Source organism: Rhinoderma darwinii, chromosome 2 (assembly GCF_050947455.1).
Source record: "Rhinoderma darwinii isolate aRhiDar2 chromosome 2, aRhiDar2.hap1, whole genome shotgun sequence".
Lineage (NCBI taxonomy): Eukaryota > Metazoa > Chordata > Amphibia > Anura > Rhinodermatidae > Rhinoderma > Rhinoderma darwinii.
In genome coordinates, this window is record NC_134688.1 from 469,259,074 (window position 1) to 469,403,252 (window position 144,179).

Here is a 144,179-nt window from a genome sequence, read left to right on the forward strand (position 1 = left end):
TCGCCAAAAGACGCCGCTGTAGATTCCGGATGTCCACTGCCCACCATAAAAAGACAGTGGGCGGTCAGGGAGGGGTTCAAAACAGGCCCTGTCCCTCTCAGGGCATATGGACCTCGAGGGAGGTTCCCGACTCGGGACCCAGCTCTATGAGACAGAATAAGGAGTCACTAAGCAAGAGTCGCTCTTGCTTTGGCAGACCCGGCCCATCCACATATTACATAATTTGCCATTCACTTGAATATCTGCCATGTAATACCACATTTCTCCAGTAGTGGCCGCTGAATGGGAAATGTATAGTCAATCGAAGCAGGAACAGCTGATCATTGGGGGTTCCAGGAGCCGGAACTGTAGCGATCAGCTGATCACGGGGGCAGTTATCTTTAGCACGGGATTGATGTTTTCCTCATGAAACAATTTTTTTCCTTTTAATCTTACTATTTTTGAGGATTTTGGTTGTAATCACGTTTAAATGGTTTAAGATTTTTTTTTTTATTTCTTATGTTCTTTTATGGAGAGTTTAATTTTTTTTTTGCTTACATTATAATCTAGTAATCGTTCTCTTCTAAGGACTTACTAATACATGTCTCTGTTTTCTAAGCCTCATTGCCGCCCGACTTTTTCTGATTTGCTGAACGCAGCAAATGTTTTCATCGCTGCTAAACTGCTCTCGGGATATGCATTAAATTCCTAAAAGCAGCTGGAGCTTGAAACAATGAAATCTGATGTATAACCAGGTTTATACCAGGCCCCCAAACTATCTCTCTGCTTCAGATGCTGAGAATTAACCCCAAAAAGTGAAAATGAACCAACATTTTTATTACTCCAATTAATCGACAATAAAAATTAAGCAATTTTGCATATAGTCTGGATTAAAAAAATCTCCTATCGTTTTGTGTGTACAGCTCCTATGTAGATCTATGTGTCTCCAGAGACTACAAGCAAACCCTGTGTAGTCTGATTCTGCAGTCGTATTAGGGTATGTGCACACGACCTCTTTTCAGGCGTAATGGAGTCGTTTTACGACTCTATTACGCCTGAAAAGACGGCTCCAATACGTCGGCAAACATCTGCCCATTGCCTGCAATGGGTCTTACGATGTTCTGTGCAGATGATCCGTAATTTTACGCGTCGCTGTCAAAAGACGGAGCGTAAAATTACGGCCGCGTCAAAGAATTGCATGTCACTTCTTGGGACGTAATTGGAGCCGTTTTTCATTGACTCCAATGAAAACCAGCTCCAATTACGTCCGTAAAAAAGACGCCGTGAAAAATGCGTGCACTTGTAAAAACGTCTGAAATTCTGGAGCTGTGTTCTCCTGAAAACAGCTCCGTAATTTCAGACGTATTTGGCGTTGTCGTGTGCACATACCCTTAGTCCCTTCCTTCTGCCCCCTCGTCCACTGTTTGTAGGTTATCAAGAAGTTTAGGTGGAGTAGCACTTGACTGCAAGATCTGACTACACATGGTTTGTTGGTAGTCTGTAACCATGGAGACACATAGAAGTGCATAAAAGTGCACACAAAAGAAGTAGCTTTTTAATCAACACTATTTGCAAAATTGCATGTTTTAGATACATAGGAAAATTGTTTTCAAAAATTAACACATGAATTTCATAGTGCCAAGTGATGCAGGACTGGCATTTGTTGGGCATACAGCCCCATAATATCATGTCATCAGACATAAAAATACAACTTCAGTATCAGATTTTTCCAACCCACATGATATTATAAATAATACCCGGGCTGACACATGTCATGTCATGCCTTTACCTACTGACCTAAGAACTCACATGAAAATACATAATGCAGGGTGGTCCCCATTCAGGATCCTCATCCATTAGTCAGAGCAGAAAACATCTACAGAGAGTCTCTCCCCGCTGGCATGTAATGGAATTCATTGCTTTCAGTGAGAACTGTGTAATGCTCCATTTCCCCTGTGGTGGCGCTACAGGGAAATTATTCACAGGTTTCTGTACAGATTTTAGTGTAGCTAAACATTCATAGTGACATGTTAGAATTTTTGATCAATTCCAATGATCGCTAAAACAAAGCGGCAGGAGCACTCTGGTGAGCACTGTGCCGCTTTATTTCTGATCGGCTTTCCTTGGTGTACGGGCTCATAGACTTTCTTTTAGAGGAAAGCCGATCAGAAACGAGGTAGCACATCGCTCACCCGAGCCCTTCTACCAGTTAATTTTAGTGATCAGTGGGGGTCTCAGTGCTTGGACCCCCACCAGTCAAAACTTCTGACATGTCTCTATGACATGTCAAAAGTTTTTTAAACGTTTAGTTACCCTTTAAAGTTTATTATTGGGGATCCGAGCAGTGGGATTAACTGTGATCAGAAGCCCCGTGATTAGCAATAACCCAGGAAAGGGGGGAATTTAACAAAAAGAGATTGTCCAAAGAGGAGAACTTCTTTGTCGTTTTTGTTCCTTCTGTTATTTGAAATGGCAGTAATTATAGAAATTTTTACATGAGCTTTAGAAAACATGAAATTGGCTTATTTAATTTGTACTTAATAAATCATATTACTTATCAAGTACTGGGTTACATCTGTGTACATACATTACATTACTGATCCTGTACTGATCCCGAGTTACATCCTGTATTAAAATCCAGTGCTGCACTCCCTATTCTGCTGGTGGAGTCACTGTGTACATACATGACATTATTTATCCAGTACTGATCCTGAGTTACGTCCTGTATTATACTCCAGAGCTGCACTCACTATTCTGCTGGTGGAGTCACTGTGTACATACATTACATTACTGATCCTGTACTGATCCCGAGTTACATCCTGTATTAAAATCCAGAGCTGCACTCACTATTCTGCTGGTGGAGTCACTGTCTACATACATTACATTACTTATCCTGTACTGATCCTGAGTTACGTCCTGTATTATACTCTAGAGCTGCACTCCCTATTCTGCTGGTGGAGTCACTGTGTACATACATGACATTATTTATCCAGTACTGATCCTGAGTTACGTCCTGTATTATACTCCAGAGTTGCACTCACTATTCTGCTGGTGGAGTCACTGTGTACATACATTACTTATCCTGTACTGATCCTGAGTTACAGCCTGTATTATACTCCAGAGCTGCACTCACTATTCTGCTGGTGGAGTCACTGTGTACATACATCACACTACTTATCCTGTACTGATCCTGAGTTACATCCTGTATTATACTCCAGAGCAGCACTCACTATTCTGCTGGTGGAGTCACTGTGTACATACGTTACATTACTTATCCTGTACTGATCTTGAGTTCCCATTTGTATTATACTCCAGACCTGCACTTACTATTCTGCTGGTGGACTCACTGTGTACATACATTACATTACTTATCCTGTACTGATCTTGAGTTCCCATTTGTATTATACTCCAGAGCTGAACTCACTATTCTCCTGGTGGAGTCACTGTGTACATACATTACATTACTTATCTTGTACTGATCTTGAGTTACCATTTGTATTATACTCCAGAGCTGCACTCAATATTCTGCTGTGGAGTCACTGTGTACATACATTACATTACATTACTTATCATGTACTGATCCTGAGTTACATCCTGTATTATACTGCAGAGCTGCACTCACTATTCTGCTGGTGGAGTCACTGTGTACATACATTACATTACTTATCCTGTACTGATCCTGAGTTACATCCTATATTATACTCCAGAGCTGCACTCACTATTCTGCTGGTGGAGTAACTGTGTACATACATTACATTACTTATCCTGTACTGATCCTGAGTTACATCCTGTATTATACTCCAGAGCTGCACTCACTATTCTGCTGGTGGAGTAACTGTGTACATACATTACATTACTTATCTTGTACTGATCCTGAGTTACATTATACTTCAGAGCTGTACTCACTGTTCAGTAGGCTTAGGAGCTGATATTGCTCAGCATTCCTTGCTAGTTTAACTCCAGAGGTGTGTCTGATGACAGGCTTGTTGATTGTTCCAATCCAATAGAGATCATTTAACAGCGGCATGGCCATATCTATTCCATAAGGGGTTTGTCAGCTTTGGACAATCCCTACTTGTTAGAAGGGTCCCTTGATAATAAACATATCCCAAAGTCTTCTCCTGCTAGAACCCCCAGCTATCAACTGTAATCTAGGGGGAAACTTGACAGTAAGTGTTCAGTTTCTCTGCAGCGCCACCACAGGGAAAATTCTGCATTACACAGCGGCTATTTAAATCAATGGGTTGTCTGTGTAATGCAGGACAGGACAGGTCCTCCAGAGCAAGAGACACTATTGGTGACCACTCTCCACCCAGGCAAAGAGATGAGGATCCTGTGTTCTTTAATAACGTGTATAAAATTGGACAACCCCTTGAATTGTCACTGATCTCTATGATCAGTTTAGGGAAGGCGGAGGAAGCTGAGCGCAATTAACCAATTGTATTCAGGTCTCTGTATGCAGCAGAGATAACTGTGAAACCCGCAGAGGTGAGTTTCCAATGGACACGAGGTTCGCATTAACGATGGAAACCATGATGGAACCCAACGGACCCCATTATAAGTCAAGGGGGTCCCTCAGGCGCCAATGGTATCTATTGTGAGATTTGGGGCTGTGTTGCGGCTCCCTGCACAGCCAGGGAAAATATTTTCAGGGGCAGTCCTTTTAATCTCAGGATCAGTGGGGGTCCCAACAATCGGAACTTCGCCAATCAGAAAATTACCTAGCGATACACCATTACTATTTGTTATGAGAATAACCCTTTAACTAGTTCAGCTGGTACTGGGGGGTTACAATTACAGCTGGTGACAATAAAAACCTAATATATGTTATGTGGGTAAGATGAGGGAGTTGTGCAGCTATAATCCCTTAAATGCCTTTGTGTCTATGGACATCATGGAGGGGGGTCCCCAACTCGGGATTCGCCTTAACAGCCATAGTGGAGAGCAGCTGCAAAGAGCGTCTCCCGCTTTGGAAGACTCGGCGAGACCATGTATAACACAGGTGTCATGTAATAATACATGGTCTACCGCAGCAGCCACATGCAGGTTATCTCGGAGATAATTTTTTAGTTGATGGACCCTTTAAGGGTTTAGAATTTCCAAGTTGCAAATGTTATTAATACTTGGACTATAGGCATATCCCATGATGGTGCCCACTATAGGGGTAAAATATGGGCCGAATGTCTAGTGTGGGATGTTGTTTGTGACACTGTAGGCTACCCTACAGGGCAAATATGATGATGTACTTTAACATATGCCCCTTATTATTACAGTTCCGAAATATTGGAGTTTGCAGTATTACGCCCGAATGATAGAGGCCACTCCACACGGGCGGGCAAATGTGCTGCTATCAAATACTGACTTAAAGGGGGTGTATAGTTACGTATTCTTTTTTGCTAAAAAAAAATATGTATCTTGTCCAACATAAGTCCGCTTGTACATTTATTCTCTGCTTTGTTATGGTTAAAATGATGCCAAGTATGACTATATTACTGGTTGCCATTGAAGCAAACCAAGTTTGGGCCTTCAAGGGGTTGTATAGTTTAGAAAAAACATTTTCATACACCCTATTAGGGAATTCTGGTTAATATGGGGAGGGGGGGGGGGTCCTCTGTTTAGGATTTTCATCTCTTATCCAGAGTGGAAAGCGGTTACAAAGAGCGTCTCTCTCTCTGGAGGACCCGTCCTGTCCTGTATTACACAGACAACACATTGATATGAATGGACACTGTGTAATGCTTCATTTCCCCTGTGGTGGCGCTGAAGGTTAATTGAATACTTACTGCCAGGTTCCCCACAGATTGCAGCTGATCGTGGGGGTTCGAGCAGTGCGACACTTAGGGTATGTTCACATGGGAAAATCGGCCGAAAAATCGGAAGCAGAACGCCTCCAAACATTTGCCCATTGATTGCAATGGGAAAAACCGCGTTCTGTTCCGACGGGCCATTTTTTTATGCGGCCGTTTTGAAAAACTGGCGCGTAAAAAAAACGGCCGCGAAAAAGAAGTGCAGGTCACTTCTTGGGACATTTTTGGAGCCGTTTTTCATTGTCTCTATAGAAAACAGCTCCAAAAACGGCCATAAAAAAAACACTGTGAAAATCGCGAGTGGCTTAAAAAAACGTCTGAAAATCAGGAGTTGTTTTCCCTTGAAAACAGCTCGGTATTTTCAGACGTTTTTAGTCTTGCGTGTGAACATACCCTAAGGCCCTGCTCACACTGAGCTTTTTGGCTCAGAAACCGCTCCGCAAAATCTGTCAAAAAACGCCAGAAATTTGCCTCCCATTGATTCAATGGTAGGCGGAGGCGGTTTTTTATCGCGAGCGGAAAAACCGCCTCGCGGTAAAATGAAGCGACATGACCTATCTTGAGGCAGTTTCCGCCTCCGAAATCCCATTTCAATCAGTGGGAGAAGGAAAAAAAACGCCTCGACCAGTGTTTTGACACGTTTTCGTCGAACCACTGTGCAAAAAACGGCTGGAGCAGATTTTGCAGGGGGAATTTTCATCCTGCAAAAAAGTCTGTGTGAACTAGCCCTAAATGATCAGCTTATTGTCAAGGCCCGGACCCTTCTAGCAAGTACGGACTGTCCAAAGCAGAGAACCCCTTCAGCATGCCAGCGTTTATCATGGTTTTCATTTTACTATCTACGTAGATAGAACCTGTGATACCTTGTTTTTCTGGAGAAAAATTGCCTCTAATGCTGACCAATCAGCGTGCGGCAGCTTGAGGATGGGTCACGCCCTGTTGGCTAACTACAGAAAATTAGCATATAGGGAGCCAACACAACAATGGGCCATATCTCTGGAACGGGAGGAGTCTCGAAAAAAAAAAAAAAAGCAGCGGTTTTCATGTCAATTAACCAGTTCATCATGTGACCTAGTGACAGATGCTCTTTATCTGAATCCACCTGTAATCGATCACATCTAAGTTATGAACCTAGATGTTAAAGTTTACATGTGGATCCTGCGTTGGACTGACGGGAGCCAGATTTAGTGATACAGCTGCTCTGTATAGAGAACACAAAGCAGCTGTATCTTTGAAAAGTAAAAATAATTCTTAATAAAAAGTATTTGTAAAGTTGCACCAATCCCACTGATACACCTTTTATTACCTTGCAAAGGTATACGTAGCCTTTAACAATATGTATTCGCGGACAGCCCAGGGGGCCACGCTAGGACCTTAAGGTTTTCCATCACAGGGAAAATCCTAGTTGATCATATTCTAAAGGGAGACCTTTTTGATCTACCTGCTATAGTCATGGGCATGAGCCAGAGTTGTAGCTTCTGCCAGGGCAAAGGGTTAGTTTGCTGTCCTAGCCCTATATCTAAATACCCTGACCAAGGTAGAGCGGCTTGTTGGCTCCACCCTGGGACCCAGTACCCGGCCACAAGCCCTGCCATTCCCCATTAGCTACAACCCTGGCATGAACGCAGTGCTTGTGGAGTAGGGGGAAATTGTGCACATCCAAATGACAAATGGGGTTAAAGAGAATCCAGTGACAGAAAATCAAAGTAATTGAAATTGAAAAAAAAATTTCAAAAATTGTTGACTTTAGTGACCGATGAATGTTTGTATTTCATGCCTAGTAATCAGTCCTAATAATTCTTTATCGCTTTTTATTTAACAGGTGTCTCAAGTGTACATCTCCTTGTAGCCTTTCTTTTCCTAGCTGCCGTGGTCAGCCCTTCATCCCAGTGAAACCTGCTCAGGGGCCACTCGAGTGCATGTCCTTCTCTAGGACCATCACCAGAACCTCAGGGGCAAGGCTTGTTTACATAATAACTAGGTCCTATCTGGAATGGACTGTGCCAAGTGAAATCTGAATTACCACCGTTAAAAGGATGATAGAAACCTTGTTATCATATCCGCTATCTTTCAGAATTTTCAAAAATGGTGTCACCCAGTTTCAGATGTTTTTGAGAAACGGTGTCAACCCTACAGCTTAGAGTGACATCATTCTTGAAAGGACAAGTTATATCCAGTGTATAGTTTATGGTTTGCACTGACTTGGGTCAAGTTGCCGCCTTCCAGTATTTCCAGTGACGTTACATGGCCAATAGGGCTCGATCCTACCTACGAGGACTGAAGAAGAAGTGGCAGCCGAATCAATAGGGAACTCTGTCCAATGGTATCACTCTTAAAATCTGGGAGTTTTTACAGGAATATTTCAGAGATTTATATACATTAGTATTACAAGATTAACGAAAATGACATTATTATTATTTAGTCAAAAATTTACAACCCCTTTTCCGTAGTCCCTTGCCCAAATGATAGACTGTAATGTTCTTCTGATGGGAACCCGGCTGATAAAGAAGAGATTTCCCTCCTATCACCATCAAATGCCCCAGGGGGTATTTCACAAGGGGTTGTCTAAAATTTTTGAAAAAAGGCTCATAGTCAGACTTGTTCTTGTAGTCCAAAAATAGTGTAAAACATCCTGTCGACTGTATTCTGCACGCGGCGGCCATTTTGAACTATATATCCATTCAATGAATTTGTGGAGATTTTCGCTGCAAAATAAAGCACATTATACTGCATGTAAGGACACAACAATGTCACTTGTCAAGAGGGCTGCGTCTACAGTGAGACGTCAATGTGTAAATTTAAAGGGCATTTACAATTTTGTATCGCTCCAATGGGTCTAAAATACAAATTAAACAACTTTCCAAATAGATTATTTTATTTTTTTTTAAAACCCTGTAGTGTATAGTCTGATCCTATAGGCATGTGTCACTCCCTTTCCCCTAAGGGTTTATTTGTAGTCTGTAACCATGGAAACACATAAGTCTGCAAAGGAGCTGTATACACAAAGCAGTTGATTTTTTTAAAACTTTTAGATACATTGGATCATTTAAAATGAGATTCCGATGCTTGACATTTGCTATGTACATTCAATCATGACTAAAAGGTTTTGTACATAACGGGGGTCATGTATGAAAGTTATGGGGCACATTAAGGACGCTTGGACTTGGCTCACATTACAGCCATAATGGCACAAATAATAGGGTTTGTATAAGGTCTGTTTTTTTTATCAGAGACAGCGCCACTCTTGTCCATAGGTTGTGTCTGGTATTGCAGCTCAACCCCATTCTCTTGGAACTGCAATACCAGGCACAGCCTATGGATAAGAGTGGCGCTGTAATAGATCCTGATGGTTCATTCAGGTAGTACAGACGGCCGCATGTTTACAGCCATGAATCACGGACTAGGATATGGAAACAAGGTTTTAAAAAATTTGGGATACACAAAAGTGTATTGTGATGTTGTAAATCCTGAAAGCTGTTCATTGTGAATGCGCTGGTGGGGCATCGGGGCGTATCAGAATGTGAAATTGTGAGGGCTCGTGGGGATTTTTCAGGACCAGGCTTGTGAACTTGAATACACAACAAATGATAACCTCTGTCTGTATATGATTATTAATAAAGTCCATTGTTTCTGAATATGCCGACCTTACAGAATGACTACATCAACTCCCATCATCCTTACAGATATTTATAACGGAACTGCATAGGTTAAGAGTTTATTTTAGAGCTGCACCCCCAAGGCCCTACTAAGGTCTGAACCCCTAATAACATTCAATCTCATCCTATGATCTTCCAAGGTGTCCTCTGTTTTGGGACAAGAATGAAAAAACGTATTGTTAGAGAATTAGATTAATGACCGCAGCAGAGGAGGAGTGTGCTGATCTTGTAGGAGGCAGTGACCTGTCACTCATGTGATGATGTTAATCAGGGCAGGTCTACATGTGAAGGGGGCAGTGTCATTGCCTGAGGAGGGGAATGGGGACAAGAGGGAGGTCACAGACTGAAAGTTACCTAGTGTGTGGAGCAGGGTCCCGATGCAGCACAGAGTATTTCAGGAGAGGATTGTGTTGATCGTGTAGGAGGCAGTGACCTGTCCCATCATGTGACGATACATGATGAGAGGAGCCTACAGAGGTGAATAGGGAAAAGAGGGAGGTCACAGGGTTTGGTAGTAGAAGACCAATGGCCACCAGGAGCACAGAGTATTTCTGTTAAAGGGGTTATGTGGGAACCGGAAAATATTAGCAGTGTACTCATTGCTGTATGTGATACACTCACTAATATACATTCCGGCCCCTGTCACGCTGATTCTGAGATTTTCATAGATTTTTATAGCGCTGGCGGGGCACCAGATGTCTAGTTGCACAGTCTTCCTTCATGACGACACAACCCTTTGTCATGTGACCGGCCCCGCTGTACTCTATGTTATCAATGTACTACTGCTACAGAGAATACATAGGGGACAGCGGGGCCGGTCATATGACGAAGAGTTTGGTAATAGCTGGAGAGCCACCGGTTGGGGACCACTACTCGTAGCCTAATATGGCCTGCTGTAGTAACCCCAGTGACACGGTGGTTCCCCTCTCAGCTTATTGGGTGTCATGTAATCAAAACACCTTAGGGAAGATTTATTCTTTCATTTGAATTTACTTGTAACTTACCAAACATTAAGATCCTAAAAATCAGGACATTTTAAGGGAATGCCCCAAAGCACACGAGGACGCCCCTTTTTGTACAAATGTGCTTAAACTCCAGCCCTTTGTGGTTCGCACGATTGTCCTGAAAACCGGTTGTGTTGGTAAGTATTCAAAAGGGCTTCTGAAAGATGAGCCGGAATCTGATTGGTCACCAGGAATATAAAAATAAATAAACTTTGTATAAAAATTTACTTACTGACGAAATTCCACTTCAGTGCGACAACTAGGCCTCAGTGACCGTGTTTCCATAGTGACATTATACCTGCCAACTTATGAGAGGGGACATCATGGAGATTCTGAAGAGCGGTGTGCCCCCCCCCCCCCATTTATATAGGCCCTGACACCATAGATAACATCCCCTTCATCACAACCCGAAATGAATACAGACCCCAGACCCCCTAAACAAATACTGACCTCAAACAAGATCCCCTAAACGAATACAGTCCCCATACCAGACCCCGCAAATAAATACAGACCACAGACCTCTAAATACAGACCTCAGACCAGACGTTTATATTTACCTCTCCCGTTTTCTTCACTCCCGGGCCCTGCCGTAGAAAACATCCTGACACTGGTCCCGGCACATTGTCTGCAGCGGCGGCAGAAAGTAGAGGAGTGCGGGAGGTCTTCATTTTTACTGGGAGCCTCTCGGATTTTCCGGTTAGGTTTGGCAAGTATGTGTTAGGTCAAGTGGTCACGCTGTCCAATGGCCACGGAGGAATGAATGTCCACATTTCTACACCGTTTCGTTTTTGCGTTTAAAGTTCTGTGCCAATTAATTTTATGCTACTATAAAACTCCAATGACTTGGATTACCAGAAATTCTGAACTACTGGACATCACACACACGCACACACACACACACACACACACGAATATACACACAATCGTACACATATATGTACACATACATACACACCTTACATATAAACACATACGTCCACACACAAAGCACAAATGCACGCATACAGTACATACACACACACATACAGACATACATAAACATATAGATACACACATGCACACACACACACACACACACACACATAGAGCATACACACATACAAACACATATACATATATATACACACACACACATACAGCACATATGCACACATACAGTACACACACACACATATATAAATATACACATATACATACACACATGCACATACACACAGCACATATGCACACATACACACACACACATACACACACACATAGATATACACACATACATATAAACACATAAATATACACACACATACAGTACATATGGACACAGAAATACACATAAATACATATACGCACATGCGTACACATATATATATATACACGCATACATATACACAGGTGAATACATATATACACACACGTGCAGAAATATACATACTTACATACCTACATGCATGTTCTGGTGGCGTAGCAGGTCACAGCTGCTGTTGTAAGGCTGGTTATAAGGGCATCTGGAGTAGTGACCAGGGTCCATTCACACGTTGCAGTTGATCTTCAGTTATAACCACATTTTTTTAAAAACACACCCGAAAACTGCATACGTTTTTACCGCGAGTTGATGCATTTTTCACTGCGGCTGTGGTAAAGAAAGCAACCGCATCGAAATATGCACTAAATCAAGGGGAAAGCGCATTCGCGGGCTGTTTTCAAACGGTGTTAACGGCTGCTCAACCGCAACGTGTGAATGGACTCTTAGGATATATGGAAGCGTTGGGGGGGGGGGGGGCATTCAAAAATTTGGTATGGGGCCCAGTGCTTTCGATATTACATTCAGTGGTTGGATAGCAGGGGGCACAGGCGCCCCATCATCTGACCATAGGGAAACAATGAGCTGTGGACCATACATTTGCGTTATAGGCGGGATCGCACAACGTCACACTGCGTTCTAACATGACCGGGTTTGCGTGATTATAGCGAGCGATGTGTCGGTGTTGAGCCCTGGCTTTAACCTGACTAGTAATTAAGGGGTTAATGGAGCAAAAAAATCAGCTGCATTTGGATCAGGTTCAGAGCTGAGGTCAATGGATCAAGTCCTCTCCTTATTTCCTAATCAGCAGAATGAACAAGGATATAAAGCGCAGCTGGGCGGACGGAGCGTCAGACACGTGGGTGGCAGCGGCGCAGTAAACATGGAAGCCCACGCCCTGCTGCTGGAAAAGTTCAAATTAAAGTTTAGGACGAGCAATTGTTACGTGCGCTGCGGGCTGGCTGAGTTTTTGGGGACTGTTATATTAATTGTAAGTAAAGAATTGTCAGATTTGGTCACATTTTGGGTAAGTTCGCGTGTACCGTAAATACTGTGGATGTTCCGCAATGGGAGTTGTTGTAATACGTGACCCCGTAGCAGCGGAACAAATCTCCACACGCTGCGGAAATGATCAACGGAAAAACTGCTCAAATTGACCTGCGGTGCGTTTGTTTTGTTTTTTTGACCGCAGCCTGTCGACTTCGTATTTGCGGAATCGCTGCTTTTGTCTTGTGGGTTTTCCTGATTGAATTCTAAGCGGAGGTAAAACCTGCAAAAAAAATAGCCGATTTGTGGTATAAAAGTTGTGATTCCGCAGCAACACCGCAAAAACAAAAATAATCATCTGCTTCCCCAGAAATTCCCTGCACCACCCGGGGCGGATACGCTGTGTGCTTTTACGTACTGAATTTTCCCTGTGTGAACGTAGCCTAAGGCCTTATTCACACGAACATGTGTTTTTTCTGCGATGCATTTGCGTGTGTCATCAGTGTTGGTGCGTGGCTGCGTGAGTTTCGCGCATATGCCATCCTTATGACACGCGGTTTTGATGTTTAGAAAAATAAATGAAGGACGTGGTTTTATTTTTTCCCCTTCATTTCTTGATCTACTGTTGCGCGAATCACACGCAGCACACGGAAGTGCAACACTGAATTCAACGCGTGCGTGATGCACGAAAAACGCCCAAGTATAGGACATGTCGTGAGTTTTACGCAGCGGACACACGCTGCGTGAAAATCACCAAATGTCTGAACGGCCCTACTGATTGATTTGAACTATTGAGTGACCACTGCAGTCCACAAAATGACCTACCACTCCATGGAATCTTGTGGACTGCAGCTCAATCGTACAAAACGATCTGTAGGGCTACAAACCCTGCACAGCCCTGTCCTTAATTTATGCAGCACGCGGACTCCTACTTTATGCTACGGACTGATTTTAACTTTTGAGCTACAGCTGCAGTCCACAGGAATACATTGAGTTGCATGTGATCTTGTGGACTGCAGCTGTCACTCAGGAGTTAAAATCAATCCGTAGTACTGCAAAAACTCACTGTAGCCCTGGATCTTAGAATTTAGTGTAGGGAGAGTTAGGCTGGGTTCACACGAGCATGTTCGGTCCGTAATGGACGGAACGTATTTCGGCCGGAAGTCCCGGACCGAACACAGTGCAGGGAGCCGGGCTCCTAGCATCATAGTTATGTACGACGCTAGGAGTCCCTGCCTCGCTGCAGGACAACTGTCCCGTACTGTAATCATGTTTTCAGTACGGGACAGTTGTGAGGCAGGGACTCCTAGCGTCGTACATAACTATGATGCTAGGAGCCCGGCTCCCTGCACTGTGTTCGGTCCGGGACTTCCGGCCGAAATACGTTCCGTCCATTATGGACCGAACATGCTCGTCTGAATCCAGCCTTCGGGTATGTTCACACGCAGTATTTTCAGACGTAATTCGGACGTTTTACACCTTGAATTACGCCTGAAAAGACGGCTCCAATACGTCGGCAAACATCTGCCCATTGCCTGCAATGGGTCTTAGGGTATGTGTACATGACAACGCCAAATACGTCTGAAATTACTGAGCGCTGTTCAGGAGAAAACCGCTCCGGAATTTCAGGCGTTTTTCATGACGTCTTTTATGGACTTAATTGGAGCTGTTCATCATTGTTGTCACTGAAAAACGGCTCCCATTACGTCCCAAGAAGTGTCCTGCACTTGGAAGCGGGCGTAATTTTACGTGCCGTCTTTTGACAGCGACGTGTAAAATGACAGGTGGTCTGCACAGAACATCGTAAAGCCCATTGCAGGCAATGAGCAGATGTTTGCCGACGTATTGGAGCCGTTTTTTCAGGCGTCATTCGAGGTGTAAAACGCCTGCAATACCTCTGAAAAGAGGTCGTGTGCACATACCCTTACGTGTTCTGTGCAGATGAGGTGTAATTTTACAAGTCGCTGTCAAAAGACGGTGCGTAAAAAGACGCCCACGTCAAAGAAGTGCATGTCACTTCTTGAGACGTTTTTCATTGACTCCAATGAAAAACCGCTCCACTTACGTCCGTGAAAAGCGAGTGCACTTGTAAAAACGTCTGAAATTCAGGAGCTGTTTTCGCCTGAAAACAGCTCCGTAATTTCAGACGTATTTGGCGTTGTCGTGTGAACATACCCTTACCCTCACACGCAGTGAGCAAAAACGTCAGAAATTTTTTTTTTACGCCCGTTTTTGGAGCTGATTTTCAATGGAGTCAGTGAAAAATGCCTCTAAACGTCCCAAGAAGTGTCCTGCGCTTCTTTTGACGAGCCATCTTTTTACGCGCCGTATTTTGACAGCGACGCGTAAAATAAAGCCTCGTGGGAACAGAACATTGTAAATCCCATTGAAAGCAATGGGCAGATGTTTGTAGGCGTATTAGGGGCGTTTTTTCAGGCGTAATTTAAGGCGTAAAACGCCCGAATTACGTTTGAAACCACTGCGTGTGAAAATGCACTCAGGAGAAGCATTCAATCTGCAATTGATCTGAAATACCCTCCTTGTTTGCAGAGAAGTTCTGCAGCAGCTGAAGAGTGTAGTATGAGGTTCTGCAGCAGCTGGGACACATCTGTATAACAATGCCAGTGCTGACGTCTCTATTTTTTTCTATACCTTAACTGCATCGAAAAACATCAAATTGCAGTAAAAATGCATGTGGTTCTAACCGCAATGTGTGAATGGACCTTTAAAGTAATGTGACGGATTGCTGCTGCAGGAAGAGATAAGCGGCACTGAATAGACGCCGCCTATCTCTATATAATCCTCAGGTTCTGACATTAGAGTGACGCTGATACAAACATTATGTACAGATCTGTCAATTGAAAATGTTGCATTATGTTTGCCCCTGGTTTAGGTGCAGAATATTTTTGTCTTCTGTATGTGAACAATATGGCTGCGAGTAAAAGACAATCTTCTGTTCTGTCCATGACCTCCAGATCTACAAGTAGCGAGCCTGAGCTCAGGGATAATCTGATCGTATAATGTCCCTACCCAAAAGTCTTATTTTCCTTTTATCTCCAAGCTCTTTGGCTGTGGTTCTGTGGCTCAGATGGAGTTAAGTGGTTTTGCCAAAGCCCAGTTTCTTAGCGTCAATATGGCTTTTGGCTTTGCGGTCACTGCTGGGGCTTATGTCTGCGCTGGAGTCTCAGGTAAGCTGCTCACTATTGATCTATGTTCTTATATTTACATTGTTGCAGGTCATGTATATAATTTTACATTGTAAATACTTCTCCTGTCATATTCTCCAGAGCTGCACTCCCGATTTTGCTGGTGGAGTCACTGTGTACATACATTACATAACTTATCCTGTACTGATCCTGAGTTACATCCTGTATTATACTCCAGAGCTGCACTCACTATTCTGCTGATGGAGTCACTGTGTACATACATTACATTACTTATCTCCTGTACTGATCCTGAGTTACATCCTGTATTATACTCCAGAGCTGCACTCACTATTCTGCTGGTGGAGTCACTGTGTACATACATTACATTACTTATCCTGTACTGATCCTGAGTTACATCCTGTATTATACTCCAGAGCTGCACTCACTATTCTGCTGGTGGAGTCACTGTGTACATACATTACATTACTTATCCTGTACTGATCCTGAGTTACATCCTGTATTATACACCAGAGCTGCACTCACTATTCTGCTGGTGGAGTCACTGTGTACATACATTACTTATCCTGTACTGATCCTGAGTTACATCCTGTATTATACTCCAGAGCTGCACTCACTATTCTGCTGGTGAAGTCACTGTGTACATACATTACATTACTTATCCTGCACTGATCCTGAGTTACATCCTGTATTATACTCCAGAGCTGCACTCACTATTCTGCTGGTGGAGTCACTGTGTACATACATTACATTACTTATCCTGTACTGATCCTGAGTTACATCCTGTATTATACTCCAGAGCTGCACTCACTATTCTGCTGGTGGAGTCAGTGTACATACATGACATTACTTATCCTGTACTGATCCTGAGTTAGTCTGAATTTGACTCCAGAGCTAATTTTATAATTCAAGTTTATTTGTTGTGCCATATTTGTGTTAAAAAGCAAAAAAATCTACAGAAATGTCTGTAAATTTAAATGCCTAAAGTAAAGTTCTAAGGATAAATTTCCGGCTGCCTATGGCAACCACTAGGAGAAGTTGAGTTTATTGAATAATGGATGGTAATTGTAGAAATCCATAGGCAGGGAGCTCCTTCTAGTGGCAGCAGCAGACAGACAGAATCTTATTATTGAATGGGGTCTATCCCATCTAGGCAACCTGTGTCCAAAGGCATTAAGGCCGGATTTACGAGCGTGTGCGTTTGGCAATAAGAACACAGGCCAGGTGAACACATCCACTATGGTCACTGCTTACAGCTGTCCATAACGTCCTGTTCTTTCATGCTCCAGGTGCCCACCTTAATCCAGCTGTGTCTCTCTCCATGTTCCTCCTCCGGAAGATGACTGGAAGGCTCATGCTCGTCTACTGCCTGGCGCAATTCCTTGGCTCTTTTGTTGGCGCTTGCCTGGTATTTGCTCTGTATTTCGGTAAGAAATCAACAGCCATTTGCTGTATGAAGCGGGCGTTTCCCCCCCCCCCCCCCCCCCCTCTGCAGTTTGGGGGTATATAAATTACTGAGTAACCTGCAGAAATAGTTTTTCGGTGTGGATATAGGTTATAATTTAAAAAAAAAAAAAATATATATATATATATATATATATATATATATATACAATGTATTTAATTTTTTTTATTTTAAATCCCATGACTGGACTACAATGTTACAACTTTTTTATTTTTACACTGATAAAGTATTTGCATACAGGCTGCTTTTACAGCACACAAATGTTGCCCTAACAGCAGGCTTACTAAACAGACAGCCCTGGGGTCCATTCTAGGTCCCCAGATCTGTCTGCAGAGAGGGTCTTCACTTTCCAATCACGTTACCAGCAAACCTGGTGGTGCGATCGAAAAGGCGGGTTCCCATTTAAACATGATGTGGTCACGGAAGGGTCGAAGGGTCAAACAGCCGGGATCGGAGGTTCCTCAGATTTTGGCCGCACTCAAGAGGCTCCTTTAAGAACAGGATCTGTTAATAACCGCTCGTTATTAGAGAATGAGCGCTCATTAGCCTCTTCTACAGCGATGCCTAGAGGTCGCTGTAGACTCAGGACCTGCACTGTCCGCTGTCAAGGCAGCGGGTGGTCATTAAATGGTTTAAAATATTTATTAAAGGTGTTTTCAAATATCCTATTAGGGGATTTGGAGTTAGTGGGTCCCTCATTCAGGAGCCTCGTCTATTGACCAGAGTGTAGAGTTCATAGAAAGGGAATTTCTCTCTGGAGGACACATTGTCTTGGCTTTACATGAGCAGTCTGAGTTTAATGGGCACGATGTAATGCTTCAATTCCCCTGCGGAGGTGCTGCAGGGAAATTCAATACTTGTCTGGTTCACTTACAAATCACAGCTGATTGGGTTAAAACCATATGCTTCACATGTACAAAAGTGTATATAATAAAACCGGGGTGCTTGGCACACTACAGCTACTTATTGTCCTGTCTTACATTGGTTTAATCTAGATGCCCTTCATGTGTACAGTGGTGGAAACTGGACCGTATATGGACCACAGGCGACTGCTGGGATATTTGCGTCTTATCCATCAGAACATCTGAGTTCGATCAATGGACTTACAGATCAGGTAAAGCGTCCGATTCCTGCTGGAAATGTCTCGCACGTATTTCTTTACTGATTTTGATGTGGAAACCGCATCTGAATCGGCACCAAAAGACATCCGAAACCGCCTCCCATTGATTTCAATGGGAGGAGGCGTTTTTTAAGCGACATGCTCTTTCTTGACGCGGTTCCGCCTCTGACCTCCCCTTGAATCAATGGGAGGCAGAGAAAGCATTTTTCATGGCGGTTTCTTGGCCAGGGCGCTCAATGGTTTTTCTGTCTGAAAAAATACTCTGTGTGAACAGGGCCTAATAGGGAATACATGAAACGCTCTAAACTGTCCAGACTGTAATATAGAGTAAGGCTTTGAAGAAATACATTTTTAAAGGCTCTGCCCACCCTGGACTGTTTTATGCCTAGTGCAATGTATATGTTCACCCTGGATATTTGTTTTTTTTACCCTGCCCATTTCTTCAGGGCACTCCTCAAACCTACAGAATTTGAACGACCTGACACCCTCCATCACTCCCCTAAACACAGACCCACTAAAGTAATACAGACCTCAGGCCAGACATGCTGATACACTTCGCTCCCCATTCCTGCAGTATTCACTCCTGGGTGCCGCCGCCGTCTGCCTTGAGGTGGCACCAGGACGTGGGAACCTATAGGAAGAACAGGGTCTCCTTACTCCTTGCAAATCAAGGCAGCAGTTTCGAAAATTGCCATTGACAGGATTTTCCATTTGGTCTCCTCCTGTATGCTGCTGGCTGCCCTTGTCTTGCAAAGTGGTGGGGACAGATATGGGACACTCACCTGAGACCTCTATGGCATAGTCTGTTGCGGGCTCACCTTTACATGAATGTAGGGGCAGCCAATTGGTCTGAGCTTTGAAAAGCTGCTTCATTGATATTTTTTACAGCGGCCACCTGAATCTAAGACCTAAAAACAACTCATTGACTTCAATGGGAGTGTGTAGTGGGCATGCTCTGTGACAATACAGAGGAGCTGGCCCCCCCATCGTCAATGGGTTGATCCTGTTATCTGTCTCCAGCTTTTGAACAGAGGTGCAGCCTTTCATTGTAGTCCTGCCCTCTGATAATGAGATGACTGTTGCCCCCAGTGTACACAGCACAAGCTGAAAAATTACTGTAAAATGTAGATTAAGTTTTTATATTCAAAATCCTAAAAGAATAGGTCCTCTAACAATAATTCCATTTAGGCTGGCAATAGACATGACCGATATTGGCCAAACTCCAACATATACTGTACATGCGTGTCTAGTGCCATAGGGATAGGTGGCAAGGTAATAGAGCATGCCCTAAAAAGTCAATGTTTTTGGCCGCCTTGTGCCAATAGGGTTTTGTTTTCCCTTTTTCTATGGTCTGCCTCAGGTGATTGCCACCGCTGCCTTGATGATCTGCATTCTGGCCATTCTTGATGAAGACAACAACGCAGCCCCCCGAGGTCTTCAACCATTTGTCATTGGTCTTGTAGTTCTACTAGTGGGTCTTGCTATGGGTTTCAACTGTGGATACCCCATTAATCCAGCCCAGGACCTGGCACCTCGAATCTTCACCGCTTTTGCTGGCTGGGGCCTAGAAGTCTTCAGGTAACTGCTGCCCATCGTTCTGTTTCCACTGTCCTATATGCACTTCCGAGACTCAGAGGGCAAAGCTCTTCCAGGATTTGTGGTCAGCAATACATAAACGTGGCTTTTAAAATGGGTTGTTCAGGATTAGAAAAACATGGCTGCGTTCTTCTTAAAACTGCGCCACAGCTGCCCACAGGCTAGGTTTGGTATTACAGCTCAACCTTTATTCACATCAAATGCTGAGGCAATACCAGACAACCCATGGACGAGTGGCTGCAATATATAGTGTCTAGAAGTTCTATATAAACTATGAAGGGCAGGCCGATGTTTGTAACCAAAAGGTTTGTTAATTCTGCAGGACTCAGAGCTGAAATCTCCCCAGCATTCCCTGCTTGTTCAGTGTCTGGACTTGGCTTGCTCTGGTGATTTTTGCTTTCTGGGAGGTTTTGTCTTTACAGTCTGCAATAGCAGAGCTAACCTGTAAGGGACGTCTAATGACAAGCTTGCTGACTGTTTCCAATCACAACCAGCAGGCTTTTGCCTTTTATGGAGATTTTAAAGTGTTTTCTCACGTCAAATCAAGCATTTGGATCCAAAATATTTTTCTTAATCTTGGTTTTAAGATCCACTCAGTTTTGGCTTTATCGAAAACAAAAAACAAAACCACTATGTGAACAAGGCGTAATTGTGACGTCTTAATGTAAGAACTTGCTTGGGTTTTATCTGTTCTGATGGATTATTTGTCTCTATAGGGCTGGCGGAAATTGGTGGTGGGTGCCAGTATTGGGCCCCATGATCGGCGGGGTCGTTGGGACCTTTATTTATGAAATACTCATTGAAATTCATCATTCAGCTGGCGAGGAAGAGGAGGAGAAACTTGAAGATGATGTAGAGGAGCGTCACCCTCCAGGATATGCGTTGGTTCAGTCAACGGCGTAGTCTATTGACTCTTTATGTAGTAGTCGGTAGACTCTGAATTTTTATGATGTGCTGATGATGATCCCTTAAATGTATTGTCGTGTTCTGCGGGTTTCCAATTAACAACTCTGCGTCCTCCTGGCGCATGCATCGGTGACAATGTACCCCAATCCAAAATTTGGAACTTGGTTAAGGGGGGGGGGGGGGGTTGGGGCCTCGTGCACACCACCGCATGAGGTCTAACTGTGGCCGGGCCCCCTGACCATCTCTGGCCCTAATAATTGTATTGTGTGTAAACACTGTCTAGGAGTAAGTAAGATTGACCACTCCTTTTCTTTTCTTTTTTTAAGAACAAGGTTTTAATTGTTCTTGATGGGTTTTCTTGGATTACAAAAGACATGGCCGCTTTCATCTAAATAAAACCAAAACAAAACCCTTGTCCATGGGTTGTTTGGTGTTTCATCTCCACATTTGAAGTGCATAAAGGTTTAGCTGTAATACCAAACTTAACCTGATGACCTGTGTGGCGCAGTTTTAAGAAGAACGTAGCCGTATTTGTCTAATCCTGGACAACCCGTTTTACAAGCCACAGACTACAGCTCTCACTTGGTTCTATAGCGGGAGCTGGGACCTGACTGGTTGTAGTTGGTTTTGTAATTGTCCTCCATGATTTTATTCAGTATTTAAATAGTAATATTTTCTTGCTTTTACACTTTGAAGTGTTTTATGTCGTGTGTGTGTGGGGGGGGGGGGGGGGGGGGATTAGAAGTTTTTGACTCAGGGAAAGTACTTGCATTTTTTTTACAGATTTGTAATTTTGAATAAAGTTAATGTGAAACCTGGAAGCCATGGAATTTTTTATCTAGAAACATAACCATTATTGTGATCTTGTTTCATGTTTGCCTGTCATCTGTGGTAAAGTCCTGTCTTTTACATTAGATTCTCAGATGTGGAGGATGGGGGGGGGGGGGGGAATGCAGCTGCAGCTTCTCATTCAATGCTGTAGTGCACATGTCAAACACAAGCCTGCGGGCCTAATCTGCCCTGACCCCTCATTTTATGTGTCCCATGAGGTCCGCTGCATATAAAAACCTGAATCCGGCTTTTACATGCAGCGCCACAACAGAGGTCTTCTAAGTCTGCAAAAGCAGGTTTTTTTCCTGCTATCCGTAGCATCTGGCTGAAAAAAAGCACCATCAAGGATTTAGTTCTCCCGGGACATTACTCTGCGCATGCACCAAAAAAGACACGCGCAGTGCAATGAGAAGAGTTTGGCGGCCGCACTTTCAATCTGAAAACATGCAGGCTGTGGCCAAGAGTAAATCTAAGTAGAGCTGACCACTCCAGTCACCTGACCTCATGTCAGCTGACTTGGGTTAGGTGACTGGACCGGTTCATTCTGGGACCGGCACTGACCTCACTCAGACCGCTGCTGCGTGACCTGCTAAATTTGAGTCTCGTCAGGCAGAGCGGTAAGCTACCGCTCTCAGCACTGTCATACCTCCCAACCGTCCTGATTTAAGTGGGACAATCCAGGATTCCAGGTGATGTCCCAGTCGCCTGAGACATGTCCCACTGTTGACTGTACCTGCATCCTCAGGACGCAGGTACGTTTGAACCGAATACTGAAGTAGGGAACAGTCAGCTCCCTGCTTCAGCATTAGAGCAGTGAGCTCAGCTGCTCGCCAAGGACTCCCTGGGCACAGCGCTACATTAAGCACTGTGCTCGGGGGAGGCCCTTGACTTCACTGTCCATATATGGACAGTGGCTACTGATTGAGCATAATCTCTGTTGCCAAACTGGCCGGGGATTCTGCACCTGAAAACCTGAGTTGTAGATGAACGTTTATGCCCGGTGCTCGGCTGGGAATTCTGCTCCAGGAAGAAGTCAGAAACGGGGATGCCGCTTGGAGTAGCCCCTGATGTCACCGTACCTATCCCTGGCTTGGGATTCTTCTCCTAAAGGGATTCCCAATGGCACTACTTGCAAGGGTGCACTCTGCACAGGTGGTTGGGTTTGGCTATCCTCAGTGGGCTCAAGTGGGGTATTATTACTGTGTGGTGGTAACTTTTGTCAAGCACTGAGGGATCATTATTACCATCTGGTGCACTGTGGGTTAATATGAATGTAACTACTCCTTAACAGTAAAGCGAGCTGTAACATTTATAGAGTCTTAAGGTATGTTCACACGGCAGCGTCCGATACGGCTGAAATTACGGTGCGGTTTTCAGGAGAAAACAGCACCGTAATTTCAGCCGTAAAGGCATGTGCAGGCGTTTTTCGCTGCGTCCATTACGGACATAATTGGAGCGTTTTTTTCCATGGGAAACGGCTCCATTTACGTCTGAAGAAGTGACAGGCACTTGTTTGACGCGGGCGTCTTGTTTACACGCTGCCTTTCGACAGCGGCGCGTAAAAAAAAAAGAGCCGCATTTTCGGACGTAATTCGGGGCTAAAACACCCGAATTACGCCCGTAAATAGTGTGAACCCAGCCACACAATTACACTCGACCCTTTGAAGGCAACCAGAAGACTGATGTGCCACGCAGTGAAAATGAGGTTTGACACCAATGTTGTAGTGAAACAGTATGAGAAGGGTGGTGGTGGTAGGTGTAGAGATCTGATTGGTTCAGAGCACGCAGCTTACATCACATCAGGACCAGAGCCCATCCACTCATACAGTATGGAGGAAGAAAACAAACATTTTCAGCGGGAGGAAAGGAAGGCCTAAAATGTGCAGGTTGCATACACCATTTCTGGCTCTGATGCAGCAGTCTAAGGATTGATTTTATTAAGGTTTATACTTAGTTCCTACTAACCAAGGGAGAATTCCCCTCTCGATCAGTATACTGCATCCATAGAGTAGGTTGGTCCATGTTGGGTAACATCACGTCAGAATAGGATCCCCCATCTCCTGCATCAGAATAAGACCAGGTTCACACTCTGAGATCCAAAACCCAGGTCCAACTGTAAAGGAAAAAAGTCTTCCCTGAATTCTGGTTGCCCAGGAATGCAAAACACCATGTGACGAGAAACCTCAGTACCAGCAGTTTTATACAGTATTGACAGAGGGCCCAAAATATCCGTTTCACTGATGACTTTCAAGGCTGTGGTCTCCTCGGTAATGTCTCCGTTTAGAGAAGAACCGGTTGGGATATCGGTGATCGCTTCTTAACTGACAGCTGGGAGATTTCCGGTTACTTGAGCGATGAAACATCGGAGCAGGTGAATCCCTGAGAAATGCAGAGAGCTGCGAGAGGAAAATATACAGTTATCTAAGGTTATGAGAATTTTAAGTCTTGCTTATGATTTCCCATAAGACCCTCATTTCACCTGTGATTGGTTGAGCCCAGCCAATGATTGACTGAGCTCAAACCTTTGCCCCGTTTCTTGATACTATTGTAACTACATTCGATCAATAAACCAGAGAAGGATTTTGGGTATACAAAGCTTGTATGTATGTCTCTTACTTCTCTCCGATATATCATAACTTATGAATTTGGATCTGGGCACGTGTACTGAAGGGTGTCCGTTGACACACCCATCAAACCGTCAGTCTGATATTTTGGCCAGGATTGTGTCAACAGGCTAAGCCCACATACTCATGACTGAAGAAAGATTACAGTACAATAGGTTACTCTGTATTAATGTCAGGACTTGCTGCCGTTATACAGGCAGGGAAGGGGAATAAAAAATGAACCCTTCACAAAATGCCCAGTACAGGCCATTTATATAATGCACCATCACGTTACCTGACTAAGAAAGGTTGTGGAAAACAGCCCTGCGTCTGAGACTTAATGAAGTCCTGAACCTGCATGAACTGTGTGACCAGGACAGCGGGCCGGGATCTGTCGATCTTTGTCATGACTATCTGCAGAAAACAAATATATTCTATTAAAGGCATATTCCACGGAAAACAAAGAAAAGCTCAATTAGGGCCTGTTCACATCAGCGTTGGCTTTCCGTTCTGGGGTTCCGTCAGCAGTTTCCATCGGGTGAACCCCGCAACGGAAAGTCAAACTGAAACCACAGCTTCCGTTTCCATCACCATTTATATCAATGGTGACTAAAACATCGCTAATGGTTTCCGTTCATCACCATTCCGGCAGGTTTCCGTTTGAATGACGGAATCAATAGCGCTATTACAGTAGCAGCAGAGTGGATGAGAATTTTAAAAAAAAACTTTATAAATGGACCTACGGTGCGTTTTTTTTTTTTAAACCGCAGCACGTCAATTTAGGCTGCGGAATCGCTGCTCATCTGTTCTGGCGTTTCCCCATTGAATTCAATGGGGAGGTAAAATCTGCAAAAAAAAAAGAGCCATTTGCTGCAATTTTTGCGGTGGAAACGATGCGATTCCGCTGCAAAAAAAGCAAATTAAAAAAGAAAAAAAGTTTATACTTACCCGGCCGTAGTCATGGTGATGCATTCCTCTGTTCCGAGTGCACCCCGGCCTCCTGGGATGACGTTTCATCCCACGTGACTGCTGAAGCGGTCACATGGACTACAGCGTCATCCCAGGAGGCCGGGGTGGACTCAGAACAGAGGAATGCATCACCATGACTACGGCCGGGTAAGTATAAACTTTTTTTTTTCCCTTTTATTGGTGCAGATTTTCTGCCGCCGAAGAATCCGCACCACAATTTGGTGTGGTTTTTCGGGCAAAATTCCCTACGGCTACCAGGGCGGATACACTTGTGTAGTTTTACGCAGCGTATCTGCCTAGTGTGTTCCTACCATTACCGTGTAACATACATTTATACCGTCTTCAAGAGGTTGGATTTAAAGGAGTATTCCTACCTTAGACATTTATGGCATTACCACGGACAAAACGAGTCCCTACTTCAGATAAGCAGGCAAGTGCCCTGGAGCTAAATCTTTTGACTAGCTAGAAGTCACATCAACATGGCGGCACAGGAGGCTACATCGCTAACTTCCAATAATTCAGCATCTTCTCCATAACTATTCTGGATTATTGGACTTTAGCGGTTTGGACGGTTCTCTTTTTTCAACCGTACTGTGTTCCTGTACATGGGGTGCAAAGTTTGGTTGGCAATGGATACGAAACTTACAACATAAGGGATTCCAAACTCTTCACACATCTGCACTGCTATTAAATCTGCTTCCTGAACTCCGATTGATCCGTCCACCAGCAAAAATGTTCTTTTCAGACTACAAGATGGGAGAAAAAAAAAAAATAAGCTGATGGTGCAGAAGTCAAGCGTATCCATAGGTTGCCTTTGGCCATCCGTCGTGCTGGTATACGTGGATATACCTTTTTGTGTAGTGTAGTAGACTACGCTTTTCTATGTAGAGGCATCCTGCAAAAAAAGCGTAGGGCACATGGTATACCTTTTTTTTTTAACCTGGGAGCCTATTGGAGGTGTATACCGGTCTGTACAGTGGAATAAGTTGGGTAATCCCCCAGATAAATACCTCCGACAGAAGGCTCAAGCACAAAGGGAACAGAATCCAAAAGTAGAGGAGAGTAAAGGACCGGTCGTCTATAGATGCGCACAACATACTTGCGTCTCTCCTGTATATAAGCTTCAACCATATCCGCAAAGTCCTCTGGAGCTCTGTACCCGTAGCCCGGCATGTCCACCAGGGTGAAGGCTTTTCCCACTTTGAAAAAGTTCATTTTTCTCGTGTGGCCCTTAAAGAAAGAAATAGAGAATATATGCTGAGCGTGGGGTCAATCTAATTATGTACAAAACAACTACAGACCCCCCCCCCCCAGCGATCAGCTGTGATCTGTGTGGGAACCTGGCAGCAAGTGCTCAATTTCCCTGCAGTGCCACCGCAGGACAAATGAAGCATTACACAGTGCTCATTAAAATCAATGGTCTGTATGTGTAACAGATGGACTTGCTGGATCCTCCGGCGCAGGAGACGCTCTTTGTAGCTGCTTCCTGAATGGGGAACAACTCCCTCTAACTCAGAAGTTCCTAATATAGTGTTTAAAAAAACTGTCTTATTGGACAACTTCTTTAAAGAAAATATCCTTAGTATGTTAAATATTTTATTCAGCCGTGTCTTAGTGATAACTGTCTCTGGGAAAGCCGGATGAGAACCAATATGGCCACCACGGAGAACCAATATGGCCACCACGGAGGAGACCCAATATGGTCACCGCGGATGAGAACCAATATGGCCACCACGGAGGAGAACCAATATGGCCACCACGGAGGAGAACCAATATGGCCACCACGGAGGAGAACCAATATGGCCACCACGGAGGAGACCCAATATGGTCACCACGGATGAGAACCAATATGGTCACCACGGATGAGAACCAATATGGCCACCACGGATGAGAACCAATATGGCCACCACGGATGAGAACCAATATGGCCACCACGGATGAGAACCAATATGGCCACCACGGAGGTGAACCAATATGGCCACCACGGATGAGAACCAATATGATCACTATTACACCTACCATAGGAAATGTCACCCAAGCTTTTCTATACTCCTGAATGGCAAATATGTCCAGTAACTATTTAGGAGGAAGGGAAGAGATCTCTGGGTCATCTGTAATGGAAGCCATTTCCTCTTATCAAAAAAAAAAAAAAAAAGGAAACGCTAAAATCCGTGAGAATTTTTTTTTTTAGAACGTGACAGAAACGACGACTCGAGGGTTTGATGATGATCCCAATGTGTGAATGATATTTCCAGATTTATGAAGACTGCTATACCTGCTATCCGGTACGTCATGACATGTTTAGGGTAACGTCCGCTATGTCTCCCATTGGGTTCACATCTGTGGTGGCCCCATATATACACCACCGAGTTATCAGACATAGAGGACACGGCGGTATATACCATCAGGGAGTATTGTATATACCACCGAGCCTCTTTATTTACCACTTTCTTCCAAATAGGACTCTACACAATCCACTTTTGAGTAGGGAGTCTGAAAGGGAGTCAAACGTTCCTCTACATGCAGGCAAGATGGCCGCTCATCCAATATATAAAACACAGACTTACTGGCGTTTTGGAGACTCTCACTTCAATTCCTGGAACCAGCGCAAATAGGGCCTTGATCAAAGAGGATTTCCCTACATTACTTCTCCCGATGAAACAGACCTGTAGAAATAAAGACGTGTGATTGACCGCAGAACACAAACATGCAGAGGCTGTAAATACCCTGAAAAACGGCTGAAAATACGGAAGCTGAACGCCTCCAAACATCTGCCCATTGATTTCAATGTGAAAAACGGCGTTTCGTTCCGGAGAAGTGTTTTTAAGTGGTCGTTTGAAAAACGGCGCGTAAAAAACGCCCCTAAAAAGAAGTGCATGTCACTTCTTGAGCCGATTTTGGAGCCGTTTTTCTTCGGGTCAATAGAAAAACAGCCACAAAAAACGTTTGTGGTTTTAAAAACGGCTGAAAGTCAGAGGCGGTTTGCCCTTGAAAACAGCTCAGTATTTTGGAGCCGTTTTTACTTTAGCGAGTGAACATAGCCTTAGATATCCGCTCAACATATCAGTCATGAAAACCTATTAAAAAACCCTCACAGTGACATATACGTCATCTATAGCCCCATGTTAAAAATCATATACGGTGTGGTATACGTTATTCTGTGGGATCCCGTGATGATGTTATAGCGTAGTCTTCTACGCTATTTCAAAATTTAAAAAAAATAAAAGGTATACTGTTGTATACCAGCCTGACGGAGGCCAAAAGGACACTCTTTTTAGCCTCCGTCGGCATAATGGAGCCCTATATGCAGGTTTAGCGTGTATGCCGAGAGCTTCCCCGACGTACACGCTAAACGTAGTGAATGAACGTGGTGTGAATAAGGCCTAAGGCTGCTGTGCAAGTCTGACAATAAGATCTGTGAAAATCTTGCAAGGAACACAGGGTTAATTTCCTCCTAATCCCTCCCATTTTTTGTCTGGCAGATGGTGAGGCTCATCAAAGGGGGCAGGGCCTAGTGTTTTTGGTCTCCAATTGCAGACCGAGCAGTGGGTGAGGGCTCCTGCTGCAGCCAGTTAACCTACAGCCACAGACAGGTCAGCTAGGGGGAAAACGGCTGAAGGAGTGGTGGAAAATTTCTGGGTTTTTGTTAAAATTTTGGGTATTTTTTCTTTTTTTACAGCTAGCGTTTCCGATCCCCCCAATGACGTAGATTTATGTCACGAGAACTACTCAGTTTCTGCTAAATAACGTAAATTGATGTCGTTGTGATGGCGTGGCACAGAAGCTGTGGCATCACTGGCAAGTGGCAGGTGTATTATACAGCCATCACCCTGCTCTGACGGCTGGGACCGGAGATAATTCCGATCCCGGCCATTCAACCCCTTAGATGCCGCAATCAATATGTTATGCTAATAGGCACAAAACAGAAATATTGCATTGTATTATATGAGTGATCAGGCTCATACTGTACATTGTTATGGTCGATTTCCCCTCCCCCATCACTCGCCTGTAATGCTTTGCGGTTTGATTTTAGTGAATGCAACAATGTTAGTGTAGCACGTGGTGTGATGTATAGCACAGGAGAGCCTGTACTGTGTGTCATACGGTCACGTTACGTTTGGCGACTGTTATTATTTACGGCTTCACGGCCTGCGCTGCGTCGCAGTAATGTTTGTATGAAGACGATTGTCAATAAAGCCAAGTGTCCCTGCATTTCCACTGGAACACGGTCCCGTACTGTAACATGTTTTCAGTACGGGACAGTAGTCCCGCGGGGAGGCGGCGACTCACAGCGTCATACACAACTATGATGCTAGGAGCTCGGCCCAGGGAAATGCGGCCGACATGCGGTCCATAAATCACGGACTGAACACAGTCGTGTGCATGAGGCCCAAGGACCTTTCTCCCCGGCTGTGAGCTCTGCTTATGTTTTGCAATTATTGTAATAAGAAATATCTAGGTAGAGCCCTGCCAGGACCTTCGCACCATAGATTTTCAGTTGCTTCTATTCCTTGAAGTGGTGGCCATGTCTGCATAGAGGCGCCCGCACTTGTCAACGGCGACCTGGGCGCCCCGCACTTGTCAACGGCGACCTGGGCGCCCCGCACTTGTCAACGGCGACCTGGGCGCCCCGCACTTGTCAACGGCGACCTGGGCGCCCCGCACTTGTCAACGGCGACCTGGGCGCCCCGCACTGGTCAACGGCGACCTGGGCGCCCCGCACTGGTCAACGGCGACCTGGGCGCCCCGCACTGGTCAACGGCGACCTGGGCGCCCCGCACTGGTCAACGGCGACCTGGGCGCCCCGCACTGGTCAACGGCGACCTGGGCGCCCCGCACTGGTCAACGGCGACCTGGGCGCCCCGCACTGGTCAACGGCGACCTGGGCGCCCCGCACTGGTCAACGGCGACCTGGGCGCCCCGCACTGGTCAACGGCGACCTGGGCGCCCCGCACTGGTCAACGGCGACCTGGGCGCCCGCACTGGTCAACGGCGACCTGGGCGCCCACATACAGCGAGACAATGGCGGAGGAAAGAAGAGCCAATGCAAGTTGGTATCCTAAAAAAACCATAAGAGCCATTTTTGGCTTTACAGCGGACATGACTGACCTCCGGCTGCCGCAGCTCAGGCGTTTGCTCCATCCGGACAGCTGAAGTGACGTAATCGATGACATGTTTTCCAGCCGGCCTAAACAACCTCTCGGCCTCAGTAATTTCCTCAATCGTGGGATCGAAGAGTCTGAAGTTAGTCCTGTCAACGTCGGGGCTCAGGATTTTCTCCAGGTCCCTCACAGGGAAGACGACGCTGTTACATTTCTTCTCCTGCAGCTTCCTCACATCTTGGACAGAAGAGAAGTTTGCAGCATTCCTGGACAGCCGCCATAATGGACAGCACGCGCGGAGTAGAGGACCAGTGCCTAATATAGTCCTCATTTCATCAGGACGCGGTCTGAAACGAAACAACACAGGTTCATCAGATACAAATATAAGATTTACACGTAAGGAAGGAGAACCTATAAGACGAAAGTTCCCCCCCCAAAAAAAGTCTTAATACAGTTTATTCATTATATCGCAGTTCCGTGATGGATTTTTAGACTTTACAGATAATCAGATGAAAGATTAAAGGAATTTGACTGTACTACATTTTTATTTTATTCAGATCCTGCCATTTAAATGGTCGCCATAGTGACCATGAAAGAGATTTATAACAACCAATCACATTACTGCTTTTATCTCCAAACCTATCATACATAAATTAAAGCTGGACTCTGATTGGTTGCCATGGGAAATTGATCGTGTTTAGTATGTCATGTGGCTGTGGTCCTTCATGTAGTTTCTCCAGTGCATCATGTAGCACATCCAGAGGCGGACACTCCACTACGTCTCCATAGCAACAATCAATAGAGCTATTAGCCAATTTGCCGTGTCTCGCTGTACACCATATGTTACCATAACATGTGACTCACACTTACTACAGCTTTTCTTGCCTCGCTGCAGCGTGTCCCAAGCTACCGCATTTCAGGTCACATTGCCACTGCTATCCACTGTTAATAAAGTTATTCTCACCGGCGACCAGACATCCGCTACACTCAGTTGCGTTTCAAGCCTCGATGTGGAAGAGGCTTTTAACCAATCCATAATCGCTTGATAATTTTTCTCACCTTATTGGCTGATTTATGAACTATACCCCGCCCGCCAGCCGGATAAGGTGACGTACGCCTATTACTAGCTAATCCTATTACAAAAAGCACGTACGCCAGAGAGCCAACCGAACTATGAAAACGCGTCTCCTTCTTTGGCGCCATATTTGATGAGTTGATTTGGGCTTTTTCAAGTGTTAATAAGTCTCCGAAAACATGACTCCGTACCTCGGAAAATAGGGACAGTGTGGTATCCTGCTGACTCGTGTAGTTGGTCTTATGTTAGTGGAGCTGGGTGATGTTGACGACAATAACATGCGACTGCTGAGTGTGTGGAAGAAATGAAATGACAGTTTGGACTGCAGCGCTGTGTACAGTAGGTGAAGTTATAAAATGTTACTCTAGGGATTGATACTATGTCAGCGATTTACTGCACAGGTTGGCAGGGAATGCTGAGACTTGTACTACATACTAATAGGGGATGCTGCGACTTGTAGTGCTGACTGACAGGGAATGCTGAGACTTGTAGTGCTGACTGACAGGGAATGCTGAGACTTGTAGTGCTGACTGACATGGAATGCTGAGACTTGTAGTGCTGACTGACAGGGAATGCTGAGACTTGTAGTACTGACTGACATGGAATGCTGAGACTTGTAGTACTGACGGGGAATGCTGAGATTTGTAGTGCTGACTGACATGGAATGCTGAGACTTGTAGTGCTGACTGACAGGGAATGCTGAGACTTGTAGTGCTGACTGACATGGAATGCTGAGACTTGTAGTACTGACTGACAGGGAATGCTGAGACTTGTAGTGCTGACTGACATGGAATGCTGAGACTTGTAGTGCTGACTGACAGGGAATGCTGAGACTTGTAGTACTGACTGACAGGGAATGCTGAGACTTGTAGTGCTGACTGACAGGGAATGCTGAGACTTGTAGTGCTGACTGACATGGAATGCTGAGACTTGTAGTGCTGACTGACAGGGAATGCTGAGACTTGTAGTGCTGACTGACATGGAATGCTGAGACTTGTAGTGCTGACTGACATGGAATGCTGAGACTTGTAGTGCTGACTGACAGGGAATGCTGAGACTTGTAGTGCTGACTGACAGGGAATGCTGAGACTTGTAGTGCTGACTGGCAGGGAATGCTGAGACTTGTAGTGCTGACTGACAGGGAATGCTGAGACTTGTAGTACTGACAGGGAATGCTGAGACTTGTAGTGCTGACTGACATGGAATGCTGAGACTTGTAGTGCTGACTGACAGGGAATGCTGAGACTTGTAGTACTGACTGACATGGAATGCTGAGACTTGTAGTACTGACGGGGAATGCTGAGACTTGTAGTGCTGACTGACAGGGAATGCTGAGACTTGTAGTACTGACAGGGAATGCTGAGACTTGTAGTGCTGACTGACATGGAATGCTGAGACTTGTAGTGCTGACTGACAGGGAATGCTGAGACTTGTAGTACTGACTGACATGGAATGCTGAGACTTGTAGTACTGACGGGGAATGCTGAGACTTGTAGTGCTGACTGACAGGGAATGCTGAGACTTGTAGTGCTGACTGGCAGGGAATGCTGAGACTTGTAGTACTGATGGGGAATGCTGAGACTTGTAGTGCTGACTGACAGGGAATGCTGAGACTTGTAGTACTGACAGGGAATGCTGAGACTTGTAGTGCTGACTGACATGGAATGCTGAGACTTGTAGTGCTGACTGACAGGGAATGCAGAGACTTGTAGTGCTGACTGACATGGAATGCTGAGACTTGTAGTGCTGACTGACATGGAATGCTGAGACTTGTAGTACTGACTGACAGGGAATGCTGAGACTTGTAGTGCTGACTGACATGGAATGCTGAGACTTGTAGTGCTGACTGACAGGGAATGCTGAGACTTGTAGTGCTGACTGGCAGGGAATGCTGAGACTTGTAGTGCTGACTGACAGGGAATGCTGAGACTTGTAGTACTGACAGGGAATGCTGAGACTTGTAGTGCTGACTGACATGGAATGCTGAGACTTGTAGTGCTGACTGACAGGGAATGCTGAGACTTGTAGTGCTGACTGACAGGGAATGCTGAGACTTGTAGTGCTGACTGGCAGGGAATGCTGAGACTTGTAGTGCTGACTGACAGGGAATGCTGAGACTTGTAGTACTGACAGGGAATTCTGAGACTTGTAGTGCTGACTGACATGGAATGCTGAGACTTGTAGTGCTGACTGACAGGGAATGCTGAGACTTGTAGTACTGACTGACATGGAATGCTGAGACTTGTAGTACTGACGGGGAATGCTGAGACTTGTAGTGCTGACTGACATGGAATGCTGAGACTTGTAGTGCTGACTGACATGGAATGCTGAGACTTGTAGTACTGACTGACAGGGAATGCTGAGACTTGTAGTGCTGACTGACATGGAATGCTGAGACTTGTAGTGCTGACTGACATGGAATGCTGAGACTTGTAGTGCTGACTGACAGGGAATGCTGAGACTTGTAGTGCTGACTGACAGGGAATGCTGAGACTTGTAGTGCTGACTGACAGGGAATGCTGAGACTTGTAGTGCTGACTGACAGGGAATGCTGAGACTTGTAGTGCTGACTGACATGGAATCCTGAGACTTGTAGTACTGACAGGGAATGCTGAGACTTGTAGTGCTGACTGACGGGGAATGCTGAGACTTGTAGTGCTGACTGACGGGGAATGCTGAGACTTGTAGTGCTGACTGACATGGAATGCTGAGACTTGTAGTGCTGACTGACATGGAATGCTGAGACTTGTAATACTGACTGACAGGGAATGCTGAGACTTGTAGTGCTGACTGACGGAATGCTGAGACTTGTAGTGCTGACTGACATGGAATGCTGAGACTTGTAGTGCTGACTGACATGGAATGCTGAACCTTGTACTACATACTAATAGGGGATGCTGCGACTTGTAGTGCTGACTGACAGGGAATGCTGAGACTTGTAGTGCTGACTGACAGGGAATGCTGAGACTTGTAGTACTAACTGGCAGGGAATGCTGAGACTTGTAGTGCTGACTGACATGGAATGCTGAGACTTGTAGTGCTGACGGAATGCTGGGACTTGTAGTGCTGACTGACATGGAATGCTGAGACTTGTAGTGCTGACTGGCAGGGAATGCTGAGACTTGTAGTGCTGACTGACGGAATGCTGAGACTTGTAGTGCTGACTGACATGGAATCCTGAGACTTGTAGTACTGACTGACGGGGAATGCTGAGACTTGTAGTGCTGACTGACGGGGAATGCTGAGACTTGTAGTGCTGACTGACAGGGAATGCTGAGACTTGTAGTACTGACAGGGAATGCTGAGACTTGTAGTGCTGACTGACGGGGAATGCTGAGACTTGTAGTGCTGACTGACAGGGAATGCTGAGACTTGTAGTACTGACAGGGAATGCTGAGACTTGTAGTGCTGACTGACGGGGAATGCTGAGACTTGTAGTGCTGACTGACAGGGAATGCTGAGACTTGTAGTGCTGACTGACGGAATGCTGAGACTTGTAGTACTGACTGACAGGGAATGCTGAGACTTGTAGTGCTGACTGACATGGAATGCTGAGACTTGTAGTACTGACTGACATGGAATGCTGAGACTTGTAGTACTGACTGACAGGGAATGCTGAGACTTGTAGTGCTGACTGACAGGGAATGCTGAGACTTGTAGTGCTGACTGACAGGGAATGCTGAGACTTGTAGTGCTGACTGACGGAATGCTGAGACTTGTAGTACTGACTGACAGGGAATGCTGAGACTTGTAGTGCTGACTGACATGGAATGCTGAGACTTGTAGTGCTGACTGACATGGAATGCTGAGACTTGTAGTGCTGACTGACATGGAATGCTGAGACTTGTAGTACTGACTGACAGGGAATGCTGAGACTTGTAGTGCTGACATGGAATGCTGAGACTTGTAGTGCTGACTGACAGGGAATGCTGAGACTTGTAGTGCTGTCTGACAGGGAATGCTGAGACTTGTAGTGCTGACTGACAGGGAATGCTGAGACTTGTAGTGCCGACTGACAGGGAATGCTGAGACTTGTAGTGCCGACTGACAGGGAATGCTGAGACTTGTAGTGCTGACTGACAGGGAATGCTGAGACTTGTAGTGCTGACTGACATGGAATGCTGAGACTTGTAGTACTGACTGACAGGGAATGCTGAGACTTGTAGTGCTGACTGACATGGAATGCTGAGACTTGTAGTACTGACTGACAGGGAATGCTGAGACTTGTAGTGCTGACTGACATGGAATGCTGAGACTTGTAGTACTGACTGACAGGGAATGCTGAGACTTGTAGTGCTGACTGACAGGGAATGCTGAGACTTGTAGTGCTGACTGACAGGGAATGCTGAGACTTGTAGTGCTGACTGACATGGAATGCTGAGACTTGTAGTGCTGACTGACATGGAATGCTGGGACTTGTAGTACTGACCAATAATTCTCACCCTTTCTATGCTGTTATACTGGGGTTGTAGTTCATGATCTATTTCTGAGATGACGTTTCTTTATATGTTTTATATTGTCTGCATCTGATGAATGTTTGGTATTGATTTCTACAGTAAAAAGAGGATCCGACATGTGAAGAAATAACCCAGCACTGACCTGACCTCAAGAGCTTGAAGACCACCAAGCGGATATATTATTATATTAGTTGTGTGGGAGAATCCATCATCCGCCCACCATGAGTTTCCTTATCGACTCCATCTTCATGGTCATATCTCAGGTAAGAGGCAGATACTGCTGCCTGGTGGTGACCCCTCATATTACCAGATCAGTCTATGAACACCATATTACAGTTACATATACTATAAATCTATGTATAAACTTAAGTCACTGTGTACATACATCACATTACTTATCCTGTACTGATCCTGAGTTATATCCTGTATTATACTCCAGAGCTGCGCTCACTATTCTGCTGGTGATTACTTATCCTGTACTGATCCTGAGTTATATCCTGTATTATACTCCAGAGCTGCACTCACTATTCTGCTGGTGGAGTCACTGTGTACATACATTACATTACTGATCCTGTGTTACATCCTGTATTATACTCCAGAGCTGCAATCACTATTCTGCTGGTGGAGTCACTGTGTACATACATTACATTACTTATCCTGTACTGATCCGGAGTTACATCCTGTATTATACTCCAGAGCTGCACTCACTATTCTGCTGGTGGAGTCACTGTGTACATACATTACATTACTTATCCTGTACTGATACTGAGTTACATCCTGTATTATACTTCAGGGCTGCATTCACTATTTTGCTGGTGGAGTCACTGTGTACATACATTATATTACTTATCCTGTACTGATCCTGAGTTACATCCTGTATTATACTCCAGAGCTGCACTCACTATTCTGCTGGTGGAGTCACTGTGTACATACATTACATTACTGATCCTGTGTTACATCCTGTATTATACTCCAGAGCTGCACTCACTATTCTGCTGGTGGAGTCACTGTCTACATACATTACATTACTTATCCTGTACTGATCCTGAGTTATATCCTGTAGTATACTCCAGAGCTGCACTCACTATTCTGCTGGTGGAGTCACTGTGTACATCACATTACTTATCCTGTACTGATCCTGAGTTATATCCTGTATTATACTCCATAGCTGCACTCACTATTCTGCTGGTGGAGTCACTGTGTACATACATTACATTACTTATCCTGTACTGATCCTGAGTTATATCCTGTAGTATACTCCAGAGCTGCACTCACTATTCTGCTGGTGGAGTCACTGTGTACATCACATTACTTATCCTGTACTGATCCTGAGTTATATCCTGTATTATACTCCAGAGCTGCACTCACTATTCTGCTGGTGGAGTCACTGTGTACATACATTACATTACTGATCCTGTGTTACATCCTGTATTATACTCCAGAGCTGCACTCACTATTCTGCTGGTGGAGTCACTGTGTACATACATTACATTACTTATCCTGTACTGATCCGGAGTTACATCCTGTATTATACTCCAGAGCTGCACTCACTATTCTGCTGGTGGAGTCACTGTGTACATACATTACATTACTTATCCTGTACTGATACTGAGTTACATCCTGTATTATACTTCAGGGCTGCATTCACTATTCTGCTGGTGGAGTCACTGTGTACATACATTACATTACTGATCCTGTGTTACATCCTGTATTATACTCCAGAGCTGCACTCACTATTCTGCTGGTGGAGACACTGTGTATATATATTACATTACTTATCCTGTACTGATCCGGAGTTATATCCTGTATTATACTCCACAACTGCACTCACTATTCTGCTGGTGGAGTCACTATGTACATACATTACTTATCCTGTACTGATCCTGAGTTACAGCCTGTATTATACTCCAGAGCTGCACTCACTATTCTGCTGGTGGAGTCACTGTGTGCATACATTACATTACTTATCCTGTACTGATCCTGAGTAACAGCCTGTATTATACTCCAGAGCTGCAGTCTCTATTCTGCTGGTGGAGTCACTGTGTACATACATTACATTACTTATCCTGTACTGATCCTGAGTTACATCCTGTATTATATTCCAGAGCTGCACTCACTATTCTGCTGGTGCAGTCACTGTGTACATACATTACATTACTTATCTCCTGTGTGGTGTAGTATAGAGGAGCTGTCAGCTCTCCTGTGTGGTGTAGTATAGAGGATCTGTCAGCTCTCCTGTGTGGTGTAGTATAGAGGATCTGTCAGCTCTCCTGTGTAGTGTAGTATAGAGGAGCTGTCAGCTCTCCTGTGTGGTGTAGTATAGAGGATCTGTCAGCTCTCCTGTGTGGTGTAGTATAGAGGATCTGTCAGCTCTCCTGTGTAGTGTAGTATAGAGGAGCTGTCAGCTCTTCTGTGTGGTGTAGTATAGAGGATCTGTCAGCTCTCCTGTGTGGTGTAGTATAGAGGATCTGTCAGATCTCCTGTGTGGTGTAGTATAGAGGATCTGTCAGCTCTCCTGTGTAGTGTAGTATAGAGGAGCTGTCAGCTCTCCTGTGTGGTGTAGTGTAGAGGAGCTGTCAGCTCTCCTGTGTGGTGTAGTATAGAAGATCTGTCATCTCTCCTGTGTGGTGTAGTATAGAAGATCTGTCATCTCTCCTGTGTGATGTAGTATAGAGGATCTGTCAGTTCTCCTGTGTGGTGTAGTATGGAGGACCTGTCAGTTCTCCTGTATGGTGTAGTATTGAGGACCTGTCAGCTCTCCTGTGTGGTGTAGTATAGAGGATCTGTCAGTTCTCGTGTGGTGTAGTATAGATGAGCTGTCAGCTCTCCTGTGTGGTGTAGTATAGAGGATCTGTCAGCTCTCCTGTGTGGTGTAGTATAGAGGATCCGTCAGCTCTCCTGTGTGGTGTAGTATAGAGTATCTGTCTGCTCTCCTGTGTGGTGTAGTATAGAGGAGCTGTCTGCTCTCCTGTGTGGTGTAGTATAGAGGAGCTGTCAGCTCTCCTGTGTGGTGTAGTATAGAGGAGCTGTCAGCTCTCCTGTGTGGTGTAGTATAGAGGATCTGTCAGCTCTCCTTTGTGGTGTAGTATAGAGGATCCGTCAGCTCTCCTGTGTGGTGTAGTATAGAGGAGCTGTCAGCTCTCCTGTGTGGTGTAGTATAGAGGAGCTGTCAGCTCTCCTGTGTGGTGTAGTATAGAGGATCTGTCAGCTGTCCTGTGTGGTGTAGTATAGAGGATCTGTCAGCTCTCCTGTGTGGTGTAGTATAGAGAAGCTGTCAGTTCTCCTGTGTGGTGTAGTATAGAGGATCTCTCAGCTCTCCGGTGTGGTGTAGAGGAGCTGTCAGCTCTCCTGTGTGGTGTAGTGTAGAGGAGCTGTCAGCTCTCCTGTGTGGTGTAGTATAGAGGAGCTGTCTGCTCTCCTGTGTGGTGTAGTATAGAGGAGCTGTCAGCTCTCCTGTGTGGTGTAGTATAGAGGAGCTGTCAGCTCTCCTGTGTGGTGTAGTATAGAGGATCTGTCAGCTCTCCTTTGTGGTGTAGTATAGAGCATCCGTCAGCTCTCCTGTGTGGTGTAGTATAGAGGATCCGTCAGCTCTCCTGTGTGGTGTAGTATAGAGTATCTGTCTGCTCTCCTGTGTGGTGTGGTGTAGAGGAGCTGTCAGCTCTCCTGTGTGGTGTAGTATAGAGTATCTGTCTGCTCTCCTGTGTGGTGTAGTATAGAGGAGCTGTCAGTTCTCCTGTGTGGTGTAGTATAGAGGAGCTGTCAGCTCTCCTGTGTGGTGTAGTATAGAGGATCTGTCAGCTCTCCTGTGTGGTGTATAGAGGATCTGTCAGCACTCCTGTGTGGTGTAGTATAGGGGATCTGTCAGCTCTCCTGTGTGGTGTAGTATAGAGGATGTGTCCGCTCTCCTGTGTGGTGTAGTATAGAGGATGTGTCCGCTCTCCTCTGTGGTGTAGTATAGAGGAGCTGTCAGCTCTCCTGTGTGGTGTAGTATAGAGGAGCTGTCAGCTCTCCTGTGTGTAGTATAGAGGATCTGTCAGTTCTCCTGTGTGGTGTAGTATAGAGGATCTGTCAGCTCTCCTGTGTGGTGTAGTATAGAGGATCTGTCAGCTCTCCTGTGTGGTGTAGTATAAAGGATCTGTCAGCTCTCCTGTGTGGTGTAGTATAGAGGATCTGTCAGCTCACCTGTGTGGTGTAATATAGAGGATCTGTCAGCTCACCTGTGTGGTGTAGTATAGAGGATCTGTCAGCTCTCTTGTGTGGTGTAGTATAGAGGAGCTGTCAGCTCTCCTGTGTGGTGTAGTATAGAAGATCTGTCATCTCTCCTGTGTGGTGTAGTATAGAAGATCTGTCATCTCTCCTGTGTGATGTAGTATAGAGGATCTGTCAGCTCTCCTGTGTGGTGTAGTATAGAGGATCTGTCAGCTCTCCTGTGTGGTGTAGTATAGAGGAGCTGTCAGCTCTCCTGTGTGGTGTAGTAGGATCTGTCAGTTCTCCTGTGTGGTACAGTATAGAGGATCTGACAGCTCTCCTGTGTGGTGTATAGAGGATCTGTCAGCACTCCTGTGTGGTGTAGTATAGGGGATCTGTCAGCTCTCCTGTGTGGTGTAGTATAGAGGATGTGTCCGCTCTCCTGTGTGGTGTAGTATAGAGGATGTGTCCGCTCTCCTCTGTGGTGTAGTATAGAGGAGCTGTCAGCTCTCCTGTGTGGTGTAGTATAGAGGATCTGACAGCTCTCCTGTGTGGTGTAGTATAGAGGAGCTGTCAGCTCTCCTGTGTGGTGTAGTATAGAGGATCTGTCAGCTCTCCTGTGTGGTGTAGTATAGAGGAGCTGTCAGCTCTCCTGTGTGGTGTAGTAGGATCTGTCAGTTCTCCTGTGTGGTACAGTATAGAGGATCTGACAGCTCTCCTGTGTAGTGTAGAGGAGCTGCCAGTTCTCCTGTGTGGTGTAGTATAGAGGATATGCTAGCTCTCCTGTGTGGTGTAGTATAGTGGATCTGTCAGCTCTCCTGTATGGTGCAGTATAGAGGAGCTGTCAGCTCTCCTGTATGGTGCAGTATAGAGGAGCTGCCAGTTCTCCTGTGTGGTGTAGTATGGAGGATCTGTCACATCTCCTGTGTGGTGTAGTATAGAGGATCTGTCAGTTCTCCTGTGTGGTGTAGTATAGAGGATCTGTCAGCTCTCCTGTGTGGTGTAGTATAGAGGATCTGTCAGCTCTCCTGTGTGGTGTAGTATAGAGGAGCTGTCAGTTCTCCTATGTGGTGTAGTATAGAGGATCTGTCAGCTCTCCTGTGTGGTGTAGTATAGAGGAGCTGTCAGTTCTCCTGTGTGGTGTAGTATAGAGGATCTGTCAGCTCTCCTGTGTGGTGTAGTATAGAGGAGCTGTCTGCTCTCCTGTGTGGTGTAGTATAGAGGATCTGTCAGTTCTCCTGTGTGGTGTAGTATAGAGGAGCTGTCAGTTCTCCTGTGTGGTGTAGTATAGAGGGTCTATCAGCTCTCCTGTGTGGTGTAGTATAGAGGATCTGTCAGCTCTTCTGTGTGGTGTAGTATAGAGGATCTGTCAGCTCTCCTGTGTGGTGTAGTATAAGAGGAGTGATGTTTTTCTTTTCTCATACAACCCTTTTAAGGGTGTTTTTTTCTTTTTGCCTGCTCAGTTGATCTCCTGATCCGCTTGCTGTAGATGAAGAACTGACTGAATTGAGGGGTGGTGCAGCTCTCTCCATTCAAGTCTCTAGAAGTTGCGGATAGAGCTGAGCCCGTCCTGTAAATGTTAGAGATCGGAATACCTCTATAATGTTAGTACGTGATATACCTTTGTAACCTGTGATGTTTCCTCAGTGTTGAACTATATACAATACTTTCCTGTGACATGATGAACTCACACAACCACTATGCAGCTTCAGCCTTAAACATTTCTTTTTTTCTTAATTTGGGTGCGGTGCCTGTTAAGCCTTTGCTCTGTTTCGTATAGTTACATCTCATAGTGCTGCTGTTTTGTTTCTCTCCTCTCAGCTGCTGTTCTTTGGCTTTGGATGGCTGTTTTTCATGCGGCAGCTCTTTAAAGATTATGAGGTATGTACCCCGAAATATTGTAATGTAATTGTCAGAGGGGGAAAAAAAGCATGCCGGGGAGACACAATCGTTGTCTTCCCTGCATTTCCCTGGTTAGTAATCACTTATATTAATGATCTAATGGACATATGCAATGTAAGGAAGGCACAGATCATGTCTACCCTGTTATTCTAGAGTTTAATATTGTATCTTGCTCCAAGTAAGTTATAGGCTGTGTTTACCTCGATACAGATGATTACATGACTTGGGGTCTAATCATGGGACATAACACCAAGATTTTGCTCTCCATAGGTGCGGCAGTATGTCGTCCAGGTTGTCTTCTCGGTGACCTTCGCCTTTTCTTGCACTATGTTTGAACTCATCATTTTCGAGATCCTGGGTTTGCTCAATAGCAGGTGTGTGAAATGCGTCTGGAAAATTTTGGCTTTTCTTCCTATTTAATTCTTGCGTCCCATGTGTTTCGCTTTCCTGCCTTTTTACATTTTGTTTTCTATCAAGATAAAGATGAGACGGACAGACTAAGAACAGAAAGCTCAAATTTAAAAGATAAAAAAAAGAAACAAAATATTAACTAAAACAATTGGGTGGTAATAAATTAAGTAATACTGGGAAATTCCTATAATTTGGCATCTGACAATCCAGAAAGTCTGATAATCCGGCTCTAGAAGTAATAATAGGGATTGTTGTTTTCCAGCTCTCGGTATTTCCACTGGAAGCTCAACCTGTGTGTGATCCTGCTGGTCCTTGTCTTTGTGGTTCCGTTTTATATTGGATATTTCGTGGTGAGCAACATTCGACTGTGTGAGTACAAATCAGCCAACCCCTCAGGCCCATTCTCCAGTTACTGCGGTGTTTAACTATAGAGTGGATTTCTCCAACCTGTGACTCTCCAGCTGCTGCAAAACTACAACTCCCAGGATCCCTTGTGTGCAGATATTTTCTTTTGTCTGAAACAGGAAGTAGCTGTCTGATAGCTATCATCGTCAGCCATATTAGCTCTTGTGTTTGCTTTATTCTGTCACCCAGTGTTTCCACCTCCTTCTCTATCTCCGGTCTCTCTGGCAGTCAAACGCAGTAAGAGAACCCTACCCCTCTCATCTGTCTCACTGTATAGAGATAGTATATACTGTATATAGAGTGTGAAACATGTTCTTGGATCGATGACCAAATATTTTTACTTCAACGATGTATCAGACAGTGAAAATTCTTCACTTGCTATAAAGTCACAAAGCATTTTATTTTTTCCGTTGAACAACAATGAATGTTGGGAAGTGTAAACCAATGGTGACAGCAGTGAAGGAGGAAGTAGCTAACTCCTCTTTCAATATAAATCCATATAGCTGCATCCTTGGACATAACTAAAGGAAAAGTTAACATTGGATTAACACATGTAGCAGTTTTATTGTCCCATATCCGGATGTACCTTTTAATAATGTTTATTCTCCGCCCAGTGCATCGTCAGAGGCTGCTGTTCGCCTGCGTGTTGTGGCTCACCTTTATGTATTTCTTTTGGAAGCTGGGAGATCCCTTTCCCATACTGAGCCCAAAACATGGTAAGTCCAGGTCCGTCTATAGATTAGGATTTACTAAGTTATATATTCCATTATCCTGAATATCTCTCCCATCATGCATCACGGTGAAGCACAAATCGCATATTCTCTTTGGTGGAGCTTTCTCCTTTGCTCATTGTCGCCCCCTACTGTGTAATACACTGTATGAGCTATCCAGAGGAGTGGGGGAGGGAAGTGCTGCTTTGAGCACATTTCTGGCTCAGATAAATGGTTGTCACTTTACAAGTCTGACAAATTTAATCTCTTTACTTTGCCTTTATCCTCTTTATCTCTTTTTCCTCATCTCGTACGGCTCTGGGATCTGTAGTTAGGATTTTTTTTGGGGTGATCCAGTGAATATTACATGTAAAATACAGTGTGTGATGCCAGCCTTGTATGAACATAAGGTGTATGTAGGTTTTTTCATGAAAGGATATTCTTTTCTTGTAGGAATACTCTCCATTGAGCAGCTGATCAGCAGGGTGGGTGTTATCGGGGTGACCCTAATGGCCTTGCTGTCCGGGTTTGGTGCCGTGAATTGTCCCTACACATACATGTCGTACTTCTTAAGGTGAGTGAATATTGCCAACCACTTCTCTCTGCCCCTCCCTAAATGATGGTTGTAAATTGCTCACTGCATGTGACATGCATGCTGCTGCACAGAGCACAGTTTGCTTCCTCTCCTGTGCCATATACCTACATCTGTGGCTCTCCATCATCCTGCTCACAATTTTGAATGACTTACTTAACTATAGCTTCTGCTGGGTGTGATCTGGCTTTTCATCCCTAAGGGCCTTATTACACCAGCTGATAATTGGCCAGTGCAGCGAGCGACGATCAATGAAACACCGTTGATCGGCGCTCGTTTGCTCCTGTCACCCGGAGCTATGGATGGGGACGAGCAGTCGTTACTCTGATCACTCGTCCCCATACGTTATTATCATGTCGGCAGCGCGTCTCCCTGTTTGCACACCAAGATGTACTGCCGACACCGATAATATTTTACTTTTTAAAAACGATACGATCAGCAGACGATCTATCCATTGTAGATGTTGCTATATTCGATCTTCAGCTTTTTGGGCCAATTTCAACTGATGTATTCATTATTGGATTCTTAGGAATGTAACAGAAGCGGATATCCAGGCGCTGGAAAGAAGACTGCTGCAAACCATGGATATGATCGTCAGTAAGAAAAAAAGGTAATGCTGAGGAATGTCCACTAGAGGGCAGCAACATCCTGTGTCATTCTCATATTTCTATTCCTACAAACAGGAATTTAGATCTTCTATATATACACATATCCGAAAAGTATTCTCTGCATTACTCTTATATATACAGGAATCTATTAATCTTCTTAATTTAGACAACTGGCACGTCCCTATTGAAATCATTTTTAGAAAGAGATAATCGGGGTTCGGGTGGGAATACACATAAGAGGAGACCTATCGGTCCAAGGAGCTGGTGCCAGTTATTACTGATCGTGGCATCAACAAGCATGCCAAAATTAAGTGGTATAAAGACATAACATGATTTGCAAATTACTTATTTTTTTTTCCTATATCCTCAATATTTCTCCCATTGTGCCCAAGGAGGAAGCACAAATTTTATATTGTCTGTACTTTGGAAGGAGCTTTTTCATATGTTCCCCCTGCTGAGTAATGTACATTAATGTCAAATTAATCTGGGAGGAAAAGTATCTGCTTTAAAGTCTATGTAAACCTTTGAAGTCCATTTTTTTAAATTTCTTTATAAAACTGTGTCTTATGTGATTGTGAACAACTTTTAAATTGGTTTCTATGTATTTTCTGAAAGCATAGAATCTGTATCTTGTCGTCTCAGCCGAATCCGTCAGGTCTGCAGGACTGCTAGCTTCAGTAAATGCTGGACCTGCATGTCTGACAGGCAGGATCCAGCCGTTATCAATCAAATCCAATACCATAAACAGAGACACGCAGGACCAGCGCTCACCTAAGCCATTAGTCATGCAGATCTGACGGATTCCTCTAAGTCCACAAGGTATGTACAGCTGCTATGTTTTTAGGATGCATTATTTACACATAATTATGGTTTACAAAGCTGGTTTTCACTTATAAAACCCATTCATGCATTTGCTTGACAAACAATGCAACTTAATACTATAATACAGCCAATATACAAGAATATAACTACTATAATACTGCCTCCTATATACAGGAATATAACTACTATAATACTGCCCCCTATATACAAGAATATAACTACTATAATACTGCTCCTATATACAAGAATATAACTACTATAATACTGCCCCCTATACACAAGAATATAACTACTATAATACTGCTCCTATATACAAGAATATAACTACTATAATACTGCCCCCTATATACAAGAATATAACTACTATAATACTGCTCCTATATACAAGAATATAACTACTATAATACTGCCTCCTATATACAGGAATATAACTACTATAATACTGCCCCTATATACAAGAATATAACTACTATAATACTGCTCCTATATACAAGAATATAACTACTATAATACTGCCTCCTATATACAAGAATATAACTACTATAATACTGCTCCCTATATACAAGAATATAACTACTATAATACTGCCCTCTATGTACAAGAATATAACTACTATAATACTGCCAATATACAAGAATATAACTACTATAATACTGCCCCCTATATACAAGAATGTAACTACTATAATACTGCCTCCTATATACAAGAATATAACTACTATAATACAGCCAATATACAAGAATATAACTACTATAATACAGCCAATATACAAGAATATAACTACTATAATACTGCCCCCTATATACAAGAATGTAACTACTATAATACTGCCTCCTATATACAAGAATATAACTACTATAATACTGATCCTATATACAAGAATATAACTACTATAATACTGCCCCTATATACAAGAATATAACTACTATAATACTGCTCCTATATACAAGAATATAACTACTATAATACTGCCCCCTATATACAAGAATATAACTACTATAATACTGTCCCTATATACAAGAATATAACTACTATAATACTGCCCCTATATACAAGACTATAACTGCTATAATACTGTCTCTATGTACAAAAATATAACTACTATAATACTGCCCCTATATACAAGAATATAACTACTATAATACTGCCCCCTATGTACAAGAATATAACTACTATAATACTGTCCCTATATACAAGAATATAACTACTATAATACTGCCCCTATATACAAGACTATAACTGCTATAATACTGCCCCCTATATACAAGAATATAACCACTATAATACTGTCCCTATATACAAGAATATAACTACTATAATACTGCTCCTATATACAAGACTATAACTGCTATAATACTGCCACTATATACAAGAATATAACTACTATAATACTGCCCCTTATGTACAAGAATATAACTACTATAATACTACTCCTATATACAAGAATATAACTACTATAATACTGCCCCTATATACAAGAATATAACTACTATAATACTGCCTCCTATATACAAGAATATAACTACTATAATACTGCCCCCTATATACAAGAATATAACTACTATAATACTGCTCCTATATACAAGAATATAACTACTATAATACTGCCCCCTATATACAAGAATATAACTACTATAATACTGCCCCTATATACAAGAATATAACTACTATAATACTGCCACTATATATATAAGAATATAACTACTATAATACTGCCCACTATATACAAGAATATAACTACTATAATACTGCCCACTATATACAAGAATATAACTACTATAATACTGCCCACTATATACAAGAATATAACTACTATAATACTGCCCCCTATATACAAGAATATAACTACTATAATACAGCCCCCTATATACAAGAATATAACTACTATAATACTGCCCCCCATATACAAGACTATAACTACTATAATACAGCCAATATACAAGAATATAACTACTATAATACTGCCCCCTATATACAAGAATATAACTACTATAATACTGCCCCTATATACAAGAATATAACTACTATAATACTGCCCCTATATACAAGAATATAACTACTATAATACTGCCCCTATATACAAGACTATAACTGCTATAATACTGCCCCTATATACAAGAATATAACTACTATAATACAGCCAATATACAAGAATATAACTACTATAATACTGCCCCCTATATACAAGAATATAACTACTATAATACAGCCAATATACAAGAATATAACTACTATAATACAGCCAATATACAAGAATGTAACTACTATAATACTGCTCCTATATACAAGAATATAACTACTATAATACTGCCCCTATATACAAGACTATAACTGCTATAATACTGCCCCTATATACAAGAATATAACTACTATAATACTGCTCCTATATACAAGAATATAACTACTATAATACTGCCCCCTATATACAAGAATATAACTACTATAATACTGCCCCTATATACAAGAATATAACTACTATAATACTGCCACTATATATATAAGAATATAACTACTATAATACTGCCCACTATATACAAGAATATAACTACTATAATACTGCCCACTATATACAAGAATATAACTACTATAATACTGCCCACTATATACAAGAATATAACTACTATAATACTGCCCCCTATATACAAGAATATAACTACTATAATACAGCCCCCTATATACAAGAATATAACTACTATAATACTGCCCCCCATATACAAGACTATAACTACTATAATACAGCCAATATACAAGAATATAACTACTATAATACTGCCCCCTATATACAAGAATATAACTACTATAATACTGCCCCTATATACAAGAATATAACTACTATAATACTGCCCCTATATACAAGAATATAACTACTATAATACTGCCCCTATATACAAGACTATAACTGCTATAATACTGCCCCTATATACAAGAATATAACTACTATAATACAGCCAATATACAAGAATATAACTACTATAATACTGCCCCCTATATACAAGAATATAACTACTATAATACAGCCAATATACAAGAATATAACTACTATAATACAGCCAATATACAAGAATGTAACTACTATAATACTGCTCCTATATACAAGAATATAACTACTATAATACTGCCCCTATATACAAGACTATAACTGCTATAATACTGCCCCTATATACAAGAATATAACTACTATAATACTGCCCTCTATATACAAGAATATAACTAATATAATACTGCCCTCTGTATACAAGAATATAACTACTATAATACTGTCCCTATATACAAGAATATAACTACTATAATACTGCCCCTATATACAAGACTATAACTGCTATAATACTGCTCCTATATACAAGAATATAACTACTATAATACTGCTCCTATACACAAGAATATAACTACTATAATACTGCCCCTATATACAAGAATATAACTACTATAATACTGCCCCCTATATACAAGAATATAACAACTATAATACTGCCCCCTATATACAAGAATATAACTACTATAATACTGCCCCCTATATACAAGAATATAACTACTATAATACTGCCCCCTATATACAAGAATACTGCTCCTATATACAAGAATATAACTACTATAATACTGCCCCTATATACAAGAATATAACTACTATAATACTGCCCCCTATATACAAGAATATAACTACTATGATACTGCCCCTATATACAAGAATATAACTACTATAATACTGCCCCCTATATACAAGAATATAACTACTATAATACTGCCCCCTATATACAAGAATATAACAACTATAATACTGCCCCCTATATGCAAGAATATAACTACTATAATACTGCCCCCTATATACAAGAATATAACTACTATAATACTGCCCCCTATATACAAGAATACTGCTCCTATATACAAGAATATAACTACTATAATACTGCCCCTATATACAAGAATATAAGTACTATAATACTGCCCCCTATATACAAGAATATAACTACTATGATACTGCCCCTATATACAAGAATATAACTACTATAATACTGCCCCCTATATACAAGAATGTAACTACTATAATACTGCCCCCTATATACAAGAATATAACTACTATAACACTGCTCCTATACACAAGAATATAACTACTATAATACTGCTCCTATATACAAGAATATAACTACTATAATACTGCTCTCTATATACAAGAATATAACTACTATAACACTGCTCCTATACACAAGAATATAACGACTATAATACTGCTCTCTATATACAAGAATATAACTACTGTAATACTGCCCCCTATATACAAGAATATAAGTACTATAATACTGTCCCCTATATACAAGAATATAACTACTATAATACTGCCCCTATATACAAGAATATAACTACTATAATACTGCTCCCTATATACAGGAATAAAACTACTATAATACTGCCCCAATATACAAGAATATATCTACTATAATACTCCCCCTATATACAAGAATATATCTACTATAACACTGCTCCTATACACGAGAATATAACTACTATAATACTGCTCCTATATACAAGAATATAACTAATAAAATACTGCCCCCTATGTACAATAATATAACTACTATAATACTGCTCCTATATACAAGAATATAACTACTATAATACTGCCTCCTATATACAAGAATATAACTATTATAATACTGCCCCCTATATACAAGAATATAACTACTATAATAATGTCCCCTATATACAAGAATATAACTACTATAATCCTGCCCCTATATACAAGAATATAACTACTATAATACTGCCCTCTATATACAAGAATATAACTACTATAATATTGCCCCCTATATACAAGAATACAACTACTATAATCCTGCCCCCTATATACAAGAATATAACTACTATAATACTGCTCCTATATACAAGAATATAACTACTATAATACTGCCCTTTATACAAGAAAATAACTACTATAATACTGCCCCCTTATATACAAGAATATAACTACTATAATACTGCCCCCTATGTACAAGAATATAACTACTATAATACTGCCCCCTATATACAAGAATATAACTACTACAATACTGCCCCTATATACAAGAATATAACTAATAAAATACTTCCCCCTATGTACAAGAATATAACTACTATAATACTGCCCCCTATGTACAAGAATATAACTACTATAATACTGCTCCTATGTACAAGAATATAACTACTATAATACTGCCTCCTATATACAAGAATATAACTACTATAATACTGCCCTTTATACAAGAAAATAACTACTATAATACTGCCCCCTATATACAAGAATATAACTACTATAATACTGTCCTCTATATACAAGAATATAACTACTATATTACTACCCCCTATATACAAGAATATAACTACTATAATACTGCCCCTATATACAGAATATAACTAATAAAATACTGCCCCCTATGTACAAGAATATAACTACTATAATACTGCCCCCTATGTACAAGAATATAACTACTATAATACTGCTCCTATATACAAGAATATAACTACTATAATACCGCCCTTTATACAAGAAAATAACTACTATAATACTGCCCCCTATATACAAGAATATAACTACTATAATACTGTCCCTATATACAAGAATATAACTACTATAATACTGCCCCCAATATACAAGAATATAACTACTATAATACTGCTCCTATATAGAAGAATATAACTACTATAATACTGCCCCCTATATACAAGAATATAACTACTATAATACTGCTCCTATATACAAGAATATAACTACTATAATACTGCCCCTATATACAAGAATATAACTACTATAATACTGCCCCCTATATACAAGAATATAACTACTATAATACTGCCCCCTTATATACAAGAATATAACTACTATAATACTGCCCCCTATGTACAAGAATATAACTACTATAATACTGCTCCTATATACAAGAATATAACTACTATAATACCGCCCTTTATACAAGAAAATAACTACTATAATACTGCCCCCTATATACAAGAATATAACTACTATAATACTGTCCTTTATATACAAGAATATAACTACTATATTACTACCCCCTATATACAAGAATATAACTACTATAATACTGCCCCTATGTACAAGAATATAACTACTATAATACTGCCCCTATATACAAGAATATAACTACTATAATACTGCCCCCAATATACAAGAATATAACTACTATAATACTGCTCCTATATAGAAGAATATAACTACTATAATACTGCCCCCTATATACAAGAATATAACTACTATAATACTGCCCCTATATACAAGAATATAACTACTATAATACTGCCCCAAATATACAAGAATATAACTACTATAATACTGCCCCCAATATACAAGATTATAACTACTATAATACTGCTCCTATATACAAGAATATAACAACTATAATACTGTCCCCAATGTACAAGAATATAACTACTATAATACTGCTCCTATATACAAGAATATAACTACTATACTACTGCCCCTATATACAAGAATATAACTACTATAATACTTCTCCTATATACAAGAATATAACTACTATAATACTGCCCCTATATACAAGAGTATAACTACTATAATACTGCCCCTATGTACAAGAATATAACTACTATAATACTGCCCCCTATATACAAGAATATAACTACTATAATACTGCCCCCTATATACAGGAATATAACTACTATAATACTGACTCCTATATACAAGAATATAACTACTATAATACTGCCCCTATATACAAGAATATAACTACTATAATACTGCCCCTATATCAAAGAATATAACTACTATAATACTGCCCCCTATATACAAGAATATAACTACTATAATACTGCCCCCTATATACAAGAATATAACTACTATAATACTGCCCCCTATGTACAAGAATATAACTACTATAATACTGCCCCCTATATACAAGAATATAACTACTATAATAATGTCCCCTATATACAAGAATATAACTACTATAATCCTGCCCCTATATACAAGAATATAACTACTATAATACTGCCCTCTATATACAAGAATATAACTACTATAATATTGCCCCCTATATACAAGAATACAACTACTATAATCCTGCCCCCTATATACAAGAATATAACTACTATAATACTGCCCTCTATATACAAGAATATAACTACTATAATACTGCCCCCTATATACAAGAATATAACTACTATAATACTGCCCCCTATATACAAGAATATAACTACTATAATACTGCCCCTATATACAAGAATATAACTACTACAATACTGCCCCTATATACAAGAATATAACTAATAAAATACTTCCCCCTATGTACAAGAATATAACTACTATAATACTGCCCCCTATGTACAAGAATATAACTACTATAATACTGCTCCTATGTACAAGAATATAACTACTATAATACTGCCTCCTATATACAAGAATATAACTACTATAATACTGCCCTTTATACAAGAAAATAACTACTATAATACTGCCCCCTATATACAAGAATATAACTACTATAATACTGTCCTCTATATACAAGAATATAACTACTATATTACTACCCCCTATATACAAGAATATAACTACTATAATACTGCCCCTATATACAGAATATAACTAATAAAATACTGCCCCCTATGTACAAGAATATAACTACTATAATACTGCCCCCTATGTACAAGAATATAACTACTATAATACTGCCCCTATATACAAGAATATAACTACTATAATACTGCCCCCCATATACAAGACTATAACTACTATAATACAGCCAATATACAAGAATATAACTACTATAATACTGCCCCCTATATACAAGAATATAACTACTATAATACTGCCCCTATATACAAGAATATAACTACTATAATACTGCCCCTATATACAAGAATATAACTACTATAATACTGCCCCTATATACAAGACTATAACTGCTATAATACTGCCCCTATATACAAGAATATAACTACTATAATACAGCCAATATACAAGAATATAACTACTATAATACTGCCCCCTATATACAAGAATATAACTACTATAATACAGCCAATATACAAGAATATAACTACTATAATACAGCCAATATACAAGAATGTAACTACTATAATACTGCTCCTATATACAAGAATATAACTACTATAATACTGCCCCTATATACAAGACTATAACTGCTATAATACTGCCCCTATATACAAGAATATAACTACTATAATACTGCCCTCTATATACAAGAATATAACTAATATAATACTGCCCTCTGTATACAAGAATATAACTACTATAATACTGTCCCTATATACAAGAATATAACTACTATAATACTGCCCCTATATACAAGACTATAACTACTATAATACTGCCCCCTATATACAAGAATATAACAACTATAATACTGCCCCCTATATACAAGAATATAACTACTATAATACTGCCCCCTATATACAAGAATATAACTACTATAATACTGCCCCCTATATACAAGAATACTGCTCCTATATACAAGAATATAACTACTATAATACTGCCCCTATATACAAGAATATAACTACTATAATACTGCCCCCTATATACAAGAATATAACTACTATGATACTGTCCCTATATACAAGAATATAACTACTATAATACTGCCCCCTATATACAAGAATATAACTACTATAATACTGCCCCCTATATACAAGAATATAACAACTATAATACTGCCCCCTATATACAAGAATATAACTACTATAATACTGCCCCCTATATACAAGAATATAACTACTATAATACTGCCCCCTATATACAAGAATACTGCTCCTATATACAAGAATATAACTACTATAATACTGCCCCTATATACAAGAATATAAGTACTATAATACTGCCCCCTATATACAAGAATATACCTACTATGATACTGCCCCTATATACAAGAATATAACTACTATAATACTGCCCCCTATATACAAGAATATAACTACTATAATACTGCCCCCTATATACAAGAATATAACTACTATAACACTGCTCCTATACACAAGAATATAACTACTATAATACTGCTCCTATATACAAGAATATAACTACTATAATACTGCTCTCTATATACAAGAATATAACTACTATAACACTGCTCCTATACACAAGAATATAACGACTATAATACTGCTCTCTATATACAAGAATATAACTACTGTAATACTGCCCCCTATATACAAGAATATAAGTACTATAATACTGTCCCCTATATACAAGAATATAACTACTATAATACTGCCCCTATATACAAGAATATAACTACTATAATACTGCTCCCTATATACAGGAATAAAACTACTATAATACTTCCCCAATCCCTATATACAAGAATAGAACTACTATAATACTGCTCTCTATATACAAGAATATAACTACTGTAATACTGCCCTCTATATACAAGAATATAACTACTATAATACTGCCCCCTATATACAAGAATATAACTACTATTATACTGCCCCTATATACAAGAATATAACTACTATAATACTGCCCCCTATGTACAAGAATATAACTACTATAATACTGCCCCTATATACAAGAATATAACTACTATAATACTGCCCCCTATATACAAGAATATAACTACTCTAATACTGCCCCTATATACAAGAATATAACTACTATAATACTGCCACTATATACAGGAATATAACTACTATAATACTGCTCTTATATACAAGAATATAACTACTATAATACTGCCCCCTATATACAAGAATATAACTACTATAATACTGCTCCTATATACAAGAATATAACTACTATAATACTGCCCCCTATATACAAGAATATAACTACTATAATACTGCCCCTATATACAAGAATATAACTACTATAATACTGCCCCTATATACAAGAATATAACTACTATAATACTGCCCCCTATATACAAGAATATAACTACTATAATACTGCCCCTATATACAAGAATATAACTAATAAAATACTGCCCCCTATGTACAAGAATATAACTACTATAATACTGCCCCCTATGTACAATAATATAACTACTATAATACTGCTCCTATATACAAGAATATAACTACTATAATACTGCCTCCTATATACAAGAATATAACTACTATAATACTGCCCTTTATACAAGAAAATAACTACTATAATACTGCCCCCTATATACAAGAATATAACTACTATAATACTGTCCTCTATATACAAGAATATAACTACTATATTACTACCCCCTATATACAAGAATATAACTACTATAATACTGCCCCTATATACAGAATATAACTAATAAAATACTGCCCCCTATGTACAAGAATATAACTACTATAATACTGCCCCCTATGTACAAGAATATAACTACTATAATACTGCTCCTATATACAAGAATATAACTACTATAATACCGCCCTTTATACAAGAAAATAACTACTATAATACTGCCCCCTATATACAAGAATATAACTACTATAATACTGTCCCTATATACAAGAATATAACTACTATAATACTGCCCCCAATATACAAGAATATAACTACTATAATACTTCTCCTATATAGAAGAATATAACTACTATAATACTGCCCCCTATATACAAGAATATAACTACTATAATACTGCTCCTATATACAAGAATATAACTACTATAATACTGCCCCTATATACAAGAATATAACTACTATAATACTGCCCCCTATATACAAGAATATAACTACTATAATACTGCCCCCTATATACAAGAATATAACTACTATAATACTGCCCCCTATGTACAAGAATATAACTACTATAATACTGCTCCTATATACAAGAATATAACTACTATAATACCGCCCTTTATACAAGAAAATAACTACTATAATACTGCCCCCTATATACAAGAATATAACTACTATAATACTGTCCTCTATATACAAGAATATAACTACTATATTACTACCCCCTATATACAAGAATATAACTACTATAATACTGCCCCTATATACAAGAATATAACTACTATAATACTGCCCCTATGTACAAGAATATAACTACTATAATACTGCCCCTATATACAAGAATATAACTACTATAATACTGCCCCCAATATACAAGAATATAACTACTATAATACTGCTCCTATATAGAAGAATATAACTACTATAATACTGCCCCCTATATACTAGAATATAACTACTATAATACTGCTCCTATATACAAGAATATAACTACTATAATACTGCCCCTATATACAAGAATATAACTACTATAATACTGCCCCAAATATACAAGAATATAACTACTATAATACTGCCCCCAATATACAAGAATATAACTACTATAATACTGCTCCTATATACAAGAATATAACTACTATACTACTGCCCCTATATACAAGAATATAACTACTATAATACTTCTCCTATATACAAGAATATAACTACTATAATACTGCCCCTATATACAAGAGTATAACTACTATAATACTGCCCCTATGTACAAGAATATAACTACTATAATACTGCCCCCTATATACAAGAATATAACTACTATAATACTGCCCCCTATATACAGGAATATAACTACTATAATACTGACTCCTATATACAAGAATATAACTACTATAATACTGCCCCTATATACAAGAATATAACTACTATAATACTGCCCCCTATATACAAGAATATAACTACTATAATACTGCCCCCTATGTACAAGAATATAACTACTATAATACTGCCCCCTATATACAAGAATATAACTACTATAATAATGTCCCCTATATACAAGAATATAACTACTATAATCCTGCCCCTATATACAAGAATATAACTACTATAATACTGCCCTCTATATACAAGAATATAACTACTATAATATTGCCCCCTATATACAAGAATACAACTACTATAATCCTGCCCCCTATATACAAGAATATAACTACTATAATACTGCCCTCTATATACAAGAATATAACTACTATAATACTGCCCCCTATATACAAGAATATAACTACTATAATACTGCCCCCTATATACAAGAATATAACTACTATAATACTGCCCCTATATACAAGAATATAACTACTATAATACTGCCCCTATAATCAAAGAATATAACTACTATAATACTGCCCCCTATATACAAGAATATAACTACTATAATACTGCCCCCTATATACAAGAATATAACTACTACAATACTGCCCCTATATACAAGAATATAACTAATAAAATACTTCCCCCTATGTACAAGAATATAACTACTATAATACTGCCCCCTATGTACAAGAATATAACTACTATAATACTGCTCCTATGTACAAGAATATAACTACTATAATACTGCCTCCTATATACAAGAATATAACTACTATAATACTGCCCTTTATACAAGAAAATAACTACTATAATACTGCCCCCTATATACAAGAATATAACTACTATAATACTGTCCTCTATATACAAGAATATAACTACTATATTACTACCCCCTATATACAAGAATATAACTACTATAATACTGCCCCTATATACAAGAATATAACTACTATAATACTGCCCCCAATATACATGAATATAACTACTATAATACTGCTCCTATATACAAGAATATAACTACTATAATACTGCCCCTATATACAAGAATATAACTACTATAATACTGCCCCAAATATACAAGAATATAACTACTATAATACTGCCCCCAATATACAAGATTATAACTACTAAAATACTGCTCCTATATACAAGAATATAACAACTATAATACTGTCCCCAATGTACAAGAATATAACTACTATAATACTGCTCCTATATACAAGAATATAACTACTATACTACTGCCCCTATATACAAGAATATAACTACTATACTTCTCCTATATACAAGAATATAACTACTATAATACTGCCCCTATATACAAGAGTATAACTACTATAATACTGCCCCTATGTACAAGAATATAACTACTATAATACTGCCCCCTATATACAAGAATATAACTACTATAATACTGCCCCCTATATACAGGAATATAACTACTATAATACTGACTCCTATATACAAGAATATAACTACTATAATACTGCCCCTATATACAAGAATATAACTACTATAATACTGCCCCTATATCAAAGAATATAACTACTATAATACTGCCCCCTATATACAAGAATATAACTACTATAATACTGCCCCTATATACAAGAATATAACTACTATAATACTGCCTCCTATATACAAGAATATAACTACTATAATACCGCCCTTTATACAAGAAAATAACTACTATAATACTGCCCCCTATATACAAGAATATAACTACTATAATACTGTCCTCTATATACAAGAATATAACTACTATATTACTACCCCTATGTACAAGAATATAACTACTATAATACTGCCCCTATATACAAGAATATAACTACTATAATACTGCCCCCCAATATACATGAATATAACTACTATAATACTGCTCCTATATAGAAGAATATAACTACTATAATACTGCTCCTATATACAAGAATATAACTACTATAATACTGCCCCTATATACAAGAATATAACTACTATAATACTGCCCCAAATATACAAGAATATAACTACTATAATACTGTCCCTATATACAAGAATATAACTACTATAACACTGTCCCCAATGTACAAGAATATAACTACTATAATACTGCTCCTATATACAAGAATATAACTACTATACTACTGCCCCTATATACAAGAATATAACTACTATAATACTGCCCTCTATATACAAGAATATAACTACTATAATACTGCCCCCTATATACAAGAATACAACTACTATAATCCTGCCCCCTATATACAAGAATATAACTACTATAATACTGCCCTCTATATACAAGAATATAACTACTATAATACTGCCCCCTATATACAAGAATATAACTACTATAATACTGCCCCCTATGTACAAGAATATAACTACTATAATACTGCTCCTATATACAAGAATATAACTACTATAATACTGCCTCCTATATACAAGAATATAACTACTATAATACCGCCCTTTATACAAGAAAATAACTACTATAATACTGCCCCCTATATACAAGAATATAACTACTATAATACTGTCCTCTATATACAAGAATATAACTACTATATTACTACCCCCTATATACAAGAATATAACTACTATAATACTGCCCCTATATACAAGAATATAACTACTATAATACTGCCCCAAATATACAAGAATATAACTACTATAATACTGCCCCCAATATACAAGATTATAACTACTATAATACTGCTCCTATATACAAGAATATAACAACTATAATACTGTCCCCAATGTACAAGAATATAACTACTATAATACTGCTCCTATATACAAGAATATACGTACTATACTACTGCCCCTATATACAAGAATATAACTACTATAATACTTCTCCTATATACAAGAATATAACTACTATAATACTGCCCCTATATACAAGAGTATAACTACTATAATACTGCCCCTATGTACAAGAATATAACTACTATAATACTGCCCCCTATATACAAGAATATAACTACTATAATACTGCCCCCTATATACAGGAATATAACTACTATAATACTGACTCCTATATACAAGAATATAACTACTATAATACTGCCCCTATATACAAGAATATAACTACTATAATACTGCCCCCTATATACAAGAATATAACTACTATAATACTGCCCCCTATATACAAGAATATAACTACTATAATACTGCCCCTATATACAAGAATATAACTACTATAATACTGCCTCCTATATACAAGAATATAACTACTATAATACTGTCCTCTATATACAAGAATATAACTACTATAATACCGCCCTTTATACAAGAAAATAACTACTATAATACTGCCCCCTATATACAAGAATATAACTACTATAATACTGTCCTCTATATACAAGAATATAACTACTATATTACTACCCCCTATATACAAGAATATAACTACTATAATACTGCCCCTATGTACAAGAATATAACTACTATAATACTGCCCCTATGTACAAGAATATAACTACTATAATACTGCCCCTATATACAAGAATATAACTACTATAATACTGCCCCCAATATACATGAATATAACTACTATAATACTGCTCCTATATAGAAGAATATAACTACTATAATACTGCTCCTATATACAAGAATATAACTACTATAATACTGCCCCTATATACAAGAATATAACTACTATAATACTGCCCCAAATATACAAGAATATAACTACTATAATACTGTCCCTATATACAAGAATATAACTACTATAACACTGTCCCCAATGTACAAGAATATAACTACTATAATACTGCTCCTATATACAAGAATATAACTACTATACTACTGCCCCTATATACAAGAATATAACTACTATAATACTGCCCTCTATATACAAGAATATAACTACTATAATACTGCCCCCTATATACAAGAATACAACTACTATAATCCTGCCCCCTATATACAAGAATATAACTACTATAATACTGCCCTCTATATACAAGATTATAACTACTATAATACTGCCCCCTATATACAAGAATATAACTACTATAATACTGCTCCTATATACAAGAATATAACTACTATAATACTGCCCCCTATATACAAGAATATAACTACTATAATACTGCCCCTATATACAAGAATATAACTACTTTAATACTGCCCCTTTATCAAAGAATATAACTACTATAATACTGCCCCCTATATACAAGAATATAACTACTATAATACTGCCCCCTATATACAAGAATATAACTACTATAATACTGCCCCTATATACAAGAATATAACTAATAAAATACTGCCCCCTATGTACAAGAATATAACTACTATAATACTGCTCCTATGTACAAGAATATAACTACTATAATACTGCCTCCTATATACAAGAATATAACTACTATAATACTGCCCTTTATACAAGAAAATAACTACTATAATACTGCCCCCTATATACAAGAATATAACTACTATAATACTGTCCTCTATATACAAGAATATAACTACTATATTACTACCCCCTATATACAAGAATATAACTACTATAATACTGCCCCTTTATACAGAATATAACTAATAAAATACTGCCCCCTATGTACAAGAATATAACTACTATAATACTGCCCCCTATGTACAAGAATATAACTACTATAATACTGCTCCTATATACAAGAATATAACTACTATAATACTGCCCCCTATATACAAGAATATAACTACTATAATACTGTCCTCTATATACAAGAATATAACTACTATATTACTACCCCCTATATACAAGAATATAACTACTATAATACTGCCCCTATATACAAGAATATAACTACTATAATACTGCTCCTATATAGAAGAATATAACTACTATAATACTGCCCCCTATATACAAGAATATAACTACTATAATACTGCTCCTATATACAAGAATATAACTACTATAATACTGACTCCTATATACAAGAATATAACTACTATAATACTGCCCCTATATACAAGAATATAACTACTATAATACTGCCCCTATATCAAAGAATATAACTACTATAATACTGCCCCCTATATACAAGAATATAACTACTATAATACTGCCCCCTATATACAAGAATATAACTACTATAATACTGCCCCTATATACAAGAATATAACTAATAAAATACTGCTCCCTATATACAAGAATATAACTACTATAATACTGCCCCTATATACAAGAGTATAACTACTATAATACTGCCCCTATGTACAAGAATATAACTACTATAATACTGCCCCCTATATACAAGAATATAACTACTATAATACTGCCCCCTATATACAGGAATATAACTACTATAATACTGACTCCTATATACAAGAATATAACTACTATAATACTGCCCCTATATACAAGAATATAACTACTATAATACTGCCCCTATATCAAAGAATATAACTACTATAATACTGCCCCCTATATACAAGAATATAACTACTATAATACTGCCCCCTATATACAAGAATATAACTACTATAATACTGCCCCTATATACAAGAATATAACTAAGAAAATACTGCTCCCTATATACAAAAATATAACTACTATAATACTGCCCCTATATACAAGAATATAACTACTATAATACTGCCCCTATATACAAGAATATAACTACTATAATACTGCCCCCTATATACAAGAATATAACTACTATAATACTGCCCTTTATACAAGAATATAACTGTAAAGGATCTGCCAGACACAGCTTCTGTGTCGACGCCCGTGGGCAATCAGTTTGCACCTGCTCCTATGTTTGTGTGACTGACTCCATCTTCCCCCACTCAGGATGGCAGGCTTAGGAGTGGGAGAGCCTATCACAGCCTGGCCAGACGTAGCTAGCTGTCTATTTATACCTGCCTTTCCTGTTCCTCCTTTGCCTGTGATTCTGCTCTGCTTGTTTCCTGGCTCTGCTGCTGCTGCTTGAACTACTGATCCTCTGCTTGTTATTGACCTTGGCTTACTGACCACTCTCCTGCTCTACATTTGGTACCTCGTACACTCCTGGTTTGACTCGGCTCGTTCACTACTCTCGTTTCCAACGGTGTCTCCGTGGGCAGCTGCCCCGTTTCCCTAGCTTCTGTGTACCCTTGTCTGTTTGTCTGTCGTGCACTTACTGAGCGTAGGGACCGTCGCCCAGTTGTACCCCGTCGCCTAGGACGGGTCGTTGCAAGTAGGCAGGGACTCTGTGGCGGTTAGATTAGGGCTCACTTGTCTGTCTCCCTTCCCCGTCATTACAATAACTACTATAATACTGCCCCTATGTACAAGAATGTAATTACTATAATCCCTTGATCATTGTGTTTATGAGGCAGCAGGGGGCGCCGCACTTCTCATTTTCCTCGGTGAGCGGCTTTTGTCTGTCAGGACTCGGATTAGCGGAGACCTTGAGACTCATATTTGAGATTTTGCTATCTGTATATTGCAAAGGTTACCTGCATACATTTTATCTCCGTCCTTGTATATCTAATCACATCTGTTATAGACCAAAGCCGTATAGTTGAAAACTGACAGAATTTATTTATTTTTTATTAACCAGCTGATCTTTCCTTTTATAACCATTTGATAGCATTACACATTACTACATAGATACGATACCATCTCCTCCGCTACCCACATAGGAAAGATGTTCGTAGTTTTCAGAAATCAATATCAGGTGCAAACTGAAATATTTCCAATCGGTTGTAAAAAAAAAATCCACAATTGCAGCATCAAAGTCGAGACAGGGAAACCATCAACAAGCAGGCAAGCTTTTGATGGATCTTATTACCGCGTTTCTATAGGGTTTTTTTTTCTATGGCTGGTGTGAAATCCTAGCACTACCAGTCTCCTTAATACATGAAGACTTGATGCTCATCAACACTTGAACTTCCAAGCAACCGAATTAGATTTTTATATGTTATCAGTAGAGGGTATTAAGGTGTTAATGAGTTAGTCAGACCCACTGCCCATTTACAATAGGACACAATAGATAGAGGTACAAAATAAGTATATCAGATCCGTCAATGTCAGCTTATTGATGGTTTCAAAATAGGAGCGGGACTTTTTTTTTTATACTCTGGCCCGAATAAGAATAAACTGAGACCTGTACACCATGTTGCACTGAAATTGCTAAATAGAGACACATAATTTAAAACCGATCTGTCAACAGCATCTTACTGACAGTTTCCAGTTTTGATTTAATTGATACTTTTCATATAAGGGTGGTGCGAATCAATTTGACGATTCACTTTATTTTTTGGTCCATGGCATACAATGAGGAATAGGTTCGCCAATGTAAGTTGGCGAAACATGAATTCGGCGGATAATTTGCCCTCATCTATTTCCAGAGTAAAAATAATTTGAATAATTGGTGGAGACGATTATGTATTATTATATTATTTTACAAAGATGTTGGAGTTTTCATCTGCTGATTATAGATCCTATGTTAGTCAAAGATGGAGTGTCCCTTTAAGATGGGTGACTACTCTGACCTATAGAGCCCTGTCATGTCATCCGTTCCTTCCATAGTAGTTGTTGCAGGTATCATCGACTCAATGGGGGAGAGGGGCATTTTGGTTGGTCAGATAAGAAAAAATTTATAAATTAATGTGGCTTCTGCCCAAAATATTTCGTTTTTTTTTCCGCTTATCATCCTGAACCCTATAAATTGGTGACATTAATCATTTATATATCTACAGCTGACACCATTTATATTAATAACCGTCGTCTACTTCCTTCTCGTATATGTGCCATGGTAAACGACTCCTTTAATACAATGATAGCACTAATATTATTAGAGGGATGTTTGTCTATCAAGCGGCGCTGCTGTCTACTAGTTCCCGTTTCTCATGGAATGACTTATTATAAATATAATTCAGTCTTCTCTTACAAAGAGCGTCTCTCTTTCTGGAGGACCCGTCCTGTCCTGTATTACACGGACAACACATTGATATGATTGGGCGCCGTGTAATACTTAATTTCCCCTGTGGTGGCACTGCAGGGAAATTGAACATTTGCTGGAGCAGTTGCCCATAGCAACCAATCAGTTTTAAGCTCTTATTGTTCAAGAGCTCTTCAGAAAATGAAACCAGCAACCTGATTGGTTGTTATGGGCAACTGCTACACTTTTCCTTTGCACTAGTTTTGATATATCCCCCCCCCCCCCCCCCAAAGTGTTTTTAACTAATTAAGCGGAGATGACTGTAGTTACAAATTTAGCTCATGGAGTAAGAATATTGGATAATGCCTTCAGTCCTATATTAAATAATTTCTTAAATAACAATTCCCCTTCTTTTACAAGTGGGAACGTCCCATTAATAGAGCAGGGGATTATATAGTCAAATATTTAATCTCCTAGCTATTAATGATATTGTTCTACCTGCAGGATAGCCATGGTCCGGAGGAATATGTTCCAGCGAGGAGAAGTGCACAACCGACCCAGTGGATTCTGGGGGATGATCAAGAGCGTGACATCATCAGCTCCAGGCAGTGAAAGTATCTTTTGTCATCTTTGAGAAACTTAAAGGGAATGTCCACCTTAGCGTACGGTCACAGTTCAGGCTACGTCCATACCTGTGTTGTGGCTCCCGTTCATATCTGAATCCACAACTCTTTACCGAATCCGCCATACGACAGATACCACCGGTGCCCGACGGACCTCATTGACTTAAAGGACCTCATTGACTTAAAGGACCTCATTGACTTAAAATGGTGTCCACTGGGTTATGCCATTCTATTTGTCGATTTGACGGGAAAAAGAGCGATCCGTGTATTTCTATTTTTCCCATCAAATTTTATGGAATGTGCATTTTAGGCTCTGAATGTCAACTCCGACACTGATGAAAGCCAGCCTTATATATAGAAAATACAATGTGCAGATATAAGATACATAAGAAAGATGAGTCACTGTATACATACATTACTTATCTAGTACTGATCCTGAGTTACATCCTGTATTATACTCCAGAGCTGCACTCACTATTCTGCTGGTGGAGTCACTGTGTACATATATTACTTTACTTATCTAGTACTGATCCTGAGTTACATCCTGTATTATACTCCAGAGCTGCACTCACTATTCTGCTGGTGGAGTCACTGTGTACATACATTACATTACTTATCTAGTACTGATCCTGAGTTACATCCTGTATTATACTCCAGAGCTGCACTCACTATTCTGCTGGTGGAGTCACTGTGTACATACATTACATTACTTATCCTGTACTGATCCTGAGTTACATCCTGTATTATACTCCAGAGCTGCACTCACTATTCTGCTGGTGGAGTCACTGTGTACATATATTACTTTACTTATCTAGTACTGATCCTGAGTTACATCCTGTATTATACTCCAGAGCTGCACTCACTATTCTGCTGGTGGAGTCACTGTGTACATACATTACATTACTTATCTAGTACTGATCCTGAGTTACAGCCTGTATTATACTCCAGAGCTGCACTCACTATTCTGCTGGTGGAGTCACTGTGTACATACATTACATTACTTATCCTGTACTGATCCTGAGTTACATCCTGTATTATACTCCAGAGCTGCACTCACTATTCTGCTGGTGGAGTCACTGTGTACATACATTACATTACTTATCCTGTACTGATCCTGAGTTACATCCTGTATTATACTCCAGAGCTGCACTCACTATTCTGCTGGTGGAGTCACTGTGTACATACATTACATTACTTATCCTGTACTGATCCTGAGTTACATCCTGTACTATACTCCAGAGCTGCACTCACTATTCTGCTGGTGGAGTCACTGTGTACATACATTACATTACTTATCCTGTACTGATCCTGAGTTACATAATGTATTATACTCCAGAGCTGCACTCACTATTCTGCTGGTGGAGTCACTGTGTACATACATTACATTACTTATCCTGTACTGATCCTGAGTTACATCCTGTATTATACTCCGGAGTAATGCTTTTTATTAAAAAAACGATCTATTTTTATCACTTTATTAGCGATTTTAGATTTATGCTAATGAGTTGCTTAATGCCCAAGTGGGCGTATTTTTACTTTAGATCAAGTGGGCGTTGTATAGGGGAGTGTATGACGCTGACCAATCAGCCTCATGCACTCCTCTCCATTCATTTACTCCATGCATAGTGATCCTGCTAGATCCTTATGTGCTGCCTTATACTAACACATTAACAATACTGAAGTGTTTAGACAGTGAATAGACATTCCACCGGATGTCTATTCACAATCTCTGCACTTCGTTACTGTTTCTGTGGTAGTTACAGCAGAGCAAAGCGTAATCTCGCAAGATTACGCGGTAAATTACAGGTTACAATGAGATCACGCTTCCTCTGCTGTAACTACCACAGAAACAGTAACAAAGTGCAGAGATTGAATAGACATCCCCTGGAATGTCTATTCACTGTCTAAACACTTCAGTATTGTTAATGTGTTAGTATAAGACAGCACATAGTGATCTAGCAGGATCCCTATGCGCTGAGTAAATGAATGGAGAGGAGTGCATGACGCTGATTGGTCATCGTCATACACTCCCCTATACAACGCCCACTTGATCTAAAGTAAAAATACGCCCACTTGGGCATTAAGCAACTCATTAGCATAAATCTAAAAACGCTAATAAAGTGATAAAAATAGATCGTTTTTTTTAAAATAAAAAGCACTGTTGTCCCCTACATTACAGCGCCGATCAGCTTATGTAGGAGACAGGGCACTTATAATGTGGTGACAGAGCCTCTTTAAATAACACGGAAGGAAATTTGCTTTTAACTGATCTTGAGTTATAGCATGCAATATAGTCCGGTCACCTCCAGAGCTGTATTCAGCATTCTGTTTCTTTCCTATTAACATCTCCCATCACTCCCTGCTGCTCCAGTGTCTCTATGATTAGCTGCCTAATGTAGACAAAACAGAGTGGTTACAAAGAGCGTCTCTTGCTCCGGAGGACCTGTCCTGTCCTGCATTACACAGACAACTTATTGATATGAATGGACACTGTGTAATGCTTAATTTCTCCTGTGGTGGCGCTGCAGGAAAATTAAACACTTCCCTACAGATTACAGCTGATCGCTGGAGGTTCCAGCAGGAAGACACTTGTGATCTATTTATTCTCAAGAAACACTTCTAACAAGTCTGAATTTTCCACAGCAGAGAACCCCCTTAAAGCGTTTCCAAAGGTGACGACATTCATAGATGAAGCGGTATATTTATATATATATATATTGTAAAGCATAGATCTAGTGACTGGGTTATGGGAATGGGGAGCGGTCAGCTGTCACGGTGCTTCCTTCACCCCTATCAGACCTGTCTCAGATCCAGCAGGAGGTGGATGCTCTGGAAGAATTGAGTCGTCAGCTGTTTCTGGAGACGGCGGACCTTCACGCCACCAAGGTAAGGTCTTGTCTATAAAAGGTAATCCACTCTATGATCTGCTATTGTGTATCTCCCTTTCGGGGCGGTGTTTACCTCTCGATACTAGAGGGCGGAAAGGTGGCCCATTGGGCAACAATGGAAGGCAAGTCAAAACATGACAGCTCCTAGCCAACACAGCCGATCAGTGACTACCAGTAGTGAGACCACCACCTATCTACCAAGGGTCGGAGACATTCCCTTTAAGGACTGATGGCAGAGGTGCCTTACCTGTCTCTCTCCTGTCCCTTTACTCCTTGTCTTCTGCTGCCTCAATGGTAGGGACATAAAACAAGTCTGTGTAGCATGGAGAGGCAGTCTCTTGTATAGCAGTGGCCTATATTACAATCTATCTTGCTGCTTGCTTCCATTTTTTTTTTTGTATCCTAAACAAGCAGGATTTATTTTGCAATGTCCTAGATGTTTCTGCACCTTAATGGGGAGGGTGCAACTTAAGCCTGTGTAACTGGGAAAGACAGTCTCTTCTATAGCACATATAATACATATAACTTCCTGTGACCACGACAGAACATGTAGCTACATGTACTGAAAAGGCGGTCACCCAGATAAGTAGAAAAGCACTTGCTAGGTATCTGAGCTAACACACCTTGAAGAATATAATAAGACTCTGTTCACACAGTGTGTATTTGATGAGTATTTTGGCGCGTCTTACGTGCCGAAATGCGTGTCAAAAAACACTTGATTAAGCTTCCTATTCAAATCAATGGGAAAGCGCGTAGTTAGTACATACAAAGCGTTTTTTGTATGCAAGCGCATTTAAAAAATTTGTCATGTAAAAAAAATAAAAGCATCAGGTCGATTCTTTGACGAGTAAAACGCGCTGAAAATGCACCAAATTTTCCCATAGTAAATGGGAGTCCTAATTACTCACCAAAACACTCCTAAAAAGCGTGCACAAAACATGAAAAAAAAAAAAAAAACAGGTAAAAAAAACGCCTGTATTTTAAAAAGCGCTTCATAAGATAAACCTGACGTGTAAACTTACGCTAGCGTTTCTTGTGAAGCGCTTTTTAAAATACGGGCATTTTTGATGCATCTTCCGCAGGGTTTTTTTTTTACATGTTTTGTGCGCGCATATTAATGGGTTTAGCGGTAAACATTTTTCTCCCGCGATTTAAATAGGAATTTGAATGCAGCTTTGGTTGTGATTGGAGAAGAGATGAGCAATGCATTATTAGGACAAGCAGACACACGTTCCCGATCATCTCCTGCACTGACGCTCTGTATGTTTTATATATGTTCTCTCCACTGCAGGAGCGGATTGAATACTCTAAAACCTTCCAGGGCAAATACTTCAATTTCTTGGGCTACTTCTTCTCCATATACTGCGTGTGGAAAATTTTTATGGTAAGATAAATTGTACTAATTTGGTAAAATATATACTGTCTTTTGTTCCTGTGCACTTCTCAGGACCCATTCCAAAATTAACGGAACACTCCGGGCAAAACTCGTACTATGTGTTATTCTTAGTGCAGGGGCTGAGGGGGCGGAGCATGACACAAATTCAAAGTACACCAAAAGAGAGAACCCCTGTGTCATGCTCCGCCCCCTCAGGCCCTGTACTAGACTCCATTGATCATTACCCCCCACCCACATTATTTCCAGGCCACAATCAACATCGTCTTTGATCGAGTTGGAAAGACGGACCCGGTGACTAGAGGAATCGAGATCACAGTGAATTACCTGGGCATACAGTTTGATGTAAGGATGTGCTTCTAAATATTACTATATGCGTGCTCCTATGGAGGGGACTCTGATTTATACAGAAATCCTATAGAAATGTGTGAAAGCTCTATTATAGGACCCGAAAAACGATAAGATGCGGGGATCGGTAAGTATTTCTGCACACAGCACCCCACTGAAACACCAATGTACAAATGTAGGGTGCAATAAAAAAAAAAAGTTGAGTGCTTCTTTAAATAAGTTCTGACTACCTGCAGTCACCACTAGGGGGATTTTACTGAGACTGTATACATTTGTCTTTATTTAGCGCCACCTAGTGGTGACTGCAGGGAACCAGAATATTATTGTTTTAACTCTGTCTACGCAGGGGATCATTAGCTCTGTATCTGAAAAACAGAGCTCCGACGGCTATAAGGATATATTATGACATTGGTCCTTTCATATTAATTTATTTTATGGGTGAACCGTTTTTTTTTTATTATATAAATAAAGTTAATTGAAAGGAGACTATACCTGCTCAAACATTGTAGTGTAGTTCCAGCAGATGTCGGGGTCCTCGGATACCCCATTAGCAAAATTGGTGAACAGACCGAGCGTCGTCCGCATGTGTTGTATAATATTATGCGCATATATTATCTCTGATACCTGCTCTGCTTATAGAGTCCGCTTTACATGTCTTTCATTTCTGCTCAGGTCAAGTTCTGGTCCCAGCACATATCCTTCATTCTAGTGGGGATCATCATCGTCACTTCCATCAGAGGACTACTCATCACTCTCACAAAGGTAAACTGCTTGTGTGGACTGTCATGTGGACAGCGTTATATGCCATACAAGACCCAAGGCCACATCTCAGCCCGGCCTACTGAGACGTCAGTGAGACTCTTACACCGTTCAGTGTTATTCACTTCACCTGTCAGTGGTTTTATGTTAGTCTGGTTACAATGGCGTCTGACAAGTGGTGGGAGATATTCGTCAGCAAGTGATCAGTCAGATCTTGAAGTTGATGTTGGAAGCAGGAAAAATGTACGTGCCTGAGCGACTGGCAAGGACCAAATTGTGATGTGTCGACAACTGGTTCAGAGAATCTCCAAAACGTACAGTCTTGTGGGGTGTTCCCGGTCTTGTGGGGTGTTCCCGGTCTTGTGGGGTGTTCATGGTCTTGTGGGGTGTTCATGGTCTTGTAGGGTGTTCATGGTCTTGTAGGGTGTTCCCTGTCTTGTGGGGTGTTCCCGGTCTTGTGTGGTGTTCCCGGTCTTGTGTGGTGTTCCCGGTCTTGTGGGGTGTTCCCGGTCTTGTGGGGTGTTCCCTGTCTTGTGGGGTGTTCCCGATCTTGTGGGGTGTTCCCGGTCTCGTGGGGTGTTCCCGGTCTTGTGGGGTGTTCCCGATATGTAGTGGTTAGTATTTACCAAGGAAAGACGACCGGTGAAAGATCTACTGCAGCACAAATTACTGAAAACGTTACTGCTGGCTATGATAGAAAGGTGTCAGGACACGCAGAGCATTGCAGCTTGCTGTGTAGCTGCAGATCGGTCAGAGTGACCCCTGTCCACCACCGAAAGCTCCTACAATGGGCACGTGAGCATTAGAACTGAAGCAAGGAGCAATGGAACGTGGAGGCCTGATCACCCATGAACCTGTCGGCAGTTCACCGGTCGTCCTTCCTTGGACCACTTTTGGTAGTTACTAAGCACTGTATACCGGGAACACCCCACAAGTCCAGGAACACCCCGCAAGTCCAGGAGCACGCCGCAAGTCCAGGAGCACGCCGCAAGTCCAGGAGCACGCCGCAAGTCCAGGAGCACGCCGCAAGTCCAGGAGCACGCCGCAAGTCCAGGAGCACGCCGCAAGTCCAGGAGCACGCCGCAAGTCCAGGAGCACGCCGCAAGTCCAGGAGCACGCCGCAAGTCCAGGAGCACGCCGCAAGTCCAGGAGCACGCCGCAAGTCCAGGAGCACGCCGCAAGTCCAGGAGCACGCCGCAAGTCCAGGAGCACGCCGCAAGTCCAGGAGCACGCCGCAAGTCCAGGAGCACGCCGCAAGTCCAGGAGCACGCCGCAAGTCCAGGAGCACGCCGCAAGTCCAGGAGCACGCCGCAAGTCCAGGAGCACGCCGCAAGTCCAGGAGCACGCCGCAAGTCCAGGAGCACGCCGCAAGTCCAGGAGCACGCCGCAAGTCCAGGAGCACGCCGCAAGTCCAGGAGCACGCCGCAAGTCCAGGAGCACGCCGCAAGTCCAGGAGCACGCCGCAAGTCCAGGAGCACGCCGCAAGTCCAGGAGCACGCCGCAAGTCCAGGAGCACGCCGCAAGTCCAGGAGCACGCCGCAAGTCCAGGAGCACGCCGCAAGTCCAGGAGCACGCCGCAAGTCCAGGAGCACGCCGCAAGTCCAGGAGCACGCCGCAAGTCCAGGAGCACGCCGCAAGTCCAGGAGCACGCCGCAAGTCCAGGAGCACGCCGCAAGACCAGGAACACCCCACAAGACCCAACATTTTGGAGATGCTTCCCACACGTAATCTGTAGTTCACAACTTGTCCCCTCTATACATCACTACCCTAATCTCCCACTATCTCCCCTCATCTAATCTCCGGTCCTCACAAGACCTTCTTCTTTGCTCTCCTCTTCTCTACCCGTCACTTTATCGCCTGTAAGATTTCTCCCGTGCTGCCCCCAAATTCTGGAACCTGCTACCCCAACACATCAGACTCTCTCCCACCATCTAAACCTTCATAAGCAACCTAAAAAAAACATTTTCAGAAAAATGTACACCCTATAATAACCCGGCTGCCACTGCTCACTTCCCTCACCGCCTGTCTCTTCCCCTTTCCCTGATGATTGTAGTCCCTCGGGGGCGGGGTCCTCTCTCCTCAGTACCAGTGTGTCACTCAGTAAGCTCATGTTTATTGTATTGCTGCTTTTATCATCTCATGTTATGTATTTACACCCCTCTGTATTTTATGTGTGCATCGCCCTGGAAGGTAATGACTATAATATAAATAATAATGGGGCGATAGTTGATTCAGTCATTGCCATCTGAATAATTAGCACGCATTTTCATATATTTTAGATTTTTCTAAAGAAATATTGTGATTATTAATGTGATCATTTATTTTTTAGTTCTTTTATGCCATCTCCAGCAGCAAATCTTCCAATGTGATCGTTCTTCTCTTAGCGCAGATCATGGTGAGTAGACTGCTCTTTACTCCACCTAGTGGCTGTATAGGGTATTGTATCTTCCCAGATAGCAATTTTGATTGGAAATTGGGTTATTTTTACACATAGGGCAGTAACTACATTGTTTCTCCTTGTTTTTTTTTCCGCACTATCTTAATACTCGTCACATGATAAATAGACGGAGAAAGCCGAGTACAGCCTTTTCCGTTAGTCCTATAGATGTTGAATGGAGCGGCACAACACCTGCTCGACCGCCGCTCCATTCAGTGTCTCCTTACTGCGGTCGTGCAGGAGTTTCGGGACCCCCGTTTTAGTGATCGGTGGGAGTCCCATTGGCGGGGGCCCCAGTGGTCAGACACTTATTACCTATCCTGTGTCAATTCTGGGAATACCCCTTTAAGCTTCATATACATAATCTACATAGGTACCAAAGTCTGTGATGATTAATTTCCTAATCTATCTTTATAGCAGTTTTATGATACAAAGCTCCAAACCCGCTTTATGGTCATATTTTTTAATAATAAAATTCTGGCTACATGCAGCCACCACTAGAGGGAGCTGACTGTATACTGTTTATACATTGATTGCGATCATATGACAGTATGCAGTGAGCTCCCTCTAGTGGCGGCTGCAGGCAGCTTGAATTTTACCATTCAACACCATGGAATTTGCAAGGGATTTGGACCTCCAACCACTATAAGGCAACGTTCTCGCGGGTCGGATACGCTGCGTAAAAGTACACTACGTATCCGTCCTGGTGGCCGCAGGGACTTCCAGCTGAAAAACTGCAGTATTTACGCAAAGTGTGAACTCGGCCTAAAAGTGTAACGAGTCAGCATAGAATGGTGGACCTAAAATTATAATGGTGTTAATAGATGAACATTTACTTTAACGGAGAGGTTCATATAATAATAATGTATTAGGGAATATTTATACTGGAAGTCTGTAATACCCGTCGTATGCTCCGCCGCTCAGCTCCACCATGTCATGTACTTTGTCTGTGTAATCAGCAAAGTCTATGTTAATTATTTACTATAACCACAAGTGTGGAGCGCTCAGAAATCTGGAGAAGATTACCGAAAAGGTTTATATTCCTAATGTCCTATTAAAAGGGGTTTCTGGGAGATATCATTGATGGAATTTCTCTAGCATTGTCCATCAATATGAGATCTCTGTGGACCAACACCCGGGACCACCACAAATTAGCAGCCGATTCACTGCATCAACCAACACAGCGCCACTCATGACCATGTGGCTGTTTGTGGTACTGCAGCTCAGCCCTATTCTTTTTTTTTTTTTTTTGCGATGCAGACGTGATGTGCTGGCAGTGAGTTGGTGTATCCTCCCATTATATCATGGGCTGGACAATCTGTAAACATAGGCACCAGCAGGAGTAGAGGCAAAGCATCAGGAGATTGAAACTGGATTTTCCGCCCCTTCATCGTCCTAAAAAAAGATGGGCATCGAGCTCATACTTAACTTCTATAGGAGTTATGAAAACCGCGGAGCACGCATGGTTGTCTATTTACGTAACTCCCATAGTAGAGAATGAAGAGAGAGGCACGTATAACTCTCCATCCCCCATCTGGATGCCGCCGCAGCCGTCTCACCAGGCGGGGTGGAGGTCGGGGGATCCCCATTCTTAATATAGTTACAGCAGGGGCATAACTAGGAAAGCCTGGGCCCCATAGCAAACTTTTGACTGCCCCCCCATCCCCTAGGTGCCACACGCAGCCCCCTTATAGATAGTGCCCCCTGTAGATTGTGCCATACAGCCGCCCTGTAGACAGTGTCACATCCCACTTGTAGATAGCGCCCCCCACATCCCCCTTGTAGATAGTGGCATACAGCCCCCCTGTATATAGTGCCACACAGCCCCCACTTAGTAGACCGTGCCACACAGCTCCCCCTGTATATAGTTCCACACAGCCCCCTCCCTTGTATATCGTGCCACACAGCCCCCCTTTAGTAGATAGTGCCACACACAGCCCCCTGTAGATTCTGCCACACACAGCCCCCTAGTAGGTAGTGCCACACAACTCCCCCCATGTGTATAGTGCCACACAGTCCCCGTCCCCCCCGCTATAGTGTCATACAGCTTTCCCCTTGTAGATAGTGCCGCACAGCCCCCTGTAGATATCGCCAGGCACAGCTCCCCTAGTAGATAGTGCCAACCTGCTCCCTCCTTGTATATAGTGCCACCCTGCTCCCCCCCTTGTATATAGTGCCACCCTGATACCCCCCTTGTATATAGTGCCACCCTGCTCCCCCCATGTATATAGTTCCACCCTGCTCCCCCCTTGCATATAGTGCCAGGCTGCTCTCCCCCCTTGTATATAGTTCCACAACCCCCCGCCCCCCCAAAAAAAAATTGTACTTACCTTGCCCCGTTCCCATGCCAGACGGAGCGCTGCACATCCTCCGGGCGGGACGCCTGCCCAAACCAGCGTGATGCAGTGACGTCATTACGCTGGCCTGCGCAGGGAGTCTTCCCAGCGCCTTTTAGGCTGCAGGCCTGAGTGGTAGTTGCGCAACTGAGTTACAGGTATCGGAGTGGAGATCATCATCTATCAGACAGTTGTGGTATAAGATGGCGATACCCCTTTAATACATTCTGGGTAAGTATAAGATTTTTTTTTCTAAGTTGCGATTTTTGCGGTGAATTCGCAGCATTTCCGTCGCAAAAAATGCAGCATCTATTTATTGTGGGTTTTACCTCCCCATTGAATTCAATGAGGAAAACCCGCAACATATAAGCAGCGATTACACAAATACAATTGACGTGCTGCGGATGAAAAAAACGGGGAATTTCTGAATGTTTTTTCCGCTCATCCACTTTGCTGCTAGGTGGGTGGTCTCGAGGTGGGACCCCGCTTATCAGACATTTATGGCATATCCTGTGGATGGTGGGAAAACCCTTTAAAGACCAAGAACAGAAGACTAAGAAAAGACCCACAGATTTCTTTTAGGTTGTCTACGTGAACTTCCATGTAAATGTCATATCCTTTTTATATGAACGTCCGATAATCCAGAATATTTGATAATCCAGCATCTGTCAGATCCCGTTAGTGCCGGATTAAAGGATTTTTACTGTATAGTTCTGAAGTGTTTTTCCTCCATGTTGACCCATCTAACCTCTGTCCTTGCAGGGAATGTACTTTGTCTCCTCTGTGCTCCTGATCCGGATGAGCATGCCCCTGGAGTACCGCACCATCATCACAGAGGTCCTCGGAGAACTGCAGTTCAACTTCTACCACCGCTGGTTCGACGTCATCTTTTTAGTCAGCGCCCTGTCCAGCATCCTCTTCCTGTACCTGGCACACAAGCAGGCCCCCGAGAAACACATGGCCTTCTGATCATGACGCGTGGGATCCTCTATGGTACTTGTGGTGGTACAATCTGTGGTATCTCAGTCAGTATCTCAGCCTGATCTGGAGGATACATCCATTGCATATGACCTAGGGGGGCGAATTGCTGTGCCTTAGATATCAGACATATTTTATTTACAAATTCGCTTGGTTCCTACATGGGGCATCCACTCCACGACTTGAATTCTAGGTATTTTTCTAAGACCTTTTCCACACAGGAGCGTTGCTTGCTGAAAATAATCACTATAATCATTCGATCGCTGAAGAAAATAAATATAATTTCATGTTACTCCACCCCCCTCCTATTGCACTGCTGGTCTCCTCTATCTGGGAGGGACCTATAGCTCCTGAATTGAATGCCAGAGCAGTGAAGACTGACACACAAACCATAAGGAGAAGGAAAGTGGGAAACTTTTAGCTTGGTGTAACAAAGCAGATTTATTTGCACATTCAGAGTCTGTGGAAAGCCCCGTAGACACTGTAATGGCAGCCATTGTGTCTTGTCATCTCTGCGGGAGTCCGAGATTAATACAAAAAACCGCTGAGAGATATTAAAAGTAACTTCATGCAAGATGAAGGTTTAGGGACTTATATCTTTGACTTTTTGTTTACGTTTTTTGAGTCGTCCCCTTCTCTAAAACCCAAAAAATTATTAGCTGTTTTTGGGAAAGCTGGATGCCAAACAATACGGCCACGCGCTTTCCCATCATCCCTAAACCAGCCCTATAGGGGCAGGGATGTATCACTGTATAGCAAGACAGATTAGATACTCCGGAACCTGGGAAAGCTGGGTGACGGCGCCTTCTAGAGCTGGCCATATTAGTTGCACCCAACTTTCCCAGAAATGGATAAAACGAATAAACGGAAGAGTAAAATTGTTAGCAGCCGGACAGAAGACGGCTCGAGGAGGAGGAGGTGGTGATAGGTTTTAGGGTGCGGTCCCCTTTAAATCCACAGGCAGAACGTTCGATCCTATGGTGACCTCCTTAATCGATCGATCGGTTACTTGATTATTATTTCATCTTGTTATTAAATATTGTTGATTTTTTTTTTTTACAAAATTGTCGTTTTATTGGTGTAAATGTAGTAAAGCTGATTGTTATACACTAGAACATGCCAGAGGAGGCCGTGACAAAGTCATGATAGTAGGACCGGGACCGCATAGCTGTCATGACATAACCACTTCAAATTAAACTACGCCTACAAATCAATGCAAAGGAATGAGCCATTTCAGAGTTTAACCGCTCTCACTGTAAAGAATCCTTTCCTATACTGATGATAGAGCCGCCTTTCCACCACATGAAGAAGATGTCCACTAGTCCATCGTACAGGTCATGGAATTATTAATTCATGGGCCGGTTCTTTTGTATCGACCTTGTATATATTTATATCATTTTCCACCCTTTTGTTGCCTATTCCGTTTCCCGTCTCTGAACCCCCTCTTATCCTGTTGAGTCACCATTTTGGGAGGGAAAGGAAATCATTGGTGACTACGGTTCTTCCTTCGTGTCAGAAATGGACTCGGGAACATATGATGATCCCACCAAACAGCTCCTCATATCTCCACTTCCTTGTGGGTCTGACACATGAGATATTAAGTGAAGTTCGACTTTATAATCCGTCTTTCTGTTTTCTAAAAAGGAAACAAATTTGCAAGCGGAGTCTCCAATACACTTTTTTTTTTTATTATCAACTTTTATCAAGGACAGAAGTGTCAGCTTGGATAGGCCGCCCCATATCTATGGTCGTGACTCTATCACCGGGAGGCAATACCATCTCATGCATGGCCAACTTGCAATCTAAGACCTCGAAGATGCAAAACAAGTCGTAAAAGTTAAATATTTGACTGCAAATCTAACTAGTAATGAAGCCGCAATTCTCCACAAAGGTTAATTATTACCCAACGACCATAAATAATTAATCTGAGACCAAGGAATTCTAATATAGCCAACTATCCCTGATCCCTCGAGAGAACCTTGGATCTTGTATTAGGGGTAGAAGTTCCTTAGGAATTTTAGTCTGAGGTTATAATTTAGCTGGGTTGGAAGAAAAGCTTGGTTTTTCCCAATGTTTTTCATGTTTGGCCAAGTGAGACCTCTTCTGGTCTTGGTGTCTATAGAACAGTGTCATTTTCATCTTTAGGAGGCTTCTCCTCTGGAGCTTTAGTTTCCTGCGGAATAAAAACAGTACAGTAAAAAAAGAACAGTCATAAATCTGATGCAGTAAATTTCATATGATGCCCTCGACATCGTACATTGACCTTTGAACGCCACTTTCCAGTTAACATCTACATATTATCTACAGAGTCATTTTGCCTTTATTATCTTGGCCTGATCTTGAGTTTCACCGTGTCTTCGTATCCAGTTCCATCTTGAATTCTGCTGGATTCTTCTTGGCTTAACCGCCAAGAAGCTCCTGCTTGTTCAGTGTCTTCTGTGCTGATTATCATACTGGAAAGTGTAGTCTTTACATAAGGGTTACATATGATGATAGTATTTCTGTCATACTCCTGGTGGTCTAGAGTTGTTTAGCGGTTATTCCCCAATATTAGGTCGAAGGACATGGTGGTCTAGAGTGGTTTAGCAGTTATTGCCCAATATTAGGTCGAAGGTGATAATAATACATTATACATGGTGGTCTAGGTTGGTTATGGATTTATATCAAATATGTCTGTAATGGTTGAATGATAACCCCTAATATACGGTACAGTATACGGTTGTATTAATATTATATTGTTTAGGTTGGTTAAGGGGTTAATAGTGGTGGTCTCGGGCAGGAAAGTGAATTCTTTGGAGTGCTTGGAGCTCCATCCTGATACAGAGCTCCTCATTCTACGCTTCCCTTCATACAACCTGAAGTAACATGATACAATTTTGTCTGCCTGCCGCTACCACTGGAGGGAGCTCACTGCATAGGGATCCCTTTGGCAGCAGAAATAATTTTAGCCTTTAACTTAATTTCTCCTGAACTGATCAGAGGAAGGTTTTCTAGATACAAGGAACCCCCCACCCAAGTGCGATCCTAATATGAGCTCTGTTAAGCTATCAGGGGTGCAGGGGTGTGTCTGTCAACATAGTGTCGACTGATTCCAAGTTGCGACCAGCAGTATACAAAATGTTGCTATGAATGTAGCTGAAGCAGAAGATTTTAAGATCGACACAAGGTGTCTCAACAATGAATGCAAATTGTATCTATCTATAACTTACATATACCAGCTTTTGTGTAGCGTGAACAAGGTTCACCTTCTACGTCACATTGGAAGAGGGAGTGAATCTATCACCACTATATTGGCCTCCAAGAAGTTGATTGGAACAGTGGAAGTGGTCACTCAAGAAGTGTCTCGAATGTGTAAGGATGACATGTGACCAATTATGGCTCTTCTCTCGCCCATGGACCTGACTGATGGGCAGTTTGATATAAGACTATAATAAATGCTTAGGTTTGGCCACCATATGGCCCTTCGAAGGGCCATGTAATGGATTTGTCTTGGTGCCACACTTCCTTTAGATCAATGTTTTAACTCACCATTTCAACTGGCTCTGGAGCTGATCTTGCTTTGCTAGGTGGAGTTTTCTGAATGGAGGTTGGAGGACTGTTTGTCTTAGGTAGAGGGTCAGCCATAGATGATGTAATTTGGATTTTTTGTGCCTTAAAGTGCTCATAAGCCTCTTGTGAAGCCACCAGTAATGTAATGCTCCCTTTGGCTTCTTTGATCCTCATCACAACGTCCTCATAAGCCTCCTTCTCTACATTGGAACCATTGACTTCCACCAAGAGGTCCTCTTCTTTTATCCCAGCCACATCTGCAGGGCCACCCTTAGTTACCTTTAAATAAGACCAAGATAAGTTCATTAAATTTGGAATAAGGTTGCATCCATTTAGAAATCAGCCAAATACTAAGTTATCGAATTAAATTAATACTTTTCAAGCAACTTATCGAATATTATACCTGGTTTGAATTTTATTTACTGTTAATATGTTATTTTATCCATGCAAATTTTGTGTGAAGTTACTGCCACTAGTTGTTTTTTCTTCCTGTAATCTGCTGTCCAGCAAAATACATCCCTAGTTACAGAGCAAAGGAGATGGACTACAGGAAGTGGGGATTGTCTTGACTGCCTGCCAATAGAAGCCTTTTCGAGAGGAAGCAGAGAGAGGAAGACAGAGACACTGGGGAGTGGGGATCAGGTGGAGGGAGCACTAGCAAAGAAAGAGAGAGACACACACACAGACACTGCCCATAGAAGTCTTTGGAGAGGGGAGGAGGGAACAAGGAGAGAGAGAGATATACAGATATGATGCCCATATAATTATATGGAGGGGGGAGAAGAGAGAGAGAGAGAAAGACATGGACATGCTGCCCAAAAGTCTATAGAGAGGGGAGAGGAAACGAGGAGTGAGCAGGGAGATAGACGCAGAGATAGAGATGGACACAGACAGGCTGCCCATACAAGGAGAGGAAAGAGTGATGGAGACACACACAAACGTTTTATTTATATATATATATATATATATATATATATATATATATATATATATAGTGTAATAGAGATAGGAGAGAAGGATCCTCCTCTTCTATGTTTGCAGTGTATAGAAGACATGATCGCCAACCGCCCACTAGCTCAGAGAAAAGTGAAAATTATAGCTACACTGCAGAGGGGAAAACTGCTAAAGAAAAATGTCTAATACGTCATATAATGGCCAGAAGTCGTGTTATTCCTCATGTACACACATCACAGCTTATTTGAAAAAGTCACCTGGAAAGTTAGATACGCTTTAAAGGCTATGTTCACCTTATGAGGGTTTTTTTTATTTTACCTTTTAATGAATAGCTTAGTCAGTGTGATTAGTGTAACTTTTTGTAAATATTTTTTTATTAAAAAATTGTTTTACTTTTGGAGATACAGCTGTATCGTTCGCTTTACTCTAAATCCGTCAGTCCCGCGGACCTGACGGGTTCAGTGTCGGCGGAGCTACCTGTAATCTATAACATCTATGTTGCGAAGATAGCCTTTAATTAATAATTCCTTGTCCCAAATTAGTGATACCCAAAAGCTCATCTCAACATTGACCAAGTTAATGGGACTGGAGCTGCAACACCAAACACAAATGGATAAGCGTAGGGCTGTTTCTGGAAAAAAGCAGCCATGTTTTTCTATTTAACAAGTACTCAACCCAGAGTTACAATTGTGCCATAAGTGCAAATAGGATTTCATGAGGTAACTGTCTGGGCGTTCGGAAATTGACAATTGCCCTGAGCACCATCTTGCTAACACAAGATGACGGAAGCTTTCCTAATCTGGATAAAAGACATGCCCAGGTTAAGAGATTACCAAACTGTCATGGACTTGGAGTATGAGGGGCATGGACAGCACCGCAGCTCAACCAGTCCCATAACCGTAACTTTGTGTGGCCACCATCGGCAATGGTCTACAATGTCATGGCCTAGGCAATGGTTCCACCTTTGTCTGCAGTTGACTTACCTGCTTAATATACTGTCCCGGGACATCTTTGACAGCATTCAGGTTAAAGCCAAATCCTGTATTGCCCTTTGTCAGTTTGCATAGTCTGGGCTTGTGTTTCGGGTCAGGAGAAGACGTGGTGGCTACAGGAGTAACTGGCACCGGTGTAGGGGATGGCTTGGCAGTCGGTGTTTCTGTTGGCTTTGGAGTCTCTGTTGGTTTTGCAGTCTCTGTTTTTATTGGTGTTGGAGCCTTTGATGCTTTTAGATATAGAAATGGCGAAATGCCAGCCTGAAACCAAAGATTCAGAACATTATAATGTGCACCAGGCACCATGCATGGCATGTTGGTTTTCCAGTGGGGTGGAATACACTTAATGGTCCCAATACAATCAAAAATTATAGACCTGGTAGTGCATTTACCTTCCCACAATGGGCACTCACCTTGGCATAGATTTCATCTGTCACTTTGTTTGAGATCAGTAGGGTGGTCTTGTTTCCCCCCTTCTTGATGGCTTCCACCACTTCTTCATGCTGAAAGTTCTCCACGGATTCTCCGTTAACGGCGACAATGCGATCATAGTCCTTTAGACCGGCTTTGTTTGCTGAGCTTTTCTGGTCAATCTCCATGATGAAATGACCTGCAGGGAACAGTGTCATCTTCATATCTGTGTCTGCCCATTGACTTTTCTTAAAGAGAACATGTCCGCAGTTTTTGACCGCCCCCATTGACCTGCTGGAGAAATATTTTTATACACACCCATGTGTGCCAGCTGTAGTACAGCCGGGTACCTTAGAAATAACTTCAACGTTGTGTGCTAATTACTATAGAAGTGTCCGCTGGGCGTATATTCAACAGGAAAGTGTCCTACGATTTTGGAGCTAATCCATCCCATCTTGCCTTGATTGATGTGTCAGATGCCTCCTGCGTTATCCAGAGCCAGATCGAAGTTTCTCCTAGGCACTGAGTGTGGTATACCGGCTCATAGGTATTGGAAACAGCCTGTTGTGGTCTTCGGCATCACTTACTTTCTGCGCATGCACCTCTCCATATCTGTTACTCACCTTGCCCGGGTCCAGCGTCGAGTCCCGGGTGCTAGGCAACTGGACACATCCTCCCTTGGGCCCGTCTTTTGGCGGCGCCCTTCTGGATCTGCCCGTGTCTCTCCCCTTCCCCATGGCCGGCAGTGCCAGGACAACCAGCACCTCCTGATATCAGATATGGCGGCCCTGTTGGAAAGGGAATCGGTCTGCCATGCCTTGCCTGCAGCTCAAGATGCATCCTTTTTTGGTTATTGTTACTATTGATTTTTGACTCTTCCTTGACCTTGGCTTTGTTCTTGGATTACACAACTGTCTTACCCTTTGGGTTTGTCGCTTAGCTCCTGTGGTTCTATTCCTGGTATCGACTCTTGGCCTGACTTCTGACTAGATCTGTCTCGTCTTCTGGCTTGCTACTTCCTGACCACTAATATGTTGACGACCCTTGACTACGTTCCTGACTACGCTACAGCTCATCCGCTGCCAATCAACGACTATTCTGGGGACTGTGACCTGGGTTAAGTGTGAAGAACAGCAAGTTTCCTTAGACGCCGCACCCCAGAGGATCCACATCTCCGGTTGGAAAACGTAACGAAAGATTTCAAGCTCGAACTGGATGATGCAGGAGGCGTTCGACATGTCAATCAAGGCAAGGTGGGAAGGATGAGCATCAAGATCGCAGGACACTTCTCTGTTTTAGATACACCCAGCGGACACTTCTATAGTAATTTGTATACGGTGCGGGAGATTTTTTAGAGGTACACTGTACTATTGCTGACGGGTATGTTTCTGAAATATCTCTGGCAACTATATATCGGTGATAGCCGTTTAGGGGGTTAAAACTGCTGGCAGGTTCCATTTAATGCCCTGTTTATAGAAAAGCCTTGTTAGCTATGAAACTGCAAGACATTTATGCTGCTCTTATACAAAGTGGTGGTTTTACCGTGAATTTCCACTGTTCTGCATTACGGGTTTTGTTTTTTGCCACGCTAATTAGTCTCAGTTTCTGTCATTAATAAAAGTTTAAAAGCCGCTGGGCCCTAAAAGCAAGGGGACCCAATGGCCCCTCTGACACATATGAGGACATTAGTATTATAAATGCCACATGGTAGGTGGGGGGACCCTGTTATAGGTTTTGTATCGGGGTCTATGATCTTCACGTTATGCCTTATGATCATTATGGCCCCATGCACATCAAAGTAGAATTTGTCCGTAATTGTGGACGGTAATTACGGTCCGCAATTACAGACCAATTCACTTCTATTCACCACGGACACCTTCCCGTATATTTGCGGGAAGGTGTCCGAGCTGTAGAAAGCCTCCACAAAAGATAGGACGTGTCCGTTCTTTTGCTTTTTACGGACTGTGCTCCCATACGTCGTATTGGAGCATGGGCCAAAAATGCAGGTGGCTGTCCGCAGTCGGCCGTGCCTTTAATCGCGGACCGTGATTACGGGCATGGCTGTGTGCACGAGGCCTTACATACTCAGTTCGAAGCCTTGAAATTCAAGTGTGACTGCATTTAACCACAGTATTCCTTTTCTCCTCATGTCACAGAGTCCCAGGAAGCTGAGATATGAGGTACTGTTAAGCAGAGACCTCACATTGCAGAGCTGATGGTCACTGAGATTTCCGTTTCATTTGAAGGGTAAAAAAGATTTGACCCATGGACCCATCAGAGTCCCTTAGCATATAACTCAAACAGTCACTGCTGCAAAATATAGATTTTCACCCATTTAGTTTTTAGAATGGAGGAATTTATAGATTTTTGTTTTAATATTTTATCAAATAAGATGGATTTTCCCTTTTTAGACTTGAAATTGGGGAATAATTCCTATTGAAGGGCCATTACGGCAGAAGTTGCAATGTCATAGATATAGGTCAAAAGATTTATGTAGTCTGTGGTCCTGGATCTATAGCGGGCAAAACCCGGGCGGTACTGCTCAGAGATTTTCATAAAATTGGCCCTTGGATAATTAACAATAGCTGTGAATAGATATTCCTGGATTGTGACCATCGTCACGCACGAGTTCTCTGGTTCCTAGACTAGGAGTCTTCTCATGTACGTGTAAACGCCAAGATAAACTCACATTTGGGGTCTACTTGCAGGTCACCCAAGATGATATTCGCGATATCCCACTCCCCACGTGTCATATTCACATGAGTCCAAGAAGCTGAGATACGGGAGATGTTTGATGGGATCCTCACACTTAAGAGCTGCATTAGTTATCCATGATTTTACTGGATTTATTCTTGACTTAGGAGACATATCCACATTTTTTGTTTTAAAGACCCCCTTCTTCTGTTTACCTTGAGGGCACCACCCTACATATATTCCCCCAATCCCCAGCTTCACCCCGGTGGGTCACCGTAAAGTGACCACTGCTCTAACCCTATGATCCATGGCAAGGGTGGGCACAGACCACAGAGAGCTCCCGTGCAAAAACAGTATATTGGCACCTTGCCCTTAAATAGCTCAGAATAGAGAACCCCCTTTGAGTCTCTCTCTATCCAATACACCTTCCACCAGTAAGTATCTCACATGCAATCCAATAGACCTTAGAAAGCTCATTTTAGGATGGCCCTGTTCGACTGCACCGGTTGGACATACAGTATGTCCGCCCATGGGCTGGGGTGGTGGTGGTCCATTCAGCAGCTCAGCTGGCATTTTCCAACTTACTTCCAGTCATTGAATGGTGCTCCCAAAGTGACGAGAAAAAAAGTTTGGGTGCAACCATGACTAATGCTCCATCCCAGTGTCGAACCAGTGAGAACGATGACGGGGTACAAGGGACCCCAGAACTTCTATCAGTCATCAACAAAGACGAGACTCCTCTCCTTACCAAGGACTACCACCCCATACGCTAGAATATACATATATATTCGTCCACAGGTCACGTTTTCTATCGAGTCTACATAACTTTTTGGTTTGTTTGCTTTACCTTTACGATTCTTCTCCTGCCTAAGATAAAAGCCGTAGCCGTCTTCTCCCTTGTCCAGCTCCACGCTCCTCGGCGGGCTGGGCAGCAGCTGTGCGGTCGCCTCTTCTGCCGTGATATTTTTCTTTTGTTGCAGAAAATGGTCGTTGGTTTTATTATCGACAACCAGGAACATGACGGAATCCCCGGACTCTTTTATCTGCGGGAAACAATGAAGATACTTGATATCACTGCTCAGTGACCAGCAGCTCAGGTCGGCTAGGAATACACGGCGACTATGAGCGTTTTGTCTGTCACATTGAAGTCACACAACTGTTTTGGTTGCAAGTGGCATGCGACTTAAGTTTTGCGATATCCAAAAGACACCCAAAAAAAAAATCGCTGATGAGTCACAAATGAGTCACATGGGACCAACAATGAAGACTATGCCGATAACATCACATGCGATTTGCAACCCAAGATCCAGCAGACTTGTATTTTTCGCAGCTGTCATGTCACAGTATCATAGCAGCGCAACCACATTGACAATGACTAATTGCGATGTCGCATTGCGACCTCTAGGTAATGCGACTAAAGTCGCCGAGTAGCACTCGCCTTAATAGTGGTTAATATCGCCGAGGGCTAGAGTTCAAATCCAACCCCCAACAACATTTGTATGGAGTTAGTAGGTTCTGTGTACATAAAACTTTCTAATAGTTTAAAACACTCTAAAACGTTATAATTCCTCACAAGATCTCTGCTTGCTGTTAGTAAGTGGAAACATTCATTGTTCTGTTCTGATAATGTCCTGCTCACACACGTGCAGACCTCGTTACAGTATCAGTACTTTCTCTTGTCACGAAACCTGGAGCTGTGTCAGTTGGGTATAATCCGATCATGTTAGGCTGGGATCGCACCGCACCGCAGTGTACGTTTGAATGTTCTCATAGGGCCCCATTACGCAACAAAGACCAAAAGAGTGTCCCTTTGGCATCAACTGGGCCATTATGCATTGACATATCTTTTTTTCACTGTATAGGAACGTGTATTCTACTGCACTTTCCTATTCAAAGGCACCCGGCAAATAATGGAAACCAAAATCATTAACCAATAGAGGGCTTGATTCTGAATCACTCCGAAAATTAAAGTAAAAATTGAAATGTGCGTGAATTTCATCACGGCAACTCATAATGTGAACCAACAGTGTGTATGGCGCCCACGTGACAATGCCTGGCCATGCTCCTGATGGGACGGCTGGATCAGGGCATCACTGAAAAACTGGACAGTCTGCGGCACTACTTTGCCGCGTCGAACGCACTAATTCATAATGTCCCAGAGGGTTAGATTTGGGTCTGGGGAATGTGAGGGCCAGTTAATGCCATCAATGCCCTTGTCATCCATGGATTGCCTACACACTCAGGGCCACATGAGGCCGGGCATTGTCCTGCACCAGGAGGAATCCAGGTTCCACGGCACCAGTGTACGTTCTGACAATGGCTCTGAGGACTTCGTCCTGGTATCTAACGGCAGTCAGGACACCGTTGGCTGCCAGGTGGAGGTTTGTGCATTCCTCTCCACCGACCACCACTGATCCACCGCCAAAACGGTCTTACTGGATAATGTTGCAGAAGGCATAACATTCACTATGGCGTCTCCAGACTTTTTCACGTCTATCACATGTGCTCAGTGTGAATCTACTCTAATCTGTGAAGAAAACGGTGCACCAATGGCGGCCCTGCCAATTCTGTTCTCTGTCGAACGCCAATCGAGCTTCACGGTACTGGGCTGTGAGCAAAGGTCCCATTATAGGACGTCGGGCCCTCATGCCACCCTCATGGAGTCTATTTCCAACAGTTTGGTCAGAAACATGCACACCAGTAGCCCGCTGGATGTCATTTTGGAGGTAGTGCTCCTCCTGTTCCTCCTTGCACAAAGTAGCAGATACCAGTCCTGCTGATGCCCATCTACGGCCCCTGTCCAGCTCTCCTCATGCCACGGCCGCTGTCGTGGTATCTGCTCCATGACTGTGATGGGAGACACAAGAAATCTTCTTGTGGCGGCACGTATAGATGTGCCATGCTAGTGGAGCTGGACGACCTGTGCGACTTGAATGGGCAGCAGGTACCGCCTCATGCTTCTAGCAGTGACAAGAACACTAGCGAAATGCAAAACTAGAGAAGAATCAGTCAGGAAGGATAAGGAGAGCGGAATCGTCTGTGGCCACCGCCTGCAAAACCATTCCCCTTGTTGTCTTGCGGATTCCTCTCCAGTGCACCTGTGGTCACTTTCATTTGCACCAAAGCAGGTGAAAAAATTATTCACAATCGCTAACACTTCCTAACTGGACAAATTGATATCCTTAAAGTTGAATTGACTTGGGGTTATACGGTGATGCTTAAGTGTTCCTTTAATTTTTTTTGAGCTGTGTATATCTTTATAGATGTCAGAGCTCTTTTTTGCACATAGAGCTCCAAACCCGCTGCCTCCTTTCACACATCAAGCTAAATGATAAAAAAAAAATCTGGCTTCCGGCAGCCACCACTAGGGGGAGCTCACTGCATATGAATTTATACAGATCGTATTAAGCGCTAAGGGAGCTGTATAAATCTCTATGCAATGAGCTCCCCCTAGTGGAGGCTGCAGGGCCCCATTGCATTACCTGTATGGTAGGTACGCTGCTGCCTTTGGGTGAAAATCGTCTTTATTTTTTAATCTCCTATAAGAACTGCCATGAAAAGTAATTTTGCAATCTGAATTTGGCCACTTAGGCGTGACTCCCAACATTTGAATCCCCATTTGCAGGACGTTATTAAGCTTCACCCGAGATCTACCGTGAGCGCCCACAAAACTGCGGACACGCCCATTTTGACATATTTTTGCATACCCTGCCCCTTTTGACGTCTGTTTGGGAGGTTTGGCGCACAGTAAGGCTGAGTTCACACGAGGTGGATACAGTACAGAGCGTATTTGCTATGTGCGCCGCTGATAATTCTGGGTGAAAAACGACACCAAACTGTGGTGCAGTTTTTCGCCCGCAAAGTCCGCTGCGGAAAACTGCAGAACATAGCTGGCCTACTTGCACTACTAATTCCGTTGTGGAAAAACTGCAGTATTTACGCAATGTGTGAACTGACCCTTAGGCTGGGTTCACACGACCTATTTTCAGGCGTAAACGAGGCGTTTTACGCCTCAAATTACGCCTGAAAAGACGGCTTCAATACGTCGGCAAACATCTGCCCATTGCTTTCAATGGGTTTGCCGACGTACTGTGCCGACGACCTGTCAAAAGACGGCGCGTAAAATTACTGCCTCGGCAAAGAAGTGCAGGACATTTCTTGGGACGTAATTTGAGCCGTTTTTCATTGACTCCAATGAAGAACAGCTCCAAATTACGCCCGTAATTGACGCCTCGCAAAACGCGAGTACGAGCAATTACGTCTGAAATGCAGGAGCTGTTTTCTCCTGAAAACAATTCCGTAATTTCAGCCGTAATTGACGTTATCGTGTGCACATACCCTAAGACTGTCATGTATCATTGATATTCCTCAGTGACCAGTGTCTGATACGATCTTACCAGTTTGACAAGTTGATCGTAGGACAAATTTTCAATGTTCTTGCCATTTATTTCAACGACGCGGTCACCTTGCTTGACACCGGCTTTAGCAGCCACGCCATCAGCAGCCGGGGTATCCAGGAAAAATCCAGTAGCGCCTAAAGGACGAGATGCCACATGAGAAATATTTCCACATTTCGTAAAAGAAATATATATGGAAAAGTTCTGCAACTTCCTAACACACTTTGTGTTCCAATTCCTCATTTTTTAAGATCTCTTCTTCCTGTCAGTGAATTGGAATATTCTCCTCTACACATAGAACCTAAAATCCCATCCTGATCATGCCCAACTGACACAGAAGCGGACGAGAGTAAGCTCTGATACACTGTAACGACCCATGCGCCTGTGTGTGCAGGACATAACTTTTCTTTATCTTCTCTTTTTTAATTACTGCTTGCTGTCAGTGAATGGGAAATTCACTGTTTAAATTCAAAAGCTGAAACTTATATAGACCCAGTAATGGAGCCCTTTAGAAATTAACCTATTGTTGGAGGACTTTTGCAATCAAAAAGGATGGTCCAATCCGGTCAACCCATTATGATATATGGGCCTTTTCTATTCGGGAGATTTTAGTCCGATACTAGTTTAGGTTGACTATCAACCGCCCAAATCCATATCTAAGTGACTATTATTAGAGAAGAGTAGAGAAATAAGCAAAGGAAATTGTATTTGCTATACAACAGACTGCCCCTCTGTCCTGCACAGACTTGTTTTAGGCCCCGCCCACTCAGGCAATGGGAAGCATAAGAAGATGCTATATGACATCATATGGCTTCTATGTAGAAACATACAAAACATGGGGTGACGGGGTGCAGGGATGAGAGCGATTGTGCTAAGTGTGTCCTGAGAGAAGAGACATTGTACAGCAAGCAGAGATAGGATCTATGTGCATAATACTATTTAATGTATAGTTGCCATTTTGTGACTTCTTACCTTTTTGTGTCTTTAAGGAGAATCCAAAAGTACCTTTGTCTTTAACCAAATAGCACAGTCTTGGCTTTGGTGACACGGCTCCGTCTGAAGGAGCTTTATTCCCAGATGGGTTGTCTTGAGTTTTCTTGGAATTTAAATAAGAAATTTCATCCAAAACCGTCAGAGTCACTGACGTTCCACTGGCCTGAATCATCTCCACAACCTACAAATGGTCAGCAAAATTCATGAACTCACCAGACTCACCATCATGGTTTTACTGTGGCACCATAGTGACTAACTACAACTTATTCTCCAACCACATCCAAAGCTTCATTCCGAATCCTACTGTTTTCTGATAACTAAATCTCAACAAAGTCCCCTTGCATTGTGGAAGATGTAGTGCTGTAATCTCCCACAATGCCTTCCACCAGAGGGCAGTGCAATATAATAGCTTTGCTAAACTGTTAGAAATGGGCTGACAGATTCCAACTGGCAGCCAGCAGAATTCCAGTGCAGCTTTGGATGTGACTGGAGTGTAAGACAAAAAAAGTACAAGGTAAAGCAAGGAAAATCTGTAATGCCAGGTTATAGATATATGTAATTGATGTCTGTAATATCAGATTCTGATTTACAGAATGAAAGGACTTTTATAGGATTAACCCCCCTTTGGGACTCATTGGAGATTTGCATGGTCGAATAGTTTTTAAAAATTGGCCAAATTAATCAAAACTGTCTAATAGGAAAACTGGCTTTCATCTCTCCTGAGAAGTTTAAGAAAGCAAAGCTGAGCTCTGATTGGTTGTTTGGCCGGCTTTGATCTTTAATACCCATTGTGTATGATTTCCAGTGATAGAAATCTCTAGTACCAAAGGGAATGAGTTCTCTGTTGACCCCTTTCATTTTCGAAATCAGTGGTCAATCATTTCACACCGTTCCTGGTGACCGTAGGTCCATAAAGGACTGTCAGTAAATGAATAACGAATTCAGCTCTGCTACATCTGCACTACACTCTCCTGTACACGACGCCGCATTGTCAAGATACATCTGTATATTCATATATTTCGTTACTTGTTCAGAAAAACATTTCCATTAATGGCCCTATTGAATCCTATGGGGTTTTCCTGATGGAAAATTCCGCCGTTTCATCAAATATTCCACTAACGCCAACGTCACTAATATTACCGCACGCTGGAGGTATTTGTAGGACAGACCAAGGCCATCATTATCAAGATTACAATAATTAGTGTTCTGAAAACCACAGTTCTGGCTCCATCTGGAGGTCAAAAAATAAGCAAAAATTTGCAATTTTGAAAACTTTCCAGTCCTTTGTGAATAAAGCTTCATCGTTGTTTAATGAAAAGTTCTGCAACTTCCTCATACACTTTGAGTTGCAATTCCTTCCCATAATCATGATCTCTGCTTGCCATCAGTGACTGGGTGCATTCTTGTTTACATTAAGAGACCGAAAACCCATCCTGATCTCGTCATTCTGACTCTATTTCAACTGTTTTGTGTCTCCATGGTTACAGACTACACACAAATGCTGTGTAGTCTGATCCTACAGTCTTAGGCCTTAGGCCTCATGCATGCGTCTGTATTCTGGTCAGTATTTTGCTTCAGTATTTGGAAGCCAAAACCAGGAGTGGGTTTTACTCCCTTTCATCTACATCACACAATCAATAAATTAAATCATTAGGCAGAGTTTTTGTTTTTTTATCAACTAAGCATACCCCCCAACGGTCCCATTTATCAACTGTACCCTTAAAAGGGTGTGGTTTATGTAAATTGGTTGCTTGTGGGTGTTTTTTGGGCAGAGCAGGGGTGGGGCTTAAAGTTTTCCATCATTAACGGACCTCTATTTACTTACAGGATTCAATGCTGGAGTCTTATGAGAACTGATCAAAGTTGGAAGGATCGGGGCCCCAACGCAGAATCTGTACCGGGGCCCCAACGCAGAATCTGTACCGGGGCCCCCAAACTGCTACTTGCTATATATAGTCAAGCTAAATCTTCATTACTTTACCTTAGTATGTTCTGTGTCATCCACATGTTTGCCATTGACCTTCAGGACTCGGTCTCCATCTTTTAACCCAGCTTTATCTGCAGAGCTTCCACTCTCCACCGACCGGATGAGGTGACCGACTTCATCCTTCTCTATGCGTAAGAAAAATCCATAGCCTACTCCGTCCTGTTTGGTTAAGGAGCACTCACGGGGCTTGCCGTTCAGGGCCATTTCTGTGACGGAAGTAGCAATAATATTTGAGTCATCCTCTTAAGCTCTGTTCACATTTGCGCTGTGGCTTCTGTTCCGTCATATTACGGATACCACTGGCGCTCAACGGACACCCCATTAGCTTATAATAGCATCCGCGGGTTCCATTGTGGTGTCAAATCCAGTATAGAAATAAATACTTTCCCCTTCTATCCCACATCTAATATTTTAAAGGACGACTCCAGGCAAACCTGAAAGTTTAGATTTGTCTTCAGTTCCCCCCTGTCTACCACTCACCCCAAAGTCATGCTCATAGGAGTCTAGAAAGTTTAATTTTGGCTTCTCCTTTGTAGGGTCTTTAGCCATCCCGGTGACTACCGAACGGACATGAAGGGGAGGAGTTTGTCACCAGTGATTTCCTTATTCCAGGAGCTCTAGAGAAGGATCATTATATGTAATCCCAGGAGACAATTGTGTCCTTTCCATTGAACTGGTAGGAACAGGGGCAGCTGATATATATATATATAGCGTGAGAACCGTACCATACAACACCCTATATCTCAGCTTCCTGGACTCTTATGAATGTGACATGGTGGTGGGGGTTTTTTAAACTAGTATAAAGTTAATTTCTTATTTAGGTTTGTCTTAAGGAAGGACCTGAAGATCACAAGAAGTCAAAATGACCCAAACAATGACCCGAAAAATACAAAGTCCCGTAACCCATAAGGACTGAAAATGATCAGCTCCCTGTATCCTGGAGAGGGACGTTCCCACAGTCTGGTACATTATTATGCAGAGTTGCTCCTGTTTCTCCTTCACGTTTGCTGCTCTATGCAGATTGTGCTTCAATATAAAGCCCCGTAAAGTAACCGCAGCTCAGTAAACAATGAGATATATATGTATATATATATATATATATATATATATATATATATATATATATATATTCTGCACATGCAGAGACATGGTGAGCCTTACCTGTCAGAGGTGGCTGGGGAGGTCGGCACGCTGTCCTCTCGCTGAGGATGAAGTCTTACCTTCGGTTGGAGCAGATCAGCTGGACTTTGGTTGGGCAAAGGTTGAATTAAAAGTTGATCTATTTAACTGTGTTTAGTGGATAACCAGAGAATTGTACCGAGAAGACTCTTACTATCTGTTCTGTATATCTCAGCACTGTACAACTATATATATATATAAAATAATCGGGCAGGGCCGGTTCAGGTTTATGTGGACCCTGTAAAACCCACCCCAGTGTGAAAATTATAAAGCTAGTTCTTTTATATAGTCATGCCCCCCCAGAGAGTGAGCTCTGGCATCTGTTCAGATTTGCCTGGTTCTGACGCTGGTTTTGGAGGAGGGTAAAACAGCGGATGTCCCCATTACCCATAAGGGTTTGTTCACACGTGCACGTCCGATACGCCTGAAATTACGGAGCTGTTTTCAGGAGAAAACAGCTCCTGAATTTCAGATGTTTTTTGCATGTGCAGGCGGTTTTCGCAGCGTCCGTTACGGACGTAATTGGAGCTGTTTTCCTATGGAGTCCATGGAAAACGGCTCCAATTACGTCCCAAGAAGTGACAGGCACTTCTTTGACGCAGGCGTCTTTTTTACGCGCCGTCTTTTGACAGCGACGCGTAAAAAAAATGACCGTCGGCACAGAACATCGTAAGACCCATTCAAATGAATGAGCAGATGTTTGCCGGCGCATTGGAGCCGTATTTTCGGAAGTAATTCGAGGCTAAAACGCCTGAATTACGTCCGTAAATAGGGTGTGTGAACTCAGCCTTAGGGTATGTGCACACGTAGGCTGGGTTCACACGACCTATTTTCAGGCGTAATGAGGCGTTTTACGCCTCGAATTACGGCTGAAAACACGGCTCCAATACGTCGGTAAACATCTGCCCATTCATTTCAATGGGTCTTACGATGTTCTGTGCCGATGACCTGTAATTTTACACGTCGCTGTCAAAAGACGGCGCGTAAAATAACAGCCTCGTCAAAGAAGTGCAGGACACTTATATACATTATATGCAGGACACTTCTTGGGACGTAATTGGAGCCGTTTTTCTTTGAATCCAATGAAGAACAGCTCCAAATTACGCCCGTAATGGACGCCTCGCAAAACGCGAGTTCATGCAATTACGTCTGAAATTCAGAAGCCGTTTTCTCTTGAAAACAGCTCCGTAATTTCAGACGTAAGTGCAGTTATCGTGTGCACATACCCTTAGAGTCAAAAACGTCTCAAAATACGGAGCTGTTTTCAAGGGAAAACAGCCCCTGATTTTCAGAAGTTTTTTGAGCAACTCGCGTTTTTCCCAGCGTTTTTGCAGCGTTTTTCGCGGCCATTTTTGGAGCTGTTTTCACTAGAGTCTATGAGAAAACGGCTCCAAAAACGTCCCAAGAAGTGTCCTGCATATAATGTATATAAGTGTCCTGCATATAATGTATATAAGTGTCCTGCACTTCTTTTGACGAGGCTGTATTTTTACACGTCGTCTTTTGACAGTGAGGCTGGGTTCACACGACCTATTTTCAGACGTAAACGAGGCGTAGTATGCCTCGTTTTACGTCTGAAAATAGGGCTGCAATACGTCGGCAAACATCTGCCCATTCATTTGAATGGGTTTGCCGACGTACTGTGCAGACGACCTGTCATTTACGCATCGTCGTTTGACAGCTGTCAAACAACGACGCATAAAAATACAGCCTCGTCAAAAGAAGTGCAGGACACTTATATACATTATATGCAGGGCACTTATATACATTATATGCAGGACACTTCTATACATTATATGCTGGACACTTATATACATTATATGCAGGACACTTATATACATTATATGCGGGACACTTCTATACATTATATGCAGGACACTTATATACATTATATGCGGGACACTTATATACATTATATGCAGGACACTTATATACATTATATGCAGGACACTTATATACATTATATGCAGGACACTTATATACATTATATGCAGGACACTTATATACATTATATGCTGGACACTTATATACATTATATGCAGGACACTTATATACATTATATGCGGGACACTTATATACATTATATGCGAGACACTTATATACATTATATGCAGGGCACTTATATACATTATATGCAGGATACTTCTATACATTATATGCGGGGCACTTATATACATTATATGCAGGACACTTATATACATTATATGCAGGACACTTATATACATTATATGCAGGACACTTATATACATTATATGCAGGACACTTCTATACATTATATGCAGGGCACTTCTATACATTATATGCGGGACACTTATATACATTATATGGGGGACACTTATATACATTATATGCAGGACACTTATATAGATTATATGCGGGACACTTATATACATTATATGCGGGACACTTATATACATTATATGCGGGACACTTATATACATTATATGCAGGACGCTTATATACATTATATGCAGGACGCTTATATACATTATATGCAGGACACTTATATACATTATATGCAGGACACTTATATACATTATATGCAGGACACTTATATACATTATATGCGGGACACTTATACATTATATGCAGGAAACTTATATACATTATATGCGGGACACTTATATACATTATATGCAGGACACATATATACATTATATGCGGGACACTTATATACATTATATGCAGGACGCCTATATACATTATATGCGGGACACATATACATTATATGCAGGACACTTATATACATTATATGCAGGACACTTATATACGGACACTTATATACATTATATGCAGGACACTTATATACATTATATGCAGGACACTTATATACGGACACATATACATTATATGCAGGACACTTATATACATTATATGCAGGACACTTATATACGGACACTTATATACATTATATGCAGGACACTTATATACATTATATGCAGGACACTTCTATACATTATATGCGGGACACTTATATACATTATATGCAGGACACTTATATACATTATATGCAGGGCACTTATATACATTATATGCAGGGCACTTATATACATTATATGCGGGACACTTATATACATTATATGCAGGACACTTATATACATTATATGCGGGACACTTATATACATTATATGCAGGACACTTATATACATTATATGGGGGACACTTATATACATTATATGGGGGACACTTATATACATTACATGCGGGACACTTATATACATTATATGCAGGACACTTCTATGCATTATATGTGGGACACTTATATACATTATATGCAGGACACTTATATACATTATATGCGGGACACTTATATACATTATATGCAGGGCACTTATATACATTATATGCAGGACACTTATATACATTATATGCGGGACACTTATATACATTATATGCGGGACACTTATATACATTATATGCAGGACACTTATATACATTATATGGGGGACACTTATATGCATTATATGTGGGACACTTATATACATTATATGCAGGACACTTATATACATTATATGCGGGACACTTATATACATTATATGCGGGACACTTATATACATTATATGCAGGACACTTATATACATTATATGCAGGACACTTATATGCAGGACACTTATATACATTATATGCGGGACACTTCTATACATTATATGCAGGACACTTCTATACATTATATGCGGGACACTTCTATACATTATATGCAGGACAATTATATACATTATATGCAGGACACTTATATACATTATATGCGGGACACTTATATACATTATATGCTGGACACTTATATACATTATATGCGGGACACTTATATACATTATATGCGGGACACTTATATACATTATATGCGGGACACTTATATACATTATATGCGGGACACTTATATACATTATATGCAGGACACTTATATACATTATATGCAGGACACTTATATACATTATATGCGGGACACTTATATACATTATATGCGGGACACTTATATACATTATACGCAGGACACTACTATACATTATATGCAGGACACTTATATACATTATATGCGGGACACTTATATACATTATATGCGGGACACTTCTATACATTATATGCGGGACACTTATATACATTATATGCGGGACACTTATATACATTATATGCAGGACACTTCTATACATTATATGCGGGACACTTATATACATTATATGCGGGACACTTATATACATTATATGCGGGACACTTATATACATTATATGCGGGACACTTATATACATTATATGCGGGACACTTCTATACATTATATGCGGGACACTTATATACATTATATGCGGGACACTTATATACATTATATGCGGGACACTTCTATACATTATATGCAGGACACTTATATACATTAAGAATAATTTTAAAGAACTAGGCTACAAGCTGAAGGGAAGGACCTCCAAGGTTGTATTCTCAGGAATACTGCCTGTGCCATGCGCATCACAGGAAAGACAGCGGGAGCTTAGGGAGTTAAATGCATGGCTGAAGTCTTGGTGTAGAGGAGAAGGATTTGGGTTCCTAGAGCACTGGGCTGACTTTTCATTGGGGTACAAACTGTATTCTGCAGATGATTTGCACCTAAATGGAAGGGGGTCCGCTGTGCTGGGGGAGAGAATTCTAGCTGGGGTGGCGGAGTATTTAAACTAGGGCTGAGGAGGGAGGTCAATGTAGAAAAAAAAGGGGTAGCCAGGTTAGAGAGGGGTCAGACTATATTGGTGGGGGGAGAAACAGAATGTGGGGAGAGGACTAGACAACAAGATAAGGAGATCCTTTCGTTACAAAACATCCGTGTAAATAACAAGGACCAATTAATGTCAAATCACATTTCTGATAATAAAAGTGAAAAACTGACAGGCAAGTTAAAGTGTATGTTCACAAATGCCAGAAGTCTAGCAAGCAAAATGGGGGAGCTGGAGGCCTTGATACTGGAAGAAAATATAGATATAGTTGGTGTTGCTGAAACATGGCTGGACTCTTCACATGACTGGGCTGTAAATCTACAGGGTTTTACACTTTTTCGTAAAGACAGGACAAATAGGAAAGGTGGTGGTGTATGTCTGTATGTGAGAAGTGATATGAAGGCGAGTGTGAAAGAGACAATAGTGGGTGAAGACTGTGAGGAGGTTGAAACCTTGTGGGTGGAACTAGAAAGGGAGGTAAACACTGAAAAAATTACTTTTGGTGTAATCTATAGACCCCCCAATATAACTGAGGAGATGGAAGGTCAGATATATAAACAGATGGAGCGGGCTGCACAGGCGGGTACTGTAGTGATAATGGGAGATTTTAATTTCCGGGATATTAATTGGTGTCATGGTTCGGCTTCAACTGCAAAGTGGAGACATTTCCTCAACCTGTTGCAGGAAAATTTTATGGGCCAGTTTGTGGAAGACCCGACTAGAGGTGAAGCTCTGTTGGATCTGGTCATTTCTAATAATGCAGATCTTGTTGGGAATGTCAATGTTCGTGAAAACCTCGGTAACAGTGATCACAATATAGTTACATTTTACCTATACTGTAAAAAACAAATGCAGGCTGGGAGGGCAAAAACATTTAATTTTAAGAAAGCCAATTTCCCCAGGATGAGGGCTGCAATTCAGGATATAGACTGGGAAGAACTAATGTCAAATAATGGAACAAATGATAAATGGGAGATTTTCAAATCTACTTTGAGTTATTATAGTGCAAAATTTATTCCTACAGGTAATAAGTATAAACGACTCAAATTAAACCCCACATGGCTTACACCTTCTGTGAAAGGGGCAATACATGACAAAAAAAGGGCATTTAAAAAATACAAATCTGAGGGTACAGCTGTAGCCTTTGTAAAATATAAAGAGCTTAATAAAATCTGTAAAAATTTAATAAAATTAGCAAAAATACAAAATGAAAGGCAGGTGGCCAAGGATAGTAAAACAAATCCTAAAAAATTCTTCAAGCATATAAATGCAAAAAAGCCAAGGTCTGAACATGTAGGACCCCTAGATAATGGTAATGGGGAGTTGGTCACAGGGGATCAAGAGAAGGCAGAGTTACTAAATGGGTTCTTTAGCTCTGTATATACAACAGAAGAAAGAGCAGCTGATGTAGCCGGTGCCAGTGCTGTTAATATATCAGTTGATATACTGAATTGGATGAATGTAGAGATGGTCCAAGCTAAATTAAATAAAATAAATGTGCACAAGGCCCCGGGACCAGATGGGTTACACCCTAGAGTTCTTAAAGAGCTTAGTTCAGTTATTTCTGTCCCCCTTTTCATAATATTCAGAGAATCTCTAGTGACTGGTATTGTGCCAAGGGACTGGCGCAGGGCAAATGTGGTGCCTATTTTCAAAAAGGGCTCTATGTCTTCCCCGGGTAATTATAGACCAGTAAGCTTAACATCCATCGTGGGGAAAATGTTTGAGGGGCTATTGAGGGACTATATACAGGATTATGTGACAATAAATAGCATTATAAGTGACAGCCAGCACGGTTTTACTAAGGACAGAAGTTGTAAACTAACCTAATCTGTTTTTATGAAGAGGTGAGCAGAAGTCTAGACAGAGGGGCCGCTGTGGATTTAGTGTTTTTGGACTTTGCAAAGGCATTTGACACTGTCCCCCATAGACGCCTAATGGGTAAATTAAGGACTATAGGTTTAGAAAATATAGTTTGTAATTGGATTGAGAATTGGCTCAAGGACCGTATCCAGAGAGTTGTGGTCAATGATTCCTTCTCTGAATGGTCCCCGGTTATAAGTGGTGTACCCCAGGGTTCAGTGCTGGGACCACTATTATTCAACTTATTTATTAATGATATAGAGGAAGGGATTAATAGCACTATTTCTATTTTTGCAGATGACACCAAGCTATGTAATATAGTTCAGACTATGGAGGATGTTCATGAATTACAGGCAGATTTAAACAAACTAAGTGTTTGGGCGTCCACTTGGCAGATGAAGTTTAATGTAGATAAATGTAAAGTTATGCATCTGGGTACCAACAACCTGCATGCATCATATGTCCTAGGGGGCGCTACACTGGCGGATTCACTTGTTGAGAAGGATCTGGGTGTACTTGTAAATCATAAACTCAATAACAGCATGCAGTGTCAATCAGCTGCTTCAAAGGCCAGCAGGATATTGTCGTGTATTAAAAGAGGCATGGACTCGCGGGACAGGGATGTAATATTACCACTTTACAAAGCATTAGTGAGGCCTCATCTAGAATATGCAGTTCAGTTCTGGGCTCCAGTTCATAGAAAGGATGCCCTGGAGTTGGAAAAAATACAAAGAAGAGCAACGAAGCTAATAAGGGGCATGGAGAATCTAAGTTATGAGGAAAGATTGAAAGAATTAAACCTATTTAGCCTTGAAAAAAGACGACTAAGGGGGGACATGATTAACTTATATAAATATATTAATGGCACATACAAAAAATATGGTGATATCCTGTTCCTTGTAAAACCCGCTCAAAAAACAAGGGGGCACTCCCTCCGTCTGGAGAAAAAAAGGTTCAAGCTGCAGAGGCGACAAGGCTTCTTTACAGTAAGAACGGTGAATTTATGGAATAGTCACCGCAGGAGCCGTCACAGCAGGGACAGTAGATGGCTTTAAAAAAGGGTTAGATAATTTCCTAGAACAAAAAAATATTAGCTCCTATGTATAGAAGCCGTACTAACTATATGCGGGACACTTATATACATTATATGCAGGACACTTATATACATTATATGCAGGACACTTATATACATTATATGCGGGACACTTATATACATTATATGCCGGACACTTATATACATTATATGCGGGACACTTATATACATTATATGCAGGACACTTATATACATTATATGCCGGACACTTATATACATTATATGCGGGACACTTATATACATTATATGCGGGACACTTATATACATTATATGCGGGACACTTATATACATTATATGCAGGACACTTATATACATTATATGCAGGACACTTATATACATTATGTGCGGGACACTTATATACATTATATGCAGGACACTTATATACATTATGTGCGGGACACTTATATACATTATATGCAGGACACTTCTATACATTATATGCGGGACACTTATATACATTATATGCGGGACACTTATATACATTATATGCGGGACACTTATATACATTATATGCAGGACACTTATATACATTATATGCAGGACACTTATATACATTATATGCAGGACACTTATATACATTATATGCAGGACACTTATATACATTATATGCGGGACACTTATATACATTATATGGGGGACACTTATATGCATTATATGTGGGACACTTATATACATTATATGCAGGACACTTATATACATTATATGCGGGACACTTATATACATTATATGCGGGACACTTATATACATTATATGCGGGACACTTATATACATTATATGCAGGGCACTTATATACATTATATGCAGGACACTTATATACATTATATGGGGGACACTTATATGCATTATATGCAGGACACTTATATACATTATTTGGGGGACACTTATATTCATTATATGCAGGACACTTATATACATTATATGCGGGACACTTATATACATTATATGCAGGACACTTATATACATTATATGGGGGACACTTATATACATTATATGCGGGACACTTATATACATTATATGCGGGACACTTATATACATTATATGCGGGACACTTATATACATTATATGCGGAACACTTATATACATTATATGCAGGACACTTCTATACGTTATATGCGGGACACTTATATACATTATATGCGGGACTCTTATATACATTATATGCGGGACACTTATATACATTATATGCAGGACACTTCTATACGTTATATGCGGGACACTTATATACATTATATGCAGGACACTTATATACATTATATGGGGGACACTTATATGCATTATATGTGGGACACTTATATACATTATATGCGGGACACTTATATACATTATATGCAGGGCACTTATATACATTATATGCGGGACACTTATATACATTATATGCGGGACACTTATATACATTATATGCGGGACACATATACATTATGTGCAGGACACTTATATACATTATATGCAGGACACATATACATTATATGCAGGACACTTATATACATTATATGCGGGACACTTATATACATTATATGCAGGACACTTATATACATTATATGGGGGACACTTATATTCATTATATGCAGGACACTTATATACATTATATGCGGGACACTTATATACATTATATGCGGGACACTTATATACATTATATGCAGGACACTTATATACATTATATGCGGGACACATATACATTATGTGCAGGACACTTATATACATTATATGCAGGACACATATACATTATATGCAGGACACTTATATACATTATATGCGGGACACTTATATACATTATATGCAGGACACTTATATACATTATATGGGGGACACTTATATTCATTATATGCAGGACACTTATATACATTATATGCGGGACACTTATATACATTATATGCGGGACACTTATATACATTATATGCAGGACACTTATATACATTATATGCGGGACACTTATATACATTATATGCAGGACACTTATATACATTATATGCAGGACACTTATATACATTATATGGGGGACACTTATATGCATTATATGTGGGACACTTATATACATTATATGCGGGACACTTATATACATTATATGCGGGACACTTCTGTACATTATATGCGGGACACTTCTGTACATTATATGCGGGACACTTCTGTACATTATATGCGGGACACTTATATACATTATATGCAGGACACTTATATACATTATATGCGGGACACTTATATACATTATATGCAGGACACTTATATACATTATATGCAGGGCACTTCTTTGCCACGTAATTTCAGCTGTTCTTCATTGAACTCAATGAAGCACAGCTCAAGATTTACGAGCGTCTCAGACGGCTCGCAAAATGCGAGGAGGAGCATTTACGTGTGAAACGAGGCAGCTGTTAACAGTCTGTCTTTTCACACGTAAATGCCTCTCATCGTGTGAACATACCCTGACGCATAAAATGACAGGTCGTCGGCACAGAACATCGTAAAGCCCATTGAAAGTAATGGGCAGATGTTTGCCGACGTATTGGAGCCGTTTTTTAAGACGTAATTCGAGGCATAAAACGCCTACAATACGTCTGAAAATAGGTCGTGTGAACCCAGCCTTATATTAATGGATGAGATAAATCTGATACCAGTTGGTGAAACTGTTAAAAATTGTCTTAGCAGCCCACTGATTGGCAGATCAACTGTACAATACACTCCGCTGCTCGGGTACCTTGTGTTTGAGCCTGAACAATGACACACTGACACTTGGGGTACAGGATAATGATACACTGACACTTGGGGTACAGGATAATGATACACTGACACTTGGGGTACAGGATAATGATACACTGACACGGGGTACAGGATAATGATACACTGACACTTGGGGTACAGGATAATGATACACTGACACGGGGTACAGGATAATGATACACTGACACTTGGGGTACAGGATAATGATACACTGACACTTGGGATACAGGATAATGATACACTGACACTTGGGGTACAGGATAATGATACACTGACACTTGGGGTACAGGATAATGATACACTGACACTTGGGGTACAGGATAATGATACACTGACACTTGGGGTACAGGATAATGATACACTGACACTTGGGGTACAGGATAATGATACACTGACACTTGGGGTACAGGATAATGATACACTGACACTTGGAGTACAGAATAACGATACACTGACACGGGATACAGGATAATGATACACTGACACTTGGGGTACAGGATAACGACACACTGACACGGGGTACAGGATAATGACACACTGACACGGGGTACAGGATAATGACACACTGACACTTGGGGTACAGGATAATGACACTGACACTTGGGGTACAGGATAATGATACACTGACACTTGGGGTACAGGATAATGATACACTGACACTTGGGGTACAGGATAATGATACACTCACACTTGGGATACAGTATAATGATACACTGACACTTGGGGTACAGGATAATGATACACTGACACTTGGGATACAGGATAATGATACACTGACACTTGGGGTACAGGATAATGATACACTGACACTTGGGATACAGTATAATGATACACTGACACTTGGGGTACAGGATAATGATACACTGACACTTGGGGTACAGGATAATGACACACTGACACTTGGGGTACAGGATAATGATACACTGACACTTGGGATACAGTATAATGATACACTGATACTTGGGGTACAGTATAATGATACACTGACACTTGGGGTACAGTATAATGATACACTGATACTTGGGGTACAGAATAATGATACTGACACGGGGTACAGGATAATGATACACTGACACTTGGGGTACAGGATAATGATACACTGACACTTGGGGTACAGGATGATGATACACTGACACGGAGTACAGGATAATGATACAGTGACACTTGGGGTACAGGATAATGATACAGTGACACTTGGGATACAGGATAATGATACACTGACACTTGGGGTACAGGATAATGATACACTGACACTTGGGGTACAGGATAATGACACACTGACACTTGGGGTACAGGATAATGATACAGTGACACTTGGGGTACAGGAAAGTGATACACTGACACTTGGGGTACAGGATAATGATACAGTGACACTTGAGGTACAGGAAAGTGATACACTGACTCTTGGGGTACAGGATAATGACACTGACACTTGGGGTAGATGATAATGATACACTGACACTTGGGGTACAGGATAATGACTGACACTTGGGGTACAGGATAATGATACAGTGACACTTGGGGTACAGGATAATGATACAGTGACACTTGGGATACAGGATAATGATACACTGACACTTGGGGTACAGGATAATGACACACTGACACTTGGGGTACAGGATAATGACGTAATAGAGTGTACATAGATGAAAACGTAAAAGCCCTTTCTTTTTGGGATCTATGTGCCCCCCCCCCCCATATCTGCATCCCTTGTCCTCATATTTACACGGGTGCTGTGCATGATAGATATATATATATATACTGTACATATCTCCATACATCATAATAAAATCATACAGAGAAAGTTTTATCATCCATTTTATTATCACCCGCTCAGTTGGTATTTCCTAATTATTCAGCTGGCTCCGGGCTGGCATGGGTTAATATATTACATCTGCTTTTATGGCCAATACAATCACAACCCGGCAGTAATGATGAACCCAGGAGACCCGGAGTTACGTATCAGCGAGAGCGGCTGAGGCTGCAAAAACTGCAGGTGTTCTGTATAGTGACCCTTCCAATCATCTCCTGAATCACGTAGCCCATGTTATACTTACAGGGGTCCAGGAAGCTGAGATATGAGGAGCTGTCTGGTGGGATCCTCACACTGTGGAGCTGTGGTAGCTGTCCAGGTTCCTGCATGTGACATGGCGGCATCGCTCCCGGTTCCTGCATGTGACATGGCGGCATCGCTCCAGGTTCCTGCATGTGACATGGCGGCATCGCTCCAGGTTCCTGCATGTGACATGGCGGCATCGCTCCAGGTTCCTGCATGTGACATGGCGGCATCGCTCCATGTTCCTGCATGTGACATGGCGGCATCGCTCCATGTTCCTGCATGTGACATGGCGGCATCGCTTCATGTTCTTGCATGTGACATGGCGGCATCGCTCCATGTTCCTGCATGTGACATGGCGGCATCGCTCCAGGTTCCTGCATGTGACATGGCGTCATCGCTCCCGGTTCCTGCATGTGACATGGCGGCATCGCTCCATGTTCCTGCATGTGACATGGCGGCATCGCTTCATGTTCCTGCATGTGACATGGCGGCATCGCTTCAGGTTCCTGCATGTGACATGGCGTCATCGCTCCCGGTTCCTGCATGTGACATGGCGGCATCACTCCATGTTCCTGCATGTGACATGGCGGCATCGCTTCGGGTTCCTGCATGTGACATGGCGGCATCGCTCCAGGTTCCTGCATGTGACATGGCGCCATCGCTGTGGTCACTGGTCATGGAATATACAGAACAGAGGGGGCCCCATTTCAAAGAGCAAACTTGGCCCCCATTATGGTCCCAGATTTTGCCACCCAGGACAGAAGGGCCTGGTATTTGTTTTCCCCCTTCCATGAACCTTTGGCCAAGTCCTCATCCTCTTTGCTGACAATGTTGTTCCTCTGGAGAGGGGAGTTCTTCTCAGGTTCTCGTCAATCAAAAGCGGAGGGGATGGGATGGGACCAACCAGCTCTGGACCCCTCTCTCTCGTATGTTGTGCCGCTATGTATATACACCCTTGGTCAACAGGGATTTTAGTTCAATCTCTAACAATATAGTATGTGTTTGTGGGGTCAAGGTCAAGAGCATACATGCCATATGGCTGCCACGGGGCCCTTTGGACAGAGGTGGCCAGGCACTGTTTGGTCCCATCCTCTTTGCAGTTAGGTGGCCAGTACCTGTACAGGACTCCCCTCACTATAACTACATTATTAGAAAACGAGAGGGAATCGGTCCAAGGGTCATAAAAGAAACACCAGACCCTTATGTTCTGGGTGGTTAAATCTGACCACAAAATGTGTGCGTGGGGGGGGGGGGGCATTTTGGTCTTTGCTATGGGACCTCCTCTCTTCTATGTACACCACTTATCAAGGACTCAAAACAAATAATCTCCTTGGACTTTGCAGAGCTACTTTGTCATTAGTCATGGAAGAACCATATCAAATAAATACCCTTAAAGGGCTTGTCCAGGATAAGAAAAACAGTCTGCTATTCTTTCCCCTCGAAATAGTGCTACTCTTGTCCATGGCTTTGTCTGGTATTGCAGCTCAGCTCCATTCAAGTGACCACTGGATATAGTCCATGGACAACAGTAGCGCTGTTTCTGGAGACCTTTATGTTCATTTATCATTCGTTATTTATATAGCGCTGACATATTCTGCAGCGCTGTACATGCACTCATCATATTTGCATGCATAATTTTTGAAGAACTAAAAGGGGTTTTTCCCTTAGCTTCTGTGTACCCTTGTCTGTTTGTCTGTCGTACACATATTGAGCGTAGGGAGCGTCGCCCAGTTGTACGCCGTCGTCTAGGATGGGCCGTGCAAGTTGGCAGGGACTGAGTGGCGGGTAGATTAGGGCTCACCTATCTGTCTCCCTACCCTGTCATTACATAATCACAGGCCCATATACCTTTTCTACCCTGGTCCCTGACACAACTATGGACCCCCTTGAGACCCTGGCTCAGCAAATGCAGGACATCTCCCTACAGGTCCAAGCCCTGGCTCAGAGGGGCAACCAGCGTGATGCTACCCTGGTAGTGCCCCCCACCTCACCTCTTGAACCCCACCTCAAGTTGCCTGACCGGCTCTCAGGGGACCGGAAGACTTTTTTTCTCCTTTCGGGAGAGTTGTAGGCTCTATTTCCGTCTAAGGCCCCACTCCTCAGGTTCAGAGAGCCAGCGAGTGGGTATAATTATGTCCCTGCTCCAGGACGGGCCACAAGAATGGGCCTTCTCATTGGCTCCTAACGCCCCTGAACTTTCCTCTGTTGATCGTTTTTTTCTGCTCTCGGGCTCATATATGATGAGACTGACAAGACTGCCTTTGCCGAGAGTCAGCTGGTGACCTTACGTCAGGGTAAGAGATCCGTTGAGGAGTATTGTTCTGACTTTAGGAAGTCATGTGTAGCTTCTCGGTGGAATGACCCTGCCTTGAGGTGCCAGTTTAGATTGGGTCTGTCGAACGCTCTGAAAGACCTGTTAGTTAGTTATCCCTCTTCTGACTCTCTAGATCAGTTTATGGCTTTGGCGGTACGTATTGACCGACGTCTCAGGGAACGACGACTTGAACGTTTTTGTGCATTCTCCTCTGGCTCCCCTATGATGGCACCCGAGGTTCCGTTGCTTCGTTCTTCCACGGAAAACTCGGATGAACCAATGCAACTCGGGGCCTCCGTGTCCCCCCAACAACGTAGAGAGTTCCACAGGAAGAATGGTCTCTTCTTCTGCTGTGGGGATGGCAAGCATCAAGTGAACGACTGTCCTAGGCGTAAGAATAAGCAGCCGGAAGAACTTCCGCGCCTAATTGATCATCGTGGAGGTCACTTGGGCGCACAGGTATTTCCCATTAATATGAAGCCTAATAAAATCTTGCTTCCCTTTCAGGTCTCTTTTGGTGGTAGGTCTGGCACCGGCAGTGCCTTTGTGGACTCAGGGTCTTCTGCTAATATTATGTCTGTGGAATTTGCTATGTCTCTAGCTATGCCTTTAATTGATTTGCCTAAACCTGTCCCGGTAGTGGGTATCGACTCCACCCCACTTGCTAATGGTTATTTTACACAGCATACCCCTGTTGTTGAACTCATTGTGGGCTCCATTCATTTGGAGCAGTGTTCTGTGTTGGTGATGCAGGGATTATCGTCCGATTTGGTTTTAGGCCTTCCCTGGTTGTAGACGCATAATCCCACGTTTAACTGGAATACTGGGGATCTTACTAAATGGGGTAATGAATGCATGACGTCATGTTTTTCTATTAATTTGGTTTCTCTCGCTGAGGAGGTGAACACTCTACCTGAGTTTATTCAGGACTTCGCTGATGTTTTTTCTAAAAAAGCCTCCGAAGAGTTACCTCCTCATAGAGAGTACGATTGCGCAATCGATTTGGTACCAGGAGCTAAGCTCCCTAACGGTAGGATATTTAATCTCTCTTGTCCTGAACGTGAAGCTATGAGAGAGTATATCCAGGGAAGCCTGGCCAAGGGTTACATTCGCCCCTCTACTTCTCCGGTAGGTGCTGGCTTCTTCTTCGTAGGGAAGAAGGATGGTGGTCTTAGGCCATGCATCGATTACCGGAACTTGAATAAGGTCACTGTAAGGAACCAATATCCCCTTCCTTTGATTCCTGATCTCTTCAATCAGGTTCAGGGGGCCCAATGGTTCTCTAAGTTTGATCTTCGAGGGGCTTATAACCTTATCCGAATCAGGGAAGGGGATGAGTGGAAGACTGCGTTTAACACGCCCGAAGGTCATTTCGAATACCTCGTCATGCCCTTTGGGTTGTGTAATGCTCCTGCGGTCTTCCAGAATTTCATAAATGAGGTTTTAAGAGACTACCTGGGGGTATTTCTTGTAGTGTACCTTGATGATATACTTGTGTTTTCCAAGGACTGGTCCTCCCACATTGAGCATGTCAGGAAGGTGCTCCAGGCCCTTAGGGAAAACAAACTCTTTGCTAAAACTGAAAAATGTGTGTTTGGGGTGCAGGAGATACCATTTTTGGGTCAAATCCTCACTCCTGACGAATTCCGCATGGACCCCGCCAAGGTTCAGGCTGTGGCGGAATGGGTCCAACCTGCCTCCCTGAAGGCTTTACAGTGCTTCCTGGGGTTCGCTAATTATTACAGGAGATTTATTGCTAACTTTCATGACTTGTCTGTCGTACACATACTGAGCGTAGGGACCGTAACCCAGTTGTACACCGTCGCCTAGGACGGGCCATGCAAGTAGGCAGGGACTGAGTGGCGGGTAGATTAGGGCTCATCTGTCTGTCTCCCTACCCCGTCATTACAGGGTGGCACCGTGGATGCAGCGGAAGACACGACTTGACTTTATCAGCAGGTGACACCGCGGATGCAGTGGAAGACACAACTTGACTTTATCAGCAGGTGACACCGTGGATGCAGTGGAAGACACGACTTGACTTTATCAGCAGGTACGATTACACGGGATAGACACTGGGAACTAGAAAACACTGGGAGACCATTTGCAAGACAAACTTAGGTAAAAAACGCTCAGACGAGGAACAAGTGGGCAGAGCCCCTTATTATAGTCCAGCAGCCATTTGGGCTAATTATTGATGGGTGACAGCTGCACGTGTACTGGCCCTTTAAGGCCATGCACGCGCGCGCGCCCTGTGGGAAACAGTACGAGGACCCGGAAGTGAGTGCCGGCGTCTCCCTGGAGGGAGCTGACACCGCAAAGACGGATGTCCATGGCCGGTGCCGTCAGAGGGTAAGTCTGAATGACGGCCGCCGGCCATAGATGTTACAGTATCCCCCCCTCTTACGCCCCCTCCTCTTGGGACCAGAGCGGGAAAGAAATTTCTTCACGAGGACAGGGGCAGTGCTGTTCTCCTCTGGCTCCCAAGACCTCTCCTCTGGACTAAATCCCCTCCAATCCACCAAATAAAATGTCCTTCCTCCCAATTTCTTGGTGGCCTGGATCTCCCTCACTTCGAAAGTTCCGGATGAACCGCCAGGATCCACTGCAGAACTAGGAGTCCTGGAGTAGCGGTTCAGGACCACGGGTTTCAACAAGGAGACATGGAAGGAGTTAGAGATCTTGAGGGTAGGAGGCAGTCGAAGCTTGTACGAAACAGGATTGATCTGTAACAGAATCTCGAAGGGTCCAAGAAACCTGGGGGCAAACTTGCAAGATGGTACCTTCAGCCGGATATTCCTGGAAGACAGCCATACCTTAGTACCTGGAAGAAACTGGGGAGGTTCTCGTCTTTTAGTGTCTGCCTTTCTCTTCATGCGGTCCACCGCCAGCAGGATAGAAGATCGCGTCTGTTGCCATATCTGCAGAAAGTCCCTGAAGGTAGAGTCAGCAGCAGGCACATGGGACATAGTAGAGCCGGGGAAGGGGTATTTGAGGATGTTGGCCGTAGACTATGAAGAACGGACTGGAGGTGGTGGACTCACTGGTATGGTTATTATAAGAGAACTCCGCCCACGGGAGCAGCTGCACCCAGTCATCATGTCATCTGGAGACAAAGTGCCACAGATAGTTCTCCATAATTTGGTTGACCCTTTCGACTTGTCCATTGGACTGAGGATGGTAAGCTGAGGAGAAGTCCAATTTTACACCAAGTAGGCCGCAGAGTGCTCTCCAGAACTTTGAGGGGAACTGGACCCCTCGATCCGAGACAATATTCAGGGGCAAGCCGTGCAGACGGAAGATGTGTTGTATGAAGAGGTCAGTCAGTCGAGCAGCAGAAGGCAGACCAGTCGGGAACATAATGAGCCATTTTAGAGAATCGATCCACCACCACCCAGATCACACTGCAACCTGCAGAGAGAGGAAGGTCCGTGACAAAGTCCATTGCAATATGCCGCCAGGGGGCATCGGGCACAGGCAGTGGTTGGAGCAGACCGGCTGGTCTGGAGTGGGCAACTTTGTTTCCTGCACACACCGTACAGGAGGAGACAAAGTACATGACGTTTTTGGGCAGCGTTGGCCACCAGAACTGACAGGCAATTAGGTCTCGGGTCTTACGGGCACCCGCGTGACCTGCCAGCTTGGAACTGTGACCCCAGCAAAGGATTCTTCATCGGTCAGCCAGACGTACAACAATTCTTCCCGGAGCAATGTCTCTAACCTGCAGAGGGTTAACAGAGTAGATGCAGGAAGGATCAATAATATTCTGTGGGGACTCCACAGTGTCCTCTGTCCCAAATAAACTAGACAAGGCATCGGCCCTCAAATTCTTGACGGCAAGTCGGTAGTGGAGTTCGAACCGGAACCGTACAAAAAACAATGACCTCCTGGCTTGACGAGGGTTCAGCCGTTGAGCCGTCTGTAGGTAGGTAAAATTCTTGTGGTCTGTGAAGACCAGGATAGGATGAGCTGCGCCTTCCAGTAGGTGTCTCCACTCCTGCAGGGCCAGCTTGATGGCCAGTAACTCCTGGTCTCCAATCGAGTAGTTGCGCTCTGTGGGAGAAAACAGCTTGGAGTAGTAACCACATACCACCGTCTTGCCTTTCGAACCTCTCTGGAACAAAAGTTCACCAGCACCAACAGAGGAGACGTCCACCTCTAACGAAAATGGTAGGGATACATCAGGATGATGAAGAATAGAGGCTGACGTGAAGGCCCTTTTTAAGGTTTTAAATGCAACTTCCGCCTCTGGAATCCATACCTTGGCATTCTTACCTTTTTTAGTGAGGGTGGAGATGGGGGCTGTCAAAGAAGAGAAGTTGGGAATGAACAGTCTGTAGAAGTTGGCGAATCCCAGGAAGCGTTGTATGGTCCTTAAAGGGAATGTGTTGCCAGAAAAACATGTTTTTTTTTTTAAAAATTAAACATTTAGTGTGTGGGTGATTAAACATTGTTCAAATTTTTTTTATTTTTTTGCACGAGTCCATGTAATATTATAAATTATTTCTAATTTATAATACTACCCATTTTTGGTCACTAGATGGAGCTGTTCCCAAAATTGCAGCATTGCAACATTGGGTTAAAAGCCCTCGCTCTAGTGAGCTCTCACCATCCCCCCCTCCTTTATCCTGGCTAGTGCCGGGATAAACGAGGGGTTTGAACGATGTAACCTCCTACACTGTGTGTCGCCATTTTTTGAGCTAACCCACAGTGTAGTAGGTTTACATACAGTAGTAAACACACACAAACACGAACATACATTGAAATCTCTTACCTGCTCCTGCCGCCGCGGCTCCCTCCGGCCCGTCCGCTCCGTTTGCTGCCGCTGGTGCAAGTGCACAAATCCGGAAGCCGCGACCGGAAGTAGTAATATTACTGTCCGGCCGCGACTTCCGGTCCACAGGAAAATGGCGCCGGACGGCGCCAATTTCGAATAGGACTGTGTGGGAGCGGCGCATGCGCAGTTCCCACACAGACGCCGTACACTGCAGTCAATCGGACGGGAGCCGTTCGCAGTCCCTATGGGACTGTGGCTGCCGTATTCCATGTCTGTATGTGTCGTTAATCGACACACACAGAAATGGAACAAAAAATGGCAGCCCCCATAGGGAAAAAAAAGTGTAAAAATAAGAAAAAGTAAAACACAAACACACAAATGAATATAAACGTTTTTAATAAAGCACTAACATCTTTAACATATAAAAAAATAATTTGTGATGACACTGTTCCTTTAAGCCTTGGGGACGTGGCCACTCCAGAACAGCCTTGAGCTTCTCAGAGTCCATCTTGAGACCCTGATCAGAGATGATATAGCCCAGGAAGGGTAGAGAATTCTCTTGGAGCACGCACTTCTCCAGCTTGGCATAAAGATGATTCTCCCTTAATCAAAGCAACACCTGGAGGACATGGCCCTGATGAGTCCCAAGATCTGGGGAAAAAAAGTCAAGATATCATCGAGATACACCACAACACAAACATAAAGTAGATCACAAAAAATGTAATTGACAAATTCTTGAAATACTGCGGGGGCGTTACACAGGCCGAAGGGCATGACCAAATATTTGTAGTGTCCATCACGTGTGTTAAATGCAGTCTTCCACTCTTAAGCATGACGGATCCGGATTCGATTGTAAGCCCCCCGCAGGTCTAGTTTGGAAAAAAATTTCGCCCCACCGTATGCGATCAAAGAGTTCTGAAATCAGCAGCAATGGGTACCTGTTCTTCACCGTGATCTGGTTAAGGTCTCGGTAGTCAATGCAGGGTCGAAGGGATCCATCCTTCTTTTTGACAAAGAAAAACCCGGCTCCGGCCGGTGATGAAGACTTTTGTATGAAGTCCTTCTCCAGATTCTCCTTAATGTAGGCCGACATAGACTGGGTCTCTGGCAAGGAGAGAGGGTAACTCTACCGCGAGGAGGGGACGAATCAGGAACCAGGTTGTAATGTCCGTGGCTGCGGGCTGTCAGCTCCAGCCTCCCGCTGACAGCCGCAGCCACGAGTCGGCAAGCGCTGGCGCCAGCCTCCACCTCAGGAGACGCCAGCGCTCGCATCCACTCACCTCCGCCGGAGCCCGCAGGGTGCGCGCGCACGCTCGTCCCCGCTCTTAAAGGGGCAGCGCGCGCACCGGACATCTTGAACGACCTTTGACCCGTGAGTACCCTGGGCTATAAGAGGGGTCCAGCCCCCTAGTTCGATGCCTGAGCGTTGTTAGTTTTCCCAGTCTGTCTTGCAAATGGACCCTTAGTGTTTCCCGTTCCTGTTGTTACCCGTACCTTGTTCCCCGTTCCTGTTTTCCGTGCTTTGCCCTAGTATCAAGTCGTGCCACGTCCTGTGTCATCTGCCACGTCCAGAGGAATCTGCCACGTCCTGTGTCATCTGCCACGTCCAGAGGAATCTGCCACGTCCTGTGTCATCTGCCACGTCTGGAGAAATCCGCCACGTCCTGTGTCGTCTGCCACGTCTGGAGGAATCCGCCACGTCCTGTGTCATCTGCCACATCCGGAGGAATCCGCCACGTCTGCGCAACTTGCGGCTCCTGTGTCATCCGCCACGTTTGGCGCCATCTGCTGCACCCATCTCATCTGTGCCAGAGCTGCGGCCACCATCTGGACTATTCAGGTACCCCTGTGCGGGACATTGTATTTCTGGGGTGTCCTGTTGTTTGGCCAGCTGCCTCCCCGCTGCGGCGGTACGGCCTAGTGGGCCCACTACCCCTCTCCGTGACAGTACGCTCAGGCCATGGACCCCGCTGGTCAACCTGAGACGTTGACTACACAAGCCATGCTGGCTGAGATGGAGGATCTCCAGTCACGACAAGACCAGCTCCTCCTGTCGGTGAACGCCATAGCCCATCGGCTGCTTGCTTCGTCCACAGTCATCACCGCACCCGTTCCTGCGGTTCCGCCTGCTACACTTCCTGTCCGTACCGGTACCAACCCCCTGTGTTTCTTGCCGCTACCTCACGCTATGACGGAGATCCGAGGTCCTGCAGGGGATTTTTGAATCAGTGCCTGATCCATTTCAGACTACTTGCCAGGTCCTTCTGTTCGGATTACGTCAGGATCGCCTTCATCATCTCTCTCCTTACTGGCAAAGCCCTGGCATGGGCGAATCCTCTGTGGGAACATCAGGGACCAGAGACCCGGGACTTGCAGTGCTTCTTACAGACCTTCCGCTCGATCTTTGAGGAACCTGGGAGAGTTTCTTCGGCTGCTGCATCCTTGCTGACCCTACACCAGGGAGACCTCTCCGTGGGCGAGTATGCCATTCAGTTCCGTATCCTGGCTGCTGAATTGACCTGGAACAACGAGGCTTTGGTGGCTACATTCTGGCAGGGACTGTCTTCAGGGATCAAGGACGAGTTGGCTGCTCGCGATCTGCCATCTACCCTGGACCATCTTATCCTACTCGCCTCCCGTGTCAACATGAGGATCCGGGAACGTTCCCAAGAGGTTCTCCGGGGGAGAGAACTTCCCAGGCTGGATTCTGCTGTCCCGCAATCCTCCTCAGTCGTCCCACCAGAGGACCCAATGCAGAGTAATTATGTTAAATTGTCTACCCAGGAGAAACAACGCAGACGCACTTCCGGACTTTGTTTGTATTGCGGCCATGGAGGCCATATTGTGCGTCTGTGCCCCCAGAGGCCGGAGAGACCCCATTGCCTAGGATTGGTTGGAGAGACAACACTAGGTGGAACAGAATCTAACAGAGGATTCGCTTCCAAATTGACTATTCCTGTGACCCTGGTATCCGGCGACAGGACGCATCAAGTCTCTGCCTATCTTGACTCTGGCCCTGCTGCAAATTTCATCCAGAAGGAGCTTGTGGATCATCTTCAGCTGCCCACAGTTCCCCTGGAGACATCTTTGGCTGTTGCCTCAGTTAATGGACTGCCTCTGCCTGATCCCATTATCTCTAAAACCAAGCCGTTGAAGCTCCAGGTTGGAGTACTTAATTCTGAATTTATTTTGTTCCTTGTTTTGCCCAAGGCCATCAATCCTGTTCTGCTGGGCCTGCCTTGGCTTCGACTACATGCCCCAGTCCTGGACTGGAATTCTGGAGAGGTTCTCCAATGGGGCTCCAAGTGCCATGGTCGTTGTCTGTTGCAGATCCATCCTGTCAAGCCTTCTCTGCTTCAGTCGCTGTCGGGACTGCCTCCCCATTTTGCTCAGTATGCAGATGTTTTCAGCAAAAAGGAGGCTGAGACGCTGCCTCTACATCGCACCTATGACTGCCCCATTGAACTGGTTCCTAATGCCTCTCTTCCCCGTGGACGGGTATATCCTCTCTCCTTGCCTGAGTCTCTATCCATGTTGGCCTATATCAAGGAGAATCTGGAGAGGGGTTTTATATGAAAATCTTCCTCCCCGGCCGGGGCTGGATTCTTCTTCGTTAAAAAGAAGGATGGATCCCTTCGTCCCTGCATTGACTACAGGGGCCTCAACCTGATCACAGTCAAGAACAAATACCCGTTGCCACTCATCTCTGAGCTATTTGATCGCATACGAGGGGCCAAAATTTTTTCTAAGCTAGACCTGCGTGGGGCTTACAATCTAGTCCGGATTCGCCGGGGTGACGAATGGAATACAGCATTTAACACCCGGGACGGGCACTACGAATACCTGGTGATGCCCTTCGGACTGTGTAATGCTCCTGCAGTGTTTCAGGAGTTCGTTCACTACATTTTCCGAGATCTACTCTATGTCTGTGTTGTTGTTTATCTCGATGATATTTTGATTTTCTCCCCATATCAGACGACTCATCGGAGGCATGTTCATCAGGTTCTACTACGATTGAGGGAGAATCATTTATACGCCAAGCTGGAGAAATGCGTCTTTGAGAAGAGTTCTCTGCCCTTCCTGGGCTACATCATCTCGGATCAAGGCCACAAGATGGATCCTGAGAAAGTGAAGGCTGTCCTGGAGTGGCCACGTCCCCAAGGCTTAAGGGCCATACAGCGGTTCCTGGGATTCGCCAATTTCTACCGGCAGTTTATTCCTAACTTCTCTTCTCTGACGTCTCCCATCTCAACCCTTACCAAGAAGGGTGTGAACGCCAAAGTGTGGACTCAAGAGGCAGAGTCTGCATTTAGTCTGTGGACTCAAGAGGCAGAGTCTGCACTGAAGAGTGCCTTCACTTCAGCCTCGATCCTCCATCATCCTGACGTATCTCGGCAGTTCTCACTGGAAGTGGACGCTTCCTCTGTCGGTGCAGGTGCACTTCTGTTCCAGAGGAGCTCCAAAGGAAAGGCAGTAGTATGCGGCTACTACTCTAGACTGTTTTCTTCTGCTGAGCGCAATTACTCCATTGGAGATCGGGAGCTGCTGGCCATCAAATTGGCTCTGGAGGAGTGGAGACATCTTCTGGACGGCGCTGCTCACCCCATCCTGATCTTCACCGACCACAAGAACCTCACTTACCTTCAGTCCGCTCAAAGACTTAATCCTCGTCAAGCCAGGTGGTCACTGTTCTTCACCCGTTTTCTGTTTGTGCTCCACTACCGTCCCGCGGACAAGAATGTGAGGGACGATGCCCTGTCCAGATCATTTGAGACAGAAGACACGGTGGAGTCCCTCCAGACCATCATAGACCCGTCCTGCATCGTCACTGCTACTCCTCTGCAGGTTAGAGACATCCCTCCTGGGAGGACTTTTGTTCGGTTGGCGGACAGGAGAAGAATTCTCCGCTGGGGACATAGTTCTAAACTTGCTGGGCACGCTGGTGTCCTTAAAACCCGAGACCTGATTGCTCGTCACTTTTGGTGGTCCACGCTACCTAAGGATGTTCTGGACTTTGTATCTTTTTGCACGGTGTGTGCCTCTAACAAAGTGACTCACAGCAAGCCTGCCGGCCTGCTTCAACCTGTGCCTGTACCCAATGCCCCCTGGCAGCACATTGCGATGGACTTCGTCACAGACCTTCCCCCCTCAGCAGGATGTAACACTGTCTGGGTGGTGGTGGACCAGTTCTCTAAGATGGCTCATTTTATCCCGCTGACCGGCCTACCTTCTGCTCCTCGTCTGGCAAGTCTCTTCATCCAGCACATCTTCCGCTTGCATGGCTTGCCTCTTCACATTGTGTCCGACCGGGGGGTTCAGTTTACCTCTAAGTTCTGGAGAGCCCTCTGTAAACTCCTGGATGTGAGATTGGACTTTTCCTCTGCCTATCACCCACAGTCCAATGGGCAAGTTGAGAGGATCAACCAGATCATGGAAAATTATCTCCGCCACTTCATCTCTTTACAGCACGATAACTGGGTACAGCTTCTACCATGGGCCGAATTTTCTTACAACAACTACACAAGTGAGTCCACCACTTCCACTCCGTTTCACATCGTGTACAGTCAACATCCCAGAGTCCCTCTTCCTGTGTCGACTTCATCTCAGGTTCCCGCTGCTGACTCTGCATATGGGGACTTCCTGCAAATCTGGCAACAGACCCGATCCTCTATTTTGCTGGCAGTAGATCGCATGAAGCGAAAGGCAGATACTAAGAGAAGAGAGCCACCTCAGTATCTTCCGGGGACTAAAGTCTGGCTGTCCTCTCGGAACATTCGCTTGAGGGTGCCCTCATACAAATTCGCTCCCAGGTTCCTTGGACCATTCGAGGTCCTGCAGCAGATCAACCCTGTCGCCTACAAGCTTCGGCTGCCCCCTACCCTCAGGATTCCCAACTCCTTCCACGTCTCCCTCCTGAAGCCTGTGATCCTAAACCGCTTTTCCAAGACTCCCAGCCCTGCGGTTGCTCCCAGCGGCTCCTCGGACATCTTTGAGGTAAAGGAGATCTTGGACACCAAGAGAGTGAGAGGAAAGAACTTTTATTTGGTGGATTGGAGGGGGTTTGGTCCAGAAGAGAGGTCCTGGGAGCCAGAGGAGAACCTCAATGCCCCTACTCTTCTAAAGAAGTTTCTCTCTCGCTCCGGTCCCAAGAAGAGGGGGCGTTAGAGGGGGGATACTGTAATGTCCATGGCTGCGGGCTGTCAGCTTCAGGCTCCCGCTGACAGCCGCAGCCACGAGTCGGCAAGCGCTGGCCCCAGCCTCCTCAGGAGACGCCAGCGCTCGCATCCACTCACCTCCGCCGGAGCCCGCAGGGTGCGCGCGCACGCTCGTCCCCGGTCTTAAAGGGGCAGCGCGCGCACGGACATCTTGAACGACCTTTGACCCGTGAGTACCCTGGGCTATAAGAGGGGTCCAGCCCCCTAGTTCGATGCCTGAGCGTTGTTAGTTTTCCCAGTCTGTCTTGCAAATGGTCCCTTAGTGTTTCCCGTTCCTGTTGTTACCCGTACCTTGTTCCCCATTCCTGTTTCCCGTGCTTTGCCCTAGTATCAAGTCGTGCCACGTCCTGTGGAATCTGCCACGTCCTGTGCCATCCGCCACGTCCAGAGGAATCTGCCACGTCCTGTGTCGTCTGCCACATCTGGAGGAATCCGCCATGTCCTGTGTCATCTGCCACGTCCAGAGGAATCCGCCACGTCCTGTGTCATCTGCCACGTCCGGAGGAATCTGCCACGTCTGCGCAACTTGCGGCTCCTGTGTCATCCGCCACGTTTGGCGCCATCTGCTGCACCCATCTCATCTGTGCCAGAGCTGCGGCCACCATCTGGACTATTCAGGTACCCTTGTGCGGGACATTGTATTTCTGGGGTGTCCTGTTGTTTGGCCAGCTGCCTCCCCGCTGTGGCGGTACGGCCTAGTGGGTCCACTAACCCGCTCCGTGACACAGGTCGATCGGACAATCGTATGCTCGATGTGGCAGCAAGGTCTCAGCTTCCTTTTTATTAAAGACATCGCAGAACATCGAGAAACAAGAAGGCAACCCTGTCAAAGACTGAAGAGGAGCAGGCTGTGGCGACTGGATATGGCCCAGACAGCGGTCAAGACACTTCGGACCCCACTGGAGGACTTCTCCAGAGTTCCAATCCAGGAGGTGGGCGTGCAGACGAAGCCAAGGCAAACCCAGCAGCACGGGGTTGACGGCCTTGGACAGGACAAACAGGGAGATGAGTTCAGCATGAAGGGCTCCCACTTGGAGTCTCAATGGCTTGGTTACGGACACAACTGGGTCCGGCAATGGCAGTCCATCCACTAAGGCAATGATCAGCGGCCTTTCAAGCTGGATAGTAAGCAACTGTAGGAGATCCACATGGTCCTGGCAGACGAAGTTGGCTGCATAGCTGGAGTCCAGATATGCGGAGACCTGATGGGACCTCTCGCCAGCAATGATGGTTACGGGAATGAATAGTTTGGAAGAGAGTTCTTGATTCAATGTGTTGACGCCCAGGGTTGTCTCTCCAACCAAACCTAGGCGCTGGGGTTTTTTGGCTTGTGAGGACACAGACGCACAACATGGCCAGCGAGACCGCAATATAAGCAAAGTTCAGAGGTGCGCCTGCGCTGTTTCTCCTGGACCGATAATCTTAGTCGGTCTACTTGCATCGGGACTTCGGGCAAAGCAATAGAAGCAGGCAATAATAGGGGTTGCTGAAAGATGGGCGCCAACGCTCCTGACGAACCTTGTGAGATCTTTCCCTCAGCCTTATGTCTACCCGAGTGGCAAGCAGAATCAAGTCGTCCAAGGCAGGACGCAGGTCTCGAGCAGCCAGTTCATCCTTGATCTCGGACGACAGGCCATGCCAATAGGATGCCACGAAGGCCTCATTGTTCCAGGATAGCTCTCCTGCCAGAGTGCGGAACTGGATCGTATACTCGCCCACGGAGGTGTCCTCTTGGCGAAGGTTGAAGATGGCAGTGGCTGCCGATGAGACTCGCCCAGGCTCCTCAAAAACAGTTCGGAATATTCAAACGAACTCCTGGAAATCTCGGGTCCCTGACGTTCCCAGATAGGATTAGCCCATGCCAGGGCCTTGCCAGTCAGGAGGGATATGATGAATGCGTTCTTGGCTCCATCTGACGGAAATGCTCGAGAGTGCAGGGTAAAATGAATGTGGCATTGGTTCAGAAACCCCCGACAAGCACTGGCGTCTCCATCGAACCGAGAGGGCAATGGCAGCAAGAACCGAGGATCCGGACAATAACTGCCAGGAGGAGTAACCGAAGGATCGGCTTTCAAGGACTTGCATAGAGGCAGGAAGAGAAGCAACCTGCGTCCCTAGCTGCTGCGCCATAGAGTCCACTGCCACGAGGAGCTGATCCAGCCTAGCTCGGAGATCCAGCAGATACGCATGCATGGCTTGGGAGGGTGCCAAGCCCTTGAATTGACCAGTGGAGTCCATAGCCAGATCGTACTGTCACGATGCGGGGTGTGGACCCACTGGGCCGTACCGCGTAGTGGGATGGCAGCTGGCCAAACAGGTAAGTACAGAGTTCAATTAGTTCAGCGAGGGTACCTGAGGCAATCGTAGGCAGTAGCAAGGCAGGCACGTCCAGGACCAGGCGGCGGGAAGTCGTCAGGTGAGGCGTAGCAGATCAAGCGTAGACTGTAGCACAGCACGGCAACAGCACAGCACGGCAAAAGCACTAGGTAGCACGGAAACAGGATACGGGATACAGGAGCAAGCAGAGGCGTAGCTAGGTTCTCCAGCACCTGGGGCAAAGATTCAGTATGCCCCCCCCCAACCTCTTTCCCGACATCTCCTTCCCCCTCACCGTGTTTGTTTTCTCTACCAATCGACGTGTCATTTCTTTTCCACATTTCTTTTTATGTAACGCGAGCATAAAAACATTTGTACATTTCACAAGCAATAGGGTTCTATACACAACACCAGAACCAAGCTCAGTACATATATACAGCCCCAGAACCAAGCTCAGTACATAAATACAGCACCAGCACAAATACAGCTCAATTTAGTGCAACCCCTGCCGTATAGGTGTGTACGGCGTAAAACTAAAGCTCCCAGCATGGCCCGAACAATGGTAAGGATATGCTGGGAGATGCTGTTTCACAAAAAATAAATCATATCATAATCATATCACCCATCATCTCGCTGCAGATCATACAGTGACTACAATGCTGATTAGAGGCAGAATAAACATTTACATTAAGTGACTCACCGGTGACGTCTCAGATTCTAGTTATTTTTCTCCATCCGATCCAGACCTCTATGATGAATTCTCCCGGTCACAGCCCATTTCTGCAGTTTGCCGCTCACATGTCTTCAGCTTCTCACTTTTCCAACATTTCTGCACCTATAAATAAATATAAAATGATCATTATACCACACACTACGCTCCTAAATATAATAGCGCCATACACTGCACCTCTAATTATAATAGCACCATACACCGTGTCCCACACACACACTGTGCCCCCTGTAGATAGTGCCTGCCATAGAGCCCCCTGTAGATAGTTCGCCCATAAAGCCCACCCCTGTATATAGTGTCCCACAAATAACTCCCCCTATAGTGCTCTACAGATACCCCACCCCTGTATATAGCCCCCTGTAGATATAGCCCAGCCCTGTATATAGTGCTTTACGTATAGCCCAACCCTGTATATAGCCCCCTGTATATAGCCCCCTGTAGATATAGTCCACCCCTGTATGTAGCCCCCCTGTAGATATAGCCCACCCCTGTATATAGTGCTCCACATATAGTCCACCCCTGTATATAGTGTTTCACAGATAGCCCACCCCTGTATATAGCCCCCCTGTATATATAGTCCACCCCTGTATATAGTGCTCCACTAGATAGTCCAGCCCTGTATATAGTGCTCCACAGATAGCCCACCCCTGTATACAGGGGTGGGCTATCTGTGGAGCACTATATACAGGGGTGGACTATATGTACAGGGGGGCTATATACAGGGGTGGGCTTTCTGTGTAGCACTATAGGGGGAGCTATTTGTGGGATACTATATACAGGGGTGGGCTATATCTACAGGGGGACTATATACAGTGATGGGCTATATCTACAGGGGGACTATATCTACAGGGGGACTATATTTACAGGGGGGCTATATCTACAGGGGGACTATATCCAGGGGTGGGCTATATCCAGGGGTGGGCTATATCCAGGGGTTGGCTATATCCAGGGGTGGGCTATATCTACAGGGGGGCTATATCTACAGGGGGGCTATATCTAGGTGTGGGCCATATCCAGGGGTGGGCTATATCTACAGGGGGGCTATATCTACAGGGGGGGGCTATATCCGGGGGTGGGCTATATCCAGGGTGGGCTATATACAGGGGTGGGCTATATACAGGGGTGGGCTATATCTACAGGGGGACTATATCTACAGGGGGACTATATCTACAGAGGGACTATATCTACAGGGGTGGGCTATATCTACAGGGGTGGGCTTTATCTACAGGGGTGGGCTATATTTACAGGGGTGGGCTATATTTACAGGGGGGCTATATACAGGGGTGGGCTATATCTACAGGGGGCTATATACTATATAGCCCCCCCTGTAGCTATAGCCCACCCCTGTATATGGTGCTCCATAGATAGCCCACCCCAGTATATAGCCCCCCTGTAGATAGACACCCCCCCGTAGATAAAGCCCCCCGCGTGTAGATAAAGCCCCCCGTAGATAAAGTCCCCCTCCGTAGATAAAGCCCCCCCGTGTAGATAAAGTCCCCCTTGTAGATAAAGGCCCCCCCCATGTAGACAAAGTCCCCCCGTAGATAAAGTGCCCCTTGTAGATACAGCCGCACACTTTCATTACAATTAAAAAAAACTATTTAAACTCACCTTATTCCCGCTCCCACGCTGTCCGGCAGCCATGGAGACCTGCTCTCTTCTGCGCAGGTCTCCTGGTGGTTGAACGCAGCGTCTATGAAAGGCACTGATTGGCTGGGCAGGATGACTTACCCTGTCAGTCAGCGCCTTTCATCGACGGAAGCTTCACTGGTAAAAAAGGTACCAGTTGCTTCACTTGTGGAAAGGCGCTGAATGGCCAGGCACGGAACGTGCCCGGTCATTCATTGCTTTTAATTGTACCTGTGTCATATAGACACAGGTACAATTATACTGCAGGAGGAGGTGGCGCTGGCTCCCCCCTCTAAGCTGCGCCCGGGGCATATGCCCCGCCTGCCCCCCCTAGCTACGCCCCTGGGAGCAAGGTACACTGGGAAACTTGAAGACACTGAGAGACCATAAGCACGACAAACGAAGGGTAACAAACAGCGTTCTGGCAAAGAGAAAGAGGACAGAGTCCTTTTTATAGCCCAGGGCATCCTGGGCTAGATTGCAGACTTCCTGCAAAAATGCACGCACTGGCCCTTTAAGGCCGTGCACGCGCGGGCGCAACCGGAGACGCTCGAGGTCCGGAAGTGAGTGCCGGCGCCTCACAGGAGGACGACGCTGCAGCGGGGTAAGATGTCCATGGCCACGGTCGTCGAGGTTAACGACCGAACGACGGACCGTGGCCATAGACGTTACAACTATAAAAGGCACATTATCTTGTCCCCTTGATCTCTCTTTGATCTGGATAAAATATGATCATTTTGAACCTCATCTGTGACAACATTGATTTTGTAATAGTCGCATCTATCACTCTATTTAGATTGGTAATTGCTTTCTATATGTGGGTAATTTGATGGTTGTTCCTTTGGTCTGGGTGCGGGATTTTGATTGCGCCCTCTCTTCCCTTGGGGTTAATGGGGACCCGGTCTGGGACGGCAAATTGCTTGTCCTTGACTGGCTCCCTGTCGCCTCGGGGAATTTTTGATGGATCATTGCCCCCCTCCATACCATTTGGGTTGACCTGGTGTCAACTATTAGTAGCTTGATGATGGATCCCTTAATTTGAGTTATATAAGAAGACTGTACATTAACTTTATTCCAGATAATATGCCATTTTCTTATTTAATATCTTTTCTTTCTTTCTTTTTCTTTTTTCTTTCCCTTTTATTTAATTTAATTTTTCTTTTTGTTTTCCTTTATTATTATTTGATATCATATTTTCTTTCTTTTTTATTTATTTTTATTTTCTATTTTTAATTTTCTATTTATATATTTTTTAATTTATTTTTATATTTATTTTTATTTTATTATCATTATTTTATTGCTTTTTCTTTTGGAGTATCTATTGATCCGCAGAAATGATAACTTTACTATACGAGTGACATTTCTGTCCTACATTAAAATTCATTTATATAAGATTGTATTTCACAATATCTTAAAATATGGAAATTGATAATTTTCAGGAATATGATTCATTCCCTGGTCCCTAAAATATATGATAATTACTAGGAGGTCGTTTTCCCTATTGAGGTCTTTTAACCCACAAAAGATACTTTATTTAAGATGAATAAATATGTACATGTAAACTAAACTAAATATAATTGTGTAGGAGATATTTATTTTTATATATATGTGTGTATCAGTGGGATGGACTGATGTATTTAACGTTTTAACAAAAATGCTATTTGCAGTAGGTATGGATTAATCTTACCTAATTAGAATGGACACTATATAGTAGTGAGAATACCAGGATGACGATGTCGGCGCTGAGGAAGTCCCGGAGTGGATGAAACGCGTTAGCCAATAAAAACTTACCTTGACGTCACACGCCGCGTACCTGCTCTGGAGCTGATCCCATGCTGGGTCATGTTTACCTGGTCTTGTACCGCAAACTGAACTGTAATGTGCGGGTACAAATAGCAGTGGCAGATTAAGTAGACGATGGGCCCTGGGCTGTTACCCAAACTTGGGCCCCCCTTGCGCACCGCCGCCCTGCCGCGCCGTAACTATTTTTAACACTACCTTTTCGAGCAAGCATTAACAAATGGGTGTTACGGATTCCCCTTGTCACAGGGCTGTGTCCCTACATACTGACAGTATCACACTGTGCAGGGACACATCCTCCTGACAAGGGGAATTGTCTATCAGTCCTGGACTGCAGAAAGACTTTCAGGAGAGGTGACAGATTCTATATAAATCTAGTGACTCACAGGTGACGACGTCTCAGATTTTAGTAGTTTTTTTCCTCTTTTCTTCTCCATCCGGTCCAGAGCACATGACGACTTCTCCCCCGGCCATGATGGATTTCTGCAGAATTTGCCACTCAGATGTCTTCGACTCCTCACTTTTCCAACATTTCCACACCTATAAATGAAAATAAAGTTATCAAGGTGCCACATACTGTACCCCTAAATATAATAGCACCAAACACTGCGCGCCTGGATATAATAATACCACACACTGTAAAACACCACATACACACAGCCACCTGTACATAGTGCCACACACAGCCCCCTGTACATAGTGCCACACACAGCCCCCTGTACATAGTGCCACACACCGCCCCCTGTACATACTACACACCCCCCATAGATAGCGCCACACACAGCCCCCTGTACATAGTGCCACACACAGCCCCCTGTACATAGTGCCACACACAGCCCCTGTAAATATTACACCCCCCCATAGATAGCGCCACACACAGCCCCCTGTATATAGTGCCACACACAGCCCCTGTAGATATTACACCCCCCCATAGATAGCGCCACACACAGCCCCCTGTACATAGTGCCACACACAGCCCCTGTGGATATTACACCTCCCCCATAAATAGCGCCACACACAGCCCCCCTTAGATCTTACAGATCCTCCCCCCGTAGAGAGCGTTACACACAGCCCCCTATAGATACAAATGAATATCCCCCCAAACGGAAATCTTTAGCAAAGTTTCCATCACCATTGAGATCAATGGTGATGCAAACGGAAGCTAAGATTTCCATTTGTCTTTCTGTTGAGGGGTTAACCAGACGGAAGCCCTCAACGGAAGGGCAGCGGTGATGTGAGCAGGGCCTTAGATACAGGGCCCTAGATACAGGGCCCATGTGCATGTGTGATACTGTTTGTTGGACCCTGTATCTAAGCCTAATGTAGGCCCTCCCTGTATAATACGGATTCAACTAACCCCTCCACGTCAGCCAGAGACTTCAGGTCAAATATTTCGGCTTATATCGCAGAGTCTGGCCTCCCCTCACTATCAGAGGATAATCTCTCTGACCTGGAAGAACCGATCACCCTGCAAGAACTTTCCTACGCTCTAAAACATTCCCGGTCGGGCAAAGCCCCTGGCCCAGATGGATTTACGCTCCCATATTATAAAAAATTTCTGTCAGCGCTGGGACCGCATTTTTTAACCTCCTTCAATTCCTTCTCCACCTCGTCTCCCACCCCTCCCGACGCTCTTAGAGCGCATATTGCGGTGATTCCCAAGCCCGGGAAAGACCCCTTACAATGTGCTAGTTACAGGCCAATTTCCCTCCTTAACACCGACATCAAATTGTTTGCTAAGATTCTGGCTGTTCGTCTTGCACCGCTGCTTGGGGAGATTGTTCATACAGATCAGGCGGGTTTTATGGTAGGCAGAGAAGCACGGGATAACACGACTAAAGCCATCAACCTTATTCACAAAGCCAAGATATCTAATACGCCTCTCATGCTCCAGTCCACGGACGCTGAAAAGGCGTTCGACAGGGTCAACTGGACTTTTATGGAGGAAACCCTCTTACGTCTTGGCCTTAGTTCTCATATGCTGGGATGGATAATGTCCCTGTACTCGTGCCCATCTGCTAGAGTTCGCGTGAATGGCATCCTCTCGGAAGGGTTCTCCATTTACAATGGTACCAGGCAGGGGTGCCCCTTGTCCCCCTTGATCTTTGTACTGACATTGGAGCCTTTCCTACGCCATGTTCGAGCTAATCCAGATGTGAAGGGCTTGGAGACACATAACTCAGTCAGCAAGGTAGCTGCCTATGCTGATGACCTACTTTTCTTCTTGACTAACCCAACCGTCTCCCTCCCAAATCTCATGCGGGAATTTCAGCGCTTCTCCAACTTATCCAACTTCAAGATTAATTTTTCTAAATCCGAAGCACTGAATATTTCCCTTCCTCCCCACCTCTTCTTGTCCCTGAAACAATCTTTCAGTTTTAAATGGGCTCCGGTAGCCTTGAAATACCTGGGTGTCCATGTTCCCCCAGATTTGAAGGATCTTTTCCATTTGAACTTTCCTCCACTTCTTGCTGATCCTAAGGCGGACTGCGCCCGGTGGTCTAAAGGCACTTTTACATGGATGGGCCGGTGCACCATCTTCAAAATGAATGCACTTCCAAGACTCCTCTATCTCTTCCAGACCCTTCCCATTGCTATACCTATTACATTTTTTAAAGCGGTCAACTCTCTCCAGATTTCTTTTATTTGGAACGGTAAAACCCTTCGACTTTCACGCGCGCTCCTATGTCGATCTAGGGAATCAGGAGGGCTAGCACTTCCTGACGTCCGCTCTTATTATACTGCATCCCATCTTACTCGAGTGGTGGATTGGTGTAAACACGAAGGTTTTAAACCATGGGTGGGCCTGGAGCAGAGTTTCTCATCTATACCCCTACAGGCTATACCTTGGCTACATCGTAACCAACTCAAACACCTACGTCATCACCCCACTATAGGCCCAACACTGTTGTGCTGCTCCCTTCTCTCAGTTCGGTCATCCCTCCTCCCGGTTCACTCCTCAATGTATCCCATACTGGGCAACCCCTCTTTTACCACCGGTATGACGGACCCAGTCTTCCGCTCATGGCAGACCTCGGGATGGTTTCGACCAGCCCAATTTCTTAACGACAATGATTGGTTATCCATGGCAGACATGGCCCAGGTCCCTGACCTCCCGCCGCTAGGGCATTGGCGTTACCTCCAACTACGTCATTTTTGCTCTTCTATCTCACCCCCTACTTCCTACCAAAGGGACAGGACTCCTCTAGAGGTCCTTTGTACTGGCTCTGAATTGACTAGACACACACTGTCCACAATATACAAGCTTCTCATAGACCCCCCGGATCTCCCCCTCCCTGTCTATCTTTCTAAATGGGAAACGGATCTGGGTATCTCCTTCTCCCTCACACAAAGCCAGCGTATACTTACTATGGCCCATAAGACCTCGATTAGTTCACGATATCAAGAAGCGGGCTTTAAACTGTTGTCTCGTTGGTACAGGACCCCAGCTCGATTGCACCACATCTTTCCTACAGCATCCCCTTTGTGCTGGAGATGTGGGCAGGACAATGGTACCCTCCTCCACACCTTCTGGTCATGCACCCTTCTTACCCCGTTTTGGGAAGGCATAAAACGAGTGATAACTGAAGTCACAGGCACAGATATAACCTTGGACGCGGCCCTCTTCCTTCTTCATCACTGCGACGTTCCGTTGAATATATATAAGCGCTCCCTGCTTCACTTTTTAGTGATGGCAGCCCGTCATTGTATCCCATTACGATGGAAAGACCCTTCTCCTCCTACATTGTCCCTCTGGGTTTCACAGGTGAACGACATTATGCATATGGAGGACTTGACCTCCGTTATCTACGACTCAAGCACCAAGTTCTGTCAGACATGGGCTTCATGGATTGTTTTTCAGGACTCAGACTCCTACAAAGACATTATACGAGATCCGCAAACCCCTAGGCAACCTGACTAGCGCACTTTGCCAAGGGGATGTAGTGGAGGACCCTCCCGCATATTCTCCCCTGTTCTTCCTCCCCCCTTGGCTTTTCTCTTCTGTTCTGCTCTTTCTCTCTTGGTCCTTCAGTGTGGACTTCATGATCCGGACCTCCGTGTCGGAGGCTTGTTCTTATTTAGAATACTTCCCTATATGGGAATGATAGCTTTTATTATTTCAGCTAATATGTATGTGAAGGCTGACTGTACTTTCTATATTGCTTTCTGTACTTTTTCTGTATTTTGTCATTTGTACCCCGTATGTTGTAAAATGGACCTTTTCGGTCATCAAAATAAAGAATTAAAAAAAAAAAATACAGGCTTAGATACAGGGTGCAGCAGACAGTATTCTTATGCAGTATAAGCGGGGGCCCTGTATCTAAGCCTAACACACGGTAGGCTTTAAAGGTTGTCCAGTCCCTAAATATTGATGGCCTATCCTCAGGATAGGCCATAAATAGCTGATGGGTTGGGGTCAGACACCCGGGACCCCCGCCAATCAGCTGTTTTGAAGGGGTTGCAGCCGCTCGTACGAGTGCTGCTTCCCCTTCATTTGCCTCACTTGCTCACACTGTGAATCACTGACACGTCCGTGTCGGCGATTCAGTGTGAGAAAGTGACCGGAATGAAGGGGAAGTAGCGCTCGTACGAGCGGCTGCAACCCCTCCAAAACAGCTGATTGGCGGAGGTCCCGGGTGTCTGACCCCAACCCATCAGCAAGACAATAAAATTAAACTTACCTCCTCTTCGGCCGCAGGTCCTCACTCCATGAAGTGTCGGGACGCTGTGCGCGGCGCATAGCATAGTGACGTTATGCGCTACGCACAGCGCTGTGATGTCAGAACCTCGATGCGCTCCAGGAAGAGGAGGGTAAGTACTGTCAGTTACTATAGTAACAGGAGCTAGTGTAGTTTATTACATAGGCCCCAGTTACTATAGTAACTTTTCATTGATGTGTGAATGTGGCTGCCGCTAGCACCGGGGCCCCCTCCGGTGCTAGCGATGCCACACCGTGCATGAGGGGGCCGTGCGATCATGTGTGGTTCTGTCGGCCATGGGTCCCCCGGGAGCCTTGGGCCCCGGGCAGCCGCCCGAACCGCCCTAATGATAATCCGCCACTGACAAATAGACCAAGCAAGGAGGTCTGTGCCGGATCGCCTTATCCGGTGAGGAATATCAGGAATCCATCTCCCTTATTGACCCCGTTCTGAAGAACGTAACTGGGATATTTTGTGTGGTTCACTCTGTGCTGGGAGTGAACCCTAACCTTACACAGGTGGCTAGAATTGTATCATGCTGGTCGGATCTGGGGAATGGAATTCAGATCTTCCTCTACACCTAATTTTGTTCTAACAACTGGAGGTGTCTTTTGAAAGATTTGTGTTCCTAAAAAACGGCACATAGACACAGGCTCCTACAATCTACATATCAATGGAGCCCCTTGATCACGTCAAGATATAGATAAGTACATTTGTATCTGTAGGCAATTTATGTCCACTTTGTACCTGGTCTTTAGATATAACTTTCTTGTATTATGAACCTTGTCTTGGATCCTTAATCAACAGTACTTATCGTGATATGTTTATCTTCTCAGTTGATCTTGTTTCATGGTCTCCTTTTAGTAATTTATATTGTATGTCATAGATTCCTGTCCTCTAGTCTATAATTGTGTTATCTATATAGTGAATGGATTCGACTAAATTTTTTTAAATTAATTAATTAATACATTTGTACTTATTTAATATCAAGATTCTACCTAGTGTGCTGGTTTATGTCCAATAATATTTTTTGTTTTGTTTTTTGCCATACTATCAATTTGGATGGCACCGTGCATATTATAGTTTATTGCATTTTTTTTAGGTGATTTAATTGGATAATTTTTCAGTTTTTTCTATAAGCCAGTAGAATCAGGTCATCCAAGGCAGCTGGGAGACCTCGAGCAGCAAGTTCGTCCTTGATCTCGGGCGATAGGCCATACCAAAAGGATGCTACCAAGGCTTCATTGTTCCAGGAGAATTCTCCTGCCAGAGTCCGGAACTGGATAGTGTATTCGCCCACGGAGGCGTCCTCCTGACGCAGGTTCAAGATAGCAGTGGCTGCCGACGAGACTCGTCCAGGCTCCTCAAATACGGAACAGAACAACCGCACAAACCCCTGGAAGTCTCGGGTCCCTGTCATTCCCAGATTGGATTCGCCCACGCCAGGGCCTTGCCATCAAGTAGACATATAATGAAGGCGATCCTGGCTCCGGCCGAAGGGAATGCTCGGGCGTGCAGAGTGAAGTGTATTTGGCATTGATTCAGAAACCCCCCGTACGAACTTGCGTCTCCATGGAACCGAGGTGGCAATGGCAGCGAGAACCATGGGTCCAAACTGGGACTGCCGGGAGATGTAGCAGGAGGGTCAATCGGAGGAGCTTGAATAGGAGCGGTGAAGGAAGTAGCTAGCGAACCTAGCTGCTGTGCCATGGAGTTTACTGCCACAAAGAGTTGATTCTGTCGTGCTTGCAGATCCTGCAGGTACGCCTGCATGGCTTGGGAGGATGACAGGCCCTTGACTTGGCCAGCGGGATCCATGGCCTGAGCGTACTGTCATGGCGTGGGGTGTGGACCCACTGGGCCGTACCGCGTAGGCGGGTAGCAGTAGGCCAACAAGGTACAAAACAATGTCTATAGTTCAGAACGTGTACCTGAGGCAATGTAGACAGTAGCGGAAGCACGACTTGACTTTCTCAGCAGGTGGCACCATGGATGGAGCGGAAGACACGACTTGACTTTATCAGCAGGTACGATAGCACGGGATACAGGGTACATGCGACAGGAACGGGTAACACTGGGAACTAGGAAACACTGGGAGAACATTTGCAAGACCAACTTAGGTAAACAACAATGCTCAAGCGAGGAACAAGTGAGGCAGAGCCCCTTATTATAGTCCAGCAGCCATTTGGGCTAATTATTGATGGGTGACAGCTGTACGCGTACTGGCCATTTGAGGCTGTGCACGCGTGGGCGTGCACGCGTGGGCGTGCGCGCCCTGCGGGAAACAGTCCGAGGACCCGGAAGTGAGTGCCGGCGTCTCCCTGGAGGGATTTGACGCCACGAAGACAGATTACCGTGGTCGGGGCAGTCAGAGGGTAAGTCTGAACGATGGCCCCCAGCCATAGACGTTACAGTGGACATTCCCTTTACGGGGTCAAAGAGCTACGGCATAAATCAAATGGAAGAGGATAGTCCTTCACTACTGCCCTTGGCCTTAGTCTATTTCCTAAATCGCCACGATTACAATCTACTTATCATGATATGCTTGCCACCAGCTAACCCCATCATTCCTGAAGAGGGCGGTATGGTAATTGGGTAACCGTATGCTCGAATGTGGAATCATGAATAATAAAAACCAGCCACATCGTAATATATAACATTTCCTTTTATAGGAACTGGTTCTACCTGTGTACCATCTCTAAGTATCCCACCAACACACAGTCCGGGACCACAGAAGGACAGGCTTTAATATTAGTATGTCCGGTCCAGTCCTTCTCCAAGGAATTACCCAAAGTGACCTGGTGTAGGACACAAGGGGAAGATGTCTGTGAGGCTTTTCACATGCTTGAGAAAGGTCCTGTTGGACTGAAACGTCTCATTTGTGGGTAATTAAAATTCCTATTTATTTTGGATGTGCTGCCTTGTCTTCTGAATTTTGTTGTCTTTGAGGCTTTGACATCTGGACTGGAAGTTTTTTCGGAGTGGGACGAAAATGTTTATGTTCTGAAGTTGGTGCCGGCACATAGAAATGACTCCGGATATTACAGATGTTCCGTAAACTACGGAGAACAGCGGATAACTGGGAATGTCATTACAGTCAGTGTAATTGGTGCACATTGTAAGTATACAGGGGAGGACGGGCCTGGTTTATGCTGACGGGTGGTCGACTTTTAAGGTTATTAGGGCCTATGTCACGTGACCGGTGTATCTACAAATTCATTTACAATATACTAGTGCAAGGATTATCAATGCAGGGTGCGGGGGGGGGGGGGGGGGCGATTATGCAGCAAAAGTGAGCGTATAAAATGAGTAAATACATCCAGGAGTATACAGAAAAATCATAAGTATTAGGCCCCATGCACACGACCGTAAAAAATCTCCGTAATTGCAGACCGTAATACGATCCGCAATTACGGACCCATTTGGTTCTATTGGGAGCGGACACCATTCCATATCGCTACGGAAGGGTGTCCGTGCCATAGAACCGTGCCGGGAATTATGGAGCATGTCCTACCTTTCGTATTTTACGGGCCGTGCGCCCATACTTTGTTTGGGAGCACGGCCGAAAATGCGGCCTGCGGGCCGTGATTACGGGCACGGTCGTGTGCATGAGGCCTTATAGTGTATTATCCTAGTGAACAAATGATCACATTTTCAAGTGCCCTAGTGGACTAAAAAATTGTAAAAAAAAGTTTCATAAAGTTTGGGTTTTTTTCAAATTCAAAATTTATATTTATTTTATAACAAGCATTGTAAACATATACATATAAAGAAAGAATCGGGAGCATACAAAAAGTACAAAAGACTCATATACTCATGTGGGCTTCCCGGGTATGCCTAGTAAAAGGCCAATCCAATACCATAAACAGGAATTATGGAATCATTTTGAATAAATAATAGATGTATGGATCTAACAGCTCCACCGAGGTAGGGCCAGTACTATGTTTTATAACGTTTTTAAGAATATACTAAAAAAAAAAACAGTAAAAGAAAACGTATTTTGCATTTTTTCGGTAAAATAATGGAAGCAATAAAAAAAACATAATTGGTATCGCCGCATCTGTAATGATCCGAACTATTAAAATATAATGTTATTCATCCTGCACGATAAACGCCATAAAAAAAAAAATCATATGTAGTTCAAAATGGTACCAATAAACACCAAAGTCTCCCTGCAGCAAAAAACAGAGCTCCATCGAGAGAAAAATAAAAAAGTTATGGGTCAAAATTTGGTGAAACACAATAATTATTTTTTTTAACAAATTGGTTTGATGGTAAAACATAAAAAACAACTATAAAAATTTGGTATCCCTGTAATCCTATTGACCCACAGAATAAAAATGACATGTCATTTTTTACCGCACAATGAACTCCGTAAAATCAAAACTCAAAAACCAATGGCGGAATTGTTGTTTTTGTTTACAACCCCATAAAAAATGTTTAAAAAGTGTTTTAGTACATTATGTGTTACATTAAATGGTGTGATTATAAAATACAACTAGTCCAGAAGGAATCAAGTTCTCATACGACTGTTTTGATGAAAACATAAAAAAGTTATTTCTTTTGTAAGGCGGAGATGAAAAAATTAAAATACAAAAACTGACTGCGGCAGGAAGTGGTTAATGTCCACCATAATTTCATGGGTCGGACCTTCGGTTTTCACACAGTCAGATTTAAATGACAAAATTATTGGTCTCCTGCAGCCACCACTAGGGGGAGCTCACATGTATTTATACAGTTAAAGGGACACTCAGACCGAAACGAAAATTTCCCATGTGCTCCATTATGGTATTCCATGTGCCAGTCTCTCATCTGTTATATTTCTTGTCTTGCTGTTATTTATCGCTATATATCAGACTGGGATGGTTGCTTAACAGCAGTGGGAATCAGGCTCGGTGACTACTTTCTCTACTTGAGTCTACGGAGATCTATGTGTCACCCATCACCAGCTTCAGCAGTTCCTGGACCACACTAGTATTACACAGGGGGGCAGAAACTGCTATCATCAGCTCCCACTGATACTTAGACAGGTTCCTGTCACACAGGTGTAGAAGAATATAGTGCAGCCTCCCTGTCTGTATACTTATGGTTTCTCAGCTTATTTAGGAGAATATAGAGAGAATGATAATCACAGTGTCCCCCAGCATGCGGAAATGGTGTGGTCTTTAGCTGGTTATGTGATGCTGGGCGGAAGTATCATGGGATTGATAGCAAAGCAGAGAGGAAGAGAAAGCTGGGGAAATCTAAGAATCAAGATGAAGGCTTTTATAAAGCACAGACAAGGCAACAGTTCAAAAAGTAAGTAGAGTATATATAAAAGAAGTGTGGAGTGCGGTATATAGTCAGGTGGGGGGTGCAGACATGTGAAGTTGTGTTACCACTGGAGGTCTACTTTAATATTAAACTCAATGAGAGCTAAGTAAATCTATATGTAGAGGGCTCCCCTAAAGTTGGCTTCAGGCAAATGCTATAACAGTGTTAAGGCCGCAGGGGAAGCAGTGAAGTGCAGGGCCCCTTACACCCCAGACCCCACAGCAGTTACATTGTCTGCCTCTACAGTAGGTACGTCACATAGGTACGGGAGATGCTATGGGGGCAGGACATTTTTATTTGACAATTGAGGGTAAAAGGAACAGGCTTTGTTTTCCAGAGGGAGAGGGAAAGAAATAGATATAGGTGTATATAGATATTAGGGGCGTGGAATACAGGGTAACCACGGCAACATAATGGGTGCCCTCCAACATTTAATAATCAGCCCCATTCAGAGGTGTAACGTAAATCTCCGGGGTCCATATGCAAAATCTGTAAGAAGGCCCCACCGACCATCTGTTATTTATGATACTGCTGCCTTCTTATGTAGCACAGCGGCATTTGAACCCGCTCCGGCATTAAGGTCCGGTTACGACTGGTACCTCTGCACCCCCTATAGCTGCGCCCCTGCCCCCCAGTGTTCCTGAATGTAGGTCATAGAGGTTAATTTAACCCCTGAGCGCCACAGCCATTTATCCGTTTTTAATTTTCTTTTTTTTCCTCCCCGCCTTCCAAAAGCCATAATTTTCCATAGCTTTATGCGTGTTTTTTTACAGAATGAGTTTTAGTTTTTAATGGCACCATCTAACGCATTATATAATGTACTGAGGAACTGGAAAAAAATATTTGTGAGGTGGAATTTGGAAAAAGCTGCGATTTCACCATTGGTGTTTCATTTTTACACCGTGTGGTAATAACAACGTGTTAACTTTATTCTGCGGGTCAATACGATTTTGTCGATACCACATTTATATAGTCTTTTTACAAAGAAAAAAACTATCTGTTAAAAAATGTGTTTAGTGTTGCCATATTCTGGGACACAACTTTTTTATTTTTCCGTCGATGGATCGGTATTACGGCATGTTTTTTGCGAGGCAAGCTGTAGTTTTTATCAGTACCATTTTTTTATATACTGTGTAAGGCTTTTTCTTAGCTTTTTTTTTTTCGAATATAATTTTTTAATGTTGTAGACTTATATAACAAAATATTCCATACTACATAACAAAAAAACTAAGAAAATGTTCTGAGTTAACATTATATTAAACAAAATATTATATAGTACAGACACTATCCCAAAACTTAATGCTGGAAAATCAACAATCACACACTAAAACTCTGGAAAATATTGTGTGGGGAGGGGAGAGGAGGGAGAAAGAGAAAGAAAAAGAGAAAATATAAAATAAAAAATAAAAAACACATTTCTCCTCAAACAACTACTAACACATTTTAAACCAGCCCTAAGGTCTTTTTCTGTTCGGGGGATAGTTCCATTATCCGTCTGTTCCAGATCTTATAAAAAAAAATGTCCTCTTTACTTAGTGTCAAGTAATATGAGTTTTCCAAAAGCATCACTCTATTCACCTTATGGTGCCATTTAACTTCCCGTTGGAATTCTGTTGAGATCCATTTATAAATGATAACCAATATTGCCAGAAACTAATTCGTTTGCTACAACCACAATCTTTCAGAAGACCGGAGATGCCAAAAATAAATAGCATCAGTTATATTGGAACCACTTTCCGAATTAATTTAGAAATAGATGCTGCTACTCCCACTCCAAGATCTATGTAGCTTGGGACAACGCCACAACAAGAGGATGAGATCAGCTTGATGTATACCACATTTCTACAAATTATCTTTATTCCTTAACCCCATAACCTTTAAGAGCTTCGGTGTATAATAAAGTCTATGATTGATCATAAAACACATAAATCGGTGATCGTGATTTAATGATGCTTCTTCGATATGTTTATAAACTAACCCCCCAATCGATCCTAATCCCAAGATCCTTATCCCATTTTCTTTGTGATTTAAAGGGAATGTGTCGCAAATAAAACCTTTTTTTTTAAGTGTCGTTACTTATTTCTATTATATTTTTAAAGTTTTTTGCTGTATTTTTTTTTTTTTTTCCCGTATGGTGTAAAGTATTAAAAATTAAATAATAATTTGACATGTTTTCCAATGTTGGCCACCAGGGGGAGCACTTCCCAGAATTACAGCAAGGTGAATAAGGCAAAGCAACCTGACTCACAGCTGCTGTAAATGTGGGAGGGAACCTCACCCCCCCCCTCTCACAAGCTAGGTAAAGGTGTCTTAAAATTGCTAAGCAGTGTCCGGCAGCCATATTGGGTGTTATTCTGCAGCTGGAAGAAGTTCTAGGACACACCAAAAGGCTAAGTGTATGTTCACACGCTTACTAAACAAAGGGAAAACCGCTCCTGATTTTCAATTTTTTAATCAAACTCGCGTTTTTTAACGCCGTTTTTGGAGCTTTTTTCTATAAAGTCAATGAAAAACGGCTCCAAAAACGTCCCAAGAAGTGATGTGCACTTCATTTTGGTTGGGCGTCTTTTTACGTGCTGTTTTTGGAAAACTACCACGTAAAAAACGCCCTGTCGGAACAGAACGCCGTATTTCCCATTGAAACCAATGGGCAGATGCTTGTAGGCGTTCTGTTTCCGATTTTTCAGCTGAAAACATTGTGTGTGAACATACCCTTAGGAGAAAACAGCTCCATCATTTCAGACGTAATTGCTCGTACTCGCGTTTTGCATTTTGAATTCAATGAAAAACGGCTCAAATTACGTCCCAAGAAGTGTCCTGCACTTCTTTGCCGAGGCTGTTATTCTACGCGCCGTCTTTTGACAGCGACACGTAAAATTACAGGTCGTCGGCACAGTACGTCGGCAAACCCATTCAAATGAATGGGCAGATGTTTGCCGACGTATTGGAGCCGTCTTTTAAGGCGTAAATCGAGGTGTAACATGGCGCCGCACCTGTCCTCAGGTCGTGTGTGGTATTACAACTCTGTCCTATTCACTTCAATGGAGGTGAACTGCAATACCAGACACGACCTGAGGACAGGTGCGGCGCTGTGTCTCCAGTCCAGACACCCCCTCTGTCCTGAGATGACCCAACGGGGGAGGCGGGTGTCAGAGCCACCCACCGCCATCACTGCAGACAGAACCACACAACTACGGCATGAGGGCAGGGCTTGTCCTGAGTGCACTGTCTCATGTTATGGACAGAGTTATAGTCACATGAACCCCGTCTGATGAACCGGTAACCTAGGTCCGATCACATGACAGAGGGGGTCACCAAAAACCCTGTGCACCCTCAGCCCGTCCATCCAGCCCTTTCCTGGTTATATCTGCGTCTGGGAAAGCTGGGTGACCACCATTACCCCTCATACTGGAGTGTTTAGGGATGTGACTAATGAACCTCTCACACTCCAGTGGGAGGGGTAATGGTGGTCACCCAGCTTTCCCAGACCCCTGAACGGTAAATTTCTCTAGTTGTGCTGAGACTGTTTGGGAATGTGACTAATGAACCTCTCAGTCTCAGCACTAGAGAGATTTATCATTCAGTGCTTTCCCAGTACAGTTTCTTCATGTGTCCTTCACACAAGGGGGGGGGGGCGTTGGGAGGGGGGGCCGTCGGGGGGGGGCCGTCGGGGGGAGCCGTCGGGGGGAGCCGTCGGGGGGGGCCGTCGGGGGGGGCCGTTAGGGAGGGGCCGTCGGGGGTCACGAGAGCGGGGGTCTGTGAGAGAGAGAGTGGGACATGCAGAGACGCACATCTTACCTGCAGTGCAGCTGGTCTTCAAGATGGCGCCTGCTCTCTCCCTGCAAACAGCTGCTCTGCTCTGTGTGACTCTGACCTGCGTCTGCGCAGTACAGAGCCATAGAGCAAAGTCAATGGAACGGGTCCCGTTCATTGACTCCTATGGACTGTAGCTGCCGTATTCCATGTCTGTATGTGTCGTTAATCGACACATACAGAGATGAAAAACAACATGGCAGCCCCCATAGGGAAGTAAAAGTTAGAAAAAAGAAAAAAGTAAAACACAAACACACACATAAATAAAAGATTTTATAATAAAACACTAATTGCAAATTGATATCAACATTTTTTTTTTCGTGACACTGTTCCTTTAATATACACTACCGTTCAAAAGTTTAGGGTCACTTAGAAATTTCCTTATTTTTTCAAGAAAAGCAAAGTTTTTTTCAATGAAGATAACATTAAATTAATCAGAAATACACTCTATACATTGTTAATGTGGTAAATGACTATTCTAGCTGCAAACGTCTGGTTTTTAATGCAATATCTACATAGGTGTATAGAGGCCCATTTCCAGCAACAATCACTCCAGTGTTCTAATGGTACATTGTGTTTGCTAACTGTGTTAGAAGGCTAATGGATGATTAGAAAACACTTGAAAACCCTTGTGCAATTATGTTAGCACCGCTGTAAACAGTTTTGCTGTTTAGAGGAGCTATAAAACTGACCTTCCTTTGAGCTAGTTGAGAATCTGGAGCATTACATTTGTGGGTTCGATTAAACTCTCAAAATGGCTAGAAAAAGAGAGCTTTCATGTGAAACTCGACAGTCTATTCTTGTTCTTAGAAATGAAGGCTATTCCATGCGAGAAATTGCCAAGAAACTGAAGATTTCCTACAACGTTGTGTACTACTCCCTTCAGAGGACAGCACACACAGGCTCTAACCAGAGTAGAAAGAGAAGTGGGAGGCCCCGCTGCACAACTGAGCAACAAGACAAGTACATTAGAGTCTCTAGTTTGAGAAATAGATGCCTCACAGGTCCTCAACTGGCAGCTTCATTAAATAGTACCCGCAAAACGCCAGTGTCAATGTCTACAGTGAAGAGGCGACTCCGCGATGCTGGCCTTCAGGGCAGAGTGGCAAAGAAAAAGCCATGTCTGAGACTGGCTAATAAAAGGAAAAGATTAATATGGGCAAAAGCACACAGACATTGGACAGAGGAAGATTGGAAAAAAGCGTTATGGACAGACGAATCGAAGTTTGAGGTGTTTGGATCACACAGAAGAACATTTATGAGACGCAGAACAACTGAAAAGATGCTGGAAGAGTGCCTGACGCCATCTGTCAAGCATGGTGGAGGTCATGTGATGGTCCGGGGCTGCTTTGGTGCTGGTAAAGTGGGAGATTTGTACAAGGTAAAATGGATTTTGAATAAGGAAGGCTATCACTCCATTTTGCAACGCCATGCCATACCCTGTGGACAGCGCTTGATTGGAGCCAATTTCATCCTACAACAGGACAATGACCCAAAGCACACCTCCAAATGATGCAAGAACTATTTAGGGAAGAAGCCGGCAGCTGGTATTCTATCTGTAATGGAGTGGCCAGCGCAGTCACCAGATCTCAACCCCATAGAGCTGTTGTGGGAGCAGCTTGACCGTATGGTACGCAAGAAGTGCCCATCAAGCCAATCCAACTTGTGGGAGGGCCTTCTGGAAGCATGGGGTGAAATTTCTCCCGATTACCTCACCAAATTAACAGCTAGAATGCCAAAGGTCTGCAATGCTGGAATTGCTGCAAATGGAGCATTCCAAGACCAAAGCAAAGTCTGAAGGAGAAAATTATTATTTCAAATAAAAATCATTATTTCTAACCTTGTCAATGTCTTGACTATATTTTCTAGTCATTTTGCAACTCATTTGATAAATATAAGTGTGAGTTTTCATGGAAAACACAAAATTGTCTGGGTGACCCCAAACTTTTGAACGGTAGTGTATATTTCTTTGCTTTTGTTAAAAAAATTTGGGGGAATCTAAGGTGACCAAGAAATATTAATTTGCGCTTTTTTGTTATTTTTGTTTAACGTTCACCCGGCAGGTAAATTATGCTATATTGTAAAAGTTTAGACATTAATGACTGCGGCGAATTATGTTTATATTTTTATGTTCGTTTTTAAATTATGTTAGGGAAAAAATGTGAGATTGTTTTTTTTAAAACTTTTTTTGTACATTTTTACGGATCACAAATATGACAGACCTGGGGGCCTTCATTAGGCCCTCATGCTGCCATGACAACCATCAACAACCCATGATCGGAAAAGGGGGGCGATAGAATGACGGAGGGGTCCGCTCTGCTTTTAAAAGGCTTAGATGCCACTGTCAGTGGCGTAACTATCGCTATAGCAGCCGTAGCGGCTGCTACGGGGCCCGCAGCATGAGGGGGCCCGTGTCGCCCGCCGGCATGGGCCCCCACCATGGCCGGAGGCTCCGCTAGCAGCCACTATGGCTGCTACAGCGGGACGCCACTGAACACTACGGCAGAGCAGGGAGGTATCTCCCCGCTCTGCCATTAAAGGGGTTGTTCCTACATAAGACATGTATCCCCTATCCACAGGACATGTATCCCCTCTCCACAGGATATCCACAGGACAGGGGATACATGTGTGATCGCTGGCAGCGATAGGGAGAACGGGGGACCGAAAGTCCCCTGAAGTTCTCCATGACTAACCTCGGACTTCCGGGGTCTGTGTCGGCAGCTTCGTTGAAATGAATGGAGCGCCGGTCGCGCTTGAGCGCATGCGTGACCAGCGCTCCTTTCATTTTTATTGAGCTGCGCAAACGCCGGAAGTCAGAGGTTAGTCATGGAGAACTTGGGGGACTTTCGGTCCCCCGTTCTCCCTATCAATGCCAGGGATCATACATTTATCCCCTATCCTGTGGATAGGGGATACATGTCTTTTGTAGGACACACTATAGGTCGGATTTTTTTGGGGGGTTGGGGCTGTATAGCGTTACCTACAGGGGGGCTGTATGGCGTTATCTACAAAGGGGGCTGTATGGCGTTATCTACAAAGGGGGCTGTATGGCGTTACCTACAGGGGGGCTGTATAGCGTTACCTACGGGGGGGCTGTATAACGTTACCTACAGGGGGGCTGTATAGCGTTACCTACAGGGGGGCTTTATGGCGTTATCTACAGGGGGGGCTGTATGGCGTTATCTACAGGGGGGGGCTGTATGGCGTCACCTACAGGGGGGCTGTATGGCGTTACCTACAGGGGGGCTGTATTATGTTATCTACAGGGGGGGCTGTATGGCGTTACCTACAGGGGGGCTGTATTATGTTATCTACAGGGGGGGCTGTATGGCGTTATCTACAGGGGGGCTGTATGGCGTTATCTACAGGGTGGGTCTGTATGGTGCTATCTACAGAGGGGGCTGTATGGCGTTACCTACAGGGGGGGCTGTATGGCGTTATCTACAGGGTGGGTCTGTATGGTGCTATCTACAGAGGGGGCTGTATGGCGTTACCTACAGTGGGGGCTGTATGGCGTTATCTACAGGGGGGGCTGTATGGCGTTATCTACAGGGGGGCTGTATGGCGTTATCTACATGGGGGGCTGTATGGCGTTATCTACAGGGGGGGGCTGTATGGCGTTACCTACAGGGGGGCTGTATGGCGTTACCTACAGGGGGGCTGTATGGCGTTATCTACAGGGGGGGCTGTATGGCGTTATCTACAGGGGGGGCTGTATGGCGTTATCTACAGGGGGCTGTATTATGTTATCTACAGGGGGGGCTGTATGGCGTTATCTACAGGGGGGCTGTATGGCGTTATCTACAGGGGGGGCTGTATGGCGTTATCTACAGGGTGGGTCTGTATGGTGCTATCTACAGGGGGGGCTGTATGGCGTTATCTACAGGGGGGGCTGTATGGCGTTACCTACAGGGGGCTGTATTATGTTATCTACAGGGGGGGGCTGTATGGCGTTATCTACAGGGGGGCTGTATGGCGTTATCTACAGGGGGGGCTGTATGGCGTTATCTACAGGGTGGGTCTGTATGGTGCTATCTACAGAGGGGGCTGTATGGCGTTATCTGCAGGGGGGCTGTATGGCGTTATCTACAGGGGGGTCTGTATGGCGTTATCTACAGGGGGGGCTGTATGGCGTTACCTACAGTGGGGGCTGTATGGCGTTATCTACAGGGGGGACTGTATAGTGTTATC

General features: G+C 43.2%; 4 protein-coding genes across 10 annotated transcripts; 2 read left to right on the forward strand and 2 right to left on the reverse strand.

Annotated features, from left to right (window-relative positions):
• The first annotated feature begins 12,598 nt into the window (after positions 1-12,598).
• LOC142741651 (aquaporin-3-like) lies at positions 12,599-21,136 on the forward strand. Its single transcript, XM_075851005.1, has 6 exons — positions 12,599-12,734; positions 15,792-15,918; positions 17,184-17,321; positions 18,355-18,473; positions 19,840-20,057; positions 20,792-21,136. Exons 1-6 carry the CDS (start codon positions 12,627-12,629, stop codon positions 20,976-20,978), a joined length of 897 nt encoding a protein of 298 aa, XP_075707120.1. The 5' UTR covers positions 12,599-12,626; the 3' UTR covers positions 20,979-21,136.
• A 2,590-nt stretch (positions 21,137-23,726) lies between these two features.
• GTPBP8 (GTP binding protein 8) lies at positions 23,727-31,856 on the reverse strand. Of its 4 annotated transcripts, none has more exons than XM_075854647.1 (7): positions 31,753-31,856; positions 30,494-30,833; positions 27,952-28,050; positions 26,484-26,614; positions 26,031-26,130; positions 24,711-24,829; positions 23,727-24,208 (listed from the first exon to the last, which is right to left on the reverse strand). In XM_075854647.1, exons 1-7 carry the CDS (start codon positions 31,839-31,841, stop codon positions 24,130-24,132), a joined length of 957 nt encoding a protein of 318 aa, XP_075710762.1. In that variant the 5' UTR covers positions 31,842-31,856; the 3' UTR covers positions 23,727-24,129. The 4 variants fall into 4 exon arrangements, with proteins under 4 accessions (XP_075710762.1, XP_075710763.1, XP_075710765.1 ...); XM_075854648.1 differs by lacking the exon at positions 31,753-31,856 and adding an exon at positions 31,451-31,495; XM_075854650.1 differs by lacking the exon at positions 31,753-31,856 and adding an exon at positions 31,357-31,444.
• GPR89B (G protein-coupled receptor 89B) lies at positions 31,499-77,871 on the forward strand. 4 transcript variants are annotated; one of them, XM_075854645.1, is made up of 15 exons: positions 31,499-31,592; positions 36,118-36,281; positions 42,028-42,087; positions 42,379-42,482; positions 42,782-42,888; positions 43,539-43,640; positions 44,088-44,208; positions 44,756-44,836; positions 65,550-65,659; positions 68,466-68,554; positions 69,848-69,940; positions 70,199-70,294; positions 70,970-71,059; positions 73,386-73,451; positions 76,592-77,871. In XM_075854645.1, exons 2-15 carry the CDS (start codon positions 36,240-36,242, stop codon positions 76,796-76,798), a joined length of 1,368 nt encoding a protein of 455 aa, XP_075710760.1. In that variant the 5' UTR covers positions 31,499-31,592; positions 36,118-36,239; the 3' UTR covers positions 76,799-77,871. The 4 variants fall into 4 exon arrangements, with proteins under 4 accessions (XP_075710760.1, XP_075710761.1, XP_075710759.1 ...); XM_075854646.1 differs by lacking the exon at positions 31,499-31,592 and adding an exon at positions 31,651-31,774; XM_075854644.1 differs by lacking the exon at positions 31,499-31,592 and adding an exon at positions 31,788-31,904.
• A 603-nt stretch (positions 77,872-78,474) lies between these two features.
• Positions 78,475-94,050, reverse strand: PDZK1 (PDZ domain containing 1). The gene is made up of 9 exons (XM_075854642.1): positions 93,946-94,050; positions 92,779-92,990; positions 90,777-90,978; positions 89,805-89,941; positions 86,255-86,450; positions 82,716-82,912; positions 82,294-82,563; positions 80,336-80,635; positions 78,475-78,980 (listed from the first exon to the last, which is right to left on the reverse strand). Exons 2-9 carry the CDS (start codon positions 92,986-92,988, stop codon positions 78,924-78,926), a joined length of 1,569 nt encoding a protein of 522 aa, XP_075710757.1. The 5' UTR covers positions 92,989-92,990; positions 93,946-94,050; the 3' UTR covers positions 78,475-78,923.
• Between the last annotated feature and the right edge of the window lie 50,129 nt (positions 94,051-144,179).

Excerpts from the sequence above, each read along its gene's own strand:
- PDZK1 (XM_075854642.1), bottom strand. The coding sequence starts at position 92,988 with ATGGCCCTGAACGGCAAGCCCCGTGAGTGCTCCTTAACCAAACAGGAC. Across the intron at positions 90,979-92,778 it reads ATGACACAGAACATACTAAG|GTTGTGGAGATGATTCAGGC; the intron begins GTAAAGTAATGA and ends GACCATTTGTAG. Across the intron at positions 89,942-90,776 it reads CTCCTTAAAGACACAAAAAG|GCGCTACTGGATTTTTCCTG; the intron begins GTAAGAAGTCAC and ends CTCGTCCTTTAG.
- GPR89B (XM_075854645.1), top strand. The coding sequence starts at position 36,240 with ATGAGTTTCCTTATCGACTCCATCTTCATGGTCATATCTCAG. Across the intron at positions 65,660-68,465 it reads ATCAGCTCCAGGCAGTGAAA|ACCTGTCTCAGATCCAGCAG; the intron begins GTATCTTTTGTC and ends CACCCCTATCAG. Across the intron at positions 73,452-76,591 it reads TTCTCTTAGCGCAGATCATG|GGAATGTACTTTGTCTCCTC; the intron begins GTGAGTAGACTG and ends CTGTCCTTGCAG.
- GTPBP8 (XM_075854647.1), bottom strand. The coding sequence starts at position 31,841 with ATGTTATTGTCGTCAACATCACCCAGCTCCACTAACATAAGACCAACT. Across the intron at positions 26,615-27,951 it reads TGAGAGTCTCCAAAACGCCA|GGCCACACGAGAAAAATGAA; the intron begins GTAAGTCTGTGT and ends TCTTTCTTTAAG. Across the intron at positions 24,830-26,030 it reads AGTTTGGAATCCCTTATGTT|ATAGTCATGACAAAGATCGA; the intron begins GTAAGTTTCGTA and ends TGTTTTCTGCAG.
- LOC142741651 (XM_075851005.1), top strand. The coding sequence starts at position 12,627 with ATGGAAGCCCACGCCCTGCTGCTGGAAAAGTTCAAATTAAAGTTTAGG. Across the intron at positions 15,919-17,183 it reads TGTCTGCGCTGGAGTCTCAG|GTGCCCACCTTAATCCAGCT; the intron begins GTAAGCTGCTCA and ends TTCATGCTCCAG. Across the intron at positions 18,474-19,839 it reads TCAATGGACTTACAGATCAG|GTGATTGCCACCGCTGCCTT; the intron begins GTAAAGCGTCCG and ends GGTCTGCCTCAG.